This window comes from Loxodonta africana, chromosome 3, assembly GCF_030014295.1.
Source record: "Loxodonta africana isolate mLoxAfr1 chromosome 3, mLoxAfr1.hap2, whole genome shotgun sequence".
NCBI lineage: Eukaryota > Metazoa > Chordata > Mammalia > Proboscidea > Elephantidae > Loxodonta > Loxodonta africana.
The window spans coordinates 309,705-426,203 of record NC_087344.1 but is presented as its reverse complement, the minus strand read 5'-3'; the positions used below and the strand labels follow the sequence as shown (position 1 = coordinate 426,203).

At 58.2% G+C, this 116,499-nt stretch overlaps 7 protein-coding genes across 12 annotated transcripts; 3 read left to right on the top strand and 4 right to left on the bottom strand.

Moving 5' to 3' along the window:
- The first annotated feature begins 9,169 nt into the window (after window positions 1-9,169).
- PRSS57 (serine protease 57) lies at window positions 9,170-14,835 on the top strand. Its single transcript, XM_010601871.3, has 5 exons — window positions 9,170-9,251; window positions 9,906-10,059; window positions 11,600-11,744; window positions 12,756-13,019; window positions 13,889-14,835. Exons 1-5 carry the CDS (start codon window positions 9,170-9,172, stop codon window positions 14,045-14,047), a joined length of 804 nt encoding a protein of 267 aa, XP_010600173.1. The 3' UTR covers window positions 14,048-14,835.
- A 2,136-nt stretch (window positions 14,836-16,971) lies between these two features.
- On the bottom strand, window positions 16,972-21,483 carry FSTL3 (follistatin like 3). Its single transcript, XM_003422539.4, has 5 exons — window positions 21,354-21,483; window positions 19,869-20,054; window positions 17,743-17,958; window positions 17,279-17,506; window positions 16,972-17,146 (listed from the first exon to the last, which is right to left on the bottom strand). The coding sequence occupies exons 1-5, from the start codon at window positions 21,454-21,456 to the stop codon at window positions 17,091-17,093; spliced, it is 789 nt and encodes a 262-aa protein (XP_003422587.1). The 5' UTR covers window positions 21,457-21,483; the 3' UTR covers window positions 16,972-17,090.
- A 10,809-nt stretch (window positions 21,484-32,292) lies between these two features.
- On the top strand, window positions 32,293-43,186 carry RNF126 (ring finger protein 126). 4 transcript variants are annotated; one of them, XM_064280031.1, is made up of 9 exons: window positions 32,293-32,393; window positions 39,841-39,899; window positions 40,474-40,537; window positions 40,635-40,879; window positions 41,084-41,152; window positions 41,244-41,313; window positions 41,831-41,920; window positions 42,186-42,301; window positions 42,531-43,186. In XM_064280031.1, exons 1-9 carry the CDS (start codon window positions 32,319-32,321, stop codon window positions 42,565-42,567), a joined length of 825 nt encoding a protein of 274 aa, XP_064136101.1. In that variant the 5' UTR covers window positions 32,293-32,318; the 3' UTR covers window positions 42,568-43,186. The 4 variants fall into 4 exon arrangements, with proteins under 4 accessions (XP_064136101.1, XP_064136100.1, XP_064136103.1 ...); XM_064280030.1 differs by having other exon boundaries at window positions 42,418-43,186; XM_064280033.1 differs by having other exon boundaries at window positions 41,831-41,924.
- Window positions 43,187-44,318: 1,132 nt separating this feature from the next.
- Window positions 44,319-50,056, bottom strand: FGF22 (fibroblast growth factor 22). The gene is made up of 3 exons (XM_064280034.1): window positions 49,843-50,056; window positions 47,391-47,494; window positions 44,319-47,301 (listed from the first exon to the last, which is right to left on the bottom strand). The coding sequence occupies exons 1-3, from the start codon at window positions 50,054-50,056 to the stop codon at window positions 47,107-47,109; spliced, it is 513 nt and encodes a 170-aa protein (XP_064136104.1). The 3' UTR covers window positions 44,319-47,106.
- Window positions 50,057-55,239: 5,183 nt separating this feature from the next.
- POLRMT (RNA polymerase mitochondrial) lies at window positions 55,240-70,058 on the top strand. 2 transcript variants are annotated; one of them, XM_023541772.2, is made up of 21 exons: window positions 55,240-55,327; window positions 55,894-55,998; window positions 57,417-58,030; window positions 60,215-60,345; window positions 60,949-61,135; window positions 62,699-62,848; window positions 63,292-63,456; window positions 64,088-64,258; window positions 64,549-64,791; window positions 65,178-65,933; window positions 66,431-66,553; window positions 66,751-66,873; window positions 67,034-67,213; window positions 67,403-67,489; window positions 67,650-67,763; window positions 67,855-67,907; window positions 68,272-68,370; window positions 69,218-69,290; window positions 69,493-69,584; window positions 69,675-69,745; window positions 69,856-70,058. In XM_023541772.2, exons 1-21 carry the CDS (start codon window positions 55,240-55,242, stop codon window positions 69,903-69,905), a joined length of 3,675 nt encoding a protein of 1,224 aa, XP_023397540.1. In that variant the 3' UTR covers window positions 69,906-70,058. The 2 variants fall into 2 exon arrangements, with proteins under 2 accessions (XP_023397540.1, XP_010600150.1); XM_010601848.3 differs by having other exon boundaries at window positions 65,142-65,933; window positions 69,856-70,057.
- A 647-nt stretch (window positions 70,059-70,705) lies between these two features.
- HCN2 (hyperpolarization activated cyclic nucleotide gated potassium and sodium channel 2) lies at window positions 70,706-94,298 on the bottom strand. Its single transcript, XM_064280028.1, has 8 exons — window positions 93,661-94,298; window positions 83,459-83,882; window positions 82,576-82,737; window positions 78,035-78,253; window positions 76,487-76,633; window positions 73,125-73,365; window positions 72,766-72,930; window positions 70,706-71,421 (listed from the first exon to the last, which is right to left on the bottom strand). Exons 1-8 carry the CDS (start codon window positions 94,296-94,298, stop codon window positions 70,706-70,708), a joined length of 2,712 nt encoding a protein of 903 aa, XP_064136098.1.
- Window positions 94,299-99,832: 5,534 nt separating this feature from the next.
- On the bottom strand, window positions 99,833-108,033 carry BSG (basigin (Ok blood group)). 2 transcript variants are annotated; one of them, XM_064280027.1, is made up of 9 exons: window positions 107,899-107,980; window positions 103,938-104,285; window positions 102,561-102,717; window positions 102,271-102,353; window positions 102,037-102,173; window positions 101,531-101,807; window positions 100,969-100,993; window positions 100,610-100,679; window positions 99,833-100,468 (listed from the first exon to the last, which is right to left on the bottom strand). In XM_064280027.1, exons 1-8 carry the CDS (start codon window positions 107,963-107,965, stop codon window positions 100,616-100,618), a joined length of 1,158 nt encoding a protein of 385 aa, XP_064136097.1. In that variant the 5' UTR covers window positions 107,966-107,980; the 3' UTR covers window positions 99,833-100,468; window positions 100,610-100,615. The 2 variants fall into 2 exon arrangements, with proteins under 2 accessions (XP_064136097.1, XP_064136096.1); XM_064280026.1 differs by lacking the exon at window positions 103,938-104,285 and having other exon boundaries at window positions 107,899-108,033.
- Between the last annotated feature and the right edge of the window lie 8,466 nt (window positions 108,034-116,499).

Below are 116,499 nucleotides of genomic sequence, written 5' to 3'. Positions count from 1 at the left end.
GGAGCAGGCACGGGTGGGGAAAGAGGCATCTAGGTCCCTGCTGGACCCTGGTAATCTGGCCTGAGTTCTTCATGCTACAGAAGTTATTATGTGGACACGGTGGGTTGAGAGAGGGGCATGACCACCACCCCAGCTGGAGACTTCCCAGGTCCTTTTAAGGATACCACACCCCCCGCCCCCACCCCTGGCCCTGAACACAGCTACTGGCTGGAGCCTGGGGTGGGGCAGGAGAAGTCGATTCTTCCAAACTCCTAATTTTTCTTATAAAATAGTCCTATTCCAGGAGGTGCTCAATACATAGCGTAGATGTATGGTTAACCAAAAGACAAGAATTGTGTGACTCCATGTGTGTATATGAAATATCTAGAATAGGTAAATGAACAGAGACAGAAAGTAGATGAGAGGTTACTAGGGGCTATTGCTTAACGGGCACAGAGTTTCCGTTTGGGCTCGTGGAACAGTTTTGGGAACAGTGGTGATGGCTGCCTAACACGGGGAATGTAATTAATGTCACTGAATTGTATGGTGAAAACGCAAATTTTGTATGTCGTTTACCACAATAATAATATAAAAAATGGGTGTGTGTTTAAAGGAAAATAGCTTTGGAGAAAGATATGGTAGGATGCAGCCCAGACTGGAGGGGGGAGTATGTTGCTTACCTTTTCCTTTATGTCGTTGTCGTTGTTAGGTGCCATGGAGTCAGTTCTGACTCACCGCGACCCTATGCACAACAGAACAAAACGGTGACTGGTCCTGTGTCATCCTCACAGTTGTTGTTATGCTTGAACCCATTATTGCAGCCACTGTGCCAATCCATCTCGTCGAGGGTCTTCCTCTTTTTCACTGACCATCCACGTTCACAGACCTTTGCGTTTTCCCCCTTTTTACAACAAATGTGTATTCAGTGACGTATTTTTTTTTAATGAGATAAATTAGCAAACATAAAAGAAACAAAAAGATCTTGAGATGCACCAGGGCCCCGGGTTCAAATCCTGCCCAGCTCTTTGTGACCTTGGGTCTGTTTCTTCACCTCTGTAAGCGCCACTTTCCCAGCCTGCTGGGGCTGCTGGGAGGGTTAACTGAGTGAACACAAAGGGCTTGGAATGGGGCCCGGCACACGCTTGCCAAGGGTTTGGCAAACTTTTTCAGTAAAGGGCCAGAGTGTAAATATTTTCAGCATTGCGGGCTAGACAGTCTCTGTTGCAAGGGCTTAACTCTGCCTTGCCGACAAAAGCAGCTGGAAACGATATGTAAATGAATGGGCATGGCCATGTGCCAATAAAACTTTATTTACAGAAACAGGCAGTAGGCCAAGTTGGTTCAAGGGTCATGATTTGCTGACCCCTGCCCTCATGAATGTAAGCCAGCTGTGAGTAGTTCCGGCACTGCTCCTCTGCCTCTGTATCTATTTAACCCAAAAATATTTATTGGGCACTGTTATAGATTGAATTGTGTCCCCAAAAAGGATATACAGAAATCCCAGCCCCCAGTACCTGTGAAGGTGACCATGTTTGGAAACAGGTCTTTGCAGATGTAATTACTTTTAAGTTTAGCCTGAAGTCGTACTGGAGTGGGGTGGGTCCTCATCTGACATGAGCAGTGCTTTATGGAAGAGACAGACACACAGAGGGAAGGCGCCCTGTGAAGACAGAGGCAGAGAGGAGAGTGACACAGCCACAAGCCAAGGAACGCCTGGGGCCACCAGAAGCTGGAAGAGACGAGGGAGGACCCTCTCCTGGAGACTTCAGTGGGAAGGCAGCTCTGCCCGCACCTTGATTTTGGACTTTCGGCCTTCAGAACTGTAAGAGAATAAATTGTTGTTCTAAGCCAGGTCTGATTTCACAAATAAGGCTCTCGTTGATGAGCTTGGGGAGCTGTTTCAGCCACGTAAAAGTGGGATCAAGAACATGAGTTAAAAAATGGGAGATCCCTGGATTCACTTTTAGCTCAGTACCGAAGTCACTCTTAAGGTTCACCCTTCAGCCAAAGGTTAGACAGGCCCATAAAGCAAAAGGAGACTAGATAGGCACACCAGCCCAGGGGCTAAGACTAGAAGGCAGGAAGGGACAGGAAAGCTTGTAAGGAGGAACCCAGGGTCGAGAATGGGAGGGTGTGAACGTGTCACGGGGTTGGCAACCAACGTCTCAAAACAGTGTGTGTACTAACTGCTTAAATACAAGCTAGTTTGTTCTGTAAACCTTCATCTAAAGTATAATTTTAAAAAAAAGTTTCAGAGCTTAAAAAAAAAAAAAAGGAAGCCATGACAACACCCCCCGCTGGGGATGCTGTGAACGCCAGTGTAAACTGAAACAATGTATCTATCTGGCCCCATCAATTGTAACAAACGTAAGGCAGGGACCAAAAACCAAAAACCAAACCCACTGCCCCAGCGTGGATTCCGACTCAGCGACCAGGGAGGGAATGCAAGATATTAATAGTGTGTATTCGAGGGAGACATGTATACGGCAGCTCTCTGTATTTTATGGGCAATTTTCATAAAACGGATCTTAAAAAGTCTATTTAAAAAAAGAAAAATGTAAAAAATAAAATAAAAAAAAAGGACAAGGGCGTGGAGACGAAGAGCGTCCCCTGGGAGCCTTTCTCCCGCGCCCCACAGATCCTCCCCAGCCCTAAACCTCCCAGGCTCCCGCCTCCCTCAGAGCGGAAGCTAGAGCTCTCCCGGCGCCTCTCAATGCCCCGCACCCCCAGAATCCAGGCACAGGCAGCCCCATTCTGGAGAGCACCCTCGGGGCAGGCCGCGTGGGCCTGGCAGAGCTGGCGGCGGGAACAGCCCTCCAAAGGTGGAGGTGGGACCAGGTTGGGGTGTACAATGGGCTAGAGAGAGTGGGCTCCTCCCAGAGAGGCGTCCAGACCGGCCCCTCCTCACTCCTGCTCCCCAACGAAGCATCGCCGCCCCACCCGCCTGAGCAGCCGCTGCCCTGCGGCCCCGCCTCTTGCGTGGTGCTGGCCCCGCCCCTTCCTGGACCACTTGCATCCGTGGTTTCCATGGCGACGCCCCCTTCTCCTTCCAACTCCTTGGACATTTTTGCTCATCTCTTGGAGACGCTGTTGTCCCTGCCCACCCCCGTCCTGCCCCCAGACTACCTCCCAACTCAAGCTGCCCCTGGACATCCTCGGGGCCCCTGACCGGCCCCCAACCCCACTTTTCTCCTATACCCCAGCCAGGGACCTCCTCACTTCCCCCTAGCCCTGGCTCCAGCTCATACCTTGTCCCACATCCCATCCTCCATCCCTGCAGCTCCCGTCTCTCAGCCTCCTCTCCCCACTGCCTGGCCTGCCTCTGCTCAAACACTTTCTATGGCTCCCCAGTGCCCTGCAGCTTGGCCAACTTCCTCTCTTCTCTCTGCTGCTCCCTGCAAGCAATTTGGAAAACAATGGGAACACCTCCCTCCCATCTTCTCCATTGCTATTGGGCCCCCTCAGTGCCTGACTGAAAACCTTAGCCCCTTCCCTAAAGCCCTTCACAGCACCAACTGCTTACCCTGCTCTGGGCTATGCATCTACTGCGCACTGACTGCATACCCCACTTCAGGCTGAGTGATGTCTGCATACCCGCTTTGGATCAGGCCGTGGGCACTGACTGCATACCCTGCCCCAGGTGGCACATAAGCACCAACTGCATGCCCTACTCCAGGCTGGCAATGAACACTGACTCAGCCGTCTCCTATGCCTGCTTGGCCCCTTGTGCCCCCTCCAAGGCTGGCCCCACTGAGAAGCACTTGTGCCGTAACTTTAAATTTCATGAGCCCCTAAAAGAGGCCAGGAAGAGGCAAGCCAGATGCAGGAGGGAATGTATCCCCCCCCCACCCCTGCAGCTTCCTAACCCTGAGCCGCATTCCTGTGCCTTGTGCGGCAGCATGCTGACAGCCCTGATCCCTGCTGTCCTCCTGACCTACCGCATGGTCCTGGGAGCCCCAGTCTTCGCAGGTGAGGGGAAGGGGACCACCCGAGGTCTGATGGGGCCACCCAGATCTGGCTTGTCCAGCCTGAATCTGAACTCATTACTTGGGGGGGGGGGGGAAGCTGTGTCCTCCCTCTGGATCGTTGACATTAAAAGAAGCTAATATGACCAAGAGTTAATCCCCTCAATATATAAAGAGCTCGACAAATCAGTAACAAAAGTAAGTGTTTAAAAAATGGAGCTGTATTAATTTCCTGTGGCTGCTGTACCCAAGTACCATAAATCGGGTGACTTCCGAGAACAGAAATGTGTTGTCTCACAGTTCTGGGGCTGGATGTCCAAAACCAATGTGGCAGTTTCGTTGAAACCTCCTGAGGCCTCTGAGTGAGAGTTCTGTCCCATGCCCCTCTCCTGGCTGCTGGTGACAGCGGCATTCCCTGGCATTCCTGGGCTTGTAGGTGCATCACGCCTGGTCTGCCTCCCTGGTCACATGGCAATCTTCCCTCTGTGTGTCTCTTCTCTTTCATAAGGACACCACTCAGATGGGATTGGGACCCACCCCACTCTGGTGTGATCTCATGTTAATTTAACAAGGTCACATTCACAGCTCTCAGGGGTTAGGACTTTGATACATATATATTTATTTTATTTGGTGCTTTAGATGAGGGTTTACAGAGCAAATTCATTTCTCATTAAACTATTTTTACACATATTGTTTTGTGACGTTGGTTGTCAACCCTACAACTTATCAACACTCTCCCATTCTTGACCTTGGGTTCCCCATTTCCATTTGTCCAGCTTTCCTGTCCCCCCCTGCCTTCTGGTCCTTGCCCTTGGGCTGGTGTGCCCATTTAATCTCATATACATAGTTGAGCTACATGTATTATTGCTTAATTTATGGGCCTGTCTAATCTTTGGCTGAAGGGTACTTGATATATCTTTTGGGGGACACGATTCAAGCCATAACAGGGGCTATTATTATTGTCATCATCAGCATCGTTGTCGTTGTTGTTGAGTCTGCACTGACCCATATCTGAGGAGAGAGAAGGCATTCAAACCCTCACCAAAGGACTCTTCCAGGTTTGCAGTCTGGCAGTTCTGGGTTTGTGACTCTCTGCCGTGTGGCCCCCAATGTACTAGGTCTCTGGACCTCAGTTTAGCAAATGGAAATGCTGACCACCCCCCAGCCCACCCATCCCTCAGGGCTGCAGGGAGTGTCATTACTTGGGACAAAGAAGAACGGTTATTTGGAGTGTGGTTATCTGGGACAACGAGGAACAGTTATTTGTGGAGTTTCACAACTGCTCACCAAGACGGAAGGAAATCGGCTGGATCTGGGTGGAACCAACCCCCACGGCGGTGATGGGAGCTGGTCTGAGGCTGCAGCCCCAGCCCCAACCTCCCTCACTGTGTGACCTTGGCCAAGACACCAACCTCTCTGTGCCTAAGTTTACCCCTCAGTAACATGGAGAAAAAAAACAATACCAACATCATCAGGTTGCTATGAGGACTAAGGGATGTCCCTGCCCTGGTCCCTGGGACCTGTGGACATAGTTCCTCACAGATGGCTGAAGTGAAGGGTCTTAAGACAGGAGACGATCCTGGACACCCAGGTGGCCCATGTGATCACAGGGTCCTCATCAGAGGGAGGGAGGTGGGCCAGAGTCAGAGGAGGAGATGTGAGGATGGAAGCAGAGAGATAGAGACTGGAAGATGTTCTCTGCTGGCTCTGAAGACTCAGGAAGGGGCCACGGGCCAAGGAACAGAAGGGATCTATAAGCTGGAAAAGGCGGGAGATGATTCTCCCCTAGGACCTCCGGAAGGAACCAGCTGACACCTCGACTTCAGCCCCATGAGACCCCTTAGGACTTCTGCCCCAGAACTGTGAAATGATAAATTTGTGTCATTTTAAGGCACCAAGTTTGTGGTCATCTTTTCCAGCAGCACAGGAGATACAGTCACTTAGAACATGGCCGGCATGTGGCAAAGGCGGTCACAGGCCCCTCGCAGCCTTACTCCGCTCAGCTCCCACAGGCTCCCTGCACAACAGCAGCAGGATCGTGGGGGGCCATGAAGTAGTGCCCCACTCCCAGCCCTTCATGGCATCCCTGCAGCGGGACAAAAAGCACATCCACGGGGCGGTGCTGGTGCAGCCATGCTGGGTGCTGACAGCCGCACACTGTGAGGTGCCCAGGTGAGTGGCTGGGGCCACCCGAGGGCGGGCTGCAGGTTGGGGTGCTCCAGCCACAGCACTCTCTCTTGTGCCTCCTGCAGTGGGAACCTCAGTGCCTTCTGGGTGGTCCTGGGGCCCCACAGCCTGCAGACAGGCAGAGCCTACCTGGCAGGTGTTCACCATTGAAAGGGCCGTGCCCTACCCACTCTACAATCCCCAGCTTGACACCCATGACCTCCAGCTCCTCAAGGTGGCCGAGGCGAGTGGAATGGGGGGGGCAGCCCAGGGTGGAGGGAGGTAGAGAGGGAGCCCAGGAGAAAGCCTGGTGCACAGGGAGGGCGCGTATGTGTTAAAACTGTGCTAACGTTGCTACTATTACTGCTACTGCTGTTATTATTTCCTTTCTCTGTCTCTCTCCCCGTCTCTCTCATCCCTGCCTCTCCCCCATGTCTCTCCTCTCTCCCTGTCTCTCCCATCCCTGCCTCTCCCCCATGTCTCTCCTCTCTCCCTGTCTCTCCCATCCCTGCCTCTCCCCCATGTCACTCCTCTCTCCCTGTCTCTCCCTGTCTCTCCCTGTCTCTCCCATCCCTGCCTCTCCCCCATGTCTCTCCTCTCTCCCTGTCTCTCCCATCCCTGCCTCTCCCCCATGTCACTCCTCTCTCCCCGTCTCTCCCTGTCTCTCCCATCCCTGCCTCTCCCCCATGTCTCTCTTCTCTCCCTGTCTCTCCCATCCCTGTCTCTCCCCCATGTCACTCCTCTCTCCCTGTCTCTCCCTGTCTCTCCCTGTCTCTCCCATCCCTGCCTCTCCCCCATGTCACTCCTCTCTCCCCGTCTCTCCCTGTCTCTCCCATCCCTGCCTCTCCCCCATGTCTCTCCTCTCTCCCTGTCTCTCCCATCCCTGCCTCTCCCCCATGTCTCTCCTCTCTCCCTGCCTCTCCCATCCCTGTCTCTCCCCCATGTCACTCCTCTCTCCCCGTCTCTCCCTGTCTCTCCCATCCCTGCCTCTCCCCCATGTCTCTCCTCTCTCCCTGTCTCTCCCATCCCTGTCTCTCCCCCATGTCACTCCTCTCTCCCCGTCTCTCCCTGTCTCTCCCATCCCTGCCTCTCCACCATGTCTCTCCTCTCTCTCTGTCTCTGTCCCTCTCTGGATCTCTGCCATCCCATCCCTCCTCCCTTACCTCAGCTCAATACCTTGGCTCAGTTCACCAGCTCTGTCTGCCGCATGCCCTTGCCTGGCTGGAACTGTGCTCTGCACCCAGGCACGCGGGGCCAGGTGATAGGCTGGGGTGACACCACAGGCAGCGAGGACCCATCAGGCAGCACTGATGGAGACAGCTGTGGTCATCGAGGCGCGGGGTGCCTGCAATGCATCGTGGGGAGGGACCCTCACACGTGACATGCTCTGCTCCTCGGCTCACTCCAGGGACCTCTGGGGTGTGTGCTGGGTGAGCCCGGCTGGCCTGAGCCCCGGCCTGGGTGGGGGGCAGTCTGCCGGGGCCCCACATCTCAGCGACAGTTGCCCACTGTGCAGGTTGACTCCGGCGGCCCCCTTCTCTGCCAAGGCCAGCTGCATGGCCTGGCGTCCTTCTCCTCCACCCTGTGTGGGGACCCCCACCTCCCTGATGTCTACACCCGCATCTCCACCTTCGTGTCCTGAATCAGAGATGTCCTGCAGCACTGTTAACGGGGGACAGGGTCTCGAACACTAAATAAAGCCTTTCCAAGCCATGTGGTGCCCCCTTGTTTCCTCAGAGCCTCACTGCCGTCTGGCCACTCCCTCCCTCCTCCATGCCCTCCTGTGGCTCCCTGTGTCCACAGGAGATGCCTGTGCCCCTCAGCCCCCATTCAAGGCCCCCAGTGACCTTTGAGCCTGCGGGCCATCAGAGTCTGCACTTCAGCCCTGAACGCAGAGTGTCCGGCTTGCCCACCTCTAGGCAGGTGTATGCACCTGCTCGGCCCCTGTGCAGAATGCCCTCCCCTCTCTCCTCCACTAGCTCCCTAGGGTCAAGTTAGAAGCTGCTTCCTCCAGGAGCCTTCTCTGATCTCCACACTAGGTCACTGCCGAGGGCTCGCAGACCCAGTGTTCCCATGGTAACAAGAGCCAGAGGCACAGGGCAGCTTCTAGGACTGGCCCAAGGGAGCTGGCTGCCTGTATGTACTCTTGCCCACCTTCCTTACCTCCTGGTTCAGCAGCTTCATGTTGGTAAACTGAAGTTGGCAACAGTGGGAATATTTACACCACAGGAACTGGCAAACGCTTCAGGGCTGTGAGCAAGGCTGTTACCCCAGAGATGGCCGCTCAGCACTGGCCAGCCTGCCCCTGCCAGCCACATAGCCATGGTGGCAATGGCGACTGTGTGCCCAGATGCCTGCCATGCGCCACGTAAGCAGCATCTCATTTAACCTGTGGCCACAGTAAAATCCCCATTTCCCAGGTGGAAAGAACGAGGCACAGCCTGTGTCCACCACCCTCTGTGTTTTGTCTGACTCTGGGTGCCTCCTGGCCCCCACAGAATGCTAGCATCACGGTGGGGGGCCAGGGATCCAGTCCAGGACTGGTATACAGTCAGCTCTCAATAAATCCGACAAAGCAGCGATAATCATAGCTGGTCCCTCATTGTCCCCACTGCCCTGAGGTCAGTTCTGGAGCTGCAGTTGGAGGAGCTGAGGCTCACCCAGGGCTGGGTCCCAAGCAGATGGAAAGCCAACCCCTGCAATCCCAGAAGACAGCTATGTAGTTATTGAGCACCGACTGTGTGCCGGGCACTGTGCAGTGGGGCAGATGCTGGGAAACCAAGGAACAAGAGATTAAGTGACTTCCCGAGACCCAGCTCTCCCCCCACGCCGTCCCTGTTCAGGCCCCCACATACTATTACTATTACCATCCAGGTTGACCCTAGACAGCCAGGATCCTTGGGTTCCCACAAACCCTCGCCTGTGAACTGGGCGGTGCTTCAAAAGCCTGACAGCCGACCACAGACCACAGCCCCGTTTTTGCCCCCTTCCGAACCGTTGGGAGGGGGTGGTGGCCTCTGCCTGCAGACCTCTGAGGAAGACTCTGCTGGTGACAGGCCATGGCGCCTGAGGTGGGGGGCTGGGACTGCCTGCTGCTGACCATGGCTGAGGCCACCTTGATGGTGCTCCTGAGGCTCCCTGGTGAGGACCCCCCCATACCTCCACCCCAGGACCCATAGCTAGGCCCACCTCTGACCCTCATCTGGGGGCTCCCACCCAGCACCTCCTAGATAACACCAGGTAGCCTGGAAGTCCTACACCTGGCACTCCAGGGCCTTCGCCCAGGGCCCCTCCCCAGGCGCCCTGGGACTCCCATGCAGGCAGGCACCCCAGGGCCCCTACCTGGAACCACCCAGGTGACCCCCAGCAACCTTGGACCCCTCCCTCCTCCAGCCACTTAGACTCTCCTTGGCTGCCTTCTCAGCACTCAGCTGTGGAGGAGGGAGGCCCAGCCACGGTGAGCAAGGCCCAGGTTTTCTGGAGTCCAGAGCCCCCTCCCCACACACTCAAGGGGTTTGTCTAGCCTCCTGGTCTCCAGCTCACTCTCTGACTCTGTCTGTCTGCCTGTGTTTCTCTGCATCTCTCCATATCTCTGGGTCTCTCTTTGTCTCTGTGTCTTTCTCCACTTCTCTGTGTGTGTCTCTCTGTCTTTCTCTTTATGTCTCTGTGTCTCTCTGTCCTGAGTCTGTCTCTGCCTCTCTTTCCTTCTGAACCCCAGCTCCTGCCTGAGTCCTGTGCCAAGGCCTCCCCGTTAGCTTTTTCCCCACTGCCCCTGACACTGTCCTGCCCCCGCAGGCTCCTGGGGGGCCCACATCATTGGGGGCCATGAGGTGGCCCCGCATTCCCGGCCCTACATGGCGTCTGTGCGCTTCGAAGGCCAGCACCACTGTGGGGGCTTCCTGCTTCGCGCCCAGTGGGTGGTATCGGCTGCTCACTGCTTCAGCAACAGGTGAGCCCACCTGGCCAGCCCCAGGGCACATGGATGCATTGCATGGGGGGGCATGCCTATGAGTGAGGCTCGACTCCAGCCAGTGGGTGCTGGGAGCACAGGATGGGACAGGGCTGACCCCACCCCTCACCCTTGGGGGCTCACACAGGAGGGGATCCATGGGGCTGGACTCACGGGGTGGTAGAGAGAAAACAGGAGAGAAGGGAGGGCCGGACAAGCACAGGGAGAAGCAACAATGAGGCTGTGCTGAAAAGAATGACATGTTCTAATTATTATAATATTTATTCGGTGCTTATAATTCTGTTAGTGTTAGTATTGCCATTATTGTCGTTAATAGTATAACTGAGATAATAAGTATTGTATTTGTTCTAAGTATATTTTTATAATAATTTTATTGCAACTATGGTTGATACTGTAATTGAAGTGGAAATTTGTTGTTGTTAGGTGCCATTGAGTTGGACCTGACTCATAGCAACCCCGTGTACAACAGAATGACACACTGCCCAGTCCTGCACCATCCTCAAAATCGTTGAGCCCATTGTTGCAGCCACTGTGTCGATCCACCTTGTTGAGGGTCTTCCTCTTTTTCACTGACCTTGTACTTTACCAAGCACGATGTCCTTCTCCAGGGCCTGATCCCTCCTGATAACATGTCCAAAGTATGTGAGACCAAGTTGCGCCATCCTCACTTCTAAAGAGCATTCTGTCTGTACTTCTTCCAAGACAGGCTTGTTCGTTCCAACTCCTGGCGACCCCGTGTGTGCGAAGTAGAACTGCTCCATAAGGTTTCCAAATCTGTGGACTTTCAGAAGCAGATTGGCAGGCGTTTCTTCCAGGGCACCTCTGGGTGGGTTTGAACTGCCAAACTTTTGGCTAGTAGGTCCAGTGCTTAACCGTTCACACCACCCAGTGAGGCCAGTAGTTACTATATTTGTTCTAAATTTATTTTAATAACAATATTACAACTATCGGCATTAATACTATAATTGAGGTGGGAATAGAAATAAATATGCCAAGTATGATATTCATCTTAAGCATATTTTTAAGGAGCCCTGGTGGCACAATGGTTAATCACTCGGCCACTAACCGAAAGGTAGGCAATTCCAACCCACTCCCCAGCTCCACAGGGAAAAAGACAGTTCTACTCTGCCACATGGGGTCGCTAGGAGTCGGAGTAGGCTCAAGAGCACCTAACAACAACAAGAAGCATATTTTTGTAATAATATTGGAACTATTGTCATTAATACTGTAATGAGGGGAAAATGGTAACAAGCATGATAAGTCCATTCATTAGACTAATATTGTGACTATTGCGTTAGATGGAGGTAGCAGTGGTAAGGAACGTAATAATTATCAAAATTAATGTTGCAATTTTGCTCATATTATAATGGAGGTGGGAATGGTAACAGATGTCAGTATTGCATGGGGCTGGCCTGAGGATGAAATGGACTGCTGCCCCCCCCCCAATTTGCAGATGGGGACACTGAGCCCTATGACAGGCAGCCCTCACACCAATCTTACCCTGCCTCCCTCCCCACAGGGACCCCGTTGACGGCCTGGTGGTGCTGGGGGCCCATGACCTTAGAATCCCCGAGCCCACACAGCAGGTGTTCAGCATCAAGGAGGCCTTCAGACACCCAGACTACCAGCTATCCTCTCATGCCAATGACATCTGTCTCCTGAAGGTGAGCCTGCGGGGTGGGGGCTGTTGGGCACCAGACATAGATCTGGCCAATCCCTGGCCACCCAGGATGCCTGACTTACGTTTTACAAACAGCAGGAATGATGCAGTGAACACCTGAGTCAGGTGACATCCCTCTTCTGCCTAGAACCCTCCACAGCTCCCACTATTCCAGAAGTCCAAGTCCTCCTGTGCCCAAGGGCCCTGTTCCATCTTCATCTACTCGTCTGTGAAACCCCAAAGCCAGGGACCTACTGTGGTGGTTTGTGCAACCCATTGTACAGATTGAAAAACTGAGGTTTGGGGCCAAAGATGTGCCCAAGGTCATGTAGTGACTACCAAAACTAGCGTCCCGACCACCCATTCCACAACCACTGACTGGTCTCACACTGTGTGCAGGGCACTGTGGACAAGTAGGCCACATGCTGGCATTCATAAAGCCCCCAGTTTAACCGGATTGCAGCCAGGTAAACCAGCCTTGACAGGGGCCCATGGGAGAGCACAGAGGAATTGGCTGTCCCAGCCTGGGAGTCTGGGAGGGCTTCCTGGAGGAGGTGATATCTAAGCTGAGAACTGAAGGCTGAGTAGGAGTTCCAGGCAGGGGTACAGTGTGAGTAGAGGGGTCCCAAGGAGCACCAGTCAATTCATTCTGGCTGGAAGGGAAGGCTGAAGCTAGAGGGCCCTCAGGGCACTTGAATCGTTGGCGTTAAGTTTTATTCCGAGAGCAATGGGGAGCCACAGGAGGGTTTAGTGCAGGGGGGGAGGTGGAGATCAGCAAGATCCTTTGCATAGCTGAGGAGGTGAGATTGGAGACCCAGAGGCCTGGGAAGGCCAGAGGCTGGGTCCAAGGGGTGAAGCCTGAGAGGGGGAGGGGCAAAAGGAGCAGGGTCTTCCGACTGAGTTTGGTGATGCCTTCTATCAGGATGGAAGAGACCAAGTGTCACAGATAGGTAAACTGAGGCAGGAGCAGCAGTAGGGCTGGAGGAGAGAGCTAAACTGAGGCTTCTCCCTGCAGTTGAACGGCTCGGCGGTCCTGGGCAGCGACGTGGGGCTTCTGAAGCTGCCGCGGAGGGGTGCCGGGCTACCCAAGGCTGAGGCGAGGTGCCGGGTGGCCGGCTGGGGTTTCACGTCGGACTTCCAGGACGCGCCTCCTGGGCTGATGGAGGTCGAGGTCCGCGTGCTGGGTCTGGACGCCTGCAACAGCTCCTGGAGCGGCCAGCTGAGCCCTGCCATGCTCTGCACCCACAGTGGGGACCGCCAGAGGCGCGGCTTCTGCACGGTGAGGTGCTCGCTCGCCACCACTTCCGCTTACCGTAAGGGGAAACCCAGACCCACTGAGAGGGTCAGGGCAGGCCTTGAGAACTGATCCCGCCTGTGGCTAGAGGGAGAAGCTGAGGTCCGAGAAAGGTAGGGAGTTGCAGTGGGTTGCGGGGCTGTGGTGTGCGCGCGAGCAGGTCCCGCACTGCACAAAGTAGGGCTGCCCCGTAGAGTTATACGAGCACCGTCCAGCAGGGGGCAGTAACAGGTCTCGGGAAAGCAGCCGCTCCTAAGACTCTATGAACTGAAACAGCCGCCCTGGCCTTGGCATCCAGAGAGAAACTCAGCCGGAGGGGCCTTCTGTTCCAGGTAGGAGAGTGCAGTGGTTCGGGACACAGGGGCCTCTGTGAGGTGAGCGATTTTGAGCTGAGACTTGAAGGAGCCTCTAGGAGATCTGAGGGCAGGACTGACATGCAGAGAGACGGAGGGTGACAGGACTGCCCAGTACGCGTGTTCAGGCCCTGCACTGCACAAAGCACAGCAGCCTTACAGCGTTATACAAGCACCGTCCAGTAGGGGGCAGTAACATGCCTCAAGGATATGCAAATACCTGGAGGCTAAAACCAGTTTGGCTTGGCCCAGGAACAGCTGTGCTGGCCTGGCTCAAAGTGAATGAGCAAGGGTAGAGGAAGTAGAGAAGCAGTAAGGGGCCGGATCCTTAGAGCCTTGAAGGCCAAGGTGAGGAGTTTAGTCTTTGCCTTAAAAGCACTAGGGAGCCATGAAAGGGGTTTGAGGCAGGGAGGGTCATGATCAGATTTACAAGTAGAAGCTCCTTCAAGGAAACTGAGCCCAGAAAGGGGCCCCTGATCTTGCCTTTCCCTCCACCCCCAGGCAGACTCCGGGGGGCCCCTGGTGTGTAAAAGCAGGGCCCATGGCCTCGTCTCCTTCTCGGGCTTCTGGTGCGGCGATCCCAAGTACCCCGACGTGTACACACAGGTGTCTGCCTTCGTGACCTGGATCTGGGGTGTGGTTCGTTCTGCAGGACCTTAGTGGCCCTACCACAGCACCCCACCTGTGCCCCCTGGGCCCCTTTCAGGTACTGCCTGAACCACAGCCTCGCTGGCTATCCAAGTGAAATGGCAGAATAGTACATCAGCTCCCAGCCTGGAATATTCTATGGCTGGGGCAGGGGGTCCATGGGGACCCAAGGCCTGTGAAGCCTTTGGGGAAGGGGGGATCAGTTCCAAACAATGAATAGTGCCAAATGGAATGGAATAAAGTGTTAACTGAGTAACCAGCTTCGAAGGGGCCAGCCACTCCTGCTGTGGACTCCAGGGCCCACCCCATTCCTCTACCACTCCCTTCCCTCATGACCTGGGGGCATTAAGCATCCCTTCCCCTCCTCACCTGCCTCCTTTCCAGCCCTCCTCCACCTTGACCTCCTGCCCATCCTCCCAACAACCTCAGGGAGGGGTCCGTGCTGTTTTAGGTGACATTTCCCTCACAAGCCCGGAGCTCCCAGACCCCGGCCATAGGGACCATCAGGCCTGTATGGACCCAGGCCCCTCCCCACCCTCTCCATCTTCCTGGATTTACCTATCCCTACCTAATACTTTGGAAACCCTGGTGGCATAGTGGTTAAGTGCTACAGCTGCTAACCAAAGGGTTGGCAGTTCGAATCTGCCAGGCGCTCCGTGGAAACTCTATGAGGCAGTTCTACTCTGTCCTGTAGGGTCGCTATGAGTCGGAATTGACTCGATGGCACTGGGTTTGTTTGTTTGTATCTAATACTTTAAAGTGTTAAAAAGCAAAGATGTCACCTAGAGGACTAAGACGTGCCTGACCCAATCCATGGTATCTTCAGCCGAATCACATGCATGTGAAAGCTGGACAATGAATAAGGAAGACTGAAGAATTGATGCCTTTGAATTGTGGTGTTGTCGAAAAATATTGAATATACCACGGACTGCCAGAAGAAGGAACAAATCTGTCTTGGAAGAAGTACAGCCATTGTGCTCCCTGGAAATGAGGATGGCTAGACTTGGTCTTGCGTACTTTGGACATGTTACCAGGAAGGACCAGTCCCTTGAGAAAGACTTCATGCCTGGTAGAGGGTCAGTGGAAAAGAGGAAGACCCCCAAGGAGATGGGTTGACACAGTGGCTCAAGTGTAACAACAATTGTGAGGATGGCCGGGCAGGGCATTTCATTCTGTTATACATCGGGTCGCTGAGTCGGAACGGACTCGACGGCACCTAACAACCTAATACCCCGCACTCTGGCCGGCTCTTGAGGCACTTGGTGGCCTCCTGGCCTTTGCACCTGCTGTTCCACCCCCTCCAGCCAACTAACTGCACCAGAGCACAGACAGGAACCTGAGGCCAGGAAAGGGTAGGGAATTTCCTCATTATCCCTGTGGGGTGGGGGGGCCGCCAGGACACCAGGTGGGATCTCTGCCCCCAATATGGAATCTCCAGGTGGCCTCCTTGTCTTGCGAAAAGTGCTTAGAACAGCACTCAGCACACGGTAAGCCAGCTAGTGTTACGACTACAGGGTTATTAATATCATTACTACCGTTACCCACACACCTCATCCTTTAATGCTAACCTCCATTTCTGAGTCCTGGACCAGCTGGCTCCTTGGGGCTGCTCCAAGCCACCTTGACCCCACAGAGGCCTCTTCCCCTCCTTTCTCCCCTCCCTCCAGCTGCTTCCTGCCCACTGCCCAGGGGGACACTGAGGCCCAGAGAGGGGGCAGTGGCCACCCCAAGCCATACACCTGTGCTTCCCCTCATGCTTCCAGAACCCCCACCACTCCAAGCCCTGATCTAGGACCCCTGTAGCCAAAAGGAGACGGCACAGAGGTTCAGAGAGAGGAGGCAAACTGGGGTCAGGACACCCCAAAGTGGCTTTTTATAGCCTTTATTTCTTTGGTGAGGCAGGACCCCAGGGTAGGGGGGTGCCTTGTTGGGGGCTTAGGCAAGCCCCCAACTCCAAGGCCACTTTCTAGACATCACAGGTAAGGCACTTCTGGGGGACTGAAGAAGGATGAGCAACACAGTTCCCCACAGCCCTTGCTCCTTCCCCATGAGACTTCAACCCCCATTTCTGGTCTGGGCCTCTGGTCTACATGAAGGCACAGGAGGCCATATGGAGTTTTGGTCTTGATTGAGTGGCTGGTGTTGCAGACCCCAAGGCCACCTGGCGGGAGCTGGGTCTAGGGCTCTGGCCTGGGTTAGCCTCGTGGCACCCTCTCTGGACCCCTGCTCTGTGGGCAGGGCAGCGGTCACTAAGGGCTGCTGCTTGGACCCAGCTCAGTGACATGCACAGGCATCATTGAGCCCCTGTGTGGCACCACACCCTGGGCCAGGGGTAAAGAGGGGCTCATGGCCCCCTCTGGATCCCACCCTAAGTGCAGTCGCCCTGCTGACACAGTGGCCCTGCTCTGATCCTGGAGGCACCACCTGATACCACGGCCACTTTGCACACGGTGGTCATGGAGGCGCTGGTGGATTTCTTCAGCAAAGCCCCAGGCCTGCGTCAGGAGGCATTGACTGTTTGTTACCCATCACAGGGGCCTCGGCTGGATGCAATGGGGAAACTGAGGCAGTGTGGAAGGTGAGAATGTGGAATTGGGCTGGTGGTGGCCAGATGTCTGGGGCTGTCTGGTCCCAGACTCATCTTCATGGCTCAGGCTGTGGGGGTGGCCCCCCGCCATGGCTGAGCCCAAGGCCAGTCCTACAAGTCCTGGGGCTGGGGCAGGGAGCAGCTCTTCAAAAATGAGTTCCCAGCCCTCGTGGTCCACCGAGGTGTAGGTAATTAACCTAGGGCCCCCGAGGGAGCACTGGGAACAGAAGTATGGGGTGGGCCTGGGTAGGAGGGCGCCTGGGGAGGGCTGGGGCCTCCTGGAAAAGTGGCCTAAAGCCGAGGCTCAATGCCCTGGCTCTGAGACCTGCCCCCAAGCCTCCCTCCAAGATGCCGAGCCGGGGGGCCTCCGGGGCAAAGTGTCCGTGGGACATAAATTAGACTCTGCTGTGGCAATAAATAAAACGGGGGAGGCCTCAAACGCCAGGCCCAGGCCCGCCCCGCCGGCGCTCACACAAAGTTCTCCTCTTCGTGGTCTGACTCGGCATCTGACAACTGGGGGTTGCCTGCAAGAGAGAGAAATTGGGCGGGGGGCCAGAAGCAGGGGTTGGGGCTAGACCCTGCCAGACCTCCTCCGCCCCGGGACAGCCCTATGCCCTCCGAGGCCCCGGGTCGCTGAGCACCTGCCCCGCGCGCACCTGTGCAGCCGCCCGGGTGGCGCACGCCGATGGAGCGGCCCAGGAAGCAGGTGGCCTGGCGGAGGTGGCACGAGGAGATGTAGGTGACGTTGTTGTTGCCGCAAAGCTCCTGGCCCGGGCTGGAGGGCACCGGGCAGGGAGCAGACCGGCACACCACGCAGTGCGCGCTGCCTGTCTGGTCCACCACACATGACTGCGGCCGCGGGCACACCACGTGCGCGCACGACTCTGTGGGGTGAGCAGGGCCATCAGGGCGCGAACCTCTCCAGGACCCCGGCGCTGGGGCCTCACCTCCAGTTAAACGGACCCCCAAAATTCCAGCCTCCTCTGAGTTCACCCACAAGCCCCGCCCCGCAGGCCCCGCCCACAACAGGCCCCGCCCCACCAGGCCCCAGCAGACCCCCGCCTCCACCAGGCCCCGCCCACCAGATCCCATCAGGCCCCGCCCCGCAGCCCCCACGCACTGCGGCAGCGGCCTAGGTACATGACGCGCAGGTCCGGGTGGCCTCGGCAGCGCGCGGCGCGCAGCTCGCACTCGTCCCGATAGGTGGCGCCGTCTGAGCCGCAGACCTGCAGGCGCGCGGGGAGCCCCGTGCAGTCGGGGGCGCACTCGCAGCGGGGGCGGCCTTCCAGCATGCGGCACGCCTTGCCCGGGCCGCACTCCACGCCTTCGCACGAATCTGCCGGCACACGACACGCCGTGTGGGCGGGGGCGCGGAGCGCTCCTCGAGCCCCGCCGCGCTCCGACCCCCCGGAGTTGGGGCGCCGTCCACGGTCGGGGTCCGTCCGCGGTTGTGGGACGGGGCATGGGGTCTGTTGGGGTGCGAGGGTGGACCCGGAGTCCTAGGGGTGGAGGCTCAGTATGAAGGGGGCAGGGGGCTCTGTCCGGAGTCTGGGGGTCCAGGGGCAGCTTCTCGCTCCCCAACCCCTAATCCCGCTCCCCCTCCGCGCTGGGCCACCCCGCTCGGGCTGACGTCTGTTCCCTGATTTACGCGCGTTTCTGGGAAAGCCAGCGGGGGGCCCGGCTGCGTCAGCTGGGGGCTCCGCCCCGTCCAGGCGCGGGTCTGGGAGGACGGCAGCGCGGCTGCCAGGACCTCCCTGGAGGAGGCGTCAGTGAGGCGGGGCGCCAGCCATTGGGCCACCGGCCCGAAAGCATTTGCTGCGGAGGCGGCCTCCCACAGCCAGAGCTCCCTCGGAACCAGGGGTCTCCCTTCCCGAGACCCATTTCCCAGGTGAGGAAACTGAGGCCAGGCAAAGGAAAGCCTGGGGTTCCCGCCCCCATTCAGAATGTAGATGCAGAAATTGAGGTCCTGTAAGCGCTGTGTGCAGGGGGTGCTCCTACAGAATGGGAGCTCAGGACGGAGCCCCCAGTTCTGTTTGCGGTGGGAATGTGGACTGTGAAAATAGGCTGCTCGGTTTGCACCCCAGCCGCAGTTGCCTCCATGTGCAATGTGGGGGTGATGGGGAAACCCACCTCACAGTGGGGCGCTGAGGGAGAAATGAGGGGACGACGGCCAGCATCGCTGGCTGCACAGTGCCCCGACCCCCCCATGTTGCCCCTGCCTGGGCATGTGGGCCGCACCTGGGCCCTCCCACGCTGCCCGCCCACACCCACATCTGGAAACGCTCGCCTGGGCCTCAAGCAAGCAGGAACGGAAGTGGGGGGGCCAGTAGGGCCAGATGAGGTTGGGGGGGTGTCCTGGGCATCTTGTGCCCAGCCCAGGCACTTTCTGAAGTCTGTTATCCTACCCAAAGCCAGACAGGGGTCTGATGGGAGCTGGGGCACGTAGCAGTGAGGTAAGGACCGCACCACCAGGCCCATCGTGGGATTAACCACATCCCAGTCAGCCTTCAGGTCTACAGGACAGAGCTCTGGCCCCCTCCATGCCCCCTGCTCAGCCCCCACCCAATTCCACGGTTTCTGTTGATGCTCTTCCCCCAGTACCTTCTCTGGCGAGCAAACTCCTAAACATCCCTCAACACCCCAACTCCAATGCCCACCTACTTCAGCTCATGCCCCAATGACCCCCTCTGGACCCCTGCAGGCTCAGGGCCCCCCAAACCCTCCTCCACAGCAGACAATATTTTTTGACGCATTCATTCTGCTCTCAAGGAGCTCCTAGTCTGAGGAAGCAGGGAGTTCTCAGTCTGCTAGGGGAGGCAGCATTTCTCAGAACATGGTCCAGAAGGCACATGCTTGTTACACATGTCCCCACCACAGACCCCTGGATTCAGTCAGGAAAATCCACCTTCCCAGGAGTGAGGTGTGAATCGAGTACTCCTCCACCAGGTGGGCTAGAGGTGGGGACAAGTGCAAAGGGCCATCCTAGAGGTTGGAAACCAAATTCTTGGAGCTCCTTCCTCAGCCCACAGAAACTCAGAGAGGCCACCTATCCTGTAAGTCTCCAAAATTGCCCTCTGAGGCTAGGTCCCCCTCTAAAACTTCCTGTATGAGAAGGTTCAACCTCACCCACATTCTCCCGTGATGGGGAGCACCTGTCCTTCCACCTTCCACCCCAGCGATTGGTTTTGCCGGTTCGGAGCCACAGGAACCCACCTCCCCTAGCCCGTGCTGATGCCAGGGTCTCACCTCTGCAGGGCACGCAGTGCACGAGGCCGAGGAATCCCAGCAGGCTGATCTTGTTCCCCGGGTAGGTGAAGTTGGACCAGGCGGTGTCCACGCTGCCAGAGGCACAGCACTCCTCCTGGGTCACATCTGTCTGCAGCACCAGGCTGCAGGTGGCCTCTCGGCCCTGCTGGAGCCAGCAGACACCACCTGCCGATGGAGGAGAGAGCAGTTCCTAGGGGAGCAGGAGGTGCCTACCTGCACTCTCCCGCCTGGCCACTCCGGACAGGACACTCAAGCCTTGAGCTTTGCCCAGCTCCTGGCCCTCGGGGCTGCACACAGCTGGTGCTCAGTCATTTTAGAGAGGGTGAACTGCCTGCAGCCCGGGAAGGAGGGTCAGAAGGATGCACAGATGCCCCCATCCCAGCTCCGGATGACTTGGAGAATGCCGCCTCCTCTTTGAGCTCCACTGCCAATCCCGGCCCATCCCCCAAAACTCCTCCTCCTTTCATCCAGGTCCCCTCAGCCAGTGCCTGGCATCCCGCCCACCCAGGCAAACCCAGGGACTGGCCAGCAGGGTCAGTAGCCCCAGGAGCCGCCTCTCACGCCTCTGCCCTCTGTCTAGACAGCACCCGAGGGCCCCGGAGCCCCCCTCGCCTGCAGCCCCCCCTCGCCTGGCCCGCCTCTTACTCACTCCAACTTGGGAACATTCTCCTTGCATGAGCTCACTGTCTCCCCGGGGACACGGCCTTCGGGGAGGGGGCTCTGCTCTCGGCACGGGGTTGGGGTTGCTGGGCTGGAGGTGGGGCAGATGGCCCTCAGTATCCCCCATAAATGGGGGCAGAAATGGCTATGGCCCCATCTCCAGGCTCTCAGTGGCTCCCAGGCACTGGCTGAGCACCTTCCAGGGGCAAACTCTGGGAACCCAGCCCCACGGCGCCCATTTTGTAAAAGGGGAAACTGAGGCAGGGAGTGGGATGTCACTTGCCCAGTGCCCCCCACCAAGGGGTAGGTGTGACATTCCAAGCCTCTAGCCTGCCCGTGCCAGATCCGGGATGATTGAGGCCCCCACCAGCGTCCCAGGGTCCAGCCATCTGGGCCCTGCATCCGGGCCCAGATGGTCCCAGTTTGAATCATGGCTTTGCCACTTACAGGCTGGGTGACCCTGAGCCTCAGTCTCCCCACCTGAAAATCAGGGATGATGACTACCCAACTAGTTGGCTGTTGTGTGGATTCAAGGAACTGAAGCGTAGACACTAAGTGCTCAATAAAGGTCAGCCGCCATTAGGGTTACTATTACTGATAATAAATGAGGGAGAGAGAAGTCTGCTCTGCTGACCTCCTGCTGACCCCCCTCCAGGCCCTCCCAGCGCCAACCGCACTGGCCACCGCCTCTCCGCCCACAGCCGCCACCGCCGCGCCCCCCAGCATCTCCCTCGGGCCGCATTCCGTGCGGGCCCACGTGGGTGGCCCACTCCCCCGCCCGCCCCTTCCTGCACCCCCACTCACCGGGCGCAGGGTCCCCCGAGCTCACGCAGCCCACGAAGCCCACAGTCCAAGCCAGGGCCCCCCAGGGCAGTGGCCACAGTGGCCCCGGCGCCCCGGGACGCATGGCGGTGGCTGAGACGGCGGTGGCGGCGGGCGGGCGGGCTGGCGGCTGGGAGGGCGAGCAACACGGACTTCCCAGCGCGCGGCGGCCAGGCGCTCCCTATAAAGGTCCCGCTGACTCCGGGCGGGGCCGGGCCGGGGCGGGGCGCTCGAACGGCGGGGCTGGAGGCAGTGTCTGCGCCGAGAGATGTGTGCAGGGGCTGGGCCTGGCGACCCCGGGGTGGCAGCTGGGGGTGGGGGCGGGGTCCAGTCTGGGAGCCACGGGGGAATTTATCCAGGAAGGTGCGGCTGGAGCTGGGACCTGGGGACCGAATTGTGGCTGTCTTGGGTGGAACTGGGGAGTGGGTGTCTCCATACGTCGTCACATGGGATTGGCGCTTGGGTCCCCAGTGGCAAGCTGGGATGGGTGTCTTGTGCCGGGGCTGTGAGCAGCGGGTGGCCCTCCAGAATGTGTGTCTGTGAACCTGTTTGCATGGGGTCACCTTCGTGGCCCAGTGCGGCCTGGACCCACAGCCAGTCCTCCAGGCCTTGCCAGCCCCCAAACCTCAGCCCAAGCCAGCTCCCTGCTCACACCTGCAGACCACCCACCAGGCCACCCGGCCACTGGAGCCACTGGGCTCAGCCCAGTGTGAGCAAGTGGGTGCATGGCTGGGGGGCTGGGAGGGAGACTGAGGCAGAGGCATGTGGCAGGGAGACCCAGAAAAACAATAGTCCCAACAACAACACTGAGAAGAGCAATAATATGAGCCAACACACCCAAAGCACCCACTGTGTGCCTGGCCCTTGCCTCACAACCTAGGAGCCACACCCGCAGCCCCCACACTTTTGCAGATGTGTCTCCAGGTCACAGCATCAAGAATTTATTGGTTTATGAGGGTTACTGAAGGCCCTGGCACCCCACCGCTCTGGAAGTCAGGGTTTTCCAGGAAGCACCCGTTCCGGATTACAACTGTGATGACATTGGTGTGGGCCTGGGAGGCTCTGGGTCCGCTGGGGCCTCAGTGCAGTCAGAACCATTCCTATTGTGATGCTGATCAACCTATCCTGGGGACCTCCAGGGTTGTCAGGGCACCTTGAAGTCCACGCTGGCTCTGGAGACTCGCTTTCCATGCTTCTAAGAAATAATTAATGATCATCTCTTGGGCTCACAGGGACAAAGGCAGGCAGCACCATCCTCACAGAGCTCATGGCTCATAGATGCCATAGGATGAAAAAAAGCATAGACAAACAAATCAATATATAACTGCAAAGAGCGGTGAACACATGCTGTAAGAAAAATAAAAGCAACTGGGTGTCTCCTGGTGCTGCCTAGGCCTCAGCACCCCCCCCCCATTACTACATCTGCTCCCTCATCACGTGTGGAAACTGAAGACCTGTGTCTGCATGCATGAGACCTGTCACCAGCCAGAGCAACACCCAGACCCTTTCCTCAGCCTTACCTGCCCAGCCTGACCCGTGTCCCCTTACAGTGGCTGAGGGCTAGGCTAGGCACCAAAGGAGTACCCCTAGCTGTCTCGACCTGACCTTGGCCTCTGGGAGTCTCTGGGGATTCTCCCCGGGTCAGGGAACAGGGCAGGGACGGGACCCTGTGTTCTTACCAAGGGGGTGCGGGGGCTGGACAGTGTGACCTTGTCCAAGAACTGACCCCCGCCATGGCCTGGGCACCCTGGCCTGGGCTGTGCAAATCAAAGGGTCATTGTCTGGGTTGGCGTGGGTTCGGGGCCTCTCTGGGGAAGCCGAGGCCAGCTGCCAGCAACCCCTGCTCCCCAGCCCTGGCATGCCTCCCAACCCAGAGGCCGCTAAGGACTCCAGCCCAAGTGCTGGGTGACCTCAACCAGTCACTGACTGTCTCTGGGGAGCCCCCTGTCCCCGAGACAGGAGTGCCAGCCTGCTGCCTTCTCCCCTCTCCCACCCTGCCCCTCTCCCTTTCCATCTCCTGTGTGTTCCCTGTGTTCCCCTGCCTTGGCCTCCACCTTGTCCTAGGTCTCCCCGCCTCCGGCCTTGCCCCCTGTGGCCCACCCTGTCAGCCGTGAGGCTCCCCTTCACCCCTGCTCATCTCCCCTGGCTGCTCTCCCCCTCAACCCCAGCAAATAAACAGGGGATAATCCAGAGGGGCCAGAGAGCAATGGAGCGCCCCCAGGCAGCTGTGGAGGCCCCTGATGCTGACCCTGACCAGCCTGGGGGAGATCTAGGAGGACTTCTCAAAGGAAGCAGACATTTGAGACTGGAAAGCCGGACAAAAGGGGGGCTGGGAGTAGAAGCAGTTGGGATGTTTTGAGCTGTGAGGAAGAGAAAGTGAAACTCAGATGTGGCTGGCAGATTACCCACGGATTCCGACTCAGCCCCCAAAGAAGTCCACGTTCTGATCCCCAGAACCTGTGAATATGGTTCCTTACTTGGCAAAAGGGACTCTGCAGACGGGATAAATGATACCTTGAGATGCGGAGATTATCCTGGATTATCCAGGTGGGCCCAATGTGATCACCAAACCAATACTAAGCCCACTGCGACTGACTCACAGTGCACCACGTGTTAGAGTGGAACTTCTCCATAGGGCTTTCTTGGCTGTAATCTTTACGGTAGCAGATTGCCAGGTCTTTCTTCCACAGTGCTGCTAGGTGGGTTCAAACTGCCAACCTTTGGGTTGGTATACAAGCACAAGCTGTTTGCCTAACCCAGTGACCTCCATCCTCAGTGTGATCATCAAGGGTCCCTAGCTGGGGAGAAGCCTCCTCTCTGTGGTCAGAGAGATGTGGCCTGAGGACTTGCCCAGCTGTTGCTGGCTTTGAAGAAGCAGAAAGGGGCCAAGGAATGCGGAGGCCTCTAGAAGCTGGAAAAGACAAAAAACAGATTCTCGCCTGGAGCCTCTGGAAGGAACTGGCCTTGCAGATATCTTGGTTTTAGCCCATGAAACCCGTCTTGGATGTGCGGCCTCCAGAACCGCCAGAGAATAAATGTGTGTTGTTTGAAGCCACCCCGTTTGTGGTCACTTGGTATGGCAGCCACAGGAGGCTCATACGAGAACCTACTGTGGCCCAGGCCCTGTGAGGGGCACTGAGGTGGGGGTTGCTGCCACAGCTGATACAGTCCCAGCCTGGCCAGAAACAAACAGATCTGTGAAGGTGGTGGAAGGATGGAGGTGATGGCAAAATGGGTGGTCAGCTGCGGGGGCTGCAAGGCCCTCTGAGCTGGTGACTCAGGCCTGGAGGTGGAAAGAGGCGACTGGCAGAAGCACGGTCCAGGCTCTGTCACCTGGCCAGGCCCCAGGACTCAGGCATGCAGCCTCCTCCCACGGCCTCAGTTTCCTCATCTGTGAAATGGGGAGAATTGCATTTCTTTCTGCCTGAGGTGGTTGGGAGGTTGGGAGGAGTGAAAGTTAGTCAAAACCATCGTGAGATACCACTTCCCCCCCCCCCCCAAAAAAACCATTGCCATGGAGCTGATTTTGACTCATAGCGACCCTACAGGACAGAGTAGAACTGTGCCATAGGGTTTCCAAGGAGCAGCTGGTGGATTCCAGCTGCTGACCTTCTGCTTAGCAGCAGAGCTCTTAACCACTGCTCCATCAGGGCTCCTCTGGCCTCCTGGGTCACACCAGGGCCCTGCCAAGGAGGACTGGGCTTTCCGCACGTACTTTGTTTGTTCATTTTTTCGTTCATCTTCTTGGCCTGTTATGTCTGCTCAGGCCAAATATAAATGAGGAGGGGGCTGTCACCAGGAAAAGAGAGGTGAGGACTCCATGGGCCTGACCCCAGCTCACACTTGTGAAAGGAAGGAAACATGGGTGGCACGTGGGTGGGACCCAGCAGGCACATCAGGACAGGCTGCAGACTAGCGAGGGGTCTGGCCTGATCGGTGCATAGCTACACTCGGCAAGGGAGCCGTCGGGAGATACACTTGGGCATGGGGCCAGCAACCTCGTCCCAAATAACTCCAGCAGGGCACACGCACCGGACAGATGCAGAAACAGTGAGAGTGGGGAGTTGTTCACAACCCGGGTCAAGGTGCCCGGGGCCTTGGTACTATTCTTGCAAATTTTCTGTCGGTTGGAAATTATTTAAAATAAAAAGCCAAAACCATTGTGAGATACCACTGCACACCCACCAGAATGCCTGTTATCAGAAAAGCGTAAAATAACAACCGATGGTGAGGACGTGGAGAAATCAGAACCCTCATGCGTTGCCAGTCGGAACGTAATGTGGCGCAGCGGCCACGGAGAGCAGTCTAGAGGCTCCTCAAAAAGTTAAAAGTAGAACTACCATATGACCCAGCAATTCCGCTCCGAGGTGTAGACCCAGGAGATTTGAAAGCGGGGACTCAAACGTACTTGTTCACCAATGTTTACCGCAGCACTATTCACAGGAGCCAAGAGGCAGGAACCACCCAAGTGTCCATCTACAGGCGACTGGATAAACACCACAGGGTCCATCCACACAATGGAATATTACTCGGACATAAAAAGGGGGGAGGCACAGAGTCAGGTTGAAGCATGGATGAACCTTGAAAATGTGATGCGTGGCCACGGAAGCTGGGCGCGAAAGGACAAGTGTCGTGGGATCCACTTACGTGAAACGTCCGCAAGAGGCAAAGCCAGAGAGACAGAAAGTGGATTAGTGGCTGCAGAGGCTGTAGGGAAAGGAGAGGGGGGAGCTCCTGCTTTAAAAGAAAAAAAAAAAAAAATTCAGGTCCTTATTTCTGCTTGCCCCATTTCAAAGAAGTAAGAAAGCGAGTGACAGCTTGGAAGTCAGCAGTCAGGAGGTGGGGGGAGCGAGGACCTGGTCCTGCTCGGTCTCTGGTTCCTGTTCTTGAATGTTCCCCCTGAGGGATTCCACAGCAGACAAAAAATAAAAGACCCTTTTATCTACGATCTTTTGTTGTTGTTACGTTTCCCCCGCAGTCCTGCAATGTAGATGAGGTGGTTGTTTTTTTCTTTTTTCCTCGTCTATTGTAATTTTTTCATTGTGGAGAATATACGTAGCATAAAATCTACTACTTTAACCACTCTTGACTGTACAATCCAGTGGCATTTATTATCACAGGGTTATGCAACGATCCCTTAAAAAAAAAAATGGCAGTTGAGTTGATTCCGACTCACAGCACCCTATAGGACACGGCAGAACCGCCCCACAGGGTTCCAAGGCTGTAATCTTTACGGAAGCAGACTGCCACATCTTTCTCCCATGGAGCCACTGGTGGGTTCAAACTACTGATCTTTCAGTTAGCAGCCTAGTCCTTAACCGCTGCGCCACCACAGCTCCTTGTATAACCATCACCACTGCGGTGTGACTGATCACTTTTGTATGGCCTTTCTCGCCACGGTCTTGTAACTCTCACAGAATGACTGAGTGGGACTATGCAATGAGGTATATGGAACCCCAATGAGGTGACTGGTCAGTTTTGCCATCCCACTAGGCTTAAAACAAGCCATCTCAGAGGCAGAGAGGGGGAACTTCACTACCACCAAGAAGGAAGACTTAGGAGAGGAGTCCATCCTTTGGACTCAGGACCCGTGTGCTGAGAGCCTCCTAGACACAGGAGACATGGAGAGAGCGAGTGCTGTAACGCCAGAGACGGCAGGAGACGGTGAGAAGCAGCAGCAGAGAAATGGTGGCAGCAGAACCAGGAGATCGTCAGGAGACGGCTTGCCAACCTACAGAGTGAGAGAGCTGAGCGCCTTCGGGCTGAGGCTTACTGGCAGAATGGGGTGCCCTGGGCACTTACTGGCAGAGCTAAAGAGCTTTGTAACACCTGCCTGAGCAGAACAGAGGCCCACCTGGGCCAAGAAGCAGCTGCCTGGCCAAGGGCCAAGGGCCAAGGGGCAAGAGCCAGAGAGACACTTGCCCGTGGGCACAGCTGAGAAGGGGCTGTCCTGATGGAAGAACTGTATCCTGAGTCGTTTCTAATGCTGAATTGTAACCTGTTACTTCCCTAACAAACCCCGTAACTGTGAGTGTGGTCTGTGAGTTCTGCGTGGCCGTTGCAAGGAATTATGGAACCCAGCAGAGAAGTAGAGTGACGCAGGAGGGACGGCTGGTGTTAGGGCTGGTGAAAAGGTTGGCGAGAGGAGGCATGTCTGACCTCTGCCTCACAGGAACCAGTCTTGGGCTGTTGGTGCTGATAGGACTCTCCTCTCCCCTTGTGAGGTTAGAGGAGCTAAGACGCCCCTGCCACGCCATTTTTACAACCACTATCTATTTTCCAGATCTTTCTTTTATCATCCCAAACAGAAACTCTGTACCCATTAAGCAGTAACTCCGCATTCCCTCCCCGGCCCCTGCTGACCTCTCATCTGCTTTCTGTCTATGCATTTACCTGTTCTAGACATTTCATGTGTGTGGAATGGTATCACATTTGTGCTTTGGAATCTGGCTTCTCTCACTGAGCATGTTTTCAGGGTTCAGCCACGTGACATGCATCAGTGGTCCAGTTCCTTTTTTGCGGTGGTAAAATATATAAAAAATATATATATATATATACAACATAAAATTTTACCATTTTAGCCACTTTTGAGAGTACAGTTCAGTGGCATTTAGTACCACAAGGTTGTGCAACTGTGGCCCCTATCTATTTCCAGTTCTTTTTTATTACCCCAAACAGAAACTCAGTATCCCTTAAGCAGTAACTCCCAGGGCCCCCTCCGCAGCCCCGTCACCTCTATTCTACCTTCTGTCTCTATGAATATCGGCGATTTTGATCTAACCACATAGCCATGGCCTCTGGGCGGGGGTTGACACCAGGGCTTCAGGGGCTGGGTGTCCTGGGCTTTGTCTGGGTCATGTGCTGGTATGTAAAAGATCACTTGACTGCCGTCTGAAGATTTGTGGACGCGATGCCCCTTAGCGTAAGCGTTTTCTACTTCCAACTCAGAAAAGAGTCAAACGAAAAAACCAAACTGAGGAATATCAACAAGGAAGTAAAAACACAAACCGAGAGGTACAGCAGAGAAGTGAGAAAACAAAAAAGAACACAAACCAATAAGTATAAATGGAAAAGTGGAAAGCAAACAAGAGCACAAGTCAAAAAAGTAAAAAAGCGAAAGATAAGACAATGTAAAAAACAAAAACCTAAGTAAAAATAAAAAACACAAGCCCACGTATAAAAATAAAAAAGGAAGCACACACACAAACACACACACACATGAAATATGCCAAAATATGTAAATAGAAGAGTAAAGAGCTCACCAAACGTGGCTACACAGACTGGGGCATATGCACTTCTACGGGAATTTTGCCGCTGGGACAGCGACCTCCCATCCCTGCGCCTCAGGCCCTCACCTACAAAGTGGAGTAGACAGAGTCACTTTCTCCAGCCTTAAGGCCCCCCATATCCCCTTCCTGGGCTCCCTTGAAGCCCAGTCTGGGAATACACAGAGCCCCACACCTGGCTGTCAGGCAGGTTGCATAAAGGTGTAAATTCTTTAGTGCAACTAGATTCCAACAGAAATTTCTGTGGAATTTCATTCCCCCTGATAGAGGTAAACATCTGGAAGACCCTAAAACTCCTGTGGAAGGGTAAGTGAGCAAAGAGGGCATTTGAACAAAGAAGGCCTGAGAGGAGCAACTCGTATGAAAGCAGATCAAAACATGCTGCAAAGGTATGATAAACAAAACAGCATGGCCTTGACATAGGATTAGGGAAGGAGGGGCTCCACACACTCAGAGCAATGTGTTGTTGTGACCCCCTTGTGACAGATGAGGAAACTGAGACATGAGCAGAAGCCATCTGCCCAAGGCAGAAACTCAGATGGAAGTGGGGTGTCAGCGCAGCTTCCCCTCTGTCCATGAGGCACCATCACCTGGTGGGAGCAGGAGGAACAGGTACAAAGGTCCCAGGGCTGGGGAGTGAGAGTCACAGTGACCTCTTGGGGAGATAGGAGACCCATTTTACAGATGGGAAGGCTGAGGCTTGGAGAGGGAATCTGAAGGGGGAGACATAGCCTCACTCTGCAGTGTCCTGGGGGTCTGAGGGGTGAGGCACAGCCCTGAACTGGGGACCTAAGGGGGGAGGCACAGCCCTGAACTGGGGACCTAAGAGGGGAGGCATGGCCCTGAACTGGCAGCTGAGGGGGGAGGCCTCACTCTATTTTCAGAATCAAGTATCAAAGCCCCTCCAAGGAAGGGCCGAGAAACTGTCAAGAGGCACCCACAATCTGACAGGCTGCAGGGGGGAGGAGGGCGCAGCTCTCCCTTCCCAAGTCTGATCCAGCAGCAGCATCAGCAAGGTGACCACCTGGTCACAGAAGGGTGCCCTCAGAACCTCAGGGCTGCTGGGTCACGCTTCGGTCTGATGCCATAACCCAAGGCCAGTGGACAAGGAGCCCTGGCCAGGGGCCCAACAGCCTGGGGTTCGAGTCCCAGTCCTGCTGTGTGACCCTGTCTCAGCCTCAGTCTCCTCATCGGTAAAATGGGGGTCATGGGGCTGTGCTGAGGATTAAACTGCAGGGCTGGTATTGCTGAGAACTTAGCTGTATGGTACCCAAATTTCCATATTCTTGTCTCCTGTGTCCCCAGCACCATGTCTGGGGCTAGCACCCAGTATGCACTTACTAATTGTTCACTGATCTGAGGATTTACTGAGCACCTACTAGGTGTCAGGTACTGGCCTCATGGCCCAGCTAGGGAGGCACATCTGCAACTCCTCGGTGTGGGGACGGCTTGGGGAGGGGCCACTGGGCAGTGGGGTGTAGTGGGATGAGGGTTCTGCCACGAGGAGGCCAAGCGCAGCCTCCGAGGAACAGGGGAAAGAGAAGAACTGTGGGAAGGCCCAGCCTGGCAGAGGGCATGGCCAAGGCGGAGGCCCCAGAGGTGGGACTGAGCTTGGCCCACCCAAGGGGGCTGGGGAGTGTTAAGAGAGGGTCAGAGGAAGTGAGAGTGGGCAGCAGGACCTTGCAGAGCCCCAGGCCTCACCCAGGCCTGAAACCCTCAGAGATAGTCTGCCACCTGCTCAGAGAGGTTAAGTGACTGGCCCGGGGTCACACAGCTGGCGTGCTGCTTGGTGGGATTTGAACCCAGGCCCACTGGCTCCAGGGTCCAGCCTCTTTGCCGTCACCGTAGGAGGGGCCTCATCAATGTCTGAAGAATGAATGACTGAATGTTGGTGCCCTGGAATGAGCAGTGATGGGAAATCAGAGCCTGGGTTCTCCATCCTCAGTCCTGCTGTGTGGCCTGAGGCAAACGGCAGCTCCTCCCTGGACCTGGGGTTTCCCAGATTCCTAGTGACCAGGCTTGACTGCTCTCTGGTGGTCGGAGTAAGAATGGTTTGGGATCACCTCAGAGCCTTGAAGGGGACAGGAAGGTGGCAGCAATCAGGTCGTTTCCTCAGCCTCTTGGCATCATTCATATACAGGCTCCAACCAACTCCTATTCTTGCCTCAAAACCCTGGCTCCAAATCCTCCTCCCCCATGAAGCCCACCCATCTTCCCAAGCAGAGCTAGGCCCCCACTAGGGTCCCATCTTCTGGTAAAACCTCATGGGGTTGGGGGCGTCTGCACTTGGCTCTGTCTCCCCACGGCTCTGGAATGTCTTTGCACCCAGCACAGGGTCTCGCATGCAGTAGGTTCTCAATGAATGTTTGTTGAGTGAACAAAGAAATGCATGATGGAGCTGAGCTAATCTCAGATGTTGGAACCCTGGAATGGTGGCTAAGAACTCAGCTGCTAACCAAAAGGTTGGCAGTTGGAATCCACCAGCCGCTCCTTGGAAACCCTATGGGGGAGTTCTACTCTGTCCTATAGGGTTGCTATGGGTTGGAATCGACTTGAGGGCAACGGGTTTGGTTTTTGTTAGTTTAATCTTAGAAACGATCCCGGCCTGTGTTGGGTGACGATCCGCTTCTGTTGATTTTGGGGGGACAGAGGGTGCAGGCCCCTGCCCCCTCCTCCTCCAGAGGCCCCTGGCCTGTTAGACCCACAACCCGGCCGACCTCAGAATCTCTCCTATACCATGGGTCAAACTGAGGCACGGAGGGTGGTTAAGCCCGAGGAAAGGGTCGCCTGTCTGCGTTCTTTCGGCGAACGCTGATGGAGCACCACTGTGCTGTCCGACCCGATACAAGAACCCCTTTGGCGTGGAGCCGGCTTTACAGTCCCTCGGGGGAAATGATTGCTGCCGAGAAGGAGCGTGTCCTGAGAAGGTGACATCTGAGCAGAGGTGAGCGAAAAAGCCACAAGGCGTCTGGGGACGGTGCACCGGGCGGGGGCGCAGCCGGCGCAAAGGCCCGGAGGTGGGAGCCGCCTGACACGTCCCAGGAGGAGCGAGTTCAGTGGGGCTGGGTTAGGGCCACCGGAGACGAGGTCGGCGAAGTGACCACGGCCAGGTGGCCGGTGCAGGTTTCGGAGGCGGGGCTCGACCCCGCCCCGCTGGCCCCGCCCCCGCTGACCCCGCCCCCGGGCTCCCGCGGCCTTCGGATCTGGCCCCGCCTCCAGACGCAGGTTGCCTAGGAGACTCAGTCCCGCCGCACTCAGGCCCCGCCCCTCCACGCCTCCGCGGTCGGGGAGTTTGGCCCTGCCCCCAGATCCTGGTTGCCAAGGAGACTCGGCCCCGCCTCGAGTAGGCCCCACCCCTCCGACTGCTCCGTAGTCTCAAGACCTGGCCCCCTCCGCAGTCCCGCTTCCAGCTCGACAGTCGCCCCTAGTTTGCCCCTCGGAGGCCGCCGTCGCCCCGGACCGCCACCCGCCGCGCGTGCTGCCCGCGCCGCTCCCCAGCGCCCCGCCCCTTCCCACGCCGTGCGTGCCGTGCGTGCCGTGCGTCCCTGCGTGTGCGTGCTGCGTGAGCGTGCGCGGGCTCGTCGGCCGGCGAGGGTGCAGCAAACGGCCGGCGGCGGGCGCCGCGCGGGGGGCGGGCGGCGCGGCGAAGGCGGCGGGGGCCATGGCCGAGGCGTCGCCGCAGCCCGGACGGTACTTCTGCCACTGCTGCTTGGTCGAGATCGTCCCGCGCCTGCCGGTGAGGCCCGACCGGGGGCGGCGGCGGGCGGGCGGCGGGACCTGGCCTCTTGGGCCCGAGGCGAGGCCGCGGCCCGGGCGGGGGTCGCACGAGCTGGCCCAGACGGGGAAACTGAGTCCCGCGGGCAGCGTCGGCCCGGGGTCCCCCCGCCAAGAGCCCGAGCGGTGCGGCCGTGGACCCGGCCCTCCGGATGCGGAACGCCGAGGCCCGGGCCGGAGGCGGGCCTGCCGGGCGGCGCGTGGGCCGGGGCCCCACATCCGCGGGGGACGCCGCTCGCTCCCCGAGTCCGGCGGGCCCAGCTTTCCAGACGGAGAAACTGAGGCCCAGAGAGGCCGAGCAGCTGGCTCCGTCCGGGGCTGGCCGTGCAGGGAGAGATGGTGAGGCAGCAGCCCCGGCGAATAGCGGCCGGGCCGGTCACCGATCGCGCGTTGGCGCTGCCCGTGCCCCGCCGTCTCGTTGGGCCCATGCCCTGCTCCCCGGGAGGCCCGGGTGCTGCCTCCCCCGCACCGGGGAGCAGGTTGAGGTCAGGCTGAGGTCCCGATGGCCGGTCTTCGGGATCAGACCCCGCACCGCCCGCTTCCCTTGGGGCCCCCGCAGGCTGGGGAGATGCTGCGAGGGAAGGCTGCTGCAGGTCTTGGCGGGGTGGCCCACCCCAGTCGAGGGGTTTGCAGCTAGCTCCGGGGCATTGTGGAACCACGGCCTGCCTGCCTTCCCCCCACGCACCCCCGCAGTGGAGGTGGGGGCTGCCTTGATTTCAGAGCCGGAGCTCATGATCCTGGGGGGGGCAGCCTCGGATCAGGGAGCTGTTGGGATCTGGGTAGTCACAGGGAACGAAGCGGTGTTAGAGTCAGGGCTTGGAGGGGAAAACGGGTGGGCAAGGACCCAGAAGCGAGAAAGGGGGGGGTGTGGCTTGCAGAAGCAAGGGGCTCCCCCCTCCCCAGGAGGCAGGAAAACGAGGTGAAGTCTTGGTGCGTGCGCACAGACTTGGGGCGCTGAGACTTGCCCCACTCCCGCCCGGCCTCCGGAAGTCTTGCCAGCTTCCTGTGTGCCTGGCACTGGGTCTTTCTTGCCACTTGCCGCCCACCGGCCTGAACTGGCTCCTTCCCGGTAGGGGGCAGCCCGTCACAGCTGCTGTAAGCCTCAGGACAGGGTCCTGGCTTTGTGTGGCCACTTCCTGGCCCTATGGCCTTGGGTGGGGGGATCCTGGCTTTCCTGACGTTCACTGGGCCTGTTCCAGCACCTTTCTTGTCATCACTGGTGACAAGACAAGTGTGGTCTTTGCCCTCAGAGTTCATAGGCTGCTCAGGGAGCCAGTGTTGGACAGCCTCCGACAAATATTTGATCACAAATATCGATACATTCTGCAAGAGCAAATAAAGGGTTTGTGTGTGTCAGGGAAGGCTTCCTGGAGGAGGTGACCCCATAGCTGTGACCTCAGTGATGGGGGGGCAGGGCCTCAGGTTTCACCTGTGTGTGTTCATCAAGGTGCATCTTATCCATTCAGGCAGGATTAGCCAGGGTGACTGTCGGAATTTTCTCAAGCCAGGTGAGGAAGCCTGGCTTCACCTAGGACTGGCCCAGTCTGGGGAAGCCTAAGACCAGAGCTCACATCCCTGAAAAGGGGGTACGTGCTGTGTCTTACCAAGTCTGGGGTGACAAGGTGATGCTGGTTCTTATGAAGTACCTACTTCTTAACTGAAAAAGGAACTGGCTCCTGTCTCAGCCCTTGTGGCTCTTGGTGAGAGCCAGACTCAGGCCACCGCACTGCTTCTCAGCTGTGTGGCTTTGGGTGAGGTTCTCAGCCTCCTGGTCTCTATCCCCACCTGTGCAGCGGGGTGGCGCTCTTTGATCCACACTCGGGAGCCCGTAGGAGCCCCTAGGTGCACGAAGAGTGTAGCCAGCGCTGGGACAGGGCGGTGCCCACAAAGGCGGCGGGAAGAGCATGTGGGAGCCAGACCCCAGGGCCAAACGCAGGCCCAGACTTGATCCTTGCCAGGAGCGAGGGTGTTACAGGGCGTGCCTGTGCGAGGTGTTGTAGGTCCTGCCCCGGGGGGGGGGGGGCGTAGGTCCTGCTCAGTGGGACATCCAGGCCGCAGGTGCTAGTCTAGGTGTGTTGGGAGGGAGGGAACCTGGTGAGCATCCCCGGGGGCTCTAGTGGGCCCAGCATCAGTGGGGTGCAGGCGTCGAGCACCAGGACCCCTGCATGCTAGCACACTGCCAGTGGGGGGGCTGCCATCAGGGAATGCACCCCCCAGCTTGTCGAGGTTACACCCAAGTGGCAGGGGTGGCACCCACATGCCTCTTCTGGGGCTGGGACAGCTCGTCGGGCCTGTTGTCCCTGTGACCGTTGACAGCGCCCACCCGTCTCAGGAGGGTCCCTGAGTGGACGGTGCAGTGCTGACAGCGCCACCAGCCAGCACGTGTGAGCTGCTGCCATCGTGTGGGGCTACACACTGGACCCAGGGAGCCCCTGAGCCACCTGCCCTCCCTGTCCGCATGCCCTGGTTCTCTGTGTCAATGGCAGTCCCGTGGGGCAGCCTCGGGCGTGCAGAGGCCTCAGGTGCCAAGGGCACAGTGGAGAGCGGGGACAGACAGACGGATGGACAGGGATGTGCAGCACGGTGGCGGAGGGTGGGGACAGACAGGCAGCGTGCAGCATGGCGGTGGAGAGGGGATGGACAGATAGACAGCGTGCGGCGCGGCGGTGGAGGGTGGGATGGACAGACAGACAGCGTGCGGCGCGGCGGTGGAGAGGGGATGGACAGATAGACAGCGTGCGGCGCGGCGGTGGAGAGGGGATGGACAGATAGACAGCGTGCGGCGCGGCGGTGGAGAGGGGATGGACAGATAGACAGCGTGCGGTGCGGCGGTGGAGGGTGGGATGGACAGACAGACAGCGTGCGGCGCGGCAGTGGAGGGTGGGATGGACAGATAGACGGGCAGTGTGCGGCGCGGCGGTGGAGGGTGGGATGGACAGATAGACAGCGTGCGGCGCGGCGGTGGAGGGTGGGATGGACAGATAGACAGCGTGCGGCGCGGCGGTGGAGGGTGGGATGGACAGATAGACAGCGTGCGGCGCGGCGGTGGAGGGTGGGATGGACAGATAGACAGCGTGCGGCGCGGCGGTGGAGGGTGGGATGGACAGATAGACAGCGTGCGGCGCGGCGGTGGAGAGGGGATGGACAGATAGACAGCGTGCGGCGCGGCAGTGGAGGGTGGGATGGACAGATAGACGGGCAGTGTGCGGCGCGGCAGTGGAGGGTGGGATGGACAGATAGACAGCGTGCGGCGAGGCGGTGGAGGGTGGGATGGACAGATAGACAGCGTGCGGCGCGGCAGTGGAGGGTGGGATGGACAGATAGACAGCGTGCGGCGCGGCGGTGGAGAGGGGATGGACAGATAGCGTGCGGCGCGGCGGTGGAGGGTGGGATGGACAGATAGCGTGCGGCGCGGCGGTGGAGAGGGGATGGACAGATAGACAGCGTGCGGCGCGGCGGTGGAGGGTGGGATGGACAGATAGCGTGCGGCGCGGCGGTGGAGGGTGGGATGGACAGATAGACAGCGTGCGGCGCGGCGGTGGAGGGTGGGATGGACAGATAGACAGCGTGCGGCGCGGCGGTGGAGGGTGGGATGGACAGATAGACGGGCAGTGTGCGGCGCGGCAGTGGAGGGTGGGATGGACAGATAGACGGGCAGTGTGCGGCGCGGCAGTGGAGGGTGGGATGGACAGATAGACAGCGTGCGGCGAGGCGGTGGAGGGTGGGATGGACAGATAGACAGCGTGCGGCGCGGCGGTGGAGGGTGGGATGGACAGATAGACAGCGTGCGGCGCGGCGGTGGAGAGGGGATGGACAGATAGCGTGCGGCGCGGCGGTGGAGGGTGGGATGGACAGATAGCGTGCGGCGCGGCGGTGGAGAGGGGATGGACAGATAGACAGCGTGCGGCGCGGCGGTGGAGGGTGGGATGTACAGATAGACAGCGTGCGGCGCGGCGGTGGAGGGTGGGATGGACAGATAGACAGCGTGCGGCGCGGCGGTGGAGGGTGGGATGGACAGATAGACAGCGTGCGGCGCGGCGGTGGAGGGTGGGATGGACAGATAGACAGCGTGAGGCGCGGCGGTGGAGGGTGGGATGGACAGATAGACAGCGTGAGGCGCGGCGGTGGAGGGTGGGATGGACAGATAGACAGCGTGCGGCGCGGCGGTGGAGGGTGGGATGGACAGATAGACAGCGTGCGGCGCGGCGGTGGAGGGTGGGATGGACAGATAGACAGCGTGCGGCGCGGCGGTGGAGGGTGGGATGGACAGATAGACAGCGTGCGGCGCGGCGGTGGAGGGTGGGATGGACAGATAGACAGCGTGCGGCGCGGCGGTGGAGAGGGGATGGACAGATAGACAGCGTGCGGCGCGGCGGTGGAGGGTGGGATGGACAGATAGACGGGCAGTGTGCGGCGCGGCAGTGGAGGGTGGGATGGACAGATAGACAGCGTGCGGCGAGGCGGTGGAGGGTGGGATGGACAGATAGACAGCGTGCGGCGCGGCAGTGGAGGGTGGGATGGACAGATAGACAGCGTGCGGCGCGGCGGTGGAGAGGGGATGGACAGATAGCGTGCGGCGCGGCGGTGGAGGGTGGGATGGACAGATAGCGTGCGGCGCGGCGGTGGAGAGGGGATGGACAGATAGACAGCGTGCGGCGCGGCGGTGGAGGGTGGGATGGACAGATAGACAGCGTGCGGCGCGGCGGTGGAGGGTGGGATGGACAGATAGACAGCGTGCGGCGCGGCGGTGGAGGGTGGGATGGACAGATAGACAGCGTGCGGCGCGGCGGTGGAGGGTGGGATGGACAGATAGACAGCGTGAGGCGCGGCGGTGGAGGGTGGGATGGACAGATAGACAGCGTGAGGCGCGGCGGTGGAGGGTGGGATGGACAGATAGACAGCGTGCGGCGCGGCGGTGGAGAGGGGATGGACAGATAGACAGCGTGCGGCGCGGCGGTGGAGGGTGGGATGGACAGATAGACAGCGTGCGGCGCGGCAGTGGAGGGTGGGATGGACAGATAGACGGGCAGTGTGCGGCGCGGCGGTGGAGGGTGGGATGGACAGATAGCGTGCGGCGCGGCAGTGGAGAGTGGGATGGACAGATAGACAGCGTGCGGCGCGGCAGTGGAGAGTGGGATGGACAGATAGACAGCGTGCGGCGCGGCGGTGGAGGGTGGGATGGACATCACAGCAGGACTTCAGACTTGGTGCTGCTGAAAACCGGGAGATGAGTAGCCAGACCCCAGTGGTGTGAGGACCAGGCATGGGGACAGTAAGGCTGCGGTAGTGTGAGGACCAGGGTGAGGACAGTAAGGCCACAGTGGTGTGAGGACCAGGCGTGGGGACAGTAAGGCCACGGTGGTGTGAGGACCAGGTTTGGGGGCAGTAAGCACAGCAGCTTGGGGGTGCCCCTGCCTGCGTTCAGGACCAGAATGATCTGTGTTGGTGAGCCACGAGGAGGCCCCAGGCCTTGTATAAGGACTCTGGTCCCAGGTGTGAGCATCGGCCTGCCTATGTGTGGCCCCGCAGGACGCAAGGACATGCCTGTGGTGGCAGCCTCAGGGTCCAGGTGCTTCTTTCCCAAGGGGGACACGCACTGAGGGAGGCACCATTCTGGACTTCTGTCCCCTCGGTGAGGCCATCTCTTTCCACGGAACCACGGTCCCCTTGGTCGGACACAGGTTTCTGCCTCTGGCCGCTCTGACCACACTTCCTCTGCTCTGGAGCATGCCTGTGGACAAGGAGAATCCGCACCCTCCATGCAGAGGCCCGGCCCGCCAGGAGTCCCCGGGACTTCAGCGAGGGGCTGGGGGAGGCTCAGCACAGGGGTGGAAAGGAGGCCCAGCCTGGCGCCCTGGGGCGCGTCCAGAGGTCAGAGCCCTGGGTGTTGAGGTTGTCCTCCATTTACAGGTGGGGAGACCGAGGCGCGAGCTGGAGGTGATGTTTGAGAGAGGCCCGACTTCGCGAGGGGGCGAGCCAGGTAGCTATCTGGGGGAGGAAGGTCCTGGCAGAGGGACGGGGGTGTGGTGCCTTGAGGTGGCCTTGAGCTCCAGGGTGATACGTGTAGAGTGGCGGGTCAGAGCCAGGGGGTGGGGGGATAGCGGTGCCGAAGTGGCCCAGGGTCGGTGTGTGGTGCGTGAGGGCACAGCTGTCTTACTCGAAAGTCAGTGGTGGCTGACCGTTTTCCAGAAAGGTGAACAGCTTCAGCCGGAGGAATAGGAGGGGCAGGCGCAGCTGCGAGGGGCACGTTCTGGGGGTGAGCTTCTGAAAGGGTTCGGTCACGGCAGGCAGTCTGGCATCCCCCGTCCACAGAGCTGCCTTTTGCTCCATCCCCTGAGGCCTGGCCCACCGCATAGCAGAACGTCCCAGAGAGGGTAGGCCTCCGTTCCTAGTGGACCCACAGCCAGCCGCGTCATCGCTAGAGACTGTACCACCCCCTCCGCCGTCGATGTTTCTCCCTGTCTCCTCCCTGGCATCTCCTCTCCCTGCGCACATCCCATGCTTCCTGAGGCGTCACCCTCTTTACCTCCCGCGTTACGTGGGTAAACCGTCGAGAGTGCGCTGTCTAGTTACACTCCCTGTCTGTGTCTGCGTTTCCCTGGACACCCGTGTATGCAATAACACGGTTCTCTGGGGGTGGTCAGCCCTCTCAGCTGGTTCCAGGCGTGGGGACAGGGTTGGGGCATCAACACCATGCCATCCCCCTCTTTTCAGGTGTCGTCCTGTTAACCCCGGCTGTGGCTGAGCCACCCGTGGCTCCATTCGGGCCCCTGGGGACCCATCCGTGTGTGTGCGCGCGCATGCGTGTGAGACTATGTGTCTGTGTGTCTGTGAGTGTGCATATCTTTGTGAGAACGTGTGTCTGTGTAATAGTATCTGAGCGTACGTTTGTGTGTCTGAGCTTGTGAGTGTGTGTCTGTGTGTGTCTGAGACAGAGAGAAAGTGGCTGCAGCTGGGGGGGTCAGCACTCCAGCCTGGAAGAAGCAGCATGTTTTGAAGCTGCCAAAACGTCCCAGAGATGCTGCTGTGGGGTGTCGGCGCCAGACCCCCTGCCTGGGTGCCACGCTGGCTCTGCAGCGCCCACTCTCTGCAGGGGTGTGGCTCCTGGCACTTTTGCCACATCACCTGGTGTTGGGCGCTTCCTGCAGGCCTTGTCAGAGCCTTTATCAGCCTAGGAGGGAAGGAATGAGCTTCGCCCCCAGAATACCGATGCTCTCTGGCCCAGGGCTACACGTAAAGGGCTGGGGGTCAAGGCCCTGGGCTGGGAGTAGGGGCATGAAGACCACTGAGGTGATGGACTGCTGACGCCACTGAGGTCGCGGCTCGTGGCAGCTGCCTGCCTGGGTCCCTGCTCGGGCTGCGCGTCCTCTGGGGGCACTCCGGGTGCTCACACACTCCTCCCCCTGCAGGACTACATCTGCCCACGGTGTGAGTCGGGTTTCATTGAAGAACTCCTGGAAGAGACCAGGTGACACAGCCCTTGGGAGGTGGGGCGCCGAGGGGGGCTGTAGGCGTCTGGCTGGGTATGGGGGCGTGGCTCTGAGCACACAGTGGGCCCCTGACCCCGGGGCCAAGAGGCCGGTGCACAGGTCCTGCTGGTGGACCTTGGGCAGCCCCAGGCCCCAGTGTCCTGATCTGGTAAATAGGGTGATGACACACACCTCCTGGGGGTGCTGGGGCAAGAGGACATAGACAGGATGAGGCGCCTCACGGCAGCGCCCAGGGATGGACAGCTGAGGTCTGCGTAGACTTGGCATGTAAAGATGCTCGCTGTGCAGTTAGTGCAGCCTGGGACAACAGGTCAGAGACGTCTGAGTGTGGCTTGGCAGCCTGCACGTGCGAGGCCCAGGTTCCTAATCTCCTGGTGACCACACAGGTGATAAGGCAGCCATGGTCTACACGTCCCATTATCAGGGCCTCTGCATGCAGGGTCCAGGTTCCTAGTCTGGTGACCACAGGGTCAGGTGGTGAGGCAGCCGTAGTCTAAATGTCTGATGATTAGGGCTGGTGACTCCCCACACTGACACCCACTACCCCCACAGGAGTACGGAAAGCGGTCCTGCCCCCTCCACAGCCCCCACAGACCAGAGCAGGCAGCCGCTCGAGGTGAGTGGGGGTGTGGTACCTCACAGCTGGGGACACTGAGGCATGGCCGCCCCACACGCAGGCTAACACGTTCTCATCACTGCCTCCCTGTCTGCAGAACGTGGACCAGCACCTGTTCACGCTGCCACAGAGCTATGGGCAGTTTGCTTTCGGCATCTTTGACGACAGCTTCGAGATCCCCACGTTCACCCCTGGGGCGCAGCCTGATGACAGCCGGGACCCCGAGAGCCGGCGGGAGCGGGAGCATCCGTCCCGGCACCGCTATGGTGCCCGGCAGCCCCGCGCCCGCCTTACCGCCCGGCGCACCACCAGCCGGCACGAGGGCGTCCCGACGCTGGAAGGGTGAGCAAGGCCGGGCGGCGGGCTCTATCCGCGCTCTCTGGGCTCAGTGGGCCTTTGCTTCTACTGCTGAACAGCTAACCACTAGAACCTGCGTTGAGCTGGCGGATCCCAGCGCCGCTTGGCTTGCTAGCAGTCTGAGCTCCCCACGTCCCGTCCTGTGTCTTCCCCCTTCCGGTCGTGACCAGGCCCCTCGCTCTGTTCCAGGATCATCCAGCAGCTGGTCAATGGTATCATCACTCCTGCCACCATCCCCAACCTGGGCCTGGGCCCCTGGTGAGTAGGTGGGCACCCCTGCCCCGTGTGCCACCCCTGCATCACTTCCCATGCCCCTAGCCACACTGACCCTGGGCCTCTCTGCCCCCAGGGGCGTCCTGCACTCAAACCCCATGGACTACGCTTGGGGGGCCAATGGCCTGGATGCCATCATTACACAGGTATGGGGTGGGGTGGGGGACTGGTGGTGCTTCCCGGCCTCCCTCCAGCTGTATCTGGGTGTGGGTCATGTCGGGGTGGGCGTGGCTTGCTTTCGGTGGGTGCAACAGGGACCTGTGCTGCTCAGGGTAGAGAGCTCAGGGCCCCCAGAGTGGTCCCAGCACCCAGGGGCACAGACGACACCATGTCCTCAACCTGCAACTTGTGGTTTCCTTAACGTTTCTGAAACCGCGCTGTGTCCACACAGTCTCCTCCTTCTCGGGCATTTTAGAATTTGTTATGTGTCATAGGACCTTGTGTGGGGGAGGGTGACCTCTGACCTGGCACAGGCTGCAGGGGGAGGGCTCTGCCCTTGGGCAGGGGGCCCAAGACAGACAGTGGCCTGGGCTTTTGCAGGTGACCCCGCCTTGCATCTCAGAGCCCAGAGGGCCGAGGGCACTGGACGATGGCATCTCTGTGGTGGGGGCAGCGGAGGCCCCACGGCTGGAGCTCCCAGCGCTCTTGCCTCTTGTCTTTCAGCTCCTCAATCAGTTTGAAAACACGGGCCCCCCACCTGCAGACAAAGAGAAAATCCAGGCCCTCCCCACCGTCCCCGTCACCGAGGAGCACGTAGGTGCGCTCTGGCGGCACAGTGGTGGCGAGCAGGCGGGCGAGTGGGTGGCTTAGGGCACCACATCTGTTCCTCCTTCTCCCTCTCCTCACCTCAAGGCCACCCCGGGCTCGGCAGGGTCCCTCCTTGGCACCTTGGGTTCAGGCTGCAGAGAAGACCCTTTCTCAAGGCCTGTGGTGTCGCGGGTCCTTGAGAACCAGCTCTGCTCTGGAGTAGACAGTAGAGCTTGCTCTCAGCCACAGCCCTCACGCTACCCTCCCACAGGTTCCGGGCTTGAATGCCCTGTGTGCAAGGATGATTACGCCCTGGGCGAGAGCGTGCGCCAGCTGCCCTGCAACCATCTCTTCCACAATGACTGCATCGTGCCCTGGCTGGAGCAGGTGAGCCACCGTCTCTGTCCCTCCCCCGTCCACACCAAGCCCCGGCTGGAGCAGGTGAGCCCCTGCCCACCTAGTGCCTGCCCACCCATCTCTAATCTCCCTCTGTCCCTGCCAAGCACGACAGTTGCCCTGTCTGCCGGAAGAGCCTCACAGGACAGAACACAGCTACCAACCCCCCGGGGCTGACTGGGGTGAGCTTCTCCTCCTCCTCCTCCTCCTCCTCCTCCAGCTCGCCCAGCAACGAGAACGCAGCCAGTAACTCCTGAGTCTCGCCCCGCCTGTCCCCACCCCCCAGAGCGAGCACGGGACCCTCCCCCAGCACCAGAGGGAGGGGTCAGGGTGCTGAGACCCCCGGGGGCCCAGGAGCGCCCCATCCCTCCCAGCCCTGACACCACACGGCCACCCACGGACTTGGAGGTGCCCCGGCCGCTGGCCCCCGTGTCCTCGGTCGCTGTTCCACGGCCCAGCTGTCTGAGCGAAGGTGAAGGACCCACCCGGCCTCCGGGTGGGGTGAGGAGCTTAGCCATCCCTGCCCGGCTGGCCTTCCGGGGGGCCGCCTGCGCCCCGGTGCACCGACACGTGCCACTTCGTGGGCGCTGCCCAGCTTCCCTCCTCCTGTCTGTCTCTGACCTCGCCCTCTAAGTGTTCAACAGCGGAAAGGTTTTTATAATTTTAAATTATTACTGCTTTGAAATAAACGGACGTTTCGGCTCCTCAGCGGCCATGCATGATGTGTGGAGAGACGGGGTAGGGCTGCTCGGTGCTCTGTCCGCACAGCCCATTGGGGACTCGGGGCCTGGAGGATAAGCTGTTCCAACGGACGTTTTCTAAAGGGAAAAATGTGTATCTCGAGAGAGATTTAAAATATACCTACTTAAGAAAGAAGCAGGCGGTCTGGTGTCTTCCTTCTGTGCAGCGTCGTGAGAAGTGGGCGGCCAAGGGGGTCTGCACCTCCTGATGCCCAGCTGCCTTCCCAGGCCTTTCGAGAACCCCAAGGTCGCTGAGTGAGCAGGGGCTCCTTCCCAGCAATGTCGAGTGAGAAGGCACCAGAGCATCCCAGACGGCAAGCCCCCCGTTGTGGAAGCTGTCGGCATGGCTTCCCCCAGTGGCGTCGGCTTCCGTGGCGCTCAGGTCTCAGCCTCGTCACAGACGCGTGGTTCACCACTGCTAGTGCAGGCAGCTGGCACTTGAAACCCAGCACTACAGGGAGGTCAGGAGCCTGGTGGCCAGTGTGGTATCAGAGGTGGGCCAGAAGGCAGGCTGTGGTGCCGGGAGAACCAGGCCGAGGTACTGGCCAGAAGCCAGGCTGCAGTGCCGGGATCGAGCCCTTCCTGACTGCAGCCCTTTCTCCACTCCCCACCCCCACATTGCTGCAGTGGACCCAGTGTCTGAGTGAGTTTTTACCGTAATGTGAAGATTTTAACAATCCTGTGGTCCAAGAGTCAAGTATACAGCTGGCTGGTCAGGAGGGGCCTCCCGGGGTGGCCCGCACCCCTGGCCAGCAGACAGACCGATTTCATTCAGAGTTGAGTTTACGAACAGCCCTTTTCCTCTGTTTGTGGGTGATCTGGCTCCTGATAGTCCTAGGCCCGCATTGGACGGAGCTGGGCGACTCCTGGGCACGGCTGAGCTGGTCCTGCCAGCCGGGTGGTCTCGGGCGTTTGCTGCAGCGTGCCACCCTCCGTGCACCTGTCACATACTGGGGTCATGGCACCAAAAGGAGACTCCTTTGTGGCTTTCACGACCATGGCAGTTGTCCCCATCGGGGCTATGTCACAGAACGACAGTCTCAAAGACATCCTCATCCTAACTCCCCACACGGCTGAAGTGAAAGGTCTGGAGACGGGAGTGATCCTGGATCACCCAGGGGGCCCATGTGCTCACAGGGTCCTGATCAGAGGAAGGCAGGAGGGTCAGAGTCAGAGAGGGAGATGTGAGGACGGAAGGAGGGAGAGAGACTGGAAGATGCTCGCTGCTGGCTCTGAAGACACAGGAAGGGGCCACAGGCCAAGGAACGTGGGGCCTCCAGAAGCTGCAGAAGGCAGGAGACAGTTCTCCCCCGGAGCCTCTGGAAGGAACCACCCCGCTAACACCTTGATTCCAGCCTGTGAGACCCGTGTCGGACTCCTGGGTCCAGAACTCAGATGCTGTTCCCACCCCTGCAGCCCTCCCCAGGGCCAGGCGCCACTTTCCAATTGTTCAAACCTTTTATTCACACAGGGCTGTAAGAAAACCAGGGGTCCAGTCCCCCCCTGCCCCATATCTCGCCAGTGTTGACAGCTGTACGTTTATGACAACAGGTCTCTCCTGGGGCCTCTTGATGGCCACACCCCTCTTCTGTCCCCACTGTCCTTGTCCCTATGGTTTTTGTCATTTCCGGAAAGTTCTGTAAATGGAACCTCACAGCGTGTGACCCTTTGGAGTCGGTGTTTTCACTCTGAACAGCTGATGACGGATCCAGGTGGCTGCGGTGTTGACGCTGGGGCCTCTGGCTGCCGGCCTGTGTCCCGTGGTGTGACTGCCTGTCCTGGGTCCAGGACCACCGTGAGCTTCCCTTCTCTGGGACAATGCCTGGGCAACTGCCAGGCTGCTGGCGAGTGCACAAGAAGCTGCCCTACGTTTCCAAAGTGCCGCACCCTTTTGCACCCCCTCCCCTGGCCAAGCGTGAGTGGTCTGGTCCCCGTGTCCTCTCCAGCACCTGATGTTCTCACTGTTTCTTTATCTTAGCCTCTAACAGCCCCTAGCGGTGCTGCAGCCAGGGAAGGAGCAAGGTGGGTGCAATCGGTGGGTCTCCCCAGGGCAGGCTCACTCCACCTCAGCACTGCTGACATGGGGCCCGGATCCTTCTCTGGGTGGGGCGTCCTGTGCACTGTAAGGTGTTGAGCAGCATCCCTGGCCTCCACCCACTTGATGCCAGTAACACTCCCCCTCAGTCATGACAACCACAAATGTCCCCAGACATCACCAAGTCTCTGCTGGGGGCAGAATCACCCCAGGTCAGAACCCCTGCGTTAGGAGATTCCACTGACCCCCAAGAGACTCTGCATCCCATAACCATCTGACTGACTGACGTCCTAGGACACTGCCCACATTTAAATCCACACACTTCCTCTGGTTTACACCGTCTGACCCGTCCGGAGTTTACTCTGGTGTACACTGAGCAGGGATCAAACTCAGGTTTTTTCCCAGATAATGAACGCAGGGTCTCCCTCATCAGCACTGCTGACATGCAGACCAGGCCATTCTCTGGGATGGACCCAATAAATGCCAGTAGCGACCCCCCCACAAGTTGTGACAACCACAATGTTCCCAGACATTGCCCAGTGTCCCCTGTGGGGGAAATTGCCTGGGTGAGAGCCACAGGCCTTCATGGTGGCGAGTGTCCAGTCTCTGCAGGGGCCCTTAGCGTCCAGTGGTGGACGCTGCCAGCCCACCTCTCCTGCCCCCTGCTGTTATCTGTGTTTCAAGTGGAAGGCGGCCCTGGGAGGGGAGAAGCCATCACCTCCCACCCCAACCCTCACCAAGCCAAATGTCTGGCCTTAGCTGGAGGTCCTCATCACAGCCTCTGCAGGACCCTATGGGGTGAAGGGCACCACTGTCCCCGTTTTACAGGAGGGGAAACAGGCCCAGAGCAGTGGCATGCCTGTCCCACAGCCTCAGGGCTCCGCCCGGGGCGAGTCAGACACTGGACTGAGGGGACCCTTGGAGATGGGTGTGGGCAGGTGCAGGGCACCCCACCCACAGGTTAGGAGACATCACCCCTTCATCCCCAGAGGTGTCGACATACAGCCCTACTTGCCAGGCACCCACAAGCAGCCACTCCTGGTCAGCCTCTCCCCCATGGCCCAGGACAGCAAATGGACCGGGGATTGTTTTTATTAGTGAAAGGATTTCAGACCTAAAGCATACAAACACACACATACACATATACATAAAATCTAGCATTGCTATAACAAATTACAACCGATCTTATGACCTAACAGTCCTGCGGTCAGAAGTCCAGAATGGGTCTCAGGGAGCTGAAATCTGGGTGTCAGCTAGTTCCTTCCGAAGGCCCTAGGGGAGAATTATCTCCCGCCTTTTCCAGCTTATAGATCCCCTGCGTTCCTTGGCCTGTGGCCCCTTCCTGTGCCTTCAGAGCCAGCAGAGAACATCTTCCAGTCTCTCTATTTCCATCCTCACATCTCCTCCTCTGACTCTGACCCTCCTGCCCCCCTCAGATGAGGACCCTGTGAGCACATGGGCCACCCGTGTGATCCAGGACCCTTCACTTAATCTACCTGCTAAATTCCCTTAGCCATGTCAGGTACTATAGTCACAGGTCCTGGGGATCAGGACAGGGACATCTTTGGGGGGCGTTATCCTGCCACCCACATAGTTTGTCCCTCTGTTGGCCCTGGCCCTGCCTGTTTTGCCTGTGGCCGCTTTTCCAGTCTCATCTGCAGCCCGCCACACCCACACACTCTACCCAGCCTCCCCCCTCCTCACTGCCCTTTTCAAATGCTGTGTGTCCCCACACCAGAGCTGTGCCTGGCTGTGCCCAGCCCAAGTGCCCCTCCTCACCCAGGTCACCTCCCCCCAGCAGCTGCCCCGCTGCCCAGCGGCCTTGCAGGGCCCTTCCTCACCCCCACTCCTCTCAGACTGGGGCTCCTGGGGGCTCAGCCCCAGTGCCCAGTATACAGCAAGCACTCATTTTGCGCTTATGGAGTGCTCTCTGCCCAGCTCAGGCGACACCCGGAGTCTCCGGCCAGCCCTCTATTCCCCAGTCGGTCAACGGGCCTCTGGCGGCCTCCTGGACACCGGCCTCAAGACACCAGCACCGGCAAAAAGTGGGTGGACAGGTGGTGGCGTCGTGTCCGGGAGCCTCGCCGGGGGGCCCCGCGCCGGTCCAGCGCCAGGAACATGGGCCGGCCGCGGTGGTGCCAGCGCAGGGCCGCGTACGTGTTGTAGCCATTCTCCTCGATGCGTTCCTGGAACCCGCAGTCGCCGGTGTAGACCCGCTGCGGGGGCGGGGCGGGCGCGTGAGGCCGGCGACACCCGCTGTCCCCGGGTCCCCCCCGCTGCCCCCTTCCCCCCGCCCAGCACTCACCGACCCGTAGAGCTGGCCTCGGCGGTTCATGGCCACGTAGAAGCCTGCGTAGACGGCCTTGATGACCACGACGCCCACGCGGACGGAGCGAATCTCCAAGACGCCTGGGGTGGGGCGGGGAGGGGGAGCTCCTGAGGCCGGGTGCCCTTCTAGAGGGGTGGGGGCTCTGGAGGACAGGGCGCCCCCTCTTGCCATTCACCTGTTCACTAGCTTGCTCACTCATTCACTCGCCCACTCCTTCATTCATTCTTCACTCATTCACTCTCTCCATTCATTCAGGTAACACCTATCAAACACCTGCTGGGTGGAGGACCCACGAGGGACAATGACAGACCCATCAGGGAGCTTCCCCAAGGCCTGACTAGGTTGCTGTGGGGGGAGACATCAGGGGGACCATCCTGGGCATGTTCTGTGGACTGCAAGAGAGGCCCCTGGCAGGTCAGTGAAGTCTGTGCAATTTGCCCCACGTGGGTGCAGCATCTGAACCAGGGAGCTGGGACCCACCTCCATAATTATGCTCTAGCTGTTTCCTTCCCACTTACCCTCCCCATCCCCCCAGAAGGCTGAGGGCAGGCTGGACCTGATGGAGCTGTGGGGAGAAGCGAAGGCACATTCTGGGGCTCGGTCTAGGGGCTCCCACTGCTCAGCGACCCCTCTCCTGACTCTGGAAGTTCCTCTTGAGGTCTAGCCAAAGTCTGTCCCCTCAGACACTCCCCTCAGATCCAAGTATTGGCCTGTGCACCCCCAGCCCATGAAGGGCATCTGACAGACCTGGGGTCGCATCCCTGAACCTCCCTACTTGGCAGCTGGAGGGATTTTCCAAGATGTGAATTAGATCCTGCTCCTCCCCTGATCAAAACCCTGCTGTGGCTCCCCAGTGCCCTGGGATAAAGTGGACAGGACGCCTCTCGGCCCCTGTGGTCTGGCTGCTCATCAGCCACCATGCCCATCCTCCGTCCTCCTGTTTCTCAGACATGCCTGGCTCTTCCCCACCCCAGGGCCTTTGAACCTGCCCTTTCTTCTGCCAGGTACCCAGCTCCTCTATGCACGGCTGGCTGCTTCTCACAACACAAAACTGAAGGCGCCTTTGGGGCCTTCCAGCCCCACCTACATAGCCTTGTTTTCATTTTCTTTGGACCTTGTGGCCCGCTCTGAAATTATCATATTACTTGTTTACTTGTTTAGCTACATTTCACCTCACCCTGGGAGCCCCATGAGGGCAGGTTATCTCAGTAACCTTTTTGTCCCCTGTGCTCAGTACAGGACATAGGAGGCACCCAATTAATAACCACAGAATGAATGAGGGACAGAAGAGCCCCAGGGTCCGCCCACACGGAGCTGTCAATCACCTGTCACTCCCATTGCTGCCCACAATAGGGAAGCCAGGCCCAAGGGAGGTGGCCACTGTCCCAGGTCACCCAGCGGGGCCAGGCCTCGCCCCAAGCCCGAGGCCACCTGGCCATGCCCACCACTGACCAACCGGCCCAGCCAGTCCCTGTCATCTGCCCTTGTCGCCTGCAGCCTAATGAGGGCCTTGGGAGCCCCAGATGAAAGCAGCTGGGAAGGGCAGGGGTCATTATCTGCCCTAATGGTGGTGATTCAGGGGGCGATTAGCTTGGCCCTCTCCGCAGCTACCCCGGCCCTGGCCCTCAAAGCTGAGGGGAAACTGAGGCTGGCCCATGAGGTCACTGAGTGTCCTGGGCTCCAGTTATCCCCAACTTCCTCCTCCTTGCATCAACCTCCTCTTTCAATGTACATTCCACAAATATTCATTGAGTGCCTACTCTTTGGCAGGCAAGCTGCTGGGTACACGCCTGTTGGCAGTGATGGCGGCTCCAACTGGACGTGCTTCCACTACCACGCTTCCAGTGTGACCCTGAGCAGACCGCTCACCCCCCCCGCACCTCGATTTTTCCCATCTGCCAAATGGGGTGTCTGGGAAGAAACACAGGGGTCCCCAGTCAGGCAGGTCCTGACTTCGATTTTGCTGCATCCAGGAGTCCAGAGTTCAAATCTCAGCTCTGCTCCACCTCATTATGTGACAGGCCTGCAACAGTCTCTCCTGGAGCCTCAGTTTCCCCCTGTAAATGGGTGCAGTGTCCCCAATCTCAGAACCATTCCGCAAAGACTCTTCTTTGCAGCTGAGTCTGACCTGGAGCTGGACACTTGCTCTGCCTGCATCCTTCTCCTTAGGGTCCAATTGTCCCACCACGAGGGCTGCTCCCATATTACAGTGGAGGAAACTGAGGCTCCAGACGGAAAATTAATCGGCCAAGGCCATACAGACAGAAGAGCCTTAGGGACTCTCCCTCCGCGAAGCCCGGCTCATCCTTGTTATTACCGATGCCGCTGTTGCTGTTGTCTTCCGCAGCCTCTCTGGGGCTTCCCCACCCCCATCCAAGCCCGCCATCCTGGGCCGCCGCCTCCGGGAAGCCCTCCGGGGCGCACTCACTGTCGGGGCTGTGGCGCCAGGGGGTGCCCTGCACTCGGCCACCGGGATCCACTCGCAGGAAGAAGTGGGTGGAGGAGAAGAGGCGCCGCCAGCGCACGTCGCCCTCCAGGTGCGGATAGCTGCGCGGCCTCCGCGGCCCGCTGGGGGTCCCCGCGCCGCCGGGCGCCCGCGCCAGCAGCAGCCACGCCAGGCCCAGCCACAGGCGGCTGCGCATGGCCCCTTGCCCGCCGCGCTCCTCTGCCTCGCCCCGCTAGCCGCCCACCCTTGGCTCCCGGCGGGAGTCCGCGGCCCTGCCATTGCGCGGCCGGGGGCGGAGCGCCGGACCCCGCGGCCCGACGCGAGCTAATGAGCGCGCCCCGGAGGCGGGACCAAGGGCCCGAGGAGGCGGGGCCAGGGTGGCGACCAATGGCTCGTCGGGGGCGGGGCCCACATTCGGGGCGGGGCCAGGGTGGCGGCCAATGGCGCATCGGGGGCGGGGCCAACCTTCGGGGCGGGGCCAGGGGTGGCGGGGCTGTGGCCCCGGAGCTGGCCAATGGCGCGTCGGGGGCGGGGCCCACATTCGGGGCGGGGCCCGTTCGGAAAAACGCGCTCTGGCCCCCGAGCGTGTGTTTGTCCTGCGGGGCGGAGAGGGCAGTGAGTGTCCGTGAGTCACGCGATTGGCTCGGAGCTGGGGCTGCGGGGGCTGCGGGGGCGTGAGCGTGACAGAGGCGGGGCCAGAGACACGGAGAGAGACACAGACACAGAGAGGGAGAAACAGAGAGAGGCACAGAGACGGAGATACATACTGAGAGACAGAGATACAGAGACAGGGAGACACATACTGAGAGACAGAGATACGGAGACAGGGAGACATAGACAGGGAGACATACTGAGAGACAGAGATACAGAGACAGGGAGACACATACTGAGAGACAGAGATACGGAGACAGAGATACAGAGACAGGGAGACACATACTGAGAGACAGAGATACAGAGTCAGGGAGACATACTGAGAGACAGAGATACAGAGACAGGGAGACACATACTGAGAGACAGAGATACGGAGACAGGGAGACATAGACAGGGAGACATACTGAGAGACAGAGATACAGAGACAGGGAGACAGAGACAGGGAGACATACTGAGAGACAGAGATACGGAGACAGGGAGACACATACTGAGAGACAGAGATACGGAGACAGAGATACAGAGACAGGGAGACACATACTGAGAGACAGAGATACAGAGTCAGGGAGACATACTGAGAGACAGAGATACAGAGACAGGGAGACAGAGACAGGGAGACATAGACAGGGAGACATACTGAGAGGGAGACAGAGAGACAGAGATGGGGAGACACATACTGAAAGACAGGGAGACACATACTGAGAGAGATACAGAGACAGGGAGACACATACTGAGAGAGATACAAAGACAGGGAGACAGAAAGAGAGACAGACACACAGAGATACCAAGATACAGACAAGAGAGACAGGGAGACAGACAGAGACAGAGAGAGACACAGGGATGCAGAGTTACCAACAGAGAGAGAGAACAAGACAGAGACACAGAGAAGGACATGCTCAGAGGCCCGAGACTGAGCCCAAGCTGCTACTGTGCTGGGGTTGGGGGTGGGCATGTGGACAGATGTTGGGGCAGCTGGATGGGGTGTCGATGGGCCAATGCCGGCTGACAGCAACGCGGTGATGACCGGCACCAGCCCTGCATCTGCAGCTGCTCTACAGCCCAGGAGGGGGCAGCCCTTTGCACCCACAGCTCTTCATCGTTTGCAGCTGCACCCCAAGTCCTGTAGGAACCACCAGACAAGGCTTCGGCCCAGCGCTCACCCCAACCTGCCCCTCTCCTACTCTGGGGGCTCTGCTCCCCAAGGGTGAGCCCAGCAAGGGCTTCAGAGCCTTGGCTGAGAGGTGTCATTGACGGATGGGGAAACTGAGGCCCAAGAAGGGTAGCGACCCCAAGACCTCACACATCATTGCTCTGATCCCTGTCCCTCTGCTCCCAGCTGCCCCATCCTGGGCCCTAGGCAACGTTTTAAATAGCATCAGGGTGAAGACACAGACCTCCCGGGAGTGTAACCGGTCTGCCCTGATGCCAAGATGCCTTCCTGGTGGCTCAGGGGTTTCCCCGATGCCCTCCTCCCACACAGCAGGTCACATAGGGGTGTGGTAGATGCCCAATGATCAGGACCCCAAGGCTGAGATGGGGACACCCCTGCAGATGTGGGGCATCTGTGTGCCCCAGGCCCAGCCCTCTTCCCTGCTCTTGGAGCTGTGACACCAGTACCTGGGGGCCCCTGCACAGTCAGGTCACCTGCCCAAGCCTCACTGCCTCCCCAGTGGAATGGGCTGGAAATGGGGTGGCCGGAGGATAAAATAATCCATGTCACATGCGGAGTGCCACGTGCAACAGCTGCTGAGGAAATCTCCATCCCTCTACATTCCTCGCTTCCTGAACCCTCTGCCAGAAGGATCATCTAGGGCGCCTTGTTCAAAATGAGCTTCTTGGATCAAGTAGATGCATGAGACTATGTGGGCAGCTCCTGTCTGGAGACGAGATGAAAAGGAAGAGGGTGGCAGGCGCTGGTTGAATGGACGGGAAATATAGGGTGGAGAGGCGTGTGCTATCTCAGTGGGAGAGCAGCTGGGAGTACATAGCAAGGTGTACTGCTGTGAGAGACTGGCTTGATTTGTAAACTTTCACTTAAAGCACAATAAACAATTAAAAAAAAAGGTTAAAATGGCAAAACTTTTGTTATATATATTTTGCTGTCGTTAAGTTCCGTTGAGTCGGTTCCAGCCCACAGCAATCCTATGCACAACAGAATGAAACGCTGCCCGGTCCCGCGCCATTCTCACAATGGTTGTTATGTTTCAGCCCATTGTTGCAGCCACAGCGTCAACCCATCTCGTTGAAGGTCTTCCTCTATCAGTCATGATGCCCTTCTCCAGGGACTGGTCCCTCCTGACACCATGTCCAAAATATGTGAGGCAAAGTCTCACCGTCCTTGTCTCTAAGGAGCATTCTGGCTGTGCTTCTTCCAAGACAGATTTTCTTGGACAGATTTTGTTCTTCTGGAAGTCCTTGGTATATTCAATTTTTTCACCACAATTCAAATAAAAAAAATTCAAAGGCATCAACTATTCTTCCGTCTTCCTTATCGTCCAGCTTTAACACGCACATGAGGTGATTGAAAATACCACGGCTTGGGTCAGGTGCACCTGAGTCCTCCAAATGACGTCTTTGCTTTTCAATACTTGAAAGAGGTCTTTTGCAGCAGATTTGCCCAGTGAGGTGTGTTGTTTGATTTCTTGACTGCAGCTTCCATGGGTGTTCATCAGCAGCCATAACACTTAACCACCAAACCACCAGGATTTCCCATGTTCACTATGGATCCAAGTAAAATGAAATCCTTGACAATTTCAATTTTTCCCCCATTTATCATGATGTGGTTTATTGGTCCAGTTGTGAGGACTTTTGTTTTCTTTATCTTGAGGTGTAATCCATACTGAAGGCTGTAGTCGTTGATCTTCATCAGTAAGTGCTTCAAGTCCTCTTCACTTTCAGCAAGCAAGGTTGTGTCCTCTGCATAACGCAGGTTGTTAATGAGTCTTCCTCCAATCCTGATGCTACATTCTTCATATAGTCCAGCTTCTCAAATTATTTGCTGAACATATATATATATATATATATTTTTTTTTTACCAAAAGAGAGAGAACAACGTGATTGCATTGCAGCTCAGTATGGCAGTCAAGGAGCTGAAGCAGGCGTTAAAGACAGCTGAGTGCCTGAGGCCCCAGCGTCAGCTCATCAGGACGTTTGAACTGAGAGTTACTTCCTCACCGCTGGGATTCAGGGACCTGGCTCTAGGGAAATAATGGTCGAGGGGTGGGGGGTGTCCCGTCGCATAGTGTAGATGAGGAAACTGTGGCTTAAGGAAAGGTGAGAGAATTCAGAAGTCACGACCTCCAGCCCCGGTTCTTGGCTCTGCCAGGCTGCAGGGGGGCAACAGGGTGTCTTTAGGTCTTGGGAGACTGGGTGAGGCTGAATCAGCCCCCCAGGGCCAGTAGGGCAGCCCCATGTCCCAGTCGGGTCTGAGGTTATGGCCCCCCAGGGCACCTTGGTGTGGGCTGGGATGGCTGAGGAGGATGCTGCTGTCTGTTGAAAGCATTCCCAGGTGGTGACATCACAGTGCCCAGGCCTGCGGGGGCAGCTGCGTCTGGAATGTCAGTAGGAGCCCAGAACTTCCCTGAGCTCAGGTCCACCCTCCACTGTGGACTAATGGGGAAACCCAGGTCTGGGCATCTGCGGGGAGGTGGCAACCAGAGCCGAGACCCTAAGGTTTGTTGGTCTGGTCTCTGCCCAACCTTCCAGTCTCTGCTCTTTCCCCTCATCCTGACTCTGCTGGAGTTCCTCCAGTTTTCCACACTGTCCTTTCCTGCCTCAGGGCCTTTGCACCTGCTGTCTCCTCTAGCTGGAACACAGTTTCCCCAGATACTCCCACAGCTCCTTCTCATCCTCCAAATGCCAGCTGATTTTGAACCAGGTGCTCCCCTCTCTGGGCTTCGTTTCCCTAACTAAAGGATCGATCGGTGGGCACGCCTTTCAGGTCTGTTTTTAAATGCCAGCCCTTCTACTCCTGAGCTGAAGCCTCTGCTGGTCTGAGATCTGGGATCAACCTGGAGGTCAGGGCTGGGATGCTCCAGGCTCCTGTATTATCTCATTGCTTTAATTGTTATTCCCACTAACCAGAAGAAACACCCAGAAGGTTAATCCACTCTTTCTGTTCCACTGCCCACCCCCTGTCCTTGGAGGTGGAGGTGCTAGTAGGTAAACTGAGGCCAGACGGAGTGGACGTGGGAAACGTCCAGGAAACTCTGGCTTTTGGGCTGAGAGCTGGGCAGATCCGTACCCCTAACGTCCACGCTGTGTGTCTTTGGACAAGTTGGTTGACCCTTCTGAGCCTCAGCTTCTCCACAATAGACTGGAGATAGTAATGGTTCCATTACTCCAAAGTTGTTGTTGGACCAATGAAGTTGGCAGACGGGAATGTCTAAATCTCAGAAAAAAAAAAAAAATTTTTTTTTAGAACGCTGTCCTAATTGTTAGCTGACTGGCCCTTTAAAAAAAATTCCAGGTTCTTGGGTCTTCCCAGGGCATGTATCAACCCGTGTTGCCAAGGCAACAGCTCCGCCCGCCCCTCGCTGAGACCGGAAGGGAGAGCCAATCAGAGCTTTCCGCCGACTTTGCCCTCGCGCCCCGGGGCTCCGCTGCCTTCTGGGAGTTGTCGTTCAGGTGGCAAGTTTCCGGCGCGGGGCGTGGGACTACAATCCCGGCAGGCACCGCGGCGGCGCAGGCGCAGGCGCAGGCGCAGGGCGGCGGGCCGGGGCCGCGTGTGGCATGTCGGCGCTCAGCTGGGGCCGCGGGGCGGCGGGGCTCGGGCGGGTCCTGGTGCCCGCCGGCCGCCCCGGGCTCGTGGCCGACGCAGGTAACACGGGGGACGCCCCGTGGCCCGGGGGCGCCGGCGCGCCTTCGCCACGCTAGCCCCGCGGCCGTGACCTTTGGCCTCTTGGGACCCCGGGATCCAGCTACCCCCCCTTCCCCCTTTGTCTAGCGGGGTTCTGGGGGGCCCGCTGACACGCCACCCCGCGCTTCGCTGGCCTGTGCCCGGCCCCGTTTAGGGGTCGGCGGGCCCTTAGAGTCTGACCCCGCCGTTGGCATCAGGGACGCTCCGCTCGCACCCGAAGGCCGGCGGTTGGGACCCCCCGGCGCTCCGCGGGGGAAGGATGTGGGGGTCCGCCTCCCTGGAGGTGGCGCCTCGGAGACACTGCGAGGCAGGTCTTCGTTCTGTAGGGTCGCCCTGAGTCGGAATGGGCTGGGCAGCTACGGGTCTGACCTTTGAACCCTCTGGAAAACCTTTAGCCTTGATCTGAGCGTTTGGGGCCCCCTTCGCCTCTGGCCTCTGGTTTCTGTCCTATCTGAGGCCCCGCTGACAGTGTCCAACCCCGAGATCTCCGTCCACATGAGGACCCAGCCCTCTTGTCTCTCCCGCAGGGGCAGGGGCCCTTGGTGGCATCTGGGGCCGCAGAAGGAGCTCGTCTGCCAGCCCTTGTGAGCGAGACCGCCGGAAGGACTGGGGCCACGCGGAGCTGCTGGAAGGTGAGCCCAGGACTCGGCTTGGGGCTGTGAGCCCCGTCCTCAACCTCAGCGCTGTCAGCCACTCCCCCAGGTCACGCCCACAAGAAGGGGATGGTCTTCTGCTGCGCGGAGAGGAAACTGAGGCTCACACTAAGATAGGGTAGCGGTGGTACCTACCCCTTGGTAGGGGTGTTCCCCGGGACTACAGAGAACACAGTAGAGAACAGGTGGTTTCACTTGGCACAGTCAGTAAACACCATCCTCAGGCTGTGACAGACGCCTTTGCCCCTTTCTGATCCTCTCTGTGTGCACCCACTTGAGCCCTTTGAATCCCCTCCTCCCCAAAACTGCTGGGTGCACCCACTTTTCAGAGAACAGGGTTGAGCCCAAAGTTGTGGCCACACAGGGCCACCCGTGTCTAAGTCAGAATTTGAACCCTGACCTGACTGACACCCCATCTTAGTTCTCTGGGGTTGGGTGCCAGTGGAATCCAGCCTTCACTCATTCCTGTCTTTGTGACTTGGGAAGTACAGCCCACTTCCACATGGTCCCCAGAGCCCTGGTATTTGGGTGCCAGGCCTGTGCTGTGTGCCAGGACCCAGCCGTGAACAAAGTCCTTCTAGTGATGGAGGTGGGTCAAGAGGAAAACATGAGTGAGGTGGTGGCTGTGCTGGGAGAGTGAGCTGTGAAGTGTAGGGGGCTGTTGAGGTTATGAGTAGGTGCTCTCAGCCAGGTCTCAATGGGTTAGAGTGTTCAGGCAGAGGCAACAGCAGGTACAAAGGCCCTTATGGCTAGTGCAAGTGAAGAAGGGAGAGCAGGGAGGAGACGGGCAGGTTGTACAGGGCCCTGTGGGCAAACAGGACTCCAGCTTTAAGGTCCTGGGAGTCCTTAGAGGGCAGCAGGGAGAGCAGGCACGGCGGACACAGGGCTCATGGGTGCCCTCTGGGGGTCACAGAGAGAATATACCATGGCAGCGATGGCCACTAGGGCCAAGGTCACTATGCTGGTCCAGGGGCCTGGTGGGCTGGGCCAGTTGGGGCCATGGAAGGGGTGAACGGGTGGTTTCTAGATAGGTTTTGAAGGCAGAACTCTGAGGATATGCTGATGGGTTTCATGAAGGTTGGGAGAGGAATTGATGATACCCCTTGGGTTCTTGGCTTGAGCACCTGTGGGAATGGTGCCAATGATAGGGAAGACGCTGGAGTAGCAGGCTGGGGCACTAGGAGCACATTTTGGATGTGAAGGAGTGCTGAGTGGTCGGGGGCGTGTGTGTCTGGGGTCAGGGCAGCAGTCAGAGGAGACAGACGTTAGGGAATTGTCAGCAGATACGTGGAATTAAACCTTCGAGACCAGGTGAGATTGGCTGCCTGGTGGAGGCTCCAGGGTGGTTTGAGCTTGAATGCGGGTCCCTGTGACATCCTCATGCTTTGTCCCCACAGTGCTGGAGGCACGGGTGCGGCAGCTGCAGGCTGAGTCTGTGTCAGAGGTGACGGTGAAGAGGGTGGATGTGACTCGGATCCCAGAGGGCAGTGGTGGCAGCTTCCAGTCATCCAGGAAGGCCAAGGCAGGGGCTGCCCCGGAGCTCCGTGGCCGCTGGGCAGAGAAACTGGACAAAGAGAAGTGGATTATGCAGAAGCGCAAGCAGCAGCTGGAGGTGAAGCTGAAGGCCCACATGCAGAAGTTGCCCCGGGAGAGGCAGCTGAGGCCGCTGCGTGTGGAGCCGCGGCTACAGAACGGGCAGCTGGCCGGCTGCCTGCAGCGGTGGGCGCGAGGGAGTCCTGACAGCCCTTGGGAGAAGCAGCTGGCTCAGGCCCTACAGGAGACCCCAAGGAAGCTGAGCCGTGAAGAGGCACAGGCCCTGGCCAATAGGGAGGCCAAGGCACAGCTCTCGGGCCAGCAGCAGAAGCTCCTGGCCTTCTTGAAGTGCTGCCTGCTCACAGACCATGTGCCCCTTGCCCACCACGTGCTAGTCACCCAGCATGGCAATTTCCGGCGGCGGCGGCAGCTCACGCTCGCCATGTACAATACTGTCATGCTTGGCTGGGCCCGCAAGGTGAGCAGTGGCTGGGGGACTGGGCACAGGGAGGAAGATTGCCCTGCAGGGCTGAGGGAAGAGTTGCCCGCTGTCTTCCAGTCATCGGGGGAACACTCAGATCTGACCCTTGTCTTTTTAGCTCTAAAGTTCAAGAGCTTTGTATATGATTGCTTTAATGATACTTTTAGGTTTTTCAGATATAAGTTGCACGTGGCTGTCAAAGGCAAGTTGAAAATGAAAGAAGAAATGCTGCCTCCCATTTTAGTGTGTTTCCTTCTGTTCAGGGTTTCTTAACCTGTCTAGTGCAAGGGGCAATGTTAGCATCTGGGGCAGCCTGCAGACCTCCCCTCAGGATAATGGTTGTAATGTTTTGGACTCCGTTTCCTCTTCTTTTTCTAGTTTCCTGAAGCAGAAGTTTAAGTTACTAGTTTGGGATTCTTTTTTAATGTAGGTGTTTTTAAATTTTTTCTGAGCACTACTTTAGCGGCATTCTGTAAGTTTTTCTACATTGTATTTTTGTTTTCATTCATTGCAAAGCATTTTCTGTCTCCCCTTGTGTTTCACATTCCTTTCAGAGAGGAAAAAAATCCCCAAAGTCCTCCCACCCCATTGTTCTGCAGGTCTCATTTGAGAAATGCTGTCATTTAAGTGACCACAGTGCTGGCGAGGCTGGTTCTGAGTGGTCACCTGGATGATCTTAGCTGGTTTGCCCATTGTGACAGTTACGAGCCACATAAGGTCATTGGGTTTAAATTAAAATTGAATATTCCATCCCTCGGTCATACCAGCTGTGTTTCAAGCACACGTGGCTGGTGGCGGTGTACTAGACACACAGATATAGAATATCTCCATTGTAGCAGAACGTCCTATTGGATTGCACTCGTTTTAGCCATCTAGTGCAGCAGTAACAGGAAAACCACAGGTGGATGGTTTTAACAAAGATAAATTTATCCTCACAGTGTAGGGATCTGGAAGTCCGAATTCAGGCTGCCAGCTCCAGGGGAAGGCTTTCTCTTTCTGTCGGCCCTGGGGGAAGGTCCTCGCCATCAGTCTTCCCCGGCTGAGGAGTTTCTCGTGCAGGGACCCCAGGTCCAAAGGATGCACTGTTCTCCTGGCTCTTGTTTCTTGGTGGTATGAGGTCCCCATGTCTCTCTGCTCTCTTCTGTCTTTTATATCTCAAAAGAGATTAGTTTAAGATACAACTTTATCTTGTAGATTGAGTCTCTCATTAACATAACTGCCATTAATCCCACCTCATTAATACACTAGAGACAGTGGGTTTGGTTTTTTCATTTAGGCAGGGCTTACAACATGTAGGAAAGCCACATCAGGTGGCAAAATGGTAGACAATCATACAATACTGGGAATCATGGCCTAGCTAAGTTGCTACTCATTTTGGGGGACACAGTTCATTCCCTGACAGCACTGGTCCATAGTGGTACGTCTGTCGTACCTTTTTAAAAGTAATTTCGTTGTCAATAGGAAAATCCTTTTAAAATGTCTTGTAGACTTCTGTAGGGGTGCTGGACCATGGGGTGGGAGGATGTTGGGGAATTTTGTTTTTCACTTTGAAAGGAGGTCTGTAATCAACACTCCTAAACAACCAATAACTTAAAGAAGAAACTGCAAAGGAAATTAAGAAACTACTCTGAAATGAATGAAAACAAACACACAATATACCAAAACTCACAGGATGCAGCTAAAGCCTTTCTCCGAGATAAATTTATAGCTGTAAATAACCAATTAAAAAAGAAGGTCTCAGATCCCTAACGTAACCTCCAACCTTAGGAAACTAGGAAAAAAAGATCAAACAAAACCCAAAGCAAACAGAAGAAAAGAAATAAGATGAAAAAGAGACTAGAAAAACAATACAGAAAATGAAAAATTGGTTCTTTAAAGAGATTTAAAAAAAAAAAAAGCCGTGAGCTCAGCTAACAATAAAAGTAGTCAATTTTTAGTAGCCTTGAAATTGTTCACATCTGAAACCATAAAAAAAATATTTATATATATTGAGTTATTTTTTATATGTATAGATATAAACTGCCCCCGGGATCCCACCTGCAGCTCTGGCCACGGTGCTGGTCCTTATACCTACATCCATTCAGGTCACCAGTCCTGCTAGCGATCTTTGCTACTGATTCGTTGGCTACAGACCATGGAGGGTCTGGAGGGAGAGACCCTCACCCTGACTTGTCTTCTCAGGGCTCCTTCAAGGAATTGGTCTATGTGTTCTTCATGGTGAAGGATGCTGGCCTCACCCCCGATCTGCTGTCCTACGCAGCTGCTCTCCAGTGCATGGGGCGGCTGGACCAGGATGCCGAAACCATCAAAAGGTAGGTGGGTGTTGGGGCAGCCCCTCCTCCCCCACCCCAGGGCCTGTGCAGGCACTGGGGACGCCACAGGGACAACGCAGGTGCAGGCCTGCCTCCAGGTCTTGCAGCCACATGAGGGGACCTCTCTGGCTGACATGGGGGCTGGGCGTCCCAGAAGGAGACGACTGGGCTAGCATTGCTGTATGCAGCTCCCAGCCTGGGATCTTTTGCTGCTGAGCCTCAACTTTCACTTCTGTGAAATGGGGCTGACAAGGGACTGAGCTCAGACGATGGGTGACAGTTCTGCCCCATAACTGCAACTCTGAACAGAGGAGGAGATGGTGTGGGTCAGGCTGACAGAGAGGTCTGGGGGGCTCCCCAAGGTTCTCTGCGGTGCAGGCCGAGCCAGGCCAGCCTGCGTGGAGCCTGTGCCTGGCAGGTACTGGGAGGAAGGGGCGGTCGTGGGAGGGTGTCATGAGTTGTGACGGGGCAGGTGCAGGCGCGATGGTGGTCCGCGGGTGCCCTCAGGCTGAGCTCAGGTACAGGCTGGGGTCAGGCTGCTCTGGTCCCTTGGGTGGGTGTGCTGCCATGGGTGAACCTCTGCTCACGTATGCTGCCTGCCAGGTGTCTGGAGCAGATGGCCCGGGACCGGCTGCAGCTGCAGAAGCTCTTCTCGGCCGTGCCCATGTCCAGGGATGAGCAGGCTGCACTCCTGACAGCTGTGCGGAAGGTCAAGCCTGCCTTCAGCCCACCGCCACGGCCTGCGCCCCAGGTCAACATTTCGCCGCTGCTCAGGGATGTCTACGCCCAGGTGAGCCTGGGCCCCACCTGGCACTGTGCACAGACCCAGATCTGTCTAAGCTCATATTGCGAGTGCCATCCTGGCCCAGGGTCTCTGCCCCTCCCCACATCTGTGGGTTCTCCCGGGAGCCCAGGCCCTGTCTTCAACTTGCCCAGCTGTTAAACAGGCTCTGAGTCCCTCCCTTTCTGCTCTGTGAAGGGTTAAATATACCAAGGTTTGGGGACCAACCTTGTGGTCAAGTGGAAGGTGCTGGAAGGTTAGAAAAGGCAGTCAGAATCCTATGGGTTAGAGGCTGAGAGCCCCAAGCCAAGAAGGTGGAGCAGCAGGGGTGTGATACATTTTTGTTGGGTTTTATTGAGATGTAATTCACACACCATACCCATTGCTCATTTAGAGTGAACAACTCGGCAGTTTTCAGTGTATTCACAGAGCTGTGCAGCCATCATCTCTGCCTAGTTCTAGAACATTCCATCACCCCACAGGGCACCACCTTCATTAGCAGTCACTCCGCGCTCTCCTCTCGAGCCCCTGACAACCGCCGATCTACTTTCTGTCTCTGTTCTCCTGCCCATTCTGGGTACTTCACATACACGGGATTTTACAACATTTGTCCTTTTGGGTCTGGCTTCTGTCACGGAGCACCGTCCATCCTTGCTGTAACATGGCTTCATGTATCAGGGCTTCATTCCTTCTTGTGGCTGAGTAACGCTCTGTTGTGTCCATCCATCATCCGCAGACAGGCACTGGGTCGTTTCTGCCTTATGCCCCTGTGGTCAGGGATGGATGACCTAGTGAGCAAGGTGAGCATGGTTTACTTGTGCTTACTTCCTAATCTGTTGTTAACTGCAGATTAGGAGGTAAATGCTGGTAAACCCATGTTTACCTTGCTTGCTGGGTCATCTGTCCCTGTCAGAGATTGTAAATTTGAAAAGAGGCTTTGATTCTGTAGGAAGGTGTTGTAGGTTGGGAGAGAGACAGATGCCAGCCACACCGAGAAGCAGAATCTCTGATGTGGTGAAAATGTGAAATTGTTCACTACAGATGATCTGGTAAGCAAGGTAAGCACCGTGCTTACCTTGCCTGTTCGATACCCTGCCGCTGCCTGTGCACAGGGCTGCCGTGAACATGTGTGCTGTTTCCTGGGGACTTTAAGTCTTCAGTCAGTGCCCGGCTTTAGCTTCTATTTTTAACTTGTTTATTTTTGGAGGTCACAAGCTCACCCAATTCCAAGTTTAAAAAGGAAGCAAAGGGCTGGCCTGGCTGTGGATGGCCCCGTGTGCTGTGCAGCCCTGGTGGGTGTGTGCCTTTCCCCAAGGGCTTGAGGCCAAGGGAAATGAATGCCTTTCTCCTTCTCACACCAGAGGTGCTTCTTTGCTCTGCCCCACACCTGCCTTCTCTTCTCCTGATTTCAGCAGTCATGGTGATGGTGCCCAGAGGACTGGTGGAAAGGGGTGTTGTTCTGCTGGTCGGGGGGTTCTGGTGTCGGGAGGGCTGCTCTCCCGAAGCCTCAGACTGACCATGACCCAGGGCAGAGGGGCTGGTCAGGTGCTTACGCCACCCCCACCCCTCCAGGGCAGGCCTGTGTCCTACCCGAAGCTGCACCTGCCCCTGAAGACACTGGAGGACCTCTTCCAGCAGCAGCTGCGCGTGGAGCTGGCCACCACCGTTCAGGTCCAGTCAGTGGACAAGGCCCCGCCACTGACCAGCGAGGTTCTGCATGCGGTGAGGAGTCTGGACCCTTGGCCTGCTGGGATGGGTGGTCCCTTCTCTGGTCTGGGCGGCTGGGGTGGGTGGTCCACGGGGCAGGCTCATGGGGTCCTGGGGCAGGTAGGCCTGCTGCTGTGCCTGTGCTGCCTGCCGCCCGCCCTCTGCCCTCCCCTCTCCCCACACCCACCCCAGGCCCGGACACGCCCATTTGCCTGCTGATGTCAGGGGAGGGGATTACCTGGGACCTGGTTGGGAAAGCTCCCAGACCGTTGCCAAGGGTGCCCTTGAAACCACCCCCTTGGGGGTGGTGCTGGGTGTATCCACAGGGAAACCCAAAGAAGGCTAGATGCCCCCGGGGGCTGGTGGGGAGAGGGTATGCCTGAATTCCCCCTTTGAGCTGCGGTCCCCTCCCCGGGGACATGCGGGTAAGGTGGTGAAGGGTGTGCTCCATCCCACAGCGGGAGACTCTGAGGAGCCTGCAGGCCCAGTGGGAGGCGGCGCTGTGCCAGGAGCTGCAGGAGATCAAAGCCAACCTGGCGCGCACAGCCCACGGAGGACGCCCCACGCTCTACCCGCACCTGTGCCTGCTGAGTGAGCGGCAGATGGCGCAGATGCTGCTGCAGGTGGGCTGCTGCAGGTGGGCTGCTGCAGGTGGGCGCTGGGCAGGGGTCAGGGCCTCAGTGGGGGTGGGGGCGGGACCTGCGCGCTAGCTCCCAGGTCACAAGCTGCCTGCCCTCGGTGGAATCCAGAGCCCTGGCGGCACAGTGGTTAAGAGCTTGGATGCTAACCAGAAGGTGGGCAGTTTGAATCCACCAACTGCTCCTTGGAAACCATATGGGGCAGTTCTATTCTGTCCTGTAGGGTCGCTATGAGTCTGAATCAACTGGACGGCAACTGGTTTGCTTTTTTTGGTTCCCTCAAATCTGGCCCTCTGGCACTCAGTAGCTTAATAGGAAAGCCAGGAGATGTCTAATTTAAAAAAAAAAAATTTTTTTTCCAGATTCCCTTACGTAGATTGCACAGCCCAGTCCTCCTTCCTTTCCTGCCACTTACCCGACTTTGACCCTCTTCCCCTAAACAGTGTGGGAGAGCTGAGGACCACCACCCCACCCTGCCTCTGCTCCTGCCCTATGCCAGTGGCCCAGGGATTGCCCGAATGGGGCGTCCAACCTTCCCTCGGGTGTCGTTCCCAAGTGCCCATCTACCTCCTGTGGATCCACAGGCAGGGCCCGTCACTTCACGCCCTCTCCCCAGGTGCTGCAGGTACTGCCCCCCCAGGGCGAGTCTCTGATCCACCTGGCGCATGAGCTGGGCATGCGGACCTTCAACCGGTATGTGGTGCAGCGGAAGCAGCGGGAGCACCAGGTGCAGGCGCTGCAGAGGCGCTACTCAGAGTACCTGCGCCTGCTGGCCTGCGACACCCAGGTGGGGGCCAGGAGCTGGGGACGTGGGGGGAAACTGCCCTAGCCCTAGGAAGCCAACACCAAGGCCTTGAGTGGAGGTCGTCTCCCCACCTCCCCTCCCAGCCATGGGTGCATGAATTAGGGTGGGTCCTGGTGTTGGGTTTGCCCCCAGCTCCATGACCCAGGCGGGCTCTCTGGCCCTCCCAGCCTCAGCTTTAGAAAAGGGAGCGAGCCGGCAGAAGGCGGGGTGGGGGCTCCAGCATCGCCACCCCTAGGCCCTGGCCTAGCTGATTGGCTCTTCTGCCTGCACAGGTGGACCCGCCCCGTCTGCCACGCCAGCACTGGGAGATGCTGGGGGGTCCGGGCGGCGAGCCCCCACCCGAGCAGCCGTGGCCTCTGCCGGTGCTGCTGCAGCTGGGGAAGCAGTTGGCGGAGGTGCTGGTGCGGGCTGTGCACATGCCGCGTAACCTGGGCGCACCCGCCGGGAAGGGGGCCGGGACCGAGCCGCTCATCCCGGTGCTCTACCATGTGTACTCCTTCCGCAGCGTCCGCCAGGTGGGGCGAGAGACCATTCCCTCTCCGGCAGGCGGGCTGGGGACAGAGCAGACACGTCCCCCCAGCTGTGCTAGGACAGTCGCCCCTGAAATGTCAGCCGTGGTTGGCGGAGTTGTCTCTAAAGGCCTATTCAAGGGCAGCAATGCTGGTTTCCATTTTCCAGTGGCCCCAGAGTCAGGGCCCCTTTCAGCCAAGTTTAAGAAGTCACTAGTCGACCTGGCAGGGCTCTCCCTCCCCATGTCAGTGATGCCTCCCCACCCTCCCCAGTGCCCCTTGCACCCACCACCATGCCCGCGACGCCTGTCCCTGATATCCTGCAGTGCCACCCCTGATGGCACCCCTCTCCCCAGATTGGCATCTTGAAGCCACATCCGGCCTTCTCGCAGCTCCTGGCGGCGGCGGCAGAGCCCACACTGACCTTCGAGGCAGCCGAGGTGCCCATGCTGTGCCCCCCACTGCCCTGGACCTCACCACACTCGGGGGCCTTCCTGCTGAGCCCCGCCAAGCTGATGCGGGCTGTGGAGGGCACCATGCTGCACCAGCAGCGGCTTGAGCACTGCCCGCCCGCCGCGCTGCACGGTGCCTTCGACGCCCTCACCCAGCTGGGCAACTGCGCCTGGCGTGTCAACGGGCGCGTGCTCGACCTGGTGTTAGAGCTATTCCACGCACACGGCTGCACCCGCCTAGGCGTGCCGCCCCCGGCCTCCGATGCACCGTGCCCACCTGCCCGCCGTCCTCCACCCGGCACCCCGCCCGCTCGCCTGGCTGAGCTGCGGCGGGAGGTGGCGCGCTGCCTAAAGGCAGCCCGGGAGCTGCGCAGCCTGCGTGCCGACGCTCTCTACCGTCTCTCGCTGGCCCAGCACCTGCGGCACCACGGTGCCTTCTGGCTGCCCCACAACATGGACTTCCGAGGCCGCACTTACCCCTGCCCACCGCACCTCAGCCACCTGGGCAGTGACCTGGCCCGAGCCCTGCTTGAGTTCGCCCAGGGCTGCCCCCTTGGCCCCCATGGCCTGGACTGGCTCAAGCTCCACCTGGTTAACCTCACCGGCCTCAAGAAGCGCGAGTCGCTGCAGGCACGTCTGGCTTTTGCAGACCAGGTGCTGGACGAGGTCTTGGACTCAGCTGACCGGCCCATGACGGTGGGTGTGGGGAATCGGGGCGGGGAGGGTGGGGGAGGGGGACTCGCCTTTCTTCTCCCTTCTTACTGTCACTGTCTCTCTCTATCTGTCCTGGTTCTGTCTCCGTCTCTGTCTCAGCCTGTCTTTCTGTTTTTCTGTCTCCATGTCTCCCGACCTGTCGCCCGCTCTGCTTCCAGCAGCCTTCCCAGCGTTCCCCTTTGGACCCCTCCAGCCTCTCAGACTCTACCAACTGCCAGCTCCTCTCCACTCTCCTGTGCCATCGCCCCCACCCTTCAGCCCCTCCTTTGCACACTCTCCAGAGCAGCCCCCCTTCCAGACCCTTCTCTTCTTCCTGGTCACACACACAGCTGTTCATGCTTCACCCTCCCAGATGTATCCCCCCGACGGGGCAGCTGGCTGGGGTCCCTTCCGCCCCCCACCGTCTCCAAGTTTGGGGGACCCCCCCACAGGGCAGGCCAGGGTCTCCTAGGGCTTCACTTTGCTGCTTCCACTTGCAGGGCCGAAAGTGGTGGATGGAGGCGGACGAGCCTTGGCAGACCCTGGCCTGCTGCATGGAGCTCGCGAGGGCCCTGCGTTCCCCTGACCCCACCAGCTTTGTCTCCCACTTCCCGGTCCACCAGGTGAGCGGTGGCTGCAGGGTTGGGTCAGCTTTAGGGCATTTTGGTTCTGATGGTGTGAGGTCTCAGGAGTCCACATGGCCACAGACAGTGGGGATGGGGAACAGCGCCCTGGGTGGGTGGGTAGGCTGACGCTCCACCCACCCCAGGCCCAGCATGGGGTGGGGGGTTCAGCATTCACCCAGCCCCGCCCCACACAGGATGGCTCCTGTAACGGCCTGCAGCACTATGCCGCCCTGGGCCGAGACAGCGTGGGCGCCGCCTCTGTCAACCTGACACCTTCAGACCTGCCTCAGGATGTATACAGTGGGGTAGCTGCACAGGTGGGCACTGGGGTCCAGATGCTGCAGACCCCCAGAGGGCATGGGGTCCCAGTGTGATGGGGGACGTACCATGGACAACGTGGGGGCACAGCCAGGGGCTGTGGGAAGGGAGGGGTAGAACGGGTGCTCAGCCCCCCCACCTGCCCCTCCCCGTTCCCAGGTGGAGGTGTTCCGCAGGCAGGATGCGGAGCAGGGCGTCCGTGTGGCCCAGGTGCTCGAGGGCTTCGTGAGCCGCAAGGTGGTGAAGCAGACAGTCATGACTGTGGTGTACGGGGTCACCCGCTACGGTGGACGCCTGCAGATTGAGAAGCGCCTCCGCGAGCTGCCTGACTTCCCCCAGGTGGGCATGCCCTGGGTCACGATGGGGACCACGGCCTTCCCGACGCAGAACCAGAGATGTGTGGCCCTAGCAGCGTCCAGGGCCGTGGTTTTCCCATCTGAAGGAATGGGTAGGACGCCTGGCTCTCTCACGGTGGGTGGGCATAGAGGGATGGCCCCCCACCCGTACCCACTGGCACCCCCTCCCCAGGAGTTCGTGTGGGAGGCTTCCCACTACCTGGTGCGGCAAGTCTTCAACAGCCTCCAGGAGATGTTCTCCGCGACCCGAGCCATCCAGGTGGGCCATGCCCCCAGGCTTCCCTGCTCCTCCCAGCCCATTCCCCTCACCTGTGCCCCCAACCTCCCCACCATGCAGCTCGGAAGAGAATTCACTTGGGGGATGCCCCCAGGCCTGCGAAAGGGTGGCTGGCCTGAGCTGTCCCCCCATGTCCCCACAGCACTGGCTGACAGAAAGTGCCCGCCTCATCTCCCACACGGGCTCGGCCGTGGAGTGGGTCACACCCCTGGGCATTCCCATCATCCAGCCCTACCACCGCATCTCCAAGTTCCTGGTATGTGGAGACCCCAACCCCGTACCCCATCCCCAGGCCAGGCGGAGGCCAGGACTCACCGGATCCCACCCCACCCCACCCCCACCCACAGATCAAGGGTGGGATCCAGAGTATGACCTTCAACCACAGCTCCGACAGCAGCCAGTGAGTGGGGCCTGGGCTGCGGGGGGGGGCACCTGGGCTGAGGGGCACCTGGGCTGGGGGGGACACCTGGGCTGAGGGGGGCCTGGGCTGGGGGGGCACCTGGCCTGGGGCTCTGGGGGTGTGGACAAGGCTATGGATGGGGGTGCCTGGACTGGGGTCGTGGGGGAGACGTGGAAGGAGCTGGGGGGCATTTGGGCTGAGTCAGACTGGGGCTAGGGCTGTAGTGAGGGGGGACATGGATGGCACTGGGGCTGGGGGGCACTTGGACTGAAGCGTGTACCATGGCTAGGAGCGATGGCCGGGCTTAGGGGGTGTTCCCCCTCCTTGCCTCAGCCTTATTCACCCCCGCCCCCCGGGTCCCCAGGCGGCCCAACACACTGAAGCAGAAGAATGGCTTCCCACCCAACTTCATCCACTCCCTGGATTCCTCCCACATGATGTTAACAGCCCTGCACTGCTACAGGTGGGCCAGGACCCCCCTGGAAACCCTCCCACCCTGGGACCCACCTGCACAGGGGGGAGGGAGACAGACCTCAAGGCAAATACCGGCTAGTGGGCACTGTGTGAGATGAGGAGTGGGTAAGGGCTCGGAGAGAGAGACGAGCACGTGCAAAGGCCCTGGGGTTTCAAGGCCTGATGGGTGGGGTACAGGCTGCAGGTGGGTCCAGGGTAGAGAAGGATGGGGGCTTTTGCTCTGACATGCACCCTTGGTGGGTTCCAGCAGGACAGAATTGTGCTTTGAGAGGGTCCCTCTGGCTCTGTGGGGAAAGCAGCCTTGGCCTGTTGAGAGGGCCCACCCATCCCAGCACATGTAGAGGGTGTACAGTGTGGTGCAGCAGGAAGGGGGGTTCTGGGTGCTTGGGCACTGTTCCCGACACAGGGGTGAGCCCATCCCCTCACAGGTGGCTACGGGAAGAGCAGGGTGTGGCCAGTGTGAATTCTTTGTTAATGGGGGTGATGGCAGCTGGAGCCAGAGCTGGGGTTCAGGAGGCCCTCTGCACTGCTCTTGGCCCCACCTGGGTGGAACAGGACCCCTCCCTCTGACTGAGACCGGGATGTGGGAGAAGAGGCAGGTGCTGGCGGGCAGTGTCAGGTGCCCCCAACAGGGATCTGGGAACCGGGTCATCCTTTGGGGTGGGGGTGGCAGGAGGGAGGAACTGGGGGGTGGGACCTTCCTGGAGGGCTGGAGGGGGATGGCACTCTGGCAAACCCGGGGTTGTCGGGGGAAGTGGTCTACAAGGGTCCATGTGATGGTGGGATGGGCATGAACCCCAAGTCAGCCCCTCTTTACCCTGCGCCCTCCACTGCAGGAAGGGCCTGACCTTCGTCTCTGTCCACGACTGCTTCTGGACCCATGCAGCTGATGTCCCTGTCATGAACCAGGTGCCTGTCCCCTCCTCCACCTCCCCAGGGTCAGACCAGTGTCCTCACTGAGATGAGAGAACAGCCCTGTCCTAAGATTGCTGCTGCCCCAATTTGGGGCCTCGTCCCTCCCCCAGCGCCAGTTCCTGCTGAGGAGTGGCTAGGGGAGCGACCTTGCCCCGCCTCCAAACGCAGGCCACCGACTCCCCCCTTGACCTCCCAGGTGTGCCGCGAGCAGTTCGTCAGGCTGCACAGCCAGCCCATCCTACGCGACCTGTCCCGGTTCCTGGTGAAGCGGTTCTGCTCTGCCCCAAGGTGAGGCACCTGCCCTGAGCCCGGGTGTCAGCGCAGCCCGGGACCCCTGCATCGCCACCCAGCCTCACCCCACCCTGCGCTCCCTGTTAGGTCTCAGAATTTGTCCAAGAACGCCCAGACTCGCAAGCTGTTCGAGACACTGCTGGCTTTGCCGGAGACAGGTGGGCCACGCTGGGGGCAGAGTGCACAGGATCTCAGGGCACCTTGCTGGGGGTGGGGCCAGACACCCTGAGGCCCCGCCTCACAGGGCTCCTCTCCGCACCTTCCGCAGGAGACTTCGACCTGGAGCAGGTGAAGCAGTCCACGTACTTCTTCAGCTGACTCCGGCCCTATGGGCGCCTGTCCTCGCGGGCCACAGCCTGCCGTACCATAGTGTAAATAAACCTCGTCACCACCCACGGGAACCTCGCCTGGAGGAGCAGCTCTGGCGACGCGAGCACTCACACCACGCGGCGCCAATGCTCTCGTTTATTGCGCGGAATGGGGGTGTGGGGTTAGTTGGGTGTGGGGGCTGTGGTGGGGTTGCTGTGCCTCGGCTCCAGTCAGTACATTCAACGGGGCGGCGGCGGGGGACCCCAGCCTGGCCCCCACACGGGGGAGCAGCCGAACGGCCCAGCCCTGGTGCCTGTAGGGTGCCGGGCAGCCCACTCGGGGAGTCACGGCGGGGCACGTGGACACGGCCGGGCGGTTATTGCGTGAGGGTGATGGGGCAGCAGGAAGCCGGCGGGCAAATATTGCACTTAAAAAAACCCTCCTCGGACGACGGGCCACCTACGAGGGCGGGAGCAGGCGGGACACCCACGGCCATCTCCTCTCGGCCACGGGCCCCGTCCCCGTCTACGGTGGGGGAGCTGAGGCACCGAGGTGAAGGGAGGCCCCTCCCACGCACACGCGGCCGCCGGGACAAGGGCGATGGGGGTGGGCGCGGGGCGATGAGGGGCCGGACGGGGGGCTGCGGGGACTGTCCGGCCCTACCCGGGCCACCTGGCCAACTAGGCTACCTACGTCTCTATGGCTTGTGGGGCGGGCGGGCCGGGGCAGCGCGGGATGGCATGGCTTTGGTCTGATGGACGGGCCCGCGGCCCCGGCCCGCCCGGTCCCCCAGGGCGGCACAGCGAGGGTCACAAGTTGGACGAGAGGCGCGAGCGCGCGGAGTCCAGCGGGTCAAGGGCGCCGGCGGTGGCGCTGGGCGAGGCCGAGTCCCTGCGGTCCGGGCTGGGTGCAGCGGTCCGAGCGGCGGCGGGCACGGGGCCCAGGCGCGGTGTGGAGCTGCTGGCCGGACGCGCTGGGGCCGCGGGGCCCGGGCCGGCGGCGGTGGCGGCGGCGGCGTTCGCGCCATGGGGCAGCGAGGGCTGCGAGGCTGACAGCGGGCGCGACGCGCGGCTCAGGCGGCGCGCAGGCAGTGCGGGCCCGGCGCGGGGCCCGGCAGGGGAGCCGGGGGCGCCGGCGTAGGGCGAGGGCGAGGTCCGCGGCGCCCGGGGGCTGGCGGGCGCGCCCTGGGGGCTGGCGGCCGCCGGCGCGGGCCCGGGCGCCTGGGGTGCGTGCGCAGGGGGCGCGCGGCGCACGAGGCGCGGCGAGCCGAGGGCCAGCGGCCCCACGAGTGGGCGCGCCGCTTGCGGGCAGAAGCTCATAGCCACCGCCTGCTGCAGCGTGGCGATGGCCGAGGTGACCTGCGGCGGCGGCGGCGGCGGGAAGAGCGCGCGGCCGCGCTCCGCCTGCTGCACCATCTCGCGGTCGTACTTGACGATCTCCTGGATGATGGCGTTCTCCTGGTTATTGAACACGCCCGAGTGGAGATCGTGCTGCACCTTGTGGAGCAGAATCGAGTTCTTCTTGCCTGCGGGCCAAGACGAGCGCTGAGCGCGGGAGCGCCCTCTGTCTACAGCAGGCACATGGGGAGCGCCCTCTGTCTACAGCAGGCACAGGAGTGTATAGCAAGAAACTACGTAGTGCCTGCTGTTTATAGCAAGCAGATATGGCACATCTCTGCACACACCAAGCATATGTTGAATACTTACTGTGTACCCGCAAAGCACAGGTTGAGCACCTGCTGTATACAGCACAAAGGTATTCAGTGCCTGCTGTGTACAGAAAGCTGGCATGGAGTGTATCCACGTACAACAAGCATATATTGAATGCCTACTGTCTACCCCAAAAGCACACACTAAGCACCTGCTATATACAGCAAACAAGTATTGACCACCTGCATACAGCAAGGAGGTATCCATTGTCTCCTATGTACAGCAAGCCCATGGAGCCCCTGCTGTGTACAGCAGATACACATGGACCACCTCCTGCATACAGCAAGCGCATGAGTGCCTACTGTGTACAGCAAGCAGATATTGAGCGCTGAAGGTGTAAGGCAAACACCAGACACCTGTGGTGTACAGCATATAGCAAGCATGTGTTAAGCACCTACTGTATCTAAGCGCCTGACGTACACAAGTGTGTTGAACACCTACTGTGGAGAGCAAACACATCCAGCGCTTTCTCGTACTGTGGGTTCTTCCCTCTTACACCTCCCTGCCCAGGCACAGTGTGGAGCCATTGTCTTCATGTCCACAAATGGCACAAGGGCCACTACAGCCCTGACTCCAGCGTCCGGTCATCAGGAAGTCCTGAGGGCTCACCTCAACCATATCAGGCCACCCCCTCACCAAGCCAGACCCCATCTTCCTGCACCCACTCCTGCCCTCCCTTGAAAAATGCAAATCTGACCCGGTCCTCCACCTGCCTAGAATCTCCCATGGCCCCCTAATGCTCCTGACTTACAGTCCAAACTCCCTATGTATCTGGCCCCAGCCTGCCTCTCTGACCTCCTTGCCAGGCTTCCCTGTCTCCCTGGAGTTAGGCCTTTGCAAGTGCTTCATCCAATCCTGGAACACGCCCTTTTCCCCTCTTCTACCTGGCAATGCTCACTCATCCTGGTTTCCCCTTAGCATCACCTCCTCAGGGAAGCCCCACCCCACACTCCGGTCCTCTCCCCTGTGACACAGGACAACTCTTGTATCTCCTGGTCCGCCATCTACAACCCCTGCCACACAGTAGACACTCAACAAATATGTGTCCAGTGGGTCAGAGTTCACACAACTGGCAACACCCTGTGCCTTCTGGACCAGGGTAGGAGGCTGGGTCAGAGAACTGCCCCCTCGGGACACCCCAGCAGGGAGGAGCCACTCACCAATGCGGTCCAGACGGTCGATGGCGACGGTCTCGAAGGCACGCCGCATCATGGGGTACTCCTCCAGCACCTCGTTGAAGTTGTCCACACTCAGCGAGTAGAGGCGGCAGTAAGTGTCGGCCCGCACGCTGGCCGTGCGCCGGCCCCGCGTCAGCAGGCAGATCTCTGCAGGTGGCCGAGGGAGGCACCTTCAGCCGCTGTGCAGCCCGTGAGCACAGCCCGGCCTCCCGCCTTTGCTGGTGTCGGACCTCCTCTTCCTCCCAGGGACCCTTCCTTCCCATGGCTGGCCCACTGCCTGGCTGCTGTTCCCCCTTCCCCTTCCTCCCCAGCTGTGTCCCCCACAGCCTGCAAACACTCACCCCCGAAATAGGAGCCATCAGACAGCTTCATCTCCTTGTTGCCCTTGGTGAGCACGCTGACCACGCCATGTTGGATGAAGTACATCTTCCTGCCGATGGTGCCCTCGCGGATGATGTAGTCGCCCGGCTGGAAGACCTCGAACTTGAGCTTGGTCAGCATGGCTGTCACGAAGTTGGGGTCGGCATTGGCGAACAGTGGCATGGAGGCCACCAGCTTCCGGCAATTGAAGTTGACAATCTCCTGTGGGGGGGGGCAGGAGGCAGGCGTGGTGTCAGGACATGGGTCTGGCTCCTGCTTGCATCTCACCATTTTGTCTCTCAGCTCCTCGGTTTCCTGATCTGTGAAATGGGTTTATAATCTCACCCAAACTGAATGACCAAACTCTGGGAGTTTTCCACCAAGGACAGGATGCTCATCGATTCCCTCACTATTTAACACCATATTGGTGATACCAGCTCACGCAATTAGACAGGAAAAAGCAATTGGAGACACAAGAATTGGAAAGGAAATAATAAAATCATTTCTCTTTGCAGATAAAATGACTGTCTGGAAAACCCAGAGGAATCGACAGAAGAACTACCACAATGAGGAAGCTTAGTAAAATAACAGGCCATTAAAAAAAAAAAAAAAAAATCAAAGACCTTAAAACGAATCACTGAGGTAGAAGTAAGGTGATGGTTGCCCCTAGAAGGGGGCTTCTGGGGATGGAGATGTCCCATGTTTGGTCCGGGTGGTGGTACACAAAATGTTCACTTTATGGAACATCCGAAACGTGGGTGCTTTCTGTAAGATGCATTTCAAAAAAAAGAAAATCTTACTTTAAAAAGAACTGCAACGGCCTTTGTCTCTACAAAAAAACCCCTTTTAGGAGAAGCCACAGTGGATGAGATGAAGTTTTTTACAACGGCAGAGAGAACTAAGTGAGATGCCTTGAAGTGAACGTAACAAGCAGTGTCCAGCCCTATATGAAGAAAATGCCAAAACTCTCCTGAAGAGGGGGGCTTAACAAACTCAGAGCTGGAACACTTTCCCATCGTGAAGATGTCCTTTCTCCCTGCTCATGTACTCATTTCACGGGATCCCGATGAAAACACTGTCAGGTCTGATTTTTAAAAACTGGAGCTAGACAAGTTCCTTTAGAAGAAATGAGCAAGAAGAGAGCAGGAAACCCCTCAGAAAGATACAATGTGTAGAAATAACACGTTACAGTGTGATACTATTTTAAGAAGAAAAAGGTATAGGAATACCAGAAGGGCTGGCCTCACTCATGTGTCTGCGATGGCTGTCTTTGCACAGCAAGATTGAAGTTCTTTTTTCTTTTGTGGATCTCTGGGTTTTCCAAGCTCTCTGTATGAGCCTGTATTATTTGTATAATTAGAAAAAACAGTATTAAAAAATACGCACTACTGTACATGACTGGTCACACATGGAACAGATAGAGAAGGGTTGGAAAGCAATTTTAGGTTCTTTTCTTTTTTTAAAATGAGCTTCATCAATAAATAAATGCATTCAGATATCAAAATGAAAGACGGAAGGAGGGAGGGAAGGAGAAAGGAAAGAATGAGAAGGAAAGAGAGAAGGAGGGAGGAAAGAAGGTAAACCAGGAGGAAACGAGGTAGGGTCAATGACAGGAGCTAGGCTTCCTTGAATGTTTCTTGTTTTGTAGATTAGACTTTGGAACTATGTCAATGTTTAAATGATTATCAAATACAACCAAATATTTTCAGTGGAGAGAACCACAGCCTGTGTTTCGGGAAACGATGCATGTATAAATGGTCCCTCCACCTCCAGAAGAAATCCAGCACCCCCCTCAGCCCCAAGAATTGTGACCTTCCCCTCCCCCACTCCTTAAACCCCACCGTCCCCTCCTGAGGCCTTTGCCCTTGCTGTGCCCTCCACCTGGGGTGTCCTGCACGCATCCCTGCACAGCTCACACCTAGCCTGCTTCAGACATAGCTTTTCCAACCTCAGCAACCGAGCCTCCCCCTTTTCCCAGCGAAGCTGGCTCCCTCCTCCTGCTGCACAATCCCTCTTTCTCTGACACCATGAATTCACTGGCTGTCACTCAGCCCCACCTCCCTGAGGCCAGGACCCACAGATGTGGTCACTGCTACAGCCCAGCATGGGGCAGGGCACACAGGTAGTGCTCAATAAGTGCTTGGTGAGTGTTGTGGCTTGAATTGTGTCACCCAAACAGAGGCGTTGAAGTCTTAACCCTGGCACGTGAGAACGTGACCTTGTTTGGGAATAGGGTCTCTGCAGATGGAATTAGCCGCCATGAGGTCCCCCTGGAGGAGGGTGGGCCCTGACCCACTGCCTGGTGTTTTTATAAGAGAGAAATCTGGACACAGAGACACAGAGGGAAGATACCATATGACGACGGAGGCAGAGAGGGGGTGACGTGGCCACAAGCCCAGTCTGGAGCCACAGAAGCTGGAAGGGACAAGGAAGGCTCCTGCCCTGGAGCCTTTAGAGGGGGCGCGGCCCTGCCGATACCCTGAATTCAGACTCCCAGCCTCCAGAACTCTGAGAGACTAAGTGCCTGTTGTTTGCAGCTGCCTAGTGTGTGGGGCTTTGTGACAGTGGCCCTGGTGCACTCGGAGTATAGACAGAGGATGAAAGGACGGATGGGGCAGTGACATGTCCGTGGTGCTGAGTATTGGTAGCAGCTGCACCTATTGGACACTGTGTACAGGTGCCCTGTACTTGGCTCTACTGCACCTCAGAGACAGTTATTCCTCCCTCTGACACAAAGGTCAAATTCCCCCCTCAAGGTCACAGGGCCCTAAGGGGCAGAGCTGTACAGTCTGCCTGTCTGTGGTCTTCCCCTTTGTCTAGCACAGACCCCAGCCAGTCCTCCAATGGGGCAAACGGAATCAGGTAGGGGTGTTGGGACCTGGGACTACTGGGGAAGGGGGTGACCTGGGGTATGGGAGATGGTGGCCGACAGCAGGGCCAACAGCAGGTGAGGGTGTGTGTAAAAGTCTAGCTTAACTCCTTCATGCTGCAGCTGGGGCCAGCCCCTCCTCGCCTCCAGGACTGGGCCGAGTCTGGCAGCTGGGGAGAGGCTGGAAAACCGCAGAGTGTGGTTGGCCCTGCTCCCCCCCTCCCCCAATGCATGCCCCACACCTCCCACAGCAGCCCCTTGAGCCCCCCAGGATGCTGTCTTCGTCCCACCCCTCGCACCTCCCGCAGCAGCCCGTTGAGCTCCCCCAGGAGGCTGTCTTCGTCCCACCCCCCGCACCTCCCATAGCAGCCCCTTGAGCTCCCCCAGGAGGCTGTCTTCGTCCCACCCCCCCGCACCTCCCGCAGCGGCCCGTTGAGCTCCCCCAGGATGCTGTCTTCGTCCCACCCCCCGCACCTCCCGCAGCGGCCCGTTGAGCTCCCCCAGGATGCTGTCCTCGTCAAACATCTTGCCCTGGTAGCGGTGCTCATAGTAGTCGTGGATCTTCTGACGAAAGTCGGCCGGCAGCTTGTGGAAGGACATGTACTGCTCCACCTGCTTGTACTGTAGGCAGAAGGTGGGGAGGGGTCAGCCCAGGCCCCCCAACTTCACAGCAACGAGACACAGAACACCTGGTACATAAGCATTTCAGATAAACAACAAAAACACTTAAGTGTAAATATAGCCTACGCAGTATTTGGTATATACTTATGCTAGAAAATATCACTCATTGTTTTTCTGAAATTCGAATAATAACTAGGCCTCCTGAATTTTGTCTGGCAGCCCTACCCCTGAGAAATGGGTGACAAGCTCAATCCCAGGCCCCTCACACGAGTCTGGGTTGATCCTCGACCCCCTTCCAGGTTCCCCTCCCTGCTGATCTTTCCAGAAACTGCTGGCTGGGTCAGCCCCTCCTGAGCTGGGAAGGGGTGCAGGCATGGGTGCCAGGCCCTGCTGTCCCAGAAAGGCACCTGGGAAGCCCCAGCCCTGCTTCCGCCCAGCCCCCAGCTGGCTGCAGCTGCCCTGAGCTCAGCAGAACCCGTGACGGCAGGCGGATGGCGGCACCAGCTCATGTTTGGGTGAGAGGCCCTGCAGCTTCCGAACAGCCGGGGCACTTGGCACCGGGCCCCATTGACCCAGCCGACCCACTGCCCTGCTGAGGGGGGGTGGCTCAAAGCCTCCCACCCAGGGCCAGCCACCAAGTAGGGGTGTAGGATGATGGGGTGACATCCAGAGGGGGAGAGAGGTGAAACTGAGGCAGACGGTGGAGTGCGAGGTCAGGTCTCATGGTGTGTAGCCCTGCGGGGCCAACATCCCGCCCCCCCTTGGCCCCTCCCAGCCCCTCAGGCCCCACATGCCCACCCTGGGACTAGCCCTATGGAAATTCTCGCAGACCCCAAGGCCAGGTCTGGGTGACTGGCCACTCTTCCCAGAACCTCCCCCATGTCCCCAGCCGCTGTGCGTCCTTGAGTGACCCCGGGCCTCTCAGACTCCGTGAAGCACCTTTCCACTGAGAGCCTCATCCTGAAATGGCCCAGAGACCCAACATGGGCCTGACTCCCTCCCTCCTCCCTCTCCCCTGCCTCCCACTGATCCCCCCAGCTCCATCCCCCAGGGAAAGGCTCCTGGGTCTGGGGTCTTTCTGCCTGAGAAGCCACCGTTCCTCCACCTGTAACACCCAAGGGCCCTCCCCTCCAGTTCCTACACCTGGGTCCCCACTGCCTCTGCCCTGACTACAGGGAATGTGGGGAAGTGCCTCACCCCCAGGCCCCCAGTTCAGGGCCATGCCTCCCCTCTCAGGCTCCCAGGGCCATGCCTCCCCACTCAGGCTCCCAGGGCCATGCCTCCCCACTCAGGCTCCCAGGGCCATGCCTCCCCCCTCAGGCTCCCAGGGTGTGCCTCCCCTCTCAGGCTCCCAGGGCGTGCCTCCCCCCTCAGGCTCCCAGACAAGCCTGCCCCACAGACCTTCTCTTGATACTGGCGCCGCGAGGAATCCAGCGACTGGATGAGGGCAGTGGCGTGGCCAATGAACATGGCGTAGCAGGTGGCACCCACAATCATGCTCAGCATGGTCAGCCAGATGTCGGTCATGCTCTCGGGTGCCTGGCGGCCGTAGCCGATGCAGAGCATGTGGCTCATGGCCTTGAAGAGAGCGAAGGAGTAGAGCTCACTCCAGGAGTGGTTCTGCAGGCAGAGAGTGCAGGTGAGCAGGCACTCATGGCCGGGGGACCCTCGACCCACACAAAGGTGCCCAAGGGGGTGAGCTCCCCACGACCTAAGGTAACCAAGAGGAATTGGCAACCGGGAGTAACCAGGGCCTGCACCCCAGCTGTGTGGGAGAGTTACAATCAGAATGATTTTGCCAATAGGGAAACTGAGGCTCAGGGAGATGATGTGACGTGCACATGTGCCATGTGAGAAAGTAGGGGCAGGCCTAAAGCTTCCTTCCCACTCACTTGTGGGAAAACTGAGGCCCAGAAGGGCACCTTCCCCCTCTCCTTTGTGGCCTCTGCCCAGAGCGTCTGTCAGGACAGAGGAGGTGAAATTTCCAGGAACCTCGGGGACAGGCCCATTAGGGGCACGGGGTCAGAACAGAGGGCCAGGACAGGGAGGGCAGAGGCACCAGGCAGCACCCAGGAGGCCCTGCCCCTCAAGTCCTCAGCTGACCCGGCTGGGGAAAGGGGGAGCGGGCCCCGTTCAGGAAATGGGGCCACATGCGCGGGTGTCTGCCAGACAATGGGCCGCCTCAGCCGGGTAGCTGTGCCAGGCGCCAGGGCGGGCGCCCACGGGTTTTCCCTCTGCAGCTCCTTCCCCCATCGGTGCCCACCTGCTCTGTGCCCAGCCCACGAATCATCGCAACCCACACACATGCCCCCCGGGGCCCTGCTCCCTGCAGCAAGAAGGCTCACTGCAGCGCTAACCCGGCCTTCACCTCTGCCTCAACACAGATTCGCACCTTCCTGCCGGTGACTCAGCCAGGGGCACCAACACTGGGCCTCCCTGTATTTATGTTTGTTTCTTAGGGTACTGCTATGGGTTGAATTGTGTCCCCCAAAATATGTGCTGTAAATCCTATTTCTATGCTTGTGGTTATAATCCCATTTAGGAATGGGATGTCTTTGTTATGTTAATGAGGCAGGATTAGTGTAGGGTGTGTCTTGAGTCAATCTCTTTTGAGACATGAAAGATTGAACAAGCCAACAAGAGAGCAGAGATGGGGGAAGATAGGTGCCACGCGAAGATCACCTGGGAGCAAAAGCTCAGAGAGACAAGGACCTTCCCCCAGAGCCCTCAGAAGAGAAGTCTTCCCCTAGAGCTGGTCCCCAGAATTCAGACTTCTAACCTCCTAAACTGTGAGAAAATGAATTTCTGTTTGTTAAAGCCACCCACTTGTGGTATTTCTGTTAGAGCAGCACGAGATGACTAAGACAGGTACAAAATGCCACTTTCCCCATTGAGGGTCTCAGCATAAAAGCTTCTTTTAAATAAATTTATGTAAATTAAAGAGAGGACTCAATTTAAAGAAAAGTATTAAATAGATTTTTTTTTTTCCTATGGGTGACTAAAAGTGATCACAACTCAGTGGTGACTCCCAAGGAGGAGGTCCAGAGTGATCTGGGATCTGACTCAAAGACATCGTCACCTCCCAGATCTATCCTGAAGTACAATGCTGTACATACGCCTACAAGGAAGACCAGTTAACACGACTATTATTCACATTTATGCACCAACTGCTAAGGCCAAAGATGAAGAAATAGAGGATTTTTTCAGCCGCTGCAGTCTAAAATTGATCAAACATGCAATCAAGATGCATTAATAATTACTGACGATTGGAATGCGAAAGTTGGAAACAAAGAAGAAGGATCAGTAGTCGGAAAATATGGCCTTGGTGATAGAAACAATGCCGGAGATCGAATGATAGAATTTTGCAAGACCAACGACTTCTTCATTGCAAATACCTTCTTTCACCAACATAAACGGCGACTATACACATGGACCTCGCCAGATGGAACACACAGAAATCAAATTGACTACATCTGTGGAAAAAGACGATGGAAAAGCTCAATGTCATCAGTCAGAACAAGGCCAGTGGCCGACTGTGGAACAGACCATCAATTGCTCATATGCAAGGTCAAGCCGACACTGAAGAAAATCTGAGCAAGTCCACGAGAGCCAAAATATGATCTTGAGTATATCCCACCTGAATTTAGAGATCATCTCAAGAATAGATTTGACGCATTGAACACTAGTGACCGCAGACCAGACGAGTTGTGGAAAGACATCAAGGACATCATCCATGAAGAAAGCAAGAGGTCACTGAAAAGACGGGAAAGAAAGAAAAGACCAAGGTGGATGTCAGAGGAGACTCTGAAACTTGCTCTTGAGCGTCGAGCAACTAAAGCAAAAGAAAGAAATGATGAAATAAAAGAACTGAACAGAAGATTTCAAAGGGCGTCTCGAGAAGACAAAGTAAAGTATTATAATGCCATGTGCAAAGAGCTGGAGATGGAAAACCAAAAGGGAAGAACACGCTCTGCATTTCTCAAGCTGAAAGAACTGAAGAAAAAATTCTAGCCTCGAGTTGCAATAGTGAAAGATTCTATGGGGAAAATATTAAACGACGCAGGAAGCATCAAAAGAAGATGGAAGGAATACACAGAGGAGTCATTACACCAAAAAGAATTAGTCGATGTTCAACCATTTCAAGAGGTGGCATATGATCAGGAACCGATGATACTGGAGGAAGAAATCCAAGCTGCTCTGAAGGCATTGGTGAAAAACAAGGCTCCAGGAACTGATGGAATATCAACTGAGATGTTTCAACAAACAGATGCAGCACTGGAGGTGCTCACTCGTCTATGCCAAGAAATATGGAAGACAGCTTCCTGGCCAACTGACTGGAAGAGATCCATATTTATGCCTATTCCCAAGAAAGGTGATCCAACCAAATGTGGAAATTATAGAACAATATCATTAATATCACACACAAGCAAAATTTTGCTGAAGATCATTCAAAAACAGCTGCAGCAGTGTATCAACAGGGAACTGCCAGAAATTCAGGCTGGTTTCAGAAGAGGACATGGAACCAGGGATATCATTGCTGATGTCAGATGGATCCTGGCTGAAAGCAGAGAATACCAGAAGGATGTTTACCTGTGTTTTATTGACTATGCAAAGGCATTCGACTGTGTGGATCATAACAAATTATGGATAACACGGCGAAGAATGGGAATTCCAGGACACTTAACTGTGCTCAGGAGGAACCTTTACATAGATCAAGAGGCAGTTGTTTGGACAGAACAAGGGGATACTGATTGGTTTAAAGTCAGAAAAGGTGTGTGTCAGCGTTGTATTCTTTCACCATACCTATTCAATCTGTATGCTGAACAAATAATCCGAGAAGCTGGACTATATGAAGAAGAACGGGGCATCAGGATTGGAGGAAGACTCATTAATAACCTGCGTTATGCAGATGATAAAACCTTGCTTGGTGAAAGTGAAGAGGACTTGAAGCACTTACTAATGAAGATCAAAGACCACAGCCTTCAGAATGGATTACACCTCAACATAAAGAAAACAAAAATCCTCACAACTGGACCAATGAGGAACATCATGATAAATGGAGAAAAGATTGAAGTTGTCAAGGATTTCATTTTACTTGGATCCACAATCAACAGCCATGGAAGCAGCAGTCGAGAAATCAAAAGACGCACTGCATTGGGCAAATCTGCTGCAAAGGACCTCTTTAGAGTGTTGAAAAGCAAAGATGTCACCCTGAAGACCAAGGTGCGCCTGACACAAGCCATGGTATTTTCAATCACATCATATGCACGTGAAAGCTGGACGATGAATAAGGAAGACCAAAGAAGAGTTGACGCCTTTGAATTGTGGTGTTGGCGAAGAATATTGAATATACCGTGGACTGCCAAAAGAACGAACAAATCTGTCTTGGAAGAAGTACAACCAGAATGCTCCTTAGAAGCAAGGATGGCGAGGCTGCGTCTCACATACTTTGGACATGTTGTCAGGAGGGATCAGTCTCTGGAGAAGGACATCATGCTTGGCAGAGTACGGGGTCAGCAGAAAAGAGGAAGACCCTCAATGAGGTGGATCGACACAGTGGCTGCAGCAATGAGCTCGAGCATAACAACGATTGTGAGGATGACGCAGGACTGGGTAGTGTTTCGTTCTGTTGTGCATGGGGTCACTATGAGTCAGAACCCACTTGACGGCACCTAACAAGTGCTGATGGGCTAACATGGACAGCCCCCAGGAGCACTAATGGGGGGGCTTCAGGCATGGAGAACCCCCAGGAGCACTAATGGGGGGGGCTTCATGCATGGAAAACTCCCAGGAGCACTAATGGGGGGACTTCAGGCATGGACAACCCCCAGGAGCACTAATGGGGGGCTTGGAGCATGGACACCAAGGCCTTGCGTTTGGGTTTGAGTCCCGGGTGGGCAGCCTCTCCGGGGCCTGTTTCCCGCCTGCGCCCGGGGGCTCACCACCATGTTGTTGATGGAGACCCAGCAGTTGTGTGGGAAGTCCTGCAGCATGGGCACCAGGAACTGGAGGCAGCCGTCCCAGTGACACAGAAGCAGCATCATGCTTATGAGGTTGCAGATACGCATGACGGCGCTGGCCAGGTCGTAGGTCATGTGGAAGATCTGCGGGGGCGGCCTGTGAGGCTTCCCACCCCTGAGCCGCCCCCCAGCCAGCCCCTTTCTGTCTGGATTGTTGGAGCCCGCGGCCCTCGGCGTCCTGCCCCTTCTGCCACCCCTCACCCCACCCCGCAGCTCCGCAGCACCCACTGGGCCCGGTCCCCAGCTCTTCCCCCCCGCTCCCCCATCAGAGCCTTGTCCCCCGCCCCGGAAACTGAGAGCGACAGCGGGGGCGACGATGCTCCCTCTAGGCTCTCGCGGTGTCTGCTGTGCAGCAGGAGTCGGGTCAGACTCAGTCCAGAGGCGGACTTGGCGCGGTGGCCTGCACGGAGGCGGGGGTGGGTCTCGGAAACGTGACTTCGCTTCTCTGAGTCTCCACGTTCGCAGTGCCAATGTGGCTGCTGAACCCGCCTCTCACGCGGGGAACGAGGAGGGGGGGATGGGTGTGTCCTTGCGCTGTGACCTCCGTGGCCCGCCGGAGGCCTGCAGTCCCGGTGACCCCACCCGGTGCGGTGACCTAGAGCAGGCCCAGCCCTAACACCTTGCCCCGGCCCCTAGCACCCTTCAGCCCCACCCCTTGCCCACACCCACAGACCCCACCACCTGGTGCCCCTCAGAGCCCCGCACCTGCGGCCCCCGCCCCGTACCCTCACCACAGCGCACCTGCGACCCCTGCCTCGTACCCCCACCACAGCGGCCACCCGCACCCAAACCACAGTGCCCTCACCTCCTCCCACTGGTGGATGTAACGGATGAGGCGTGACAGGCGCAGGAGCCGCAGAAGGCTGAGGATCTTGGTGAAGCGCACGATGCGCAGGGCGCGCGCCGTCTTGTAGACCTCCGAGTCGATGCCCTTCTCCACGATGAGGAAGATGTAGTCCACGGGGATGGAGGACACGAAGTCCACCACGAACCACGTGCGCAGGTACTTCCTCTTGATCTTCTCGGGGTCCAGGATGATTTCTGTGTTGTCCTCTATGACAATGCCGGTGCGGAAGTTCAGCACCAGGTCCATGAGGAAGAAGGTGTCGGAGACCACGTTGAACACGATCCACGGGGCCGTGGTCTCATCCTTGAAGAAGGTGATGCCCACGGGAATAATGATCAGGTTTCCCACCATGAACAGCAGCATCGTGAAGTCCCAGTAGAACCTGAGGGGTAGGCGAAGGGCAGGTCACAGCTCCAGGACAAGACTCCCGCCTGGCATGCCTTACCTACCTCCCCCACCAGCCCTCAAACCCGCCTAATCTGGCTCCTCACGAAAACACAAAATGTGACCCCTGGTCATCATCTCTGGGGCGGACCCCCCTCTAGGAAGCCCACCCAACCCCCAGACAGCTGGGCACCCACTTGGCTCTCTAGCCCAGGTCGTCCCCTAGCCTAGCTCCCACCTCCACTCCTTGAAGAATCAAGAGTCCTCATGAGCCCAAGAGGTCACTCAAAAATAGATTAAATGTTTTGCCTGATCAAAAAAGAAAAAAAACCTCAACAATGTGCCTGGCACAAACTGGCCTTCAAACAGTACTAGGGAGAGGAGGGAGAGAGAGGGGCAAAGGAGAGCTGGGGGACAAAAATTTAGAGAGAGGAGGCCCGGCAGGGATGCGGAAGGGGCACAGTGGCCACGGGCACAGTGGGGCAGAGGTGGGGGAATAGGAACCTGTAGGGTGGGGACTGGCCAGGCTCAGCAGATAACGGGGTCACAGTGGTACAACACCCCCCCCCGCCGCAAGCCAGCCTGAGGAACGAGGTGCCCATGTGGGGCACAGGAAACCTGAGAGAAGTGGAGACACTGGCCGCATTTATATTTCTGGAAGTGCCTTTGGGGGTCAGACACAGGGAGGTGGCTGGGGCGCTGGTCCAGGAGGGAGGAGAGAGGCCAGGGCTGGGGCCAGGGCCAGAGCAGAGGGGCCACGAGGTGGGTACATGGTCAGCAGGACTTGGCAACCACTGAGATGTTTAATATAATAAATCCACATGAAAAAGTGATGACAGGCCACTTCCACCCCCAAACATGTCCAGAAGGGAACACATCTCCGAGGCCAACTCCAGATTCCACCTGGGAGAGTCTCTCAGAAAGGGCCTGCCTGTTTCAGGAGTATCTGCCACCAAGCCAGCCATGTGTTCTGAATGGAGCATCTACCCTGGAGGACTCACAGGTAGAGCTGACCCTCAGCAGCTGAGACAGTGCCAGTTAGACCCACTGCAGGGTCCTGAGGGTCTCGGTGATGACCAGATGCCCCAGCCAGGGCTTCTGAGCTGACACGCCCTGTGTAGATTCAGTCAAAATGGGGAGTCTTGAATTTCAAAGTCATTTGATTTTGCCCTTGACGGTGCAGGGAGGAGACCCTCTGCCCAGACCATAGGTCTTGTCAGCCCTTCCTAGTGCTCCTGAAGTCTTCGTTCCCCCACCCCAGGTAGACTTATGGGGAGCTGTCCCACAGGCCCAGCCCCCATCCCGTCATGGCTGGGGTCCCCACATCCATTTAGCGAAGGTTCTAGCACTCATGACAGCATCGCGGGACCCTCAAAGGCTATGACTTCCTGGGCTCTTCCTCCTCGGTGAATAGGAGAAGAGACTGAGGTTCTGAAGCACTGGCACAAAAAAAATAGAAGATTGGAAGCCCTGGCACCGGCCAGACCACAACAAGCTCCTGGTTTCAGGAGTCACTGTAAGTTGGCTCTGTCTTTCTGGACGGCACCACAAGGGCAGAGCTATTAACACCATGCCTGCCAGGTGACCCAGGCGTTTCGCTTCGGGGAATTGAGCCCAAGGAAACCATCCAAAAGGAAAAAAATGTTAAAAAGTGATTTGTACCAAGATGTTCACAGCAGCTTGGTCTGTAAGAGCCAAAGTCTGGAAAGAACCCAGCGTCTAACATCACGGTGGCGTCTGCCAGACTTGGGCGACACCTGCTTCTCCTGCTTGCTGGCACGCGTGACCTTGCGCAAGTGCCTCGAGTCCCTTGGAATCTCAGCCTCTTCTCCTGTCAGTTGAGGAGAAGCCCAGGAGGTCACAGCCTTTGAGGGTCCCCTTGGATGCTGTCACGTCTGCACCTATGAAGCCTTCACAAATGGACATGGGGACCCTGGCCACATTGCGGAGGGGGGTGGGCTGGTGGGACAGCCCCTACAAACCCATCTGGGGTGCTGGAGATGCCAAGAGAGCTAAGAAGAGCCACCATGATCTGTGGAGGGGGTCTCCTCCCTGCATTAAGGGCACAATCAAATGACTGCTTGAAATTCAATACACTCCCCCTCCTCCTGAATCAGGGTGTGTGTGTGGGTGCAGACCCCAGTCTGGGCCATCTGCTCATCACTGAGGCCCCTGGGGCCCCAGGCACCAAACAGGACTGAGGGGCCCACCTGCCCGCTGCCCCCCAAGGCGGCTGACTAACAGGACCACAGTTACCATTCTCTTTCTGGTTAGTCTTTCCAGGGAGGCTACAGATGGGGAAACTGAGGTTTGGTGAGATGAACCAGTAGGTGGCAGAGAGGGATTTGAACCTGGGGCCAGAGATTTGGGCCTCGGTGTCACCACCGTCCTGTCTCCATTTCTCAGGGTCCTTCCCTTCTAAGCCCCCCACTAGGCAAGTGGCCCCCATTTTGCTAACTGAGGGCCACCACTTGGGCTGGGAGCAGAGGGCACAGAGGTTTGAGGCCTCCACTTCCTCTCCTCATGCCCCTTTTACCCCCATGAGGTCACCAAATCTCCATGGCAATGGCTTATCATTGGTCTGGTAACAGATGGGGAAACTGAGGCCTGGTGAGCCAAAGCGACTTGCTGAAGGTCATGCAGCAGAGACTAGAGGCTGTTGGTGTCCCCCTTCCCTCCTCGGACCCTCAGCCCAGTGTGTGCTGGGGAGGGGTCTGCTCAGGGGTCCTGCAGAGAATGTCTTAGGAGTCCCTCAGGCCCCAAAGCCCAAGGTCGGGGACACAGTGAGGACTGCTGGGCCAGCAGGATTGGAGAATCCAGCTGGGAGGCAGGCCAGGATCATAAAAAAAGAGGAAGCAAATTCAGGAGGTATTAGGGGCTGGGTGGGCAATTGGACCCAGGGATGGAGGATTAGCAGCTGAGCCCTCAGAGGCAGGATCAAGGATTAGGAAAGGGGGGCTCCTCAGGGGAAGACAGATGCTGGCCCGGGCGATCCTGAGACAGGACAGACATTTACGGGACCTTGGGTTTCTGGGGGACACACTAGGATGCCTGGTGGTGCGGTGGTTAAAGCACTCAGCTCATAATTGAAAGGTAGTGTGAACCCACAAGCCGCTCCACAGGGAGAAAGGTGGAAGTCTGCTTCCTTAAAGATTTACAGCCTTGGAAACCCTATGGGGCAGTTCTACTCTGTCCTACAGGGTGGCTCTGAATTGGAATCATCTTGACGGCCTTGGGTTTGGTTTTTTGTTCTTTTGAGGAGACACACTCCATAACCACACAGACCCGCCCTCCTTAGGGCTCCCTGCCCAGGTGGGGCCCAGGCACAAAGAGATGAATGAGGTGGCTTTGGAGGGTGCTGTGACCCAGACCGATGGCGGGTGGGAGCCTTTTAGACAGGGTGGGCTAGGAGGGCTTCTTGGGGGAGGTGGCGTTTAGGCTGGGGCCTGAGAATGGAGAATGAGCCACTTGGCCAAGTCCGAGGAGCTCAGCTGCAGGATCAGCCAGTCCAAACGTCCTGAGGCTGAAACAGGGTTTTCACTTTCAAAGGACAGTGTTGGGACAGAGGCTTAGGCTGAAACAGGGAATGAGGGGAGGTGGGAGGAGATGGGGCGACTGGGCTCTGAAGGGCCTTGGGGGATGGGGTGCTGGCAGGTTTTAGGTGAGAGAGAAAGATGGACAAACATGTATTTCCAGACATGCTGCTGGCGGCCAGGGCAGGAAGGGGGTGGAGGCAGTGTCCAGGTAGGAGGTGGGGGTGGCCTGTGCTGCGGGGATCTGGGTCAAGTTTCCAGGTCTGGTTGGGCATCAGTTGCTGAGGCAGGGAGCCTGGGAGATCTGAGGTGTTTAAAGCAGAGAATTCAGCAACCAGAGATTCCAAGCCTGTGGCAGGAAGCCCCTAAGGAGGGGAGGGAGTCTTGGTCACCCTGTCCCCGCCCACCTTCATGAATGACCAGGAGGCTGCTTCCTCCCCAGCTGAGGGCCCTGGGCCTCACTTCTCCCCTCTGGGAAATGGGTTTGTCTGGTGATGGTCGGCCTTCGTGCCGGGTCAGGCCCCAGGGGTCCCCTCACCCCCACCACCCCAGGTAATGTGGCTTACTCCTATGTGTAATGCAGGGTTCATCACCCAGGGCTTTGGAGAGAGGGCCCCGCCCTGGTTGCCTACTGATTCATTGAGCTGTCTGTGGCAGGGACCTCAGGGAAAGTGAGGGAGAGGGGCCTCCAGTCCTGCCCGGTCCACTGAGGCACCCCCTCCCCCGCACCGCCCCCAAACAGTATCAGCCGGGAAAGAGACCGGTCCTCTCCTTTCCCCCCCAGACCTGGCCAACAGGGACAATTCAGAGACTGTTGTTCGGTGCTGTCAACTTTGACTCATGGTGACCCCATGTGACAGGGTAGAACTGTCCCATAGGGTTTTCTAGGCTGGTTGTCTGGTTGTAATCCTTATTTACAGAACCCAATAGCTAGGGCTTTCTCCCACAGAGCTGCTGGGTGGGTTCAGTAAGCAGCTGAGTGCTCATCCTTTGCACTACCAAGGCTCGAATTCTGACACAGAGCAACCCTACAGGACAGAGTAGAACTACTTTTTTTTATAGGGTTTCCAACGAGTAGCTGGTGGAGTCAAATTGCGGACCTTTTGGTTAGCAGCCTGAGCTCTTAACCACTCCTCCATGAGGGCTTCAGTTCAAGAGAACTGACCCATAGGGTTTCCCAAGGAGCGCTGACCTTTTGGTTAGCAGCCGTAACTTTTAGCCACTGTGCCACCGGGGTTTCCAGTTCAGCTCTATGGACCTGGAAATCCACTGTAGCAGGAGAGACTGAAGTCATACCCCGGAAGCAATTACAGTAGAAACGTGACTCGTCATCTCTCTGCTCCCGACCCAGGCCACAGCTCCCAGGGAGCACACACCTGACCCACTCCAGGTCCCAATGCCAAGACTGCTTCAGCCTCCCAAATCGCCACCAACCAAGGGGTGGTGGGAAGTGGTAGAAAAGTCACCAACCAACCCCTCAGTGTCCCCACACCTGCCCAGCACCACCCTCCTCTCCAGGGACCTCCTCCTTCACACGTGTCATGTATTTCCATGTCTGAGCCTTTTTGGCATTTAGAACCGGGGGTAGCTTGTGAGGGGAACATCAATGAACTGATTTTTTAAATATTTTTTTCTGGGGGCACAGAAGACCTCACCGAGACCCCAGAAATTCTGAGAAGCCTCAGCCATGACTGTGGCCCCCAGGGGGCTCCAAAGGCACCTTCTTTCCTTCCTTTGTGCTTTGGTTTCAGGCCCAAACCTCAGTGTGTAAAAAAGGAAAATCAAACCCTCCCCAGCCATGGGGCCACCTGGGGTGAACTTTCTGCACCCCAAATCCTCTCTTCTGTCCCCCAGACTTGCCTGTCAAGTACCACACCCCCAGAAGCTCCTGAATATTTCTCCCAGCTTCTGTGTGCCCAGCACCAAGTCTGGAGTTTTAATCACAGGCCCTAGAGGTCCCAGGTTATAAATGAAGAAAAAAACAATTCCTGTCCGGATGCTCCAGCCCATGGGGACCCCATGTGTGTCACAGCAGAACTGTGCTCTGTAGGGTTTTCAACGGCAAATTTTTTGGAAGTAGATTGCTAGGCCTTTCTTCAGAGCTGCCTGCGGGTGGACCTGAACCTTCAACCTTTTGGTTAACAGCCGTGCACTTTCACTGTTTGTGCCGCCCCTGGCACCTAAATGAAGAAACTCAGCCTGGGGTGTTGCAGCCGAGGGGTCTGCCCACTCAACGAGTTCCATCAACGAACCCTGGGCGCCCCGCGCTTCTGCCCGGCGGAGGCTAAAGAGCCAGTGAACAGCAAGGGGAAAAAGTCCCGTTCCTGTCTCTGAGAGGAGGGTAGAGAGTAAAGGGTGCATGTGCGCGGGCTAGGAGGTGAGGGCGGCCACCAGAAGGCCACACCAGACTTAGGTTTGAAGGATGGGAAGGCTCCGCCCAGACTGGGCCATCGGAGGGGCTAGCAGAGGGGGGTGGGTGTGATCTTTGAAACTCAGTGAGACGCTGGAGATAGCCCTGAGGGTCAGGTCCCCCCTCTCCCCTCTACACCACCAGCTCACATTTGGGGAAGCCAAGACAGAGAGGCCCAGTCAGTCACGCGTGGCACTGGGGGCAAGAACGCACACCCAGCCCCAATACCCGGTTTCCGCCTCCTGGCCTGAGCCCAGGCCTGTTCGCCACCTGGCCACCTCCGCCGCCCCACCGTTGGGCTCGCCCTGGCCGCTCCAGGTAACTAAACAGTAATTGTCCCATCTGGGTGCCACACGGGGCAGGCATCACTGGCTGGAATCAAAGTCTTGGCTGGAGGAGGTGGAGGCCCTGGGCAGGAACCTGTGGGCTGGCCAGGCCTCCCTTCTCAGTCCTCTTAAATGGTGTGTGGGGTCTACACCTTTGGGAGGCAAATAAAAAAACCCTCCAGGTCAGAAGCTGGCTCAATGGACACGAAAATAAAGAGTCGAGGGAAAGAGTGTGCTGTCTCATTAGGGCGAGAGCAATTAGGACTATATAGCAAGGTGTGTATAAATTTCCATATGAGAGACTGACTTGATTTGTAAACTTTCACTTAAAGCACAATAAAAAAAAAAAAAACCCTACATACAAGGCCCCTCCGCCCACTCCATGAACAGTTTACACACACACATATATGGAGTCCTTGCATGGCATGAACAGATAAACACTCAGCTGCTAACCAAAAGGTTGGCAATTTGAACACACCCAGAGGCTCCTTGGAAAAGAGGCCAGGCAGTCTCCTTCCAAAAAATCAGCCACTGAAAACTGTGTGGAGCACAGTTCTACTCTGACACACGAGTTGGGGCCAATTCAATAGCAACTGCTCTACACACAGACGTATGTATATACACAAAGATTCCACTTCTAGGTACACCCAAAAGAATTGAAAACAGGGACTCAAACACGTACACGGGCATGAATGTCCACTGCATTGCTGCTCACAACAGCTGGAAAGGGGACACGACCCACATGTCCACCAACAGAACATGGAGAAACACAAGGTGGGCCATCCAGACAACGGAATACCACTCAGCCATAAAGAGGAATGAAGCGCGGATGGGCCTTGAAAACAAGACGCTCAGCCAGGAACCAGACACAAAAGGCCACGTAGCGTATGACTCCATTTCTACGAAAAGTCTACGGTGTGCAAATCCATAGAGACAGCAAGCGGGTTAGTGGTTGTCAGGAGCTGGGGCGGGCGGTGGAGAGTGACAGCTAACGGGAGCCTGGCTTCTGTGTGGGGTGATGAAAGGGTTTTGGAAATGCACGGTGGTAGTTGCGGAACATGGTGAATGTAATGCTGCTCATTTGTATACCTAAAAGCAGTTAAAATGGCAAATTTTGTGTCACGTAGACTTTATCACACAGAGAGATCATCTGCCCCAACCACATCTTGGGCAGCCCCCGGCATGCCTTTGCCTTCCACTGTCATTGCCCTGGCCAGGGTGTGAGCAGAGGCCAGGGTGTGAGCAGAGGCCAGGGTGTGAGCAGAGGCCAGGCTGCGAGCCAGGCAGGGGCTCGGGTCCCAGGCTGGCCTGCCCGATGTGAGTCACAGCTCAGCCCCTGACGGTCACCTGGATGCTTTGAGCAAGTGCCTTGACCTCTCTGTACCTCTGTTTCCTCAGGTGTAAATGAGACTAGCAACAGCGCCCACCTCACGGATCCTGTGGGGGCAAAATGAATATTCAGAAGACACCCAGGACAGTCCCTGGTCCAGGAGCTGCTCAAAAGTGCTGTCAATCAGAAGAGCCTTGAAGGCCACAGCTCCCCGCACAGATTTGTAGAAGCCCCAGCTGTACCCTACTGGGTGGCACCTTAAATCCTTTTAGCTTTGGACACTGCCACTTCCTCACCCTCAGCCACACAGCCCCTCCTTGCTTCCCCCCACAGTGACCTGTAAGCTCCTCCGTATTTCGGAGTACAGAGGGGGGCAGCGGTCTGCCCAAACGGGTCACAGTCTTCTTGTCCCCCCAGCTGCACACTGCTCCTTCCAGAGCTAAGAAGAATCCCGAAGACACCCACTGGTTGGGGTAGGGGTCAGCTGCCAGTGGCCTTGCCCACCAGCCCCCAAAGCCAGCCATGTGCCCACCACTCCTTGGCTGGTATCATGGGGGGCACAAGACACTGAGGTTAGCAGGAACTCTCTGCATCCCCCTACCCACAGTGGCTCCAATATCCCTCTCCAGGCATTCGGGATGGGCTGGGTGGACCGGGGGGCCCTGGAAAGCAAGTCCAACCTTTCTTGGAACTTCCACTTCACAGATGGGATGCTTAGCCCAGCCCTCTCCACCTGCACCATTTGCTGAGCCCCCATGGGGTTGACCAGAAGCACTTCACCCCACCGGGCTCCCCTGACCCTCCCATTCCAAAACCCACACACTGGTTGGGGCTGTGTTCAGCCCCCAAGGATGGTCTGAGGGGTGGGAGTTGAACCCCCCCCAGGCTTTTTTCCAGGCTCAGTCCCTGACTTGTGTGCCCTTGGCCTCAGTTCCCCCAGTTGTCAAGCGCTGGGGGTACAGTAGGGGCCAGGGGAAGGGAGAGTCCCACAGCCCCACTACTCCAGCTCTGGGGATCTAGGAGCAAGGCAGGGCCCTGTCCTGGGGGCTCAGGCCCTGTGGGAGAAGAAAACAGCCGGAGCGGCCTCTGGGCGCTGTCCCTGGTGCTGAAACCGCGCCGCACTCTGAGGCCTGCCGGGGGCGGTTGGGGCATCCCACCTACACCCCAGTACACCGAACTCACAGCCCCACTCACGGACACACAACCGCACACACGCACCCGCTGGCGCGCCTGTCACGCACACTTTCACAGCCACACGTCTGGCACCTGCATACCCAAACACTGCCCACCGGTGCACACCCACCTCAGTGACACATGCGTGCTCACACACACCCCTCCCAAGTACATACAGTTCACACACCACTCCAACACATGCCACAGTGACCCACTGTGCAGTCACGCCCCTAGGGACACACCCCCTGTAGCTGAGCCCAAGCCCCCATACCCACTCCTACCCTACAGCCACACACAGGGTCTGCAGTAACACGCGTCCTTCACATTGGCCAGCCACACAACTTCCACTCAGGAGCGAGAACCACAGACATCCGCGGCCGTGACCCTACAAGGCCAAAGCCCCTCCACACCCACCAGATTTAATCCACAGCAGCAGCCGCACGCCCACCGCCCGCGGTCAGCGACACAGCCGCAGGGCAGAAACACAAGGCCTAAGGACCCCCGTGCCCGGCGCCCCCTCCTCGCGCGCTGCGGGGACCCGGAGGGGGACGCGCCTCCCCGCGGCGCGGGGCGCAGGTGGAGACTGTGGGAGCGCGTCGAGGCCGCTTAACCCCGTTGCCGCTGGCCCCTCCCGGGCGCGTCCTTCCTGGGCGCCCTTCCTTCCTTCCTTCCTTCCTCCTTCCTTCCGCTCCGCCACCTCCCCGCGCCCACGTTCCCCTCTATTTGTCCTCTCCGCTCTTTGCACTAAGACCCCTGCGGCCCGCGACGCGCGTCCACCCCGCCCGCCGCGACGCACGGGGGCTGTCAGGGCGCGTGGGCAGGAGCGCGCCGGGGTCACCGCCGGGCCCCCTCCAGGGCGGAGTCCTGCGCTCCCGGGTCACTCCAGGGCGGGTCCGGACGCGCCCGAGGTGCCCGAGGTGGCCGAGGGGCCCGAGGCCGCTCGCGGGCGCGCCGCCGCGCCCCCCGGCTCTCCGTGGCCGGCCCCTCGGGCGTGGCGGCTCTACCTGAAGTCGCTGTAGGGGTGGATGATCCAGGCCCCCGCCGACTTGACGCGCTCCTGCTCGCGCTCCACCGCCTTCTGGCTGCCGAACATCCGCAGCGAGAACTTGTTGACGCCGGGCTGCAGGAGCGCGCCGAACTGCCGCTGCATGAAGCTGGCCTGGCTGCCGCGCGGCTCCCCCGCCGGGCCCGCCTCCTCGCTGCCCGCCTCGTCCGCCGGCGCCGGGCTGGGGCTGGGGCTCGGGCCCGCGGCCGCCCCGCGGCAGGAGAACGACACCTTGGGGCCCCGCGCCGGGCCCTCGGGCCCCGCGGGGCTGCACTGCGGCTCGCCGCGGCCGCACTCGCCGTTCGGGCTGCCCTTGGCCATGCTCGCCGAGCCGGGGGTGGCCGGGCGGCCGCACGAGCTGTCGCGGCTGCGGAGCCGGGCCCGCGGGCCGCCCTCCTCGGCCGCCTCGGGGGGCGCCGCCTCGGCCCGGGGAGGCTGCGGGGCTGCCGCGGGCCCGGGACCCGGGGGCGGTGCAGGAGGCGGCGGCGGCGGCTGCGGCTGGGGGGGCGCGGGCGGCGGCGGCGGCGGCGGCCCCGGCGCGGCGGGGGTCGCGCCCGGGCTCTCCCCGGGCCGCCCGCCGCCCCCGCGCGCGTCCATGGCGAGGCGGCGCCGGGCAGTGCGGAGCGGAGCCGCCGCCGCCGGCCCGAGCCCGAGGGAGGGGGGAGACGGGGGTGGGGTGGGGCGGAGCCTCGGGGGCGGAGCCTGGCGCGGGGAGGGCGCACGCGGGAGCCCCGCCTCCGCCCGAGCCCCCTCCCCGCGTGCCCCGCCCCAGCCCCGCGCGGGGGAAACTGAGGCCGCCCGTGGGGGCGGCCCAAGGTCACGAGGCCCGAGGCCTTGGAGCCGCACGCAGGCCTGGTCCCAGAGGGGAAACTGAGGCCCAGGGAGCGCAAGGACGCACCCAAGGTCACTGAGCCAAGCCTCCGGGCCGGGGCATCCGTGCGCGCGACCTTGGCTGGGGCCTTCTCCCAGCCTTGGTTTTTGCCTGGGTCCTGAGGGCACGGCAGGGCGGGGACCGTTAGCGCTGGAGCGATCACCGCCGCGCCTGCCTCTCTTTTGTATAGGTTTGAAAATTTCTATAATAAAAGAGTTTTGAAAAGGCCACAGAGCCGTTGCTTTGTCACCCGCGGGCCCCGGACAATGGTCCTTAGGAATGTTATTTCGGGCCGGGCACGGCAGGCTTCCCAGGGTCCCACAGATGCCTCCATGGGCTGTGTAAGGGGAAACTGAGGCCCAGACTGTGACAATCCGAAGCTAAGGGGTCCCTGCTTCTCGCATGCGCCCCTGTAAGGCTGGTGGGTTTTAGATCGTGTAGGTGCCCGAGGTCATGGGGAGACCCAGAGCCCTCGTCCCCTCCCACCTGCTGTCCTGCGTGGAAGCCCAGCTCCCTGGGCTCAGGCCTCAGCTGTGTCCTGGCCCCTCCTCCCCGGCTCTGGGAAAACACATGAGGGTCTGATTCTGGGGCTGGGGGATGCTTAGTGTTAGGAATGTGCGGGGGTGGGACAAAGGCCCAGGCCCCTGTCCCTAGCTCTCCATCCTCACCCAGCTCATTCAGACAAGGAAAAGAGTGACGGCGACCCAGAGGGAGAGGAAAAGGAGAAGGGGTCCCCGGGAGCCAGGGGAGGCCCAAGCCCTGCCTCCTGGGATCCTCCTGGACCCTCTGGCTCTCATACCACTGTTTGGCCTGACACGATATTGTGCCCCTGTCAGGATGTCTGTGCCATGAGGACAGAGATTTGACCTGTCCCTGCACACAGTAGGTGCTCGACAGTGACTGACAGATGGTCGGATGAACCGCTCTCCCCCATGCCTGTACTTCTCTACATGCTGGATAGACTGAGCCAGGAGAGGCTGCCCCACATCCAGGACTCCAGGCCTCCACGCCCCCAGGCCCATGGACCCCCTAGGTGGCCACCCCACCTACCCTTGGCCAGACGGGTGGGTGGGCAGGCAACTGTCTTTCCAGGGGCGGTGATGAGCAGCTGGACGGGTGGCAGAGTGGCACCACCAGGCTGCAGCCCGCCCCAGGGCAGATGTGTGTTCTGGCTGAAGGGGGGTCTTTTATGTTCACCCCGGGAAGACGTCAGGCTGGGCAGGTCGCCAGAGCCCCAGGGCTGGATGCTGAGCCAAGAGGAAAGGCAGACGGAAGCCTAGCCTGGGGACCTGCCATGCCTGAAGCGGGGTAGACAGGGCAGCTCCTCCCCTGCCCCCCAGCCCCTGCTGCCCATCTCCCTGTCCCAAGACCACAAAGGGTGCTGGCACCAGGGGGTCCCAGCCCCTTTCTAAGCCTCAGGGTGCTTTGTCACCAGTTCCTAGATGTTCCTCTCCAACCGCAGTCCCCCTAGGCCAAGCTCCCATCAGCATTTTGGGACCGGGCCCAGCTCCCCCCTTCACGCCCACTCTAAGTGCTTGTTCTGGTCAGAGTATTCCTTGCACTTAGTCATTCATTCAGCAAACATTTATTGATCCCCAATTTTCAGGCACTGAAAGTCTCAGGTGGTGCGAGCAGTGGACATGCCCATCCGCTAACTAAAAGGTTGAAGGTTCGAGTCCACTCAGGCGCCTCAGAAGAAAGACTTGGCTATCTACTTCCCAACAATCAGCCACCGAAAACCCTGTGGAGCAGTTTTACTCCGACACACGGGGTTGCCATGAGCGGAGCCGACTGGGCTCAGGGGCAGTTGGTTTCGGTCTGGGGGTGCAGAAGCAAATCCAACAGTTCCCCCTTTGGCCTGGCAGGCCAACAGTGAGCAGGCAGAGGAGACTGTAACAGTGAACAAGTCTGGTGCTACTTAGTGAATGTGAGATTGTCTGTCTCAAGGAGCTAAGTGCTATAAATAAACTTGGAGCAGGGAAGGCGATGTTTGGAGGTCTTATGAAGAGAACCGATGTCTGAGCAAAGAGCTGAAGGCGGGGAGGGATGGTGCCATGTGGATGTCTGCAAGAAGACTGATCTGGGCAGGCGGCAAGGCCATGCAAAGGCCCTGGGGCAGGTGGTGCCTGGCTTGTTCGAGGAGCAGCAAGGAGACCCAAGCAGCCAGACCATTGGCGAGGGAGGCCCCTGGGGGTGGGTGGCAGGAGATAAGGTCAGAAGTTGGAGGCCAGAGAGTTAAGCAGGGGTGGAGTAGGGGGGGTCCCAGAGATGGTGGGGTGGAGCTAGGTTGTGTAGACAAATATAAAACTGCCAGTCAGCTCACTTCTCTAACTTGCCTAAAACCTCTCATGGCTCCTAATCCCTCCCCATGGCCATGGTGTGTCTCTACCTCCTTGCTCATGGCTCCAGGCACACACTCTCCTCTGACCCCCACATGCCAAGCTCACTCCAGCCTCAGGGCCACTGCCCTTGGGGTTCCCGCTCTCGAGCCCCTTTCACCTGGCCCCCGGCCCCCAACCTCTCCCTTGGCATCCTTCTTGGCTTCGCCAGCCAGTCCTGCACTGCCTGCTCAGTCAGGCAGGTCCAGGATGAGGGCCCCGGGGCTTACACTAGGTGAGAGCCTTGTGAGTGACAAATCCATTAGGATTCCTGGACTTTCTTTTTGGGCCCCTTGCTAGGTTCACTCTCCCCTGGGAACTTGAGGGGTAGGGATAAGGGAGAGGGTGGGCCAAAGTCTGATGGCCCCCACTTCTGGCTGTTTTCTTTCCGGGGCTCCCCCAGCCCTGTCCCCTGCTGCCATGTGACCTCCCCAACCGCTCTCTTGCTGCCCCCCCCAACTGTGGGACCTTGAGGTCACTGCCCCTGCCTTTAGACCCCCATTAAGTGGGAAGTGCTGTTTGGAATCTCAGGACCAGAGTAAGGGGCCCATTGTTGCCACAGGCAACCGCCCCTTCAGGGCCCCAGTCCTGGCAAGGGACAAGGAGAGGGAGGGAAGTCTGTGCAGACAGGACAGGCCAGGAGGAGAGGCAGTGGGGTGCTTCCAGTGGAGCCCCATGAATGAGCCCTTGTTCCATCCACCTGCCTGGCTCTGCCCACCGGAGCTGGGACTCCCAAGACCCCGCGATTCCCAGGGCAGCCCTGGGGGCAGTGTCCTCAGCACTGGCAAGATGATCTTCAATCCCGTGACTCCCCGTCTCACTCTGGGGAAACAGAGGCAGGCTTCAGAGAGCCGTACGTACTCCAGCTTACTTTGTGGGGAGCAGTGTTCACTACGGGCGGGCGTTCCTTACACCCTTGCTGAGTGAATGAGTGGACACAGAGTGCTCCTGTAGGAAAGGAGGCATGTGGTGTGCTGATCCGGTTTACCTGGAAGTTTACACACCATCACCCCTCCCCCTGGGGGGCCCTCCTGGATGAATCCGCTGAGGGGGGCTTAGGCTCTGCTTGCCTCTCCAGGACCCCCCTGAAACTCTCATGCCCCAGCTTTCTGTCTGGAGAATTCTGTGTGCTTGGCAACACCCATGGAGCCCAGGTGTCCCTGATAAATGCTAAATGCTGGGGAGACAGAGCAGGGTGGATGGATACAGCACGTGTCGCCTGTGAGGGAGAGGGCTGGGTCATGTGACCAGGAGGGGTATCACCTGTCACCTCCCCACAGGCCCTTTTACTCGCCCCCCCACCCCCAGGCTCTCTACTTTCTGCCTTCACTGGGTCAACTGTATCTGCCCCAGGGACCCTTCTGCACACTTACCCTTAGCCCTCAGCACGAGGAACCCTTCTGCCCACTCACCCTGAACCCCCAGCACCAGGGACCTTTCTGCCCACTCACCCTGAACCCCCAGCACCGGGGACCTTTCTGTCCACTCACCCTCAATTCCCAGCACCAGGGACCCTTCTGCCCACTCACCCTTAACCCCCAGCACTGGGGACCTTTCTGCCCACTCACGCTGAACCCTCAGCACCAGGGACCCTTCTGCCCACTCACCCTGAACCCCCAGCACCAGGTAAACCAGAGGTGCCCAATTCATGTCACCAAACGAGTGAACAAAGCCATGCATCACCTGGGTCGCTGGGTAAATACCTCACTGGGGTGGGTGTCCATGGGTCCTCTCAGACACAGAGAGGGGGCCAGCCTCAGTGGGGTGTGTGTCCATCCGGGACCCCAGGGCTCAGGGAGGGGGCCAACCTTGCCCAGGTATGCGCAGCTGCAGGACCTGGCCTCAGCCCACTAGTGGGCATGGGCATGGCGCCCTCTGGTGGAGGCTGCGAAGGCCTGGAGCTGCCGAACCTGTAAGCCTGGCTCTCCCCAAGGCTCTGGGAAGGGCATGAGGCTGGTGGGGTGGGTGAAACCCCACTATTGAGCAAGGCAGACAGGCTGCGGGCCCAACTTCTGAAGGGAAAATGGCAAGGGGCAGCTCTGGGGTGCTCAGGCCCCGCTGGGTCCTCATCCCCTTCTCATAGGAACTGCAGACCCCACCCCCTGCAGGGGTGACAGGAAACGGGCAGAAGGACCAGCCTGCACCCCATCTCAGAGCTCGCCTGCAGAGTCTCACACTGGCGACCCCCAGGCCAAGCGTGGGCCCCGGTCGTTGGCTTGGCTTCCTTCATGGTACCACTGAAAATCCTGGAGTTTGCCACCACTGGCGAGGGGCAGCCACTAGGAACCCTGATTTCTGGATTCTCTAAGGGAGTGGTCCACATGCCCCCCAGTCCATCCTGGTCAGCTCTCTCAGACCAGCCAAAGGCCTGGCACTTTGCTCTGGGACTGGGGTGCCTTTCCCCACCTGGGGCTCAATTTCCTTACCTATACGAGAAGGCTGGCCCTGGTTCCTAGTCCCTGCTTTTCCCCTGGGAGAAGGCCCTCCTGACCTGTTCCACTGCCCAGCCCGTGTCCTCCCACCCAAGCTCTCCAGGTTCAGCCTCCCTCTGCCCACACCTTCCTCCCTACCTCAGGGGGACTCAACCTGCCTGGTCGATTCTGGCTCATTTGGCTCTGAACACAATGTCCCAGGTGGTCAAGAGACTGCTGGGAGCCCCGCTCACTGTGCTCTGGCTCCTGGAATGTGCCCCCACCCTCATAGGCCACCCAGGCCACTGCAGCACCCTCCTCAACCATGGTGGGTGCAACCCTAGTGTCGGCCTGCAGGGGGTGGGTGTCACAGGTCGGGGGCTGCTGTCCATCCTGGGGGCACAGGGCCAACCAAACACAAGGTCTCTGGCAAGCCCCACCGCCACCCAGAGGCAGACAGGAACCAGAAAGTGAGGCGGAGTCAGTCTTTATTGGTGAACAAGGGTCAGGGTTGGGGCGGGTCGGAACTGCACTGTGGTTGAGGTGGAGAGACCCTAGCCCAGCAGCCTCCCACTGCTTGCCCAGACAATACCAGCTGAGGGGAGAGGTTGGCATGTCGGGGGCCTAGGGCTCCCCTGAGAGGGTAAGAGGCCCTAGGGCCCCACCAGACTGCCCCCTGCCCACAGAGACTCCAGGTCAGACCACAGACTAAGGCCTTTAATAGAACACACCAAGAGCAGATGTGACCAGACAGCACAGGCTTCAGACAGGCAGGACATGCGGACCACGGCCAGGGCACCCGGAGGGACTGCGCAGGGGAGCCGCCAGGGCCACCTGACGGGGTACCCCAGACCTCACTGATCCCCTTGGGTTCGCGAGAATGGAAAGAAAAGGAGAAACGACCCCAACGGAGTAGGATTGAATGGAATTCTGTATGTAGCAAACCCTAGTTTAGCTTGAAAAAAAGGAGGAAAATCAGGATACGACTTGGCTCTACAACCACTGTTCTCCCAGGCAGGTTTTCTTCGCAGGTGAGGGAATCTGGCAGACATGGGGACTGACTCAGAGAGGGAGACCCATAGGCAGGGCAGGTGTCCTGGAGGCTGCCTAGAGAGAGAAGGAGGCTCAGACCCACCCGGCGCGTCCCCCCAGGGCACCTGGACTCAGGCCTCAGGCTACAGTCATGGGCCTGGGCAGTGCAGCAGGAGCCCTGTAAGGCCCTCCCCGCCTGGGCGCCCCGTGGCCCACCTGCACTCAGTTGGCATTCCTCTGACGGACGTGCTTGTCCTTGTCATTCACGTGGTGACTGCTGCTCTTCCTGGGGGGTAACGGGGACCATCAGTGTGCGGGCCGGCCCCTGAAGCCCCTAAATCACCACACTCCCCAAGAGGATCTGAGTTTGTCTCCACGTGCTCCTCAGCCAGGGCCCCCCAAGAAAGGAGGACAGGCATGTGCACCTGTGGCCTCTGGGTGGTGCCCAGCACACACTGGAGACGAGGTTCGCCAAGTGTTGGGTCTGCACTGGGGGCAGGACCCTGAGGCGTGGCAGCTCACCCCTCGGCCCAGGTAACCCTGCTGCCCTCCCTCCAGGCAAGGCCAGAACTCACAGTGGTGCGGAGCCCATGTCTTCATCTGTGTAGACACAGCGGTGGGGCGGTGGACATGGAAGAGAGAAGAATACGTCAGTAATGCCCCAGCTCAAGTGCAGAGACCATGTCCACACATCTGCGCTGGCCCCTCGCTTCCACCACAGATGCACTCTGCTTTGGCCAGGAGCCTGGCCGCAGCCCAGCTCCTCCCTGGGGACTCAACCCCACCTCACGGCAGATAACCCACGAGGCCGGCCTGCAGAAGATGTCCCAGGACCCACACATGGCGCCCCCTGCCGACAAGGGGCATGCAGACGCACAGACAGACAGGAGATGGCCTCCCGAGCTCCGCGTCATGCAGGTCACAGGCTGGCGGTGGCCACAGCCCTGGGACCCAAGCAGCTGGACTAAGTGCAGAGGGGGCCACTTACCGTGGAGGACGCCAGCTTGCAGCCAGCACGGAAGGAGAAAAGGGCAGTGAGCACGGGCACACCTGCTTCCACTACAGGGGGACTCCTAGACCGCCCACCCACACCCTTCTCACCGAGCACCCCCAGCCCTGTCCGACCCTGGGCCTCACCGTCCAGGACCTCCTCGGGCTTCCGTCGTTTCTCGTAAATGAAGATGATGGTGACCAGCACAAGGACCTCGGCCACAATGCCCAGGAACGGCCAGAGGGCAGCCAGGCGACTACGCACCCGCAGAGTCATGGTGGCATAGCCGGTGCCCTCGGTGTTGGTGCCGTTGCACACGTATGTGCCGGGGTCGGTGCTCATGTCCAGATTCATGATATGCAGTTCTGACCGCTTCTCTGAGGAGCTCACCACAAACCTGCTCTGGGAGCCGTTCACGATAACCTGGGGCAGGGGGCCGAGGGTGAGGGCGACTGTGGGGGGCGTGACCCAGAAGTGAGGGGGGCCCAGGGTGAGGAGGGCAGCTGGGAGTGATGGTGAGTCTGTGCGGGGGAAGGGCCAGGAGTGAGAGGGAGAGACACGGGGTCGGGGGGGACCGATACAACCCAGGAGTGGGAGGTGACCGTGTGGGGAGGACCATGGGGGGCACAGGGAAGGGGCCCGGGGTACCCACCTGCTCCTGGGTTTCAGTCTTCTTGAACCAGACCCAATCGGTGATGGGCGGGAAGGAGTCTGACCTGCACTTGAGCACGATGGTCTCCCCCTCGTTGGCGTGCTCCGACTTCCTCACAGCTGTGACCCTCGGGGGGCCTGAGTGGCGGGGACAGGGCCTGAGCTTCAGTCCTGCAGGAAACTGACTCCCAGTGTCCCAAGCCCCACACCCTCATTGGGCCCCAGGAGAACTCACCGCTCACAGTGATGCTGGCCCTGCCCACGACCTCAGGTAGGAAGATGCAGGCATATTCACCGGTCCTGTCGTCTGAGTCCAACCTGCAACCAGGCGCCATGAGTGGGCGAGGAGCCACGAGCACCACACACCACACTGCGGAGTGTCCTGCCTGCCCCATCACAGGAGGTCCCCACCCGCCCCCACCCGACAGACACGCCCCGGGTGTGAACCACAGCCTGCTTCTAACTTCTGCCCGAGTTGAACTGCCAACCGACCACGGGAGAGGCTGATGCAGGAGAGGGACCCACTCAAACTCAGTCTTCAGGCTGGGTAGTGCGTCCTCCTTGAGCACCTTGTCCCCCCGCATCCAGCGGTGGCCCTCGATGGCCGTGACGCTGTGGTTCAGGAAGCAGGTCAGGAGCGTCTTGGAGTCGACGTCTTTCACAGAAGTTGAGACATTGCCCTCTGCAAAGCCGCACACGAGAGATAGGTTAGCATAGAGTTTGGGGAGGGTACTGCAAGGGCTGCAGGAGCGCTCCCCCCACATGCTGAGACTCTAACCACCTCCCACACACACACTGAGACCCTAACCGCCCCCCACAGGCTGAGACCCTAACGTCCCCCCAACAGGCTGAGACCCTAACCACCCCCTACACGCTGAGACCCTAACCACTCCCCACACGCTGAGACCCTAACCACTCCCCACACGCTGAGACCCTAACCGCCCCCCACATGCTGAGACCCTAACCGCCCCCCCACACGCTGAGACCCTAACCGGCCCCCCCGCCACAGGCTGAGACCCTAACCGCCCCCCCACAGGCTGAGACCCTAACGTCCCCTCAACAGGCTAAGACCCTAACTGTCCCCCCTAAACATGCTGAGACCCTAACTGCCCAGCCAACAATCCACAGTCCCTAGGCTGGAGGCCCAGGCCAGCTTGGGGACAGAGGACCCACCCCAAATGCCCTTCCCAGTCACTGCACCTCTCAGGCGGGGTCTGACTCACTCTCCACCCATGGAAACAGGGGCTGTGTGTCTCGTATGAACAGAGCCCCAGCCTGAAGTCCAACCACCCCCAAGGCCCCCAGCAGCTTCACACTGTTCCCCACTTGCTGGGGCATGTATGGTGACGCCTGTCCTGTCGTGACCCACCCCAAGGCCCAGACAAGCTGTGAGCTGTAGTGCAGAAGCAGCTGGTAACTTCCAGCCACAGTGAATCTCCAGCTAGCCTAGGAGATTCTCTTCAGGGGCCGAGTTTTGAGAGCAATTTGGAATTACAAGTTGAGAAGCACACTGAGGGTTCCAGAAGGCCTCAAAGTTGAGCCTGAGCCAAGTGGTGGTGGGGTGTCCCTAAGCTCAGAGCGTGGACACCCAGCTCCCCTCCAGAATCATGGACACCAAGACCCGCCACTCCACAGGGTGCAGTGAGGGAGGCAGTAGATGTAAGGCTGGAGGAGGGCTGAAGGGATGGAGCCGAGGACGGGATGGAGCCGGAGCCAAGTAGGACGTGGAGCCAGGAGAGGCGGGACGAGAACAATGCTCTATGTGCAGGGTGGGGCTGGGAGCCTGGGTGTGATCTGCCAAGCCGGGGGGTGGGGGTGGGGTACAGGCTAAGGGACTCAGAGGGACTTGGAGAGAAGGGCCAGGCGGCTGGGACGGGCCAGGGTCTGTGTGCCGCCACTCACGTTCACGGAACAGCACGCTGGCCTGGGCGTGGACCCAGCGGATGCGGGGTGCCCGGGTCAGGTGGTTACGGTCAGGGTCGTTGCTGGCCCGGCACTCATAAGTGCCTACATCGTCCACAGTAAGGCCGGCAATGGACAGGGTGCTGGCCGCATGCTGGCGGTAGGTGGTGTGGATGTGGACACGGTCCTGCCGGGCGCCATCCCAGAGCTGGGCGCAGGGCGTGTCGGGTGCAGGCCCCTGGAACCACCACTGGATCTCAGGGACAGGGTTGCCCACAGCCTCACAGTGCAGCTCCACGTGGTCCCCTGGCCCACGCTCCTGGGACAGCGGTGACCACAGGAAGCCAGCTGTGCAGCAGGCGGGGTAGGCACCAGCGTTAGTGCAAGGGGAGCCGATGGAGAAAAAAAGCAAGTTAGTAGATTCCGCATCACCCTACTGAGCGCACCAGGTGGCAAGAGGAGCCGTTCAGAGGCTGGGCACCAGACACCAGGTCTAGAGGAGCACCCACCAGGACGGTATGACCCTGAAGGACCGGAGGCCCCCAGAGGGCACAGTGACCTCCAACGGGAGAGCCACACACACACACTTGGGGGTTGCGCGGAGCCACGAGGGGGCCTGAGCTGCAGCCCCAGATGATTGGCCACGAGGAAGCACTGAAGCTACTACCCCCCCAAGGCAGCGCTCTGGCTCACACCCCATCCCTCCAGGAGAAACACATCCTGACAAAACAGAAAAGACCCCCTGCAGGGCAGGGTTACCCACGGAGAAGTGGGCTGAAGCTCACACCCCACAACCCAGAAAGACAGAAGTCTTTCTGCCGGAAGACATCACAGCTGGGCTGCTTTCTAGAGTACTCCATGGCTGTGATGTTGGCTCCCACCCCGACAGGTCACGGCGGACTGGCCCTACCCAGGGAGTCACCTGGCCATTGATGGGGCAGCCAGGCCAGACCCTCCGCCCCACCTCTGGTCACCTGCAGGTGCCTCCTTTAAACAAAAACAGAGAATAGAACGTCTCAAAATCCCCAGCTGATGCAGGTGAAGCGTGAAGCCCAGCAGAAGCATCCTGACAGCTCCCGGCGGTGCTGTCTGCGTTGGGCAGAGGGACAGGTCCTCACACAGGTGTGTTTTCCTCCCCCACAGGCCCCCACCACGAATGTGTCGTGCAGTCCCTGAATACTGCTGAGGGACACACACACGTATGCACACACACAGCCCCAGTTCCAAGGCAGTGGTGAGAAGAGCCAAGTGGTCCCCCACGAGGCAGCCCAAGGCAGGCAAGGCGACTGTCCTCGGCAGAGAGCCACCTCTGGTCTCCTGAGCTTCTCAGAGAGAATCAGGCCTCCCCAGTTGCGAAACCAGCAGCTGAGTACAGGTCAGGGCAGGGCTGGAACAGCGCAGGAAGTGGAGTCTGAGGTCCCCCCACTCCCCGCGGGCTTCTCTACCTTTACAGCTGTTCTCACCACCCAGGGCTGCTAGAAAAGAGGCCTGGCGGGGGGCGGGGGGGGGAGAGTCTGTTCCCTCTGGGTTTGTGAAGGGGTGAGTGTGGACTACCCCCACCCCCATCTATCAGCACCAGGGGGGCAGCATCCATGGGCCACATCCCAGAGACCTGGGGCTGCTCCGAACAAGGTGGATGTTGCCCCCAAGGGGCAGAAGTAGGCTCTGGGGGATAAAAACCCCTAGTGTCAAGGCCACTCTCACGAGGCAGTGAGGATCACACATGATGTTAATTTTCAGTGTGGGACAATTAGTAAAAAATGTCTCAAAAGGCCCCTTACTGGGCAAGAACTGAAAAAAGCAGAAAAGCCTCCCCCACTTCTGCAGGAGGTTTAGGATTGGATCCCGCCTGGCCCCCAGGGTTCACAGGAGGCCCCCAAGAGCACTCAAGACCTCAGGAAGCCCTGACCCCCTGCTCCTAGAAAAGTCAAAGCTGATGCTGGCCACGTGATCTGCAGCCTGTGATCTCAAGTAAAGTCACCTTCATCTAAAAACAGCCACTCCCTCCTGCTTCCCTCTGGGCTGGGGGCCAGCCTCGGGCCTGGAGGTAAACAAGCTGCCCAGGCCTGCAGGGGAGGCGCCCCGCCCAGGTGGAGCAGACAGCAGGGCTGCGGGGCACTGTCTGCCATCTGTGGGTCCCCCGGCCCCAGATTTCCCCAGTGGGAGAGAAGAGCAGGGCTGTCAGCATGAGAAAGGAAAATGAACCAAGTCTGCCCGGCAACTCCACTCTACTCCTGCTCAGCTCAGACCACCGCCTGCCCGGGAGAGAGTGTGGCGCTCAGCATTAGTTCGAGGTGAGACGTGTGTTGAGCTTGAACCCAGATAAGGATGCGGCCCCAACACCAGGTGGCTTCTAAAGGTCCCCTGCCAGCAACAGCCTATCTGCCGCCCCCTGGCATATCTGTGTCTCAGCATCTCAGTTAACAGCTGCGTGATTAGAAAAGCGAAGACCAAACAGTCTTGAAGTTGGTCAGGAGCTCCCACCCACTGTGCCCACTGCCAGAATGATGCCCCCACCTCTCCCAAGCGTGGATTCCAGCCCTCACGTCTGCACTCTGTCCCCTATGTGCGTGTGGGCACCGTAAATCTTTAACCCAAAACCAAACGTGGAGTCCAGATACAGGAAAGGAACAACCCTATGAAGCAAGAGAACCCTTCTTGTGTTTCCCCTCAGACCATTCTTCCCACTTCAGCAAACTGTACTGGAAATCCACCACCATTGAATCTTTTAAAAAACTACTCTGGACATTTCCTACCCTGAACTTTGGGGCCAAGGCAACCTCGTCATGACCTTGGAGTATCTTCCCTCCCTCCTGGGCCTCAGTTTCCCCAGCTGTAGGAGCAGGTGCGGACTAGAGCCCAGCAGCAGGCCCCAGGTGGCACAGGGGACAGTGCACACCACAGCAAGGCTGAGGCCCAAATCCCATCGGGAATGATAATCCCCCCACCCAGGAAGCTGACCCATTTTTGAGCCATTTCACGTGCACCTGTATTCACATCAGTGTGAGAATGACAGGAGCCCATTTTCCAGAAGAAAAAGCCCAAGCTGCCCAGGACATACTGGGACCACAGCCATGGATCCGAGTTCAGGGGAGGTGGGTCTTTCTGCTGCACCCCTACCCTAAAACAGGCCCCAGGCAGGGGGTGACACCGAGACCCAGTCTCAGGTCGCACTCCAGGCCCTGCAGGCTCCAAGGGGCTCCCGGGACGAATGAGACGAGACCGAGGCCAGGCCCAGACTCCGACCCCGCAGTTCTGGCCCAAAGGGGAGGACGCTCAAGGACCCAGGCCCCGGTCTCCCTCTCTCTGGTCCAGCCGCTCCTGCTGGAAGCGGCGGCAGGCGGCCCACCTCTGGAGCCCACCCCATATGCCCTCATCCAGGGCCAGTCCCCTCCCGGAGGCTCCAGCCCGGGGGCCCGAACAGCAGCTTGGGGACTGCACCTCCAGCACCGCCCCGGGCCAGGCGCCCCAGGTGCTCCCCCCAAGCTCGGGGGCTTCGCTCCCAGGCCCCGATGAGAAGCCCACCCGCCGCGAGCCCCGGCCGCGGGCTTCAGCCAGGCCTGTCCGGAGCGCCCCGGGAGCCCCCAGCGCGCGGCCTCACCGCCACTCCGCCCTGCCGCCCCCGGCGCCCCGCACCCGCACCGGCGCCCCGCACCCCGCACCGGCGCCCCGCACCCGCACCGGCGCCCCGGACCCCGCACCGGCGCCCCGCACCCGCACCGGCGCCCCGCACCCGCACCGGCGCCCCGCACCCGCACCGGCGCCCCGCACCCGCACCGGCGCCCGGACCCCGCACCGGCGCCCCGGACCCCGCACCGGCGCCCCGCACCCGCACCGGCGCCCGGACCCCGCACCGGCGCCCCGCACCCGCACCGGCGCCCCGCACCCGCACCGGCGCCCCGCACCCGCGGCCTCCATGCCGGGCCCCCTTCGGGCGCCGCGACCCCGGCCCGGTCCTCACCAGCCCCGGAGGCGCCCTCGACGCCCAGGAGCGCGGCCACCAGCACCACGAGCAGCACGGCCGCCATGTCGCCTCGTCCGTCCTCCGCCGCCGCCGCCAACTGCCGCCGCCAACTGCCGCCACCCGTCGCCGCCGCCGCCGCCCGCGGCCGCAATAAGAACCGGCAGAGGCCGCGGGCACGCGCGCGCAGGGCGGCGTCCGGGGCGCGCGCACGCAGGGCACGCCGGCCGGTCCGTTTGCGCACGCGCGGGGGCGCACGTACGCACGCGCTGACTCAGACCGGTTAGCGCTAAGGGCATCCGGGCGGCGGCACCAGGCAAGTGTCCGCGGCGAGCCACGCCTCCTGGCCTCCTGGCCCCGGCCCCGGCGTTGCTAGGAAACGCGGGCGGGGCCGGCGAGGACCCGGCTGGGAGGCCGTTTCCCGCCCTGGCTTCTCGGAGAGTCTGTGGGCCGCGTCCGTTCGTCCTTCCGGCAGCGAGTCTTTGGAAAAGCTCTTAGTGAGGCTACAGGGTGCCAGCTGTGACCAGGTGGGATGCGAACCCCTGGCTTGATGCTACCAGCTTAGCAAATAAAAATACCGGACAGCAGTTAAATTTCAGATAGAGAACAAATAATTTTGTAGTGTTTAAGTGTCCCGTGCAATATTTGGACATAGTTATTTAAAAAAAAAAAAAAAACCTATTTGTGTTTCTCTGAAATTGCAGCTTCACTGGTCGACCTCCATTTTGTCTGGCAACTCTGCCCTGGGGCCTGTGTTTTTACTACACACACTGACGCGAACGATGAATGCCGTGTGGGGTGTTCGCCTCAGAAATTACTCAACACTCGGATTTGACTCGCATAAACTCGTTTCGTTTACCGCAGGGGGGTCCTGCCAAACAAAGCACGCAACAAGGCCCCCGCCCGTAGAGCCAGAGAATCAGGCAACAGCCACCGTTATCTCCGTGGTGAGAGCCCGTGGTGAGAGCTCCGTGGTGGGAGCCCCGTGGTGGGAGCCCCGTGGTGGGAGCCCCGTGGTGGGAGCCCGTGGTGGGAGCCCGTGGTGGGAGCCCCGTGGTGGGAGCCCCGTGGTGGGAGCCCCGTGGTGGGAGCCCCGTGGTGGGAGCCCCGTGGTGGGAGCCCCGTGGTGGGAGCCCGTGGTGGGAGCCCCGTGGTGGGAGGCCCGTGGTGGGAGGCCCGTGGTGGGAGCCCCGTGGTGGGAGCCCCGTGGTGGGAGCTCCGTGGTGAGAGCCCGTGGTGAGAGCTCCGTGGTGAGAGACTCCAGGCGTTTTCTCTGAGGAGTGGTCTCGGGAGGAAGGCTCGACCACGGGTGGGGTCCCTCACAGCTGGGCGCGAGGTTGGCAGCAGCGAGGAGCTCCCATCTCTGCCTTCTCAGCGGGTCGGCGGAAGTTCAGGGTTTACATACAAATGGCTCGCCTTGGCCTCACAGGATGGGCCCACGGTGACATCAAAGACTAGTTGGTAACGTCTTCTCTGCAGAGTTAGAGGTTAGCCGAATGTCTCGTCTTTTCTTCAGGGTTAGAGATGAGGAAGTTGTTTAGATTTATATCTCAAGACTAGTTTCTGAAGCTTGCTATGCCGTTTGCTTTCGTCGCAGCATGCCAGGTTTAAGTCAACTTTATGGTTATTCACGCTCTTCACCCACTTCACTTGCTTCTATTTGTCAGTTAGGAATTTCTAAATCACTTTCTAATGATTTACAGTTAATGGTTAGAGAAGCCTACAAAGGCAGACGTATTTCTATTTCTAAATTCATATTATGAGTACATATATATATGTATATATGCAAGGATAGGAGTGACTTAGACTAAATATGATTGGAAAGCATTACAGAAACATACAGAACAATAAAGTAATTTCAAATGCTGATAAATGCAAATGTAAAAAACATCGCTGTTGAGTCGATTCCAACTCATGGCAGTAGCCCAGTGCGGCAGAGTAGAAACTGTATGTGCTCTGTAGGGTTTTCTTTCTTTTTTTGCTTAAACAAGCAGGAATTTATTTTCTAACACTTAGGCTGGAAGTCTGAATTCAGGGTTTTGGCTCTCGGGGAAGGCTTTCCCTCTCTGTTGGCCCTGGAGGAAGGTCCTTACCTCTTTTCAGTTTCTGTTCCTCCGTGATCTTCCTGTGACTTGGTACCTGTCTTCCCCCATCTCTCTCCTCAGCTTGCTTCCTTAATCTGCTCTTTTATGTCTCAAGAGAGATTGATGTAAGACACACCCAACACTAACACTTCCTCATTAACGTGACAAAGAAAAGCACTTCCCAAATGGGACTATAAGGACACATAGGGTTTTCAGTGACTGATTTTTTTTTGGAAGTAGATTGCCAGGCCTTTCTTTCCAGGCACCTCTGGATGGACTCAAACCTCCAGCCTTTCAGTTAGCTGCCAAGCACATTTACTGTTTATACCACCAGGGGATCAAAGACCTAAATATAAGTACTGAACTAGAAAACTCTTAGAAGAAGAAAAAAAAAACAGAAAATTTTAATTTTTTTCTAAGAAAACATGGGGATAAATCTTTGTGACCTTAGATTAGGCAATGGTTTCTTAGACATGACACCAGAAGCACAAGAAACCAAAGAAAAAGTAGATAAGTTGGACCCCATCCAAACTTCTGTGCTTCAAAGGAAACCACCAAGAAAGTGCAAAGACAACCCATCAAATAGGAGAAAGTATTTGCAAATCATATGTCTGATAAAGGACTTATACCTGGGATCTATAAAGGACTCTTACAAGCTTATAATAAAAAGACAAACAATACAAAATCACCAAAGACCCGAATAGCCAGTTTTCCTAAGAAGATGTACAAAAGGCTGATAAGCATAGGAAAAGGTGCTTAACATCATTAGTCATCGCCAAGGGCCCCTTCACCCACACTGGGATGGCTATTATAAACAGACAGATGATAACAAGTGTTGGCAAGGACGTGGGAAGACAGGCATCCTCATCCATTGCTCATGGGAATGTAAAATGGTGTAGCTGCTGTGGAAAACAGTTTGGCGGCTCCACAAAAACTCAAACGTAAAACTGATGTGACCAGCAATTCCACTCCGAGCTATATATAAAAAATATATATATATACATACAGACGTATAATGTGGAGAAAGGGGACAGCCCAAGTGTCCATCTGCAGCTGAATAGATATATACAATGTGGTCCGTCCACACAACGGATTATCAGCCATAAAGAGGAAAGAAGTACTGATACCTGCCATAACGTGGATGGACCTCACAAACATGATACTCAGTGAAAGAAGTTAGACACAAAAGACCACATATTGTCTGATTCCATTTTGATATGAAATGTCCAGAATAGGCAAATCCATAGAGATGAAAGTGGATTAGCAGTTTCCAGGGACCAGGGGAGGAGGGATGGGGAGTGACTTTTAATGGGTTAAGGGTACCCTTTTGGGGTGGTGAGAAGGTTCAGGAACCAGGCAAAGGTTTTGGTTGCACAGCATTGTGAATGCCCTAAAAACCGCTGAGCTGTGCACTTTAAATGGGTGAAGAGCCTGGTGAGCAAATTACATCTCAATACAAAAATAGGGTGAGTTCCCAGGGGAGAGCGCCTGCTTCAGGTGAGGGTCCAGCAGCTTCTTCAAGGAGGTGACATTTGAGAACACAGTGTCCCCTGCCTGAGCAGGAGGGAAGCGTTATCCAGGGAGGGGTCTTCTCAGAGCTGATGGAGCCCAAGTATGGTGGACAGGGAGGGGAGGCTGGAAGGACGGGCAGTGCTGGGCGACAGAGGGGCATGCTGATGAAGGAAGGGGCTGAGCTGGAAAGGGCTTCAGGCCAGGGATGGCTGCGGGTCAGGGGCCTGGGCCTCAGAGCAGCCGAGCCCCAGCCCTGGCAGCCATCCAGGCTTAGAAAGGCTGCCAGCCCCACTGGGGGATTGGGAGCTACGTGCAGAATCGGGGAGGACCATGAGGCCCAGGCAGGGGCCACTGGCTTCAAAGCCCTTCCAGGGTTGTAAACAACCCCTCCTGCCTGGCTGATATCCTGAGCCTCCTGGCGAGCTTCTGCTGGATTCCCCCTCGGCATCCCACATGTCGGAAAACAGGCCTCCTGGGAAACATGAGGGCCACCTGCAGCTTCTGGAAGCCTTAGTCTTCATGTACAAGGTCAAGCTGCACCTCTTTGAAGACACGGTGTCCTGGCACCCCCCGGCCCCCTGACCCATGCTCTGCTCACCACTGCCCCCTCGGACAGGAGGGTTCATGCCTCTCTGGTTCCAAGAAGAGACATTTCCTTGACCACCCAGATACGGCAAATAAAATGAAAATACAAGATGCCTGGGTGAATTTTTTCCGTAAGCACACCCCATGCAGTCTTCGGGACAGGTTGCTGTTCCTCGTTCAGTCGATTCCATCTCACGGCGACCCCATTTGTGCCGAGGAGACCTGCCCCGTAGGGTTTTCAAGACTGTGACCTTTCAGAAGCAGATAGCCAGGCCTGTCTTCTGAGGTTCCTCTGTATGGGTTAAAATCATCAAATAGTCAAGCACTTAATCGCATGACACCCCTGGACTCTCTTTTTTTTTTTTTTTAAATAATAGGGGGAGCACATGGCATCTTTAGGGCAGCAGAGAAACGATGCAGGGTGTGGTGATGGGGGACAGATCACAGCTGCATTTGTCAAAACCCATGTTGTTGCTAGCTGCAGTTGAGTCAAGCCCGACTCACGGTGACCCCACGCACAACGTAATGAAACTGCCCGTTCTTTCTTTGCAATTTTTTTGTAAACCTAAAACTGCTCTAAAAAATAAAGGCCATTCAACTGCTCCGACAGGGATCACAGCAGAGGGTCCTGGAGAAAGCAGGAGAAAAATATAGAATAAAATTCTAGTTCACACACACTTAAAAAAGACCAGACCTGCTGGTCTGAAAGAGGCTAAAGGAACCCCTGAGACTATGGCCCCAGGCCATCCTTTTAACTCAGAACTGAAGTTATTCCTGAAGTTCACCCTTCAGCCATGGATTAGATAGGTCTATAAAACACTGTAAAGTTACTTTAAGGACTAAGGTGCACCTGACCCAAGCCATGGTATTTTCAATTGCCTCATATGCATGTGAAAGCTGGACAATGAATAAGGAAGATGGAAGAAGACTTGATGCCTTTTAACTGTGGTGTTGGCGAAGAATATTGCATATACCATGGGCTGTCAGAAGAATGAACAAATCTGTCGTGGAAGAAGTACAGCCAGAAGGCTCCTTAGAAGCAAGGATGGCGAGACTTGGCTTTACATACCATGGACATGTTACCAGGAGGGATCAGTCCCTGGAGAAGGACATCATGCTTGGTAAAGTAGAGGGTCAGTGAAAAAGAGGAAGACCCTCAACAAGGTGGATTGACATAGTGGCTGTAACAATGGGCTCAAGCATTAAAAACAATTTTGAGGATGGTGCAGGACCGGGCAGTGTTTCTGTTGTACACAAGGTCGCTATGAGTTGGAACCAACACGAGGGTACCTAATGACAGCATAAAACAAACAATAACATACATGAGGAATGAGCTTCTTAGTTCAGTCATGTATACAAGACCAAAAGGGCAACACCTGCTCAAAAGCAATGATGAGAAGGCAGGAAGGGACAGGAAATACAGACCGAGGGAAATGGGGAATTGGGGCGTGAAAGGCGAGAATGTTCACGTATCATGGGGATCGCAATCAATGTCACAAAACAATTTGTGTATAAATTCTTGAACCAGTAACTAATTTGCTCTGCAAAGTTTCACCTAAAGCACAACAAAACATAAAATAAGAAGAAAGAAAATAAATTAGCAGTTGTCTTCTGAAATTCAAATTAAACTGGATGTCTGCATTCCATCTGGCCACCTTAACCCTGGAATGCAGCCCTGCCCTGGGGCCAGGTCACCCAGCATGCCCTGCAGTTCCCCTATTGTATCTGTCTTCTCTGGGCCCTTGTCTGGGGAGTGTTCCTGCTCTCTGTGCCCCACCCGGTGGGAGGGTGGGGACAGAAGGTGTCTGGGCTCCATACCCTGTCCCCTTCTGCACAGGGCAGGTGTCCACTAAGTCACCAAGGGTGTGAACACCCAGGCCTATGTGGATTTTGGATTTGGGTGTCTTTCTGGAACAGAAAAGTGAGGACAGCAGCTCCTGCTGCCCCGGCCTGTCTGCCAAACTGCTGGCATTTAAGGACACAGAGAGGAGGGGCCCCAAGCCCTCCTTCTCTGTCCCAGCAGCTCTTGGGTGAAGCCAAGCTCCTCCCCGAGCCCTCAGCCCCAGTGCCTTCCAGGGCCCTGCTGGCTTCAGCCGCCAGCACCCATCCAGCTCCCCACCCCGCCCACCCACCCCACCCTACCCCGCCCACCCTACCCCGCCCCGGCCCTGGCAGCGCTTGGCACTGGCTGGCTCTCCCCCAGGGCCCCTTCACTTCCCTGCCGAGGCCTCGCCCAACTCAAGGCGCCCCACAGTCAAGCTTTCTACTTGTTGATACAAAACGTCTCACAAACACAGTGGAGAAGGAGCGGGTCCTCAGACTCACCTTGTCCTTCCCACGATCACACAACCACGGTGGAGTTGTTCTGCTTTTTTTTTTTTTTTTTTGCCTTTTACTTTTACAGACTTTTATTTAGAGCAGTTTTAGGTTTACAGAGAAATTGTGAAGGAAGTAGAGTCTCCGTATATCCCTCCCCCCTGCACGGTTTCTATTGGTGTGGTGCCTTTACTACAATTGATAAACTGATACTGATAACATTATTATTGCCTGAAGTCCTCCGTGTTCAATACCACGTACCCACATCACAGTGTCCTGCAGTAGCTGCCCTAAAAATGCCTTCTCGCAAAAGGAAGAACCTGTGAGGACGGAGGCAGTGGAATAAGGCTTCTTCCAGGGCAGTGGTTTCACCCTGTAAACATGGCCTGGCCTCGACTGATCTCCAGCCAGAGGGCCAGGACCTGTGGAGGGGCGTGGGTGACCTCTGACCACTGGGGGGCCAGGACCTGTGGAGGGGCGTGGGTGACCTCTGACCACTGGGGGGCCAGGACCTGTGGAGGGGCGTGGGTGACCCCTGACCACTGGGGGGCCAGGACCTGTGGAGGGGCGTGGGTGACCTCTGACCACTGGGGGGCCAGGACCTGTGGAGGGGCGTGGGTGACCTCTGACCACTGGGGGGCCAGGACCTGTGGAGGGGCGTGGGTGACCCCTGACCACTGGGGGGCCAGGACCTGTGGAGGGGCGTGGGTGACCTCTGACCACTCGGGGGCCAGGACCTGTGGAGGGGCGTGGGTGACCTCTGACCACTCGGGGGCCAGGACCTGTGGAGGGGCGTGGGTGACCTCTAACCACTGGGGGGCCAGGACCTGTGGAGGGGCGTGGGTGACCTCTGACCACTGGGGGGCCAGGACCTGTGGAGGGGTGTGGGTGATCTCTGACTACTGGGTGGGGGCCTGGGACAGAGGCAGCAGAGGAAACCCACCTCTTCCTCCACGCGGCCCCCCACCTCCATCTAGGATGTTCAGAAACAAAGCCCCGCTTCTTCTGGAGGGGTCAAAGCACAGGCCACACGGCTTCAAGTGGTCAAACAGGAATCACTGCAGGACCCAGTGGTGCCACCGTGGGTGTCCACCCAGGAGAATTGAAAACCCACCTCCACACAGAGATCTGCACACACATGTTCACAGCAGCACTGTTCACAGGAACAAAAGCTGGACACGCCCAAGTGTCCATAACAGACGGTAGAGAAACACAACGTGGTCCCTCCAGATGATGAGATATTAGCTGTAAAAAGGAACAAAGCTCGGATACGTGCTACAGTGTCCAATGGAAAGACCTCGAAAACAGCAGCATCCCTGGCCTCCGCCCACTCAATGCCAGTAGCACCCCTTCCCTCAGTCGTGACAACCACAAATGTCCCCAGACACCCCCTAGTATTCCCTGGGGACAGAATCACCCTGGGTGAGAGCCATTGGCCTGCAGGAGGGCAGATATATGAACATGGCCCACAGAGGAACACTTTACAACCACGGGCGTGGAGGATCTCTGTCCCCAAGGGCACACAGCAATCTCAAGCTCAGCGCTCAGGGAAAGAAGCCAGTCTCAGGAGACGACCCTGTGGGATCCCATTTACACCAAGTTCAAATGGGGTAAGTGCCCCCTCTTGGGAGGTGGGGGTCTCAGTGGGGAGTGACTGGGGGCGGGAGGTGGGGGCCTTGGGGGCTCCAGTTCTGTCCCTGGTTTCACGGAGGACTGGGTTTGTGAACAGTCATCCACTCACCTCTGACCTGGGCACGTTCTGTATGTAGGCGACACCTCTATAAAAAGTTAGATTACAAAAGCCCGTCCCAAACCACCACCCAGTCTAACCATGAGAGAAATGCCAGGCAAACCCCCATCCAGGGGCCTCCCACAAAACTCCCGACCAGTTCTCCTCAAAACTGTCAAGGTCTCAAAAACAGGGAAAGTCTGAGAAACCATCACTACCCACAGGAGCCTGGGGAGAGGCGAAGACTAAACGTCACATGGGTCCTGGATAGGAATCCTCTGACAGAAACAGGGCAATAGGGAAAAAGTAGGGAAATCTGAATAATATGTAAACCTTAGCTAATACGATGTATCCTTATCCTTCCTTGATTGTAAT

Coding starts and splice junctions, on each gene's coding strand:
- PRSS57 (XM_010601871.3), top strand. CDS start 9,170: ATGGCGCCTGAGGTGGGGGGCTGGGACTGCCTGCTGCTGACCATGGCT. Junction 10,060..11,599: donor GCTCACTGCTTCAGCAACAG/GTGAGCCCACCT, acceptor CCCTCCCCACAG/GGACCCCGTTGACGGCCTGG. Junction 13,020..13,888: donor AGAGGCGCGGCTTCTGCACG/GTGAGGTGCTCG, acceptor CTCCACCCCCAG/GCAGACTCCGGGGGGCCCCT.
- FSTL3 (XM_003422539.4), bottom strand. CDS start 21,456: ATGCGTCCCGGGGCGCCGGGGCCACTGTGGCCACTGCCCTGGGGGGCC. Junction 17,959..19,868: donor GCACTGCGTGCCCTGCAGAG/GTGAGACCCTGG, acceptor GTGTGCCGGCAG/ATTCGTGCGAAGGCGTGGAG. Junction 17,147..17,278: donor CCACCCGGGCGGCTGCACAG/GTGCGCGCGGGG, acceptor TCTCTCTTGCAG/GCAACCCCCAGTTGTCAGAT.
- RNF126 (XM_064280029.1), top strand. CDS start 32,319: ATGGCCGAGGCGTCGCCGCAGCCCGGACGGTACTTCTGCCACTGCTGC. Junction 40,538..40,634: donor AGAGCAGGCAGCCGCTCGAG/GTGAGTGGGGGT, acceptor CCCTGTCTGCAG/AACGTGGACCAGCACCTGTT. Junction 41,925..42,185: donor CGTCACCGAGGAGCACGTAG/GTGCGCTCTGGC, acceptor ACCCTCCCACAG/GTTCCGGGCTTGAATGCCCT.
- FGF22 (XM_064280034.1), bottom strand. CDS start 50,056: ATGCGCAGCCGCCTGTGGCTGGGCCTGGCGTGGCTGCTGCTGGCGCGG. Junction 47,495..49,842: donor CTGGCGCCACAGCCCCGACA/GTGAGTGCGCCC, acceptor GCCCCACCCCAG/GCGTCTTGGAGATTCGCTCC. Junction 47,302..47,390: donor GAGGCCAGCTCTACGGGTCG/GTGAGTGCTGGG, acceptor CCGCCCCCGCAG/CGGGTCTACACCGGCGACTG.
- POLRMT (XM_010601848.3), top strand. CDS start 55,240: ATGTCGGCGCTCAGCTGGGGCCGCGGGGCGGCGGGGCTCGGGCGGGTC. Junction 63,457..64,087: donor TGGCGCAGATGCTGCTGCAG/GTGGGCTGCTGC, acceptor CCCTCTCCCCAG/GTGCTGCAGGTACTGCCCCC. Junction 69,746..69,855: donor GCTGGCTTTGCCGGAGACAG/GTGGGCCACGCT, acceptor CACCTTCCGCAG/GAGACTTCGACCTGGAGCAG.
- HCN2 (XM_064280028.1), bottom strand. CDS start 94,298: ATGGACGCGCGCGGGGGCGGCGGGCGGCCCGGGGAGAGCCCGGGCGCG. Junction 82,738..83,458: donor ACATCCACCAGTGGGAGGAG/GTGAGGGCACTG, acceptor CCGCCCCCGCAG/ATCTTCCACATGACCTACGA. Junction 78,254..82,575: donor TCTCCATCAACAACATGGTG/GTGAGCCCCCGG, acceptor CTCTGCCTGCAG/AACCACTCCTGGAGTGAGCT.
- BSG (XM_064280027.1), bottom strand. CDS start 107,965: ATGGCGGCCGTGCTGCTCGTGGTGCTGGTGGCCGCGCTCCTGGGCGTC. Junction 104,286..107,898: donor CGAGGGCGCCTCCGGGGCTG/GTGAGGACCGGG, acceptor CCTGCTGCACAG/CTGGCTTCCTGTGGTCACCG. Junction 100,680..100,968: donor GACATGGGCTCCGCACCACT/GTGAGTTCTGGC, acceptor GTTACCCCCCAG/GAAGAGCAGCAGTCACCACG.